The sequence below is a fragment of the Notolepis coatsorum genome, assembly GCF_963971535.1.
Source record: "Notolepis coatsorum genome assembly, chromosome: 3".
Classification (NCBI taxonomy): domain Eukaryota; kingdom Metazoa; phylum Chordata; class Actinopteri; order Aulopiformes; family Paralepididae; genus Notolepis; species Notolepis coatsorum.
The window spans coordinates 87801713-87945891 of NC_140167.1; the positions used below are offsets into that span (position 1 = coordinate 87801713).

At 45.2% G+C, this 144179-nt stretch overlaps 1 protein-coding gene across 2 annotated transcripts; it reads left to right on the forward strand.

Moving 5' to 3' along the window:
* Positions 1-6888: 6888 nt before the first annotated feature.
* tle5 (TLE family member 5, transcriptional modulator) lies at positions 6889-103125 on the forward strand. Of its 2 annotated transcripts, none has more exons than XM_084309669.1 (7): positions 6889-7722; positions 66296-66384; positions 76963-77026; positions 83673-83717; positions 98630-98692; positions 100172-100246; positions 102887-103125. In XM_084309669.1, exons 1-7 carry the CDS (start codon positions 7696-7698, stop codon positions 103112-103114), a joined length of 591 nt encoding a protein of 196 aa, XP_084165795.1. In that variant the 5' UTR covers positions 6889-7695; the 3' UTR covers positions 103115-103125. The 2 variants fall into 2 exon arrangements, with proteins under 2 accessions (XP_084165795.1, XP_084165796.1); XM_084309670.1 differs by having other exon boundaries at positions 102890-103125.
* The last annotated feature ends 41054 nt before the right edge of the window (positions 103126-144179 follow it).

Genomic DNA, 144179 nt, shown 5'->3' on the forward strand with positions numbered 1-144179 from the left:
CGGGTAAAAATATATCCCATAATGATAAGATTTCTACTCTACGATGATCGCCCAACGGCGCGCAGAGACTGGGGTGAGTTTCAGCGTGTAACGTTACCGTCTTCGATACTAACTGCTATTATCAACATTTGACCCACATTAGATGATTGGTATAACGCTGCCCACGGAATTATAAACGCCCCCTCGCCCATCCGGTCAACATCAGATGACGTGTAGTAACTTCTAGAAGTACGTCTAGTTGGAATTTTTTATATCGCGCTGATTGCCATCAAACTGTATTTCATCATCAATATAATGCATTTGGGGCTATAGATCACGTTCTGGAGAAAGCTGCAGAAAGAGATGAAAACATACTTATACATTAGACCATACTTTACTATGAATATGTGAATGAAAAAGTTTAACGTTGCTACACAATGAACAATACATATAGGACTTTGAATGGGCCCTAATAATGGCAATGTAGCAATAGAATTTAAAAAGTTATAGCCCTGCAAAGAAGGGGACTTTCTCCATAGACAAATAGCGCTGGCAATCTATGGTATATCATGAATTTAACCTTAGGCAGCCAAAGTGTTAATAATCATCATAATAAAAGAATCATAATAACAATAATAATGAAAATAATGGTGAACCCGCAAGCGGTAGGAACCGTCCGCCCGAACACCGGCTGTTGGGCCGGCCGGCGGGGGCCCTACCAAGGCGGGTCACGTTTTCCATTCGGTCGGTGTGGGTGTCCGATGCGCTCACTGTGTCCCGGAGCTCCGGGGCGGGGGCCGGAGCGCGCCGCTTTTGGCCCTCGCCAAATTTCTCAGTTCTTCGCTTGATATAATTAATACAAATGTCCAATATATAACGGAATTCATTGGCTCATAAAAATGTGATTATAACAGACTGCTGTTTAATGTCGGGCCAACTGCCCACAGACGGAAATTCGCCTATTTGATTTCAAGTCAGCAGCAGCACGTGAGTCTATCGACGGGACTTGTTTTATTTGGAATATAATGTATACGCAAAAGTAGCCTAGTTTTAAGTTAACATATTATAAATCGACATGCCTTGAGGATGTCATTCTTTATATAGCCTGCCTATCAATTGTTTTTAAGCTCAATAAACTCTGACCGGAATTTCTCCCATTTGTCCGGGAGATTGAAATCTTCCAGGACACGGAGACCGGCACCAATATTTTCTAACGGAAACCCTGGTGTATAGAGCCCACCCTGCACACCCAGCCACCCCCACCCCACCCTGCACACCCAGTCACCCCCACCCCACCCTGCACCCCCACCCTACCCTGCACCCTCACCCCACCCTGCACACATCTGCCGCAAGTTAGGAGGCCACTTGCTCTCTTGAATATAAATGAAGTGCGTACTGCCCACATACGGAGTGAGGGCTGAGATAAATCATTTGATCTTTGTATACTTAGACATATTTAAGAAATATTTAGACAATGTTTAGGTACTACTACTACTACTACTACTACTACTACCGCTTTCTAAAAGTTCAAACAACAATTAACACATTTTCTTACTTTCAAGACGGGAGATTTATAATAATTCACAACAGCGCAGCCTCTCGGGAGGTTTTTACACTACTTGACTCGTCCACGCCCCTCATTTCCTCTTTTCTTTTTTATATACAATGAAATTTAAATATGAATAAATGACAGCACTCTAATTCTACATGTTTCTTTTGATATTAAATGTTGTTCTTGTAATTCTGTAACTCTCTGCCAAAACACTTTGTAAGTATAATTCAGTTCCAGTATCAAACTCATCCCTCTAATGGTTCATGTTTTTGAACAAAACTAATTTGGTAATGGGTTTTTTTCTTTTATAGGCCAAAAGTATTTTTGCTCTGAAAGATGAAGATGTTGGTTATTATGGCATCATCATAATTTGCCATTGTCTTTCTTTTAGACACTTGTCTGGGCTTTATAATTATAATTATATATATATATATATATTCTTTCTCTTTTCTTTTCTCGTTACTGTGATTTTTGTTTTTCTGGAAGTGAGAAGACTTGCTGTACTTAATGGAGATGGAACAGCCGGTATGGAGCAGTAGTCTGTCATTTTAGAAACAGTCTGTGCTGCCAGTTAAGTCACAAGTTGGTCACTTGACATTTGTTGACGAACACCATTTGGCTGTTCTGTTTTGGTTAATTTTTTCATATTATTTTGCAAATTCTTGATAAACTTAAACCTGTAAAGGTTTACAAGAGGAAACAGTTTTTTGTTAATATGTCTAATTTATCAACCAGATCTACATATTGATAAACTGAGTGACTCTTTCACAAGTGTTTCCAACAAATGTTAGGAGGTTTTGTAAAACTATATCATGGACAAGTGTTCTATCTTTCTAATGATGCTTCATATTATATTCACTTGTCAAACTTCTGTTCTGAAATGCTTAACAATGACCCCCCCCCCCCCTCCCTTTTCGAGTTGGCGCTTTATGCAAATAGGAAAATGAAAACAAAACAAAAGAAATCGGTGGTTGAATATTTACTGGTCTGTTGTATTTTCGTAATTCTGAGAACATCAGTTGGTTTTAATCCCATATCTCGTATCTTGCTTGATAGTGCTTTAAAGATTCCATACAGCTAACAATTATGTCGGTAGATTTTATTAGCTATTTTTTCTTTGCAATGTAATTCAGGTGAGTTTTCATAACTTTTTCATTACAAGGGCTACTAGTGTTGACTGAGAATGAAAGGACTCTATGGATGACGTGGAGCAACAGGTGCATCAGAGGGGCTTTGAATCAGGGAGTGTTGTGTTGGTGTTGAAGGCCACGGCTTCAGAGGGGGAGGAACGGCAGTCCGGGCAAGCCTGTAACATTCCTGGGGAATTCTGGTGGCTGCTTGTTTTGACCAGTCTCACCCGTCCATTCAACTCGGAGAACAGCTAAATGTCAAAGAAGTGGATATTTTCCATGTGCTGTAGTCCATCCTTGCTTCAACCTCTTGTCCTTTTGCCCCTCTATGAATTATGCACCAATCCGCTTGGCTTCACTGTATAATTGTACATTAAATGTTTGTTTGACCATCTCATTTTTTTGTGCACGCTCAAAAAGCTAGCAGGCTCGGGTTGAAAAGAAGTGGACTATAGATAACAAACCTGCTGGGCATACCTCATGTTGCTGGTGCCAAACAGCAGGTTGCCTTGTAAGTTATATTTTGTAAACAATACAGCAGTTTGGTCTGTTCATTTTTAGGGGGATGTCTGTTTACAATTTTCATTGAGTCGGCAGATGACATTATTTCCTTGTGGTCACATTATGTTCCCGTTCCTATTGTGTTCTGATGTGTACATACTCGGTCTGCCACAAGCTTGGATGGAAGATGTAGCTGCCAGCAACGCATCTTTTAAGATTTGGTGTACAGTATTACTACATTCTTTGATGCTTTAGATGGAGGACAGTATTGCATCCTTGTTAACGAAGTGGCAGCATTTTCAAAAGTAAAAAAATTATAGGGTTTCATAATTCCTTGACTTTGGTTTTGCATGGGCTGTGGTCTTGCTTTGTCAGCAGCTTGTATTGGAAAAGGGTTCATCTATGGTGCTTCACATAATGTTCAAAAGCTTGTTTGCTAATTCCACCCGTGGACAGACCAATACTTCATACACCCCGTGGTAACATAACAAACCTTTTAGTTGTCCAGGCACCACAAGTCATCCGACCTTCATCTAAGAAACCCTGATTAGATGTGGTCCAGTGGTGTTTTCCATGATGAATGAACTAACAAACTGCTCTAGTTGGGTTCAGTAAGTTGTTGTCGGAGGCTCCTCGTTAGGATTCCTGCCTGAAGGCTGAGCTGAGTTGACGATGGCGTCTGCTGTACTTCAAATATACACCAGTGTGGCAGATTTTTGGTTGTTGTTGGTTTCAGCAGCTACAACTCATTGCTGCTTGGATATCTTAAGAGGCACACTATCCCCTTCTGACCTGTGCTTCACCTGTTTTGTAGATAATTGGAATATATATATATATATATATATATATATATATATATATATATATACACACACACACAACAGATGCTCTGATCATCAGTAAGTACGTCATCGCCATCATTGTAGCAGGGTTCCTTTTCGGTAGTACAGCTTTTATTCTACGGCAATGGCATGACATGGTCCACTGGATTCACTTGTTTGGGTTGCTTTGAAGTGGATGAACTGAGCTGGAAAGAGGCAGACCCTGTGGCTGTTGGTATGTATGTGATTGTGTTCGCAGGCGTTTTGTTGAACATACTGTGTTCTTTTTAAGAACCTTGTTGATTGGTTTTTGGCCTGTAGGGGTGTGTGGATTCATACTAGGGCCTGTAAGGGGGGGGGGGGGGGGGGGGGGATCATACTAGCGCCTGTAGGGGGGGGGGGGGGGGGGGTGGATCCCACACAGCAGCAGTTGATGAATGTCAATCAGAGATTTGACGGCAGACCTGGTACCATTATTAATTGGAAAACGTCCAGTTACTTTGCTCGCTTTAGTCTGCTTGGAGTATAATATGGGCATGGTTGGCTCTGTTGGAACAATACAATTGATTCCATTGTGCCAGACAAAATCAATCGATCCCAGAAAATAAATTGTATCCATTTCAAATTCAGCAGTAATTTAACCCGTATATATATATATTAGTATTACAAGTTCCGGCTTTCATTAATCCACACTTGAATTGTGGCTTTCTTTTCTACAAATGAAGCGCGTTTGTTAAAATTCAGTTATACTGTATTTATTGAAATACTTGCAAAGTGAAGGTACTGAAATGGCGTCCATGCTGGTGGGTCTCTGGATGCCCGCTGGTCTCTGCTCTCCTCCCTGACTTGATGGGACTCCTTTCCTCTCTGGGTCGATGCACTGAACCTGCGCTGCAGCAATGGGACTGCCTGCATTCATGCAACTTACATGTTCATTCAAGCAGTTTGTTGGTACTCTTGAGGTGTGATGGTTAATGCTTATGCTTGAGATCCATTCTGATGTGATGGATGGACACAGTGATATTAAAGTTATCTTTGCATCTTTTTTTTTGTATGGCTGACATATTACCTAAACTTGTTTTTAGGACCACTTAATATGTTTTTATTTTATTTTTTTGATAAAGAGTTAAATAAACTTTGTTTAGTGGTGTATAAATTGAAAGTAATGTATTTTTGTTTGATTTTCTTTTTTAAGTAACGTTATACCAAATGTAAATGATGTACAATGTGCCAATCCCCTTTTTGTTTGTAGAGCCAGTCTCTTAACAAGTGCCAATGTTGTGAGAATCATAAAGGGGACTATGAATTTCATGGTCCAGTTTTTAAAACAAATAAACACTAAGTATGTGATTAAATAATGAAAAAGGACAATTTTATTCTATATTTAAGATTAGCGATGATGAACTGCTGTTTTGAAAGACATTGCCATTTTAATTGCATGCGTTTGTTGGGGCTGGAGGGAGTGGGTGGGTGAGATACTGTTTTCATGCAATGCCCCCTGAAAAGGGTCCTAATGGATATTGATTTACAGTATTTTAGCCATATTCCTCTTTTGTATGTTTCATTTCAACCACTGTTGCCTGAACCTCATTCGAACATGAAAATGATTTTTATAGCCTTCTCCTTAAAAGAAATAATTATCTGTTTTAAATTGGAATAAAATCTGTTCCTATACTCTGTCTTATTTCATCACTGTGTATTCCTTCTTTACATACATGTAGCTTATGGGCATGAGCCATTACATGACATCGACATCATGACAATAGACATTTCATCTCAGGTAATGCGAATCATGTTGCAAGAAATGCACCGCAGACAGCTTTAATAAACTGAACAAAATTAAGGCCGCTTCGCAGCAGATGCACAAGGGGCGCTGGTTCCTCAGACATGGGCATGTGTTCCGGATAGAACTGCTGCATGTAGATCTGCACTGACTCGGTGTCGTGTCTGTGCGGTGCAGCTCTGTGTGGTGTAGCTCTATGTGGTGCAGCTCTATGTGGTGCAGCTCTATGTGAAGCAGCTCTGTGTGGTGCAGCTCTATGTGGTGTAGCTCTGTGTGATGCAGCTCTATGTGGTGCAGCTCTGTGTGATACAGCTCTATGTGATGCAGCTCTGTGTGGTGCAGCTCTGTGTGGTGCAGCTCTGTGTGGTGCAGCTCTGTGTGGTGCAGCTCTGTGTGGTGCAGCTCTATGTGGTGCAGCTCTGTGTGGTGCAGCTCTATGTGGTGCAGCTCTATGTGGTGCAGCTCTGTGTGGTGCAGCTCTGTGTGGTGCAGCTCTATGTGATGCAGCTCTATGTGGTGCAGCTCTGTGTGATGCAGCTCTATGTGATGCAGCTCTATGTGATGCAGCTCTGTGTGGTGCAGCTCTATGTGGTGCAGCTCTATGTGATGCAGCTGTGTGATGCAGCTCTGTGTGATGCAGCTCTATGTGGTGCAGCTCTGTGTGATGTAGCTCTATGTGATGCAGCTCTGTGTGGTGCAGCTCTATGTGGTGCAGCTCTGTGTGGTGCAGCTCTATGTGGTGTAGCTCTATGTGATGTAGCTCTATGTGATGCAGCTCTGTGTGATGCAGCTCTGTGTGGTGCAGCTCTATGTGGTGCAGCTCTGTGTGGTGCAGCTCTATGTGATGCAGCTCTGTGTGATGCAGCTCTATGTGGTGCAGCTCTGTGTGGTGCAGCTCTATGTGATGCAGCTCTGTGTGATGCAGCTCTATGTGGTGCAGCTCTATGTGGTACAGCTCTGTGTGGTGCAGCTCTATGTGATGCAGCTCTGTGTGATGTAGCTCTATGTGGTGCAGCTCTGTGTGGGGGCGGGGCCTCAGCTCTGTGTGGGGGCGGGGCCTCAGAGCTCCACCACACAGACAGACGAATAACACCGACTGTGTGTTTGCTGCTTGGAGCTCTACAAGGAGGAGGAGGGATAAGCTGGTCAAATCGATTAGAAGCTGATCATAATAATGATGATAGCAATTTCAAGCTAATTTTATACATCTTGTGTAACCCTTATATTGGTATTTTCCTGTTATTTATTTTGTAGAGTCATTGGTTTTTTTTTCTGTTTGGAAGAAGAAACGGGATTTTCAACTTCTTCCTCAGCGAATCAGCCGGAGACATTTTGTTATTTTTTGAGAGAAGAACCATCACCCTGTCTTCTCTCCCCGTCTCTCCTGGAGCTCCTCGGCGGTGTGTGTCGCTGCGGAGAGAAACCATACGGCCGCTCAACAACACTGCGTGCATTAACCTGATTGTTGTTGTTCGCAGGAAGCTAGCAGCAGTTACAGCAGAACATCTCAGTGATGATGAATCATTTGGACTGACAGCTTTTGAACAATCAGCCAAGCTAGCAGGAGGGGAACAACAACAACGTTGATGGTGGTTTCCTTCCTACACATCAACACAAGTGGTGTGCCATCATCCAGACAACGAGAGATCCAATTGATCAAGTGTATTGATCAGCTATTTCTGGACAGAGTCCTGCTGCTATAACGCTTTAGCTCCAGCTAGCTTGCTGCTCCTGCTGGTCAGCCCTCACTGCAGGCTGGGCTGTTAGCTCCTCTTAGCTTAGCATCATCAGCTAATAGCTGCTCCTGGACACAAAGAGACCAACCAGCAAGGCAGAAAAGAGATATATATCTTCTTCTGGGGCCACGTTTGTATCATCCATCATCATTCATCGTGTTTGAGAAGGAAAACAATAAACTAAGGAATTGACATGATGTTTCCACAATCCAGACATTCAGTAAGTGGATTTTTTTCTTATCTTTTTGACATTTTCAATCACAAAAATGATGCACTTGTCTGTCTTGCTGTACACACACACGCACACACACACACACACACACACTGATTTAGGCACACTGATTACCGTAGTCTAGTTGTTGTGCATGGAACTTATTTGGTGTCTTTTGACCAAATCCAATCAGTGCTGTGATGATGGTTAGGCTGTGGTGGTGTTTAGCCTTGCTATTATGACAGTGATTATATTATATGCATATTTGAGCAATCAAACCAAACATGTAAGACTGTATTAATTGATTAGTTCTGGTAGCCCACACTTCATTCTCTCAACGCAGAGGGTATTTTAAACTAGACATGGTGTGAGAGACACATGGGACCAGTCACTACTAAGAGCTGCTTTATTAGACTTGACCCCGCTGAACCTGCTGTCAACATGCAGATCAGATCAGGTTAATGCATTCAACCACTTGGATGAAACATCTCGATTTTTTTACATTTCAGATCCACCACTGTTTCTTGCCTCAGTTCCAGTTAAATTGCCTGCGTTCTTTAATAAAAAGCCCAAACTACACTCGTAGCTGTAGGGTGTAATCAGAATGGGTGAGGTGAGGGTGACTCACACAGTCGAGGTGTTTTTATGATTGGAAAAAGCCCACATCCCTTTCCCCCTAAATTTCAAGTTTCCATGGTAACAGAAACTCAGCCCCTGTGCATGACATGTATTCATCAGGGAGAAGAGGACTCGTCCCATTGGTCAAACCTTTAGTCCCAGGCTTTGGTTACAGACACATTTGCTTTGGCCTCAAAATTAGGCCCTCTAGCTAAATCCAGGCTTTGTAGAAACATTCAAAATGTGCAACATTGCTTTAGTGCAGAGCTTCTCTCGGTTCATGACTCACATTAAATGGGTTTAAATTGTGTCTCGTTTTGGGGCCCAGGCTTCAGCTGACGGTAAACTACCCTGGCCAAGGCCACCGTGTGCAGGGCTAAACGAAGCAGATCTGTGGCTGTGGCCCGTTCTGGCCTCCTATCTATACTTAGAAAAACTATACGGATTTACTCTTTAACCTGTGAGTGTTGTGTACGGTCAAGCAGGACAAAATAATATGTATCAAAGTAAGGAAAACAATACAGAGAGAGGGCCATTCTGTTGCCAGGGACTGAGTCTTGTGTATTTCTCCCTGGCAACAACCTGTCACCACCTCCACGGCTTCTGGTGCCACTGAAGGGGGCAGAGTTGTTTGCGGAGGCTTCTGCCTGAATGTCTGGTGTGACATGAATGCCCTTTGGCAGTCAGTGTTCAGTCTGTGTTCAGTCTGTGTTCAGTCTGTGTTCAGTCTGTCTGTGTTCAGTCAGTCTGTTCAGTCTGTCTGTGTTCAGTCAGTGTTCAGTCAGTGTTCAGTCAGTCTGTGTTCAGTCAGTGTTCAGTCAGTGTTCAGTCAGTCTGTGTTCAGTCTGTGTTCAGTCAGTGTTCAGTCAGTCTGTGTTCAGTCTGTGTTCAGTCTGTCTGTGTTCAGTCAGTCTGAGTCTGTGTTCAGTCTGTGTTCAGTCTGTGTTCAGTCTGTGTTCAGTCAGTGTTCAGTCAGTGTGTGTTCAGTCTGTGTTCAGTCTGTCTGTGTTCAGTCAGTCTGAGTCTGTGTTCAGTCTGTGTTCAGTCTGTGTTCAGTCAGTCTGTGTTCAGTCAGTGTTCAGTCTGTGTGTGTTCAGTCAGTCTGTGTTCAGTCAGTGTTCAGTCTGTGTCTGTGCTGCTGATAATAATAATAATAATAATAATAATAATAATAATAATAATAATAATAATAATAATAATAATAATATAATAATAATAATAATAATAATAATAATAATAATAATAATAATAATAATAATAATAACTTTATCTAGCACCTTTCATTGCAGCTCAAAAAGTGCTTCACAGCAAATGGCATACAATTAACATAGGCATACCATTTGCATATAGTTGACAGAATAAAAGCAATGCATAAAGTGCAGACATAAGAATAGGTATAAAAGACAATAAAAGTAGTGCACTGTAGGAAGTGCAGACATAAGAATAGGCATAAAATAAGTACAGTGTAGCTCGAAAGCATGTGAACCCCCCCCCCCGGAACAGCCAGTCCCCCAAACACGCCCCCCCCCCGATAGAGCATGTCATGACCGAAGGAAGACACAAACAGCCTGAATACACCCGGACCATTCACTAAATACAATGACCAAACATGAAACGTCCCGTGCACACAACAAGCATGTTTTGCCCCCGGTCTCGGCGACCCCGCCACCATGAGGAAGCCAGCGACCTCCACGCTCCCGCCCCCACACTCCACAGAGGAGTGACGGGCCACGTGCCCCAGGACCTGCAGCCACTCCAGAGGAGCGACGCCACAGCAAGGCAACAACTCCAAACACTCAAGCAGACAGACACAACAGCGGTCAAATGAGAAGACATGCAGCACCACGGACGGCCCGAGACGACACCGGGACCCCCGGGACACCCCCCCGAAACACAGCAGAAGCCGTAGCGAGCCCGCCCCCCCACGTAAGGAATCCCAAAAACCCCAGCGAACCGAGGGGGTCCAACAATGAGAACCAACCAAAATCAATCAAAGCATTATGCACCCAACTCCAGGAAAGGTCCAGCCGAAGACATAGACCCCAGCAGCAGCTGGATCCCAAGGGCCCACACAGCCACGCACACAAGGACACCCCACGCTCACTCACCGCCCCCAGCATACAATCCAATACACTCAAACTACCGTACTACTTAATAAACATACTTAGTGAGCTTGCCTCCCTAATCTCCATAGGTATTGTGTTCCACAGCTTTGGTGCGTAACTAGCTAATGCTGCATCTCCACCATTCATACAGATTGCAGCTCAAAGTGCTTTACACAAAGAAACAAAACAAAAGGATAATGCAAATAAATACATAATAATAATAATAATAATAATAATAATAATAATAGCAAAATTAGATGGTAAACAATACGAAAAAAATTATAACAGTAAAATAAGACGTAAAAAAATATGATAAAAACAATAAAATATTTATAGAAATAAAGAAAATTAAGACAAATATATTAATTCATTTAAAAGTTTTTTTAAAAAGGTACGTTTTTAGCTTTTTTTTTTTTTTAAGTGTCAACCGAGTCTGCTGTCCTAATGACAATGTTCCAAAGTTTTGGGACGTAGTAGCTGAAAGCACTCTCACCGCTTTTTTGTTTTCTTTACAATGGGTACATTAAGGAGGTCGGCTGTGGTCGATCCAAGAGCTCCAGTTGGCACATAAAATTACAGGAAGTCAGTAATGTATGAAGGTGCTAAACCATTTATGGATTTGTATATAAGTAAAATAACTTCCAAAGAAATTCTAAAGAATACAGGAAGCCAGTGCAATGTAGCTAAAACAGGTGTAATATGCTCTTTCTTGTTTTTGTTAAATGTCTAGCAGCAGAGCTTTGGATAACTGTAGTTTCTCTATAGATGTTTGATGTGAGCCAACCTGTGTTCTGAGACTGAGGAGTAGGACTAGACCACAATGCAAGCAGGAAGACGAGGACCGCCCCTCTCCTCTAGTGCCCCGCCCCTCTCCTCTAGTGCCCCTGTCCTCTAGTGCCCCGCCCTCTCCTCTAGTGCCCCGCCCTCTCCTCTAGTGCCCCGCCCCTCTCCTCTAGTGCCCAGTGTTTCCTGTCAACATCCGTCAGTCAACAGAGCCTGGATGCTGATGGGGTGTCTGTAGTTGGGATGGGCATTTCTTTCCAATTTTTTTTTTATATTCCCAGATCGATTGATTGTATAGATTTAGTGATCGATTGCTCGTGGAGGGAAATACATTTTTAGAAGGCTCTATCCTATTATAGTCCAGCTCTATCCTATTCTAGTCCAGCTCTCTTTTTAGTGGTGCTTCTACTAACTGCCACCTTTCACTATTGCTTTAATCAACAGAACAGTTTTTCGTACCATCTTGGTGACTAGGGCTTGGGGAAAATATGGAAATAAAATATAAGAATTGTTTGATTTTAATCTAATCAAATAGTTTCTTAACACTTTGGTCGCCAGGCTTATATTCTTAATAAACCATCCCACGCCAGCTTTATTTGTCTATGGAGAAGTTCCCCTTCTTTGCAGGGCTATAACTTTTTAAATTGTATTGCTAAATTGACATTACTCTGGCCCATTCAACATCAAGTATCTATTGTTCAGGGTGTAGCAACGTTATACTTATACTTTTTCATTCACATATTCATACTAAAATACTGTCTAAAGTATAAGTATGTTTTAATTGTTTTCTGCAGCTTTCTCCAGAACGTGATTTATAGCCCCAAATGCATTATATTGATGATCAAATACAGTTTGTTAGCAATCGGCGCGAGATAAAAAATTTCAAATGGACGTGCTTCTAGAAGTTACTACTTATCATCTGATGTCGACCGGATGGGGGGGGGGTCGTTTATAATTCCGTGGCCAACGTTAGATGATTCATCTAGTGTGGGTGATATGATCATCAGAGCAGTTTATATCGAACACGTTAAAAAATAACGCTGAATCTTACCCCAGTCTCCTCGGGCCGTTGGGCGATGAGCGTGGAGCAGAAATATTCCTATTATGGGATGTAGAAATATGCGATCCATCTCCAGGTTGTATAATAGTATATACGTCCAAATCATGTTGTTTATCGTGTTATTGGTAACAGATTGCTATCCATTGTGTCTAGCTCGAGTCCTGGGACTATTAGCGAGTGATCGGACCGAATTGGAATGAGCACCAGCTTCCATTTCCTGTTTCCTGTCTGGGCGATCCACCGATCAGCCACGAGATGGCGCTCTTGAACCGTTGGAGAGTTGAGAGGGGATCAACAGTAGATCTCAAGTCTCCGGGGGAGAAATATGATTGCGATCACAGATTTTCGAAATATTGATATCAAAGACGTGGTACGGCGTCTTTGGCAGAATGAGCATGGCGAGGAATGACGTGGTAAGGCGTTTTTGGCGACCATAGTGTTAACGTCCTAAGATCTTAAGATTAGTCTGTGAACATTTTCTCTAAACATTATTTATAGTGTTGCTCCCATGCTGCATGTTTTTGCTTGTTCTACTAGAGAAACTAAACTACATATTTTGACCTGTTACCAGTGCCATCAAGCCTGGTTGAATCCATATCAAAGTGAGCTGAATTGAATCAGAACCTTGTGATTTGAAATGTAATAGAGTAATCAGTACCGATGCCCAGCCCTAGTTTCTTTTTAAGTATGCATTTCTAGCTGCGACCAGCAGCTCTATCAGTCACTCTTGTCAGTTGGTCGGTTGGTTGTTCTGGTCCACAAAAATCTCCCCCCCCCTCTAGTGCAGCGGTTCTCAAAACTACGGGTTGCGACCCAAAGTGGGGTCGTGGGTAGGTGACAGGGGGGTCGCGCATTGTGTTCCATACAGATGTGATGATGTCAGTGTTCCATACAGATGTGATGATGATGTCAGTGTTCCATACAGATGTGATGATGTCAGTGTTCCATACAGATGTGATGATGTCAGTGTTCCATACAGATGTGATGATGATGTCAGTGTTCCATACAGATGTGATGATGTCAGTGTTCCATACAGATGTGATGATGATGTCAGTGTTCCATACAGATGTGATGTCAGTGTTCCATACAGATGTGATGATGATGTCAGTGTTCCATACAGATGTGATGATGATGTCAGTGTTCCATACAGATGTGATGATGTCAGTGTTCCATACAGATGTGATGATGATGTCAGTGTTCCATACAGATGTGATGATGTCAGTGTTCCATACAGATGTGATGATGATGTCAGTGTTCCATACAGATGTGATGATGTCAGTGTTCCATACAGATGTGATGATGATGTCAGTGTTCCATACAGATGTGATGATGATGTCAGTGTTCCATACAGATGTGGTGATGATGTCAGTGTTCCATACAGATGTGATGATGATGTCAGTGTTCCATACAGATGTGATGATGTCAGTGTTCCATACAGATGTGATGATGTCAGTGTTCCATACAGATGTGATGATGATGTCAGTGTTCCATACAGATGTGATGATGTCAGTGTTCCATACAGATGTGATGATGTCAGTGTTCCATACAGATGTGATGATGATGTCAGTGTTCCATACAGATGTGATGATGTCAGTGTTCCATACAGATGTGATGATGTCAGTGTTCCATACAGATGTGATGATGATGTCAGTGTTCCATACAGATGTGGTGATGATGTCAGTGTTCCATACAGAGGTGATCAGGGGGCGAAATTAACTTTTTGACTCACCGGCCAGTGGCGGGTAGATGGGAAGAATCTACCCGCCAAGCATATTTCTTACCTGCCAACTTTTTTTCTATTAAAATTTTTTTTGTTATTTTATATAATTTATATATAATTTTTTTTTTAATAAAATATATATATTATATAATCATACTTGTAGTTGTATTATCTGCGAGACATCGCCACCTCGCTGTCTGCAAACAGCTCCACTGTCTGTGTGTATACTCGAGTGGCCTCCAGCTCCAGCAAGGATTCTCCGGCGCTGCAGCTGGATCCTAAACCCTACATTCAGCATGAAAGGCTTCTCCTGCGCTGCACCTGGACCCTATTCAGCAGCCCTCATGCGATGTAAGCCAGGGGCTCGAATACGCATGTTGTAGGACATTGATGTCAGGAGCTATCTGTAGCTACTGCTGGATGGCATTGGGACAACGTCTCAGTGAACTATTTAGTTTACTGCGACATTTCGTAGTGACTAGTGAGCTAACGTGGGCTAACATGAGCTACCTAGCCAACGGAGGTATTATGCACTGGACACTTGCTGGAGCAGTTGTTGATGTCGGGAGCTATCAGTAGCTAGCCGGCTGGATAACGTTACACAATGCCTCATGTATTAAACTAAAAGTGAATAGTTGACTGGGTCATTTTGTAACAGTAGCTAACATTAGTTCACGGAGGTCCCTCTGACTAGACTAATGTCACGGTGACTGTCGGAGGCAATAGCCTCTGTTTACATGCAGTAGCATACAGAAACAGGTGCGGGAGGGGTAGGAGCAGCAATGCGCTGCGTGTTTGTGCTGAGACAGCGAGTGAGAATTCCGCTCAGAATTGGATCATGATTTTCGGTTTTCACATGACCATTGCCCGCCACACGGCGGGCAGACCTCTCAGTGGGAGGCGCCAAACGTAAAAACTGAGCGCCAATGGCGGGTGGCGGGCTCTAGTTTCGCCCCCTGGAGGTGATGATGATGTCAGTGTTCCATACAGAGGTGATGATGATGTCAGTGTTCCATACAGATGTGATGATGTCAGTGTTCCATACAGAGGTGATGTCAGTGTTCCATACAGATGTGTTGTCAGTGTTCCATACAGAGGTGTTGTCAGTGTTGTGGCCACAGCGCTGCATTGTTTGTTCTTGCAAGAATTCTACTGTGTTGCTTCGCTCTGTAGGAAACCTTTTACAATAATACTGTGTTGCTTCGCTCTGTAGGAAACCTTTTACAATAATACTGTGTTGCTTCGCTCTGTAGGAAACCTTTTACAATAATACTGTGTTGCTTCGCTCTGTAGGAAACCTTTTACAATAATACTGTGTTGCTTCGCTCTGTAGGAAACCTTTTACAATAATACTGTGTTGCTTCGCTCTGTAGGAAACCTTTTACAATAATACTGTGTTGCTTCGCTCTGTAGGAAACCTTTTACAATAATACTGTGTTGCTTCGCTCTGTAGGAAACCTTTTACAATAATACTGTGTTGCTTCGCTCTGTAGGAAACCTTTTACAATAATACTGTGTTGCTTCGCTCTGTAGGAAACCTTTTACAATAATACTGTGTTGCTTCGCTCTGTAGGAAACCTTTTACAATAATACTGTGTTGCTTCGCTCTGTAGGAAACCTTTTACAATAATACTGTGTTGCTTCACTCTGTAGGAAACCCTTTACAATAATACTGTGTTGCTTCGCTCTGTAGGAAACCTTTTACAATAATACTGTGTTGCTTCGCTCTGTAGGAAACCCTTTACAATAATACTGTGTTGCTTCGCTCTGTAGGAAACCTTTTACAATAATACTGTGTTGCTTCGCTCTGTAGGAAACCCTTTACAATAATACGCAGGCCTGTACACTGCGATGATATGATCGCGAATTGCCCCTTTAATTGGCCGTTGCGATTGGTAAATATTATCTGGGGGCGGGCTTGCGAGTGGCTTGTCGTACAGAACTTGTAAGTCGCTTTGGATAAAAGCGTCAGCTAAATGACTAAATGTAAATGTAAATGTAAATGTAGTGCTTTCAAGCCTTGCATTCGCATTTCACTCCTAAATTATCCAAGGTGTGTGATGACGCCACTCACGCGAGCTGTCAGTGCGACACAATGTCGTGGTGCTATGAAAGAATCTGTCGGCAATGAATGAACTTACTGCGATCACCGATAGCCTGAGTGAAAAAAAAGATTTGCGCGGAGTGAATCTGGGTCACGCTATATACTTGGAACTTGTAGTCTATCGTGCGATTAAAGACCATGTCCCTATCTGCGTAGTCTATACATCCAACACCAAATCCCATAATTCCTAGCGAAACGAAACTGAATGTGGCCGCTTCCTTTAAATAATAATATGGCTCTTGCTCCGCAAGAACAACAGAGTGGATAATGGATTTCAGTCAATTTTATGACAACCACGTCCGATGTGGAGAGATGATAAGATGATGATGATTGACGTGATGATGTGATGATTGATTGACGGGGACACGGAAACTTCTAACGTTCAGGATCAGCCATGCATTACGTGAGTACCCCACTATTAGGACGTGAAATACTGTCTACTTAAATTGACACCGCGGATCAATAAAGTATCAATATCAACCTATCTATCTAATAATGAGACGATATGCAAATAATATAATACTAATAATTGTCGGTTCCCCATATATGAAATGAAATGACTGCTGGTAAAATCACTGTTTATTTCTTGTTTTGCATAGTATTACATTCCACTTCTATAAACAATCAAAGTCCTACCGTAAGAGCCTCATACGGGTCAATTAAACCTTTTTTATTAGTCTTTCCTTCGAGCTAAGTTGGACTGAACATTTCACTGTCAAAAGCGCAAATGTAAATAAGGTTGCGTTGCAACAGTTTTCAAAATAAAGGTCATATATACAAATACCTCTCAATTCTTATAAAAAAAAAGTCCCGGATATACATAAACATTAATTGGCATAGATCTCTATAAACGGCCCAACACATTGATCACTTTAGGCACACACTGAAACCAGTAACATCACAAATATGAAGCAGGTAATTACCCATACAAATAATAAACCTTTCATGAGGTTATTTACAATAATAATAATTCATTTGATTTCTAAAGCACTTTTCATTGTGAAACAAATGTATGCAGAGTTTCTTCTCCTCCTGATTAATGGTGTGTGTGTTGTGATGATCTCATTCAAGGAGCACTACACAAGCGCGCGCACACACACACACAGTTTGTTGTTTTTGTTCTATTAGTGATTTACACACTCAGTTGGTTCATTATAAAAGATACAAACCTGAAAACAAACGCACTTAAATGTTAAATAAAAGGACCACAGTAATGAGGCAGGAGGAACATATTTTTTTTAATAATGGTAAAATTGTTATTAAAAAATGTGCCCCTAAAAAATATTTTTTGCCCCTAAATTTCTCATTTAGGGGCAAGTGTGCCCCTAGTGAAAAAGCTTAGCGTACAGCCCTGATACTGTGTTGCTTCGCTCTGTAGGAAACCTTTTACAATAATACTGTGTTGCTTCGCTCTGTAGGAAACCCTTTACAATAATACTGTGTTGCTTCGCTCTGTAGGAAACCCTTTACAATAATACTGTGTTGCTTCGCTCTGTAGGAAACCTTTTACAATAATACTGTGTTGCTTCGCTCTGTAGGAAACCCTTTACAATAATACTGTGTTGCTTCGCTCTGTAGGAAACCCTTTACAATAATACTGTGTTGCTTCGCTCTGTAGGAAACCCTTTACAATAATACTGTGTTGCTTCGCTCTGTAGGAAACCTTTTACAATAATACTAGGGATGCCCCGATCACGTTTTTTGCCACCGATACCGATCACCGATCGTCGTGAGCCATATCGGCCGATACCGATCCGATACCGATCGTTTTTGATTAAAAAGAATAATATAATAATATAAAAAGTTTTTTTTTTTTTTTATAAAATATATATATTATATAATTAGACTTGTACTTGTATTATCTGCGAGACATCGCCACCACGCAACAAGTCAAAATGCTCGCTATCTCCACTGTCTGTGTGTACATACTCTGCTTTGATCAAATCACATTCGGCTCTGCAGATTTACCCTAGGCTCTGCAGATATACCCTACTCCCTCAGCTATCCCCGTTAATGACTGCGACGCAAGCCGGGCTTCGAATATGCATCGAATGAGTGTTATAAGACATTGATATCAGGAGCTGTCTGTAGCTACTGCTAGCCGGAAATATAACGTTAAGACAACGCCTCAGTGAACTATTTAGTTGAATGGGACATTTCGTTTTGAACAGTGAGCTAAGCTAACGTGAGCTAACAGAGGTATCATACACTAGTACTAGATAACTAGACTATTGCTGGAGCATTTGTTGATATCAGGAGCTATCAGTAGCTAGCCGGCTAGATACCGTTCAGTTAGACAATGCCTCATCATGTATTAAACTAAAAGTGAATAGTTGACTGGGTCATTTTGTAGCGGTAGCTAACGTTAGCTCATGGAGGTCCCGTCCCACTAGACTAGACTAGACCCGTGTTTACATGCGTGCGGGAGGAGCTGGAGGAGGAGCAGACGCGCAGCACTGTGTGCAGCTCCCGGTGTCTGAGACAGAACTCAGCGAGTGAGATCTGTTTTGACGATCGGCGAAAATAAAACAGTAACGATAGCTAGGTAGCTAACGTTAGCTCAGGTCGAATGCACTATCTAGACTCAGCGTGTTTACAAACTCTACACGGGTACGGGCGGGGCTAGGGAGGAGGAGCAGTTTGCAGATCCTGTGCGTCTGAGACAAGCGAGTGAGATATCCACTTGATCAGTTTCCGCGATCGGCGAATATGACTCATTATCGGAATTCCCCGATCGCATATTTATACTGATTATCGGCCGATAACGATCGATGGCCGATCGATCGGGGCATCCCTAAATAATACTGTGTTGCTTCGCTCTGTAGGAAACCTTTTACAATAATACTGTGTTGCTTCGCTCTGTAGGAAACCTTTTACAATAATACTGTGTTGCTTCGCTCTGTAGGAAACCTTTTACAATAATACTGTGTTGCTTCGCTCTGTAGGAAACCCTTTACAATAATACTGTGTTGCTTCGCTCTGTAGGAAACCCTTTACAATAATACTGTGTTGCTTCGCTCTGTAGGAAACCCTTTACAATAATACTGTGTTGCTTCGCTCTGTAGGAAACCCTTTACAATAATACTGTGTTGCTTCGCTCTGTAGGAAACCCTTTACAATACTGTCATGTTGGCTCTCATTCAATCTCCACCACAGATGAAAAATGATGCACAGCCTGCTTCTTTTTTTATGATGCAGCACTCACTGTGAAACAGGTTTCCTCACCCGCTGTTAAAAACCCTAAAGGCCCCAATGGCTGTTGTCACCAAGTCTTGTCCAAACACTCGGTTGTCTGCGGCACAGTTCTTCTTTTTTGCCAAATCCAAATGTCCTGTAAAGAGGACGGCCTGACATGTTGTCACCCTCCTCCTGATGAGTTTATCAGCCTGGCCTCTGCACCGCTACCTGTCTCCAGTCGTAGGAGGTTATTTCTCTAATCCAATTGAGTGCCCTTATGCTGCTTGATTGGAGTATTAAGACTCGACACATGAGGATTAAAAACGGGGATTATGGATTTAGTGTGATGCTTTGCCAGAGCTGCAGCAGTTTGTTCACCCTTCTCAAGCATTAAGCAGTCCAGTCAGTTCAAGCTATACCCCCCCCCCCCCCTCTCTTAAAACCAGCTACTGGGGGCTACTGTCACCGGGGCCTGTGGACGGGAAATATGTGACAGTCCTATAGATATGAGCTTCACAGATAAGGAGCTGGAGGATGCAGAGCCACGACAGCACACATTGACGGGGGATGGATCTCTCTGGCAGACTGACCCCCTCCCTCGACCAGGGGTGATGCCACACATTCTAATGGCAGCTGCCTGAAGTATTATTGGGATTATAAGCCTAAATTGGTCACATTGTTGTTTTCAAAGTGCAAGCTATGTAACTGATTATAAACAAGGAGATTTGACTCGGATTTGTATCCTGTTAGGGGGCGGGGCCTAGTCATATTACAGGCCACGCCTCCTGGCTCCGCTGCTTGATGCCAAATGGTGCATTTATATAGCGCTTTTTATCCAAGCGTTGTACAATTTTTTTCCCTAAAAATGTTACCCATTCACACACAGATGGCGGGGATAACCATGCAAGGTGCCAACCTGCTCATCGGGAGCAATTAGGGGTTAACCGCTTAAGCATCGGACCGTCACAGTCACAGGCGGGCGTCACGGAACCTTTCCCTCGTCGGCTCCGGGCTGCATCTTCGCCAATCAACCAATACATTGTTGGAAAGTTGAATTTGCCGCCGTTCAATCGTCACCTCACTCAACCTATTGCGTGCTTCCAGTCTCGAGTTACAAGATGAAACGTCTGACGAGCGTCATTTGACAAGCCATTCGGACAAGTGACCATGTCCAGATTGGTCGCGTCCTCCTGAACGGACCAGGTACCGCTGATGGCAAAAATGATTGACCACCTTTTTATAGCCAATGAAATTCTGGAGCCAACGCTATCCCAGGGAAGTCCTTTGTTTTGACTCGCGCTTCTCAATGAATTGGGAGTGGACGGCCATTTTGGATAATCATGCGGAGTTAACGCCGGTACACGCATTACAAAAACCTTTGAAAAACACAAATTTTCCATGGGATTCCGTGGACCTGTAGTAGATAAGACTTCAGGCTATGGAACCGCTATGTTTACCTCTCAGCTGGAACGTGAAAACAGGCATCTGGCAACAAGTAAACAGAAATGTGAGTACACAACGTTTACTTCACTGTGTGCAAACCTCTTTATCTCTATTTCATTAGCACAAATTACTTTGGGTATGCAATCGTCAGGCGTGTTGTGCAAAACTAACCCTTATGGGGTTAAGTGTCTTGCTCAAGGGCACTTCGATGCGCTGCCAGGGAGGAGCGGAAATCGAACCGAGAACCTCCGGATTGCCAGACGACTGCTCTACCTCCTGAGCCACTGTCGCCCCCGATGGGTTCCACTAGGGCCAAAAACATGTTGCTTTTGGTCAAAGCAATGCATGTCATTATCGTTATCAATGCACTGACATTTAAAACCAGTGAACTGAAAACCAAAGTCTTGACTAGGGATGCACCGAATATTCGGCCACCGAAAATTATCGGCCGAAAATGGTTAAAAGGGCATTTTCGGCTTTCGGCCGAAAATATATCACCGAATGTCAAAGAACAGGGTTACGTAACGTTCGTAACCTAAAGTGTTGTTGTGATGACGTAATCAAAATGCGGCTACAGACTTTGCGCAACGTATAATGTGAGCAGCTTGGCAGCTCTTCCTGCGTTCTACAGCCTGTGATAACTAACTCCTCTTGGGAGTCGCGCTGTTTCTATGTAAACTCCGTGAGCAACGCATCCAATAAATGCGTCTTTAACATGCTTTATATCCTCGCCATTACTATATGCCCGTCGCGGTTAAAACCTTTTAAACTAACGTTAGCGTTAATTCCTCTTTCACTCGTCTCTCGTAAACTACGTCATCCCCCACTAAGAGTCACGGGAGATGTAGTAAATACAACAGTCCTTCCATAATTCCATAAATTATGACAGTAGCCACTACAGTAACATCATTAAGTCTGCTATACGCTATTATCCCTCTCATGTGTGTGTCTTTATGCAGATCTGTATGCAGTTTTAAAGCACCTTGGCTTTGTTCTGAATGCACTTTGTTGTAGTTATCCTACAGAGAAAAGAAAATGCACTTGACTTTAATGCACATTTTGTTGTATGCAAAGAGAAAATGTTTAAATTGTACAATCTTTCAGCAGTCAGTCTGGAATTAATGTATGCATTCAAAAGTGCTGAATAAATGTTTTATGGGCCCATAATAGTGATTATTAATATTATTTAAGTTCAGTTTTGCCATAATCATGTCTTTTTCCATAATCAGGTAGCAAAATAAAAAATAAAATACATATATATATTTATATTAATAATTTTCTGCCTTTCGGCATTCGGTTTTCGGCCAACTGTTTCCTATTTTCGGTATCGGTTTCGGCCTTGAATTTCCCATTCGGTGCATCCCTAGTCTTGACTGATGGTTGGATCAACCTAGCTCTATTATGATGATGGTTGTGGTTGGGGCTGTCACGAATCTCGCGCGAATCCAGCTGCCGGAGCTGCGCTTGGGCTTAACACTTTCAGCGCCAGCCGTTTTAGCCATCCTTGTACTCATTGGGCCACCTCTGTAAAAGATAGGGATTTTCACTGTGCGTCGCGGTGTTTGCAGGGCTATATCTATATTCTATAGCTATGGAGACAATACTATGGCTCATTTGACAGTAACTATCCCTCGTTCAACATGTGAAAAAGTGTTATACTGTGTTGAATATTGTATATTTTCAGAGTGATCCGGGCAGATTCCTGGTAATTGCGTTATGGAGCGATACATGAATTTAGCTAAAAGCGTAAGAGTTGCTCACCTGGACACGCTACTATTTTTTTTATGCTTTGATCGCCAGCAACGGCATTCGTTTTGAATACTACATACGTTGATCGGCTGGATCGATATGAAATCATTGTAGGATCAAGGTGGAATTGATGTCAAGATAGTCCTTACCTTTGATCGGGGTTATTCCAAAAAGAATATTCCAATTGTCTGAACGCGATTTCCAGTATTGATGTCGATCGGGTCCCTGACATGAAGTGGCACAAGATATGCCTTAAGTGTGCTGAACGCGTTTCGAAATGCTCGGATGAAGTGATTTACTTGGCTTGGTCTAAATTCTGGACGAAATTAGATGTGACACACAGTGTGAAATAAGGTTTCAACGGGTGGGGGCAGGGAACAAAATTAACTTTTTGGCTTACCAGCCAAGGTGGCTGGTAGATTAAAAAAACTACCAGCCAGGCAGATTTTTTACCAGCCAAAAATTTGAAATAGCTTTTTAGTATATCGCCATGTGTTATTATTATTACTATATACAGGGCTTCTACGCTAACCTTTTCCCCAGGGAGCACATGTGCTCCTAAATAAAATAAAAATTAGGAGCACACAAAGAAATGTAGGAGTACAGTGAACATTTTTCAAGTAACAAGAGTTTATTAACAAACTATTTATTACATGCATATTATACTGTGTGTGCATGTGCATACTAAGGGTCAACATCTGTGCAATAGCATATCACCAAAATCACACATTGGCCCATGCCTACTAGACACAAAGGATATCGGTTGTCAAGCTGCTTTTGTATGTTGTACTGTTGTCACAATACCAACATTTCGACTTTGATACAGATACAGATAGGAAAGGTAATGGAATATATTATTAGATGACGGAACATGGACAATTCTTTATACAATTATTTAATTCATTATAATTTAAACGCTATTGAATAATAGTTAATCAATAGTAATTAATACAATTATTCTGTTACAGCTATATACTATAGCTACTGTCCATCAATATCTTCCTTTTGAATGAAATAGGTTCAGGAGAGAGATGGAGAGAGGGAGAGAGTGAGACACACACACACAGAGAGAGATAGACTGAGAGAGACAGATTCTCAGCCCTTCCCTCACTATGCCTCTGAGCGTCCCCACTCCCCAGTGATTAGCGTTAGCAGTAGTTAGTGTTAGCAGGTTAGCTTAGTTGGAGTACTCAGTTAGCAGATAACATTACAGTAGTTATTGTTTTTTAGCGTGACGTGGGTATAACTGGCGAGGATGCAAAGCATGTTAGACAATTGGAACTGCTGCTCGCGGAGTTTTCGTTGCACATTATAGAAGCAGCGTGACTCGAGATGAGTTGTTACAGAGCTGATCCACGCTGCTCCGTGTCTATTATGAAATGACAATTGCGCAGTTGACGCGCCCACTACGCAAGACTACTAGGACACACTGTGCTCCTAAATGATTTTTCCGGTTCGCACAAATCAATTTTTAGAGGCAAATGCGAGTGAAATGCTTGCACTGTATAGCCCTGATATAATATTCTAATATGCTCATATGGCTCCCAATTATTTTACACACCAGAGTGGCTGAGTAGCCTCTGTAATTTACCAGCCAAAGATGAAATCTACACGCCATTGGCATTTGGCAGGTGCTTATTTTGTTCCCTGGGTGGGGGATACTGCCACCTAGCAGGATGCGGCCGGTATTGCACTCTCGGGATCTCAGAATGATTTCCTATGGTAACACAGAGGTCCGTGAGCCTGTAATGAATAAAAGAAAAAAAACGATAAACCCGAGAAATCTCTGGGTTTGGCGCTCAACCGCTGGCGCAGAAAGTGTGAAATGAGAATTGCCACAGAATTTTGGAAATAAGAGTATCGATACGAACCGATCTTTTTACGTTGCATCGATCCTATTGGATCATTGATAATTACATCGATGTATCGTCCCACCCCTAGTTGTGGTCCAACACAGCTAAACCTAGCTATATTATGATGATGGCCATAATGATTATGGCTATTGCAGGTAGATTTCCCAAGTTAGAGATTAAGTCTATGTTTAGTAAAAATCTATGCTTTGTAATTTTCTAATTCACTCCAGTGGCCTAGTAGTACAGTTCACTGGTATGAGAGGGGAAAGCCTCATTTGATAGTAGTCTGTCTGACCCAGTTGATGGCGTTTACCATATTGTTTTGGATGTTGATTAATCCTAGTGCAGCTTCAACAAAGCTATGGTGTGAAAGTGGAGCAAAACAATTAAAAAAGCGTCATGTTGCCAAAAGCTGGTGCCACCCTGCCTTGCTCAAGGACTATGCAGGCAAACGCGGCCTGCATTGCTGCAAGGGCCACAGGTTGTACACACGTGCACGGGCACTGTGCACACGCCTCGTCTCCCCTTTCATCATGCGTTTCCTCCCAGATCTGGTGTGGTGGTGGGAGGGTCGGGGGCAGAGGGTGCACAGGCATTATTAAGCCCACTTGAATTAACAGAACAGCCCCCAGCCTTCCCTCTAAAGCCTCCAGCTGGGGGCTTTATCCCCACGGTCCCCCCTGTCTCGCCCATTAAACAAACTCCCTCCCACCCTCAGTCGCTCTGCTACACACACACACACACACACACACACACACACACACACACACACACACACACACACACACACACACACACACACACACACACACACACACCACACACACAGGCAGAGCCAGGCATGTAGCTTACACGCACACACATCCATACACACACACACACAGTACACTTTTCATTGTAATACTGATTGCACCAGTATGTACTGTTTTCAACCTCAACAACAAGGACACACACAATGATGCATGCATCATGCCAACACATGCACACACACACACACACACACACACACACACGCAAACATCCTTACTGGCCTCAAGGCTCTTATCTGCTTTTTGTATCTAGGGAACAAATTGAATGTGGGGCTTGACACACACACACACAGGCCAGCAGATGTCTGGGTCGTTAGGGGCAGGCCAACTCATTAGCATGACAAACGAAGCCCCCCGCCCAGCAGGGGGCCCCCGCTCTCGAGGGGCAGAGTTGAGGCCACGGGTCACAGGTGATATTGATTTTTGTGGAGGGCTACACTGGCGATTGTCAGAATGTTCTGGGGTTTGAGTGGGGGGGCGGGGGGGGGGCACTGGCCAAGCCCCCCTTTCAGGAACACGCACTCAAGTAGGCAGCAGAGGCACACTTACACACAGACACACACTTACACGCACACACACACACACACACACACACACACAAGCTTCTTCCCCTTCCTTTCAGTTCATTGTGAGGTCTGGCTGGTGAACCAGAGCTCCTCCTGGGTCGACAAGATGCCAAAACAAAGTGAGCTACAGCTCCTGCTCATGTCCTGGACTGTAGTCACAGTGGAACAACAGCAGCATCAGACTGTAGTCACAGTGGAACAACAGCATCAGACTGTAGTCACAGTGGAACAACAGCAGCATCAGACTGTAGTCACAGTGGAACAACAGCAGCAGACTGTAGTCACAGTGGAACAACAGCATCAAACTGTAGTCACAGTGGAACAACAGCATCAGACTGTAGTCACAGTGGAACAACAGCATCAGACTGTAGTCACAGTGGAACAGCAGCAGACTGTAGTCACAGTGGAACAGCAGCAGACTGTAGTCACAGTGGAACAGCAGCAGCATCAGACTGTAGTCACAGTGGAACAGCAGCATCAGACTGTAGTCACAGTGGAACAGCAGCAGCATCAGACTGTAGTCACAGTGGAACAACAGCAGCATCAGACTGTAGTCACAGTGGAACAACAGCAGCATCAGACTGTAGTCACAGTGGAACAACAGCATCAGACTGTAGTCACAGTGGAACAGCAGCATCAGACTGTAGTCACAGTGGAACAACAGCATCAGACTGTAGTCACAGTGGAACAGCAGCATCAGACTGTAGTCACAGTGGAACAACAGCATCAGACTGTAGTCACAGTGGAACAACAGCATCAGACTGTAGTCACAGTGGAACAACAGCATCAGACTGTAGTCACAGTGGAACAACAGCAGCATCAGACTGTAGTCACAGTGGAACAGCATCAGACTGTAGTCACAGTGGAACAGCATCAGACTGTAGTCACAGTGGAACAGCAGCATCCGACTGTAGTCACAGACAGTGGAACAGCGTCAGGCTACAGCAACAGGCCAACTAAAGGAGAGATTCTGGTTGTTCTCTGGTTGATCCTGACCAACATCTCATCCACTGGACCACGGATCAACCCAGTTGTGTTTTGCTGGGCGGCCAGCTATGCTGCAGCTCTTCCAGCTTTTAATTCCATCCTATCAGCAACAGACAAAGAATGTTCCCAAAAAAACACACAAAATTTGTCCTTTTTCGTGGTGAATTAACCTCTTAACGGGCACCCACAAAAGTGGCGATTTATTTTTACTTGAACTTGAGGACTGCATACTTTTCTTGCAAAGCTTAGCTTTATACTTATAGCACATGGATGAGCCTGGTCTCTTTTGAAAGATAACATTCTGACGTTACTAATGCAAAAAAGGAGAATCACTTTTAGTGCTATACTAATGAAATGGAGTAACAGAGGTCTGCACTTGAGTTGAACTTGAACTTGTGTACGCACATTTTCTGTAGTGGTTGCCAGATTCCATATTCCAATATTCCAGCATAGAGGTATACGCTGGAAAACATGTAGTACAGGTCCAAGTTTTATAAAAATCTGTTCAGAAATGGGTCCTTGAGAGACGTCCCAGTAAAACCGACAAAAGCTTTCCAAAATCCATTTCCTCATCCACCGGTGTGTGTTCTGAAGTGTGAATCACTTCTGGTTTTTGCTCATCAACTTTCACCTAGTTCCCTTATTCGCACCCCCCCCCCCCCCCCCCCCCATGCAGGGTATCGTTGGAAACGTACACTCGCTGGCTACAACACATCAGCGGATGATTGGCATGTCTGGAGCGTCTGGAGTCCGGGGTGGTCATCTGACACGTGGCGCGTAAAAAGACACTCACCTGACATATCGTCATGTAACTCGAGAACCGAGGCACGGATTTGTGAGTGAGGTGGCGTTTGAACGGCAACAAATGGATCTTTCGAACGGTATATTATATGTTTGGCGAAAAATGCAGCCACTAGACGCTCGCAAATTACCGTGACTTGCGCAAGTGCTGGTGCACGTTATGTTGTTAAAGAATGAAGAAAGATGCATTTATCTTTATTTTAGTCCTACTTGTTGAGATTGTAGCGGACTGCACCTTTACTGCTTGCTGTAGCCTGAGGCCTCTCTCATCATCTCACCCAGTTTAAATTAAATTAGCGCAACAAGACGGAACGTTTCCTGTAAACCGTCAGAGTAAACAGACACCTGTCGCTCAACATCACTGGGTGGGTCTTATTGTACAAGGTGGGGATTTGTTCAGGAACGATCAAGGAAAGGATTTACAAAGCGAATCCTACAGTAAGTATTTTTCTTTTGTCCTTTGGCTGCTCTGTCCTTATAAATAACTACTGCATCGCGTTCACTACAGTGATTTATATTGGAAAGAAAAACAGTTTTCCACCTTATTTTTGGACAAGTCTGTGTGTGTGTCCTGGATGTTTATATGAGCGTGGAATGTAAACACGCTGTCGTTTTGCAAATTCATAAATTATTGACTGCTTTGTTTGTGAGGGATGTCCTGTTGTGTCATGTGTTACATGTATTAGTGGAGCATGTCCTGTTGTCTCATGTGTTACATGTATTAGTGGAGCATGTCCTGTTGTCTCATGTGTTACATGTATTAGTGGAGGATATCCTGTTGTGTCATGTGTTACATGTATTAGTGGAGCATGTCCTGCTGTGTTACATGTGTTAGTGGAGCATGTCCTGTTGTCTCATGTGTTACATGTATTAGTGGAGCATGTCCTGTTGTGTCATGTGTTACATGTATTAGTGGAGCATGTCCTGTTGTGTTACATGTATTAGTGGAGCATGTCCTGTTGTGTCATGTGTTACATGTATTAGTGGAGCATGTCCTGTTGTGTCATGTGTTACATGTATTAGTGGAGCATGTCCTGTTGTGTCATGTGTTACATGTATTAGTGGAGCATGTCCTGTTGTGTCATGTGTTACATGTATTAGTGGAGCATGTCTTGGTCTCATGTGTTACATGTATTAGTGGAGCATGTCCTGTTATGTGTTACATGTATTAGTGGAGCATGTCCTGTTGTGTCTCATGTGTTACATGTATTAGTGGAGCATGTCCTGTTGTCATGTGTTACATGTATTAGTGGAGCATGTCCTGTTGTGTCATGTGTTACATGTAGTAGTGGAGCATGTCCTGTTGTCATGTGTTACATGTATTAGTGGAGCATGTCCTGTTGTGTCATGTGTTACATGTATTAGTGGAGCATGTCCTGTTGTCATGTGTTACATGTATTAGTGGAGCATGTCCTGTTGTGTCATGTGTTACATGTAGTAGTGGAGCATGTCCTGTTGTCATGTGTTACATGTATTAGTGGAGCATGTCCTGTTGTCATGTGTTACATGTAGTAGTGGAGCATGTCCTGTTGTCATGTGTTACATGTATTAGTGGAGCATGTCCTGTTGTGTCATGTGTTACATGTATTAGTGGAGCATGTCCTGTTGTCATGTGTTACATGTATTAGTGGAGCATGTCATGTGTTACATGTATTAGTGGAGCATGTCCTGTTGTGTCTCATGTGTTACATGTATTAGTGGAGCATGTCCTGTTATGTGTTACATGTATTAGTGGAGCATGTCCTGTTATGTGTTACATGTGTTACATGTATTAGTGGAGCATGTCCTGTTATGTGTTACATGTGTTACATGTATTAGTGGAGCATGTCCTGTTATGTGTTACATGTGTTACATGTATTAGTGGAGCATGTCCTGTTGTGTCTCATGTGTTACATGTATTAGTGGAGCATGTCATGTGTTACATGTATTAGTGGAGCATGTCCTGTTGTGTCATGTGTTACATGTATTAGTGGAGCATGTCCTGTTGTGTCTCATGTGTTACATGTATTAGTGGAGCATGTCATGTGTTACATGTATTAGTGGAGCATGTCCTGTTGTGTCTCATGTGTTACATGTATTAGTGGAGCATGTCATGTGTTACATGTATTAGTGGAGCATGTCCTGTTATGTGTTACATGTATTAGTGGAGCATGTCCTGTTGTGTCTCATGTGTTACATGTATTAGTGGAGCATGTCCTGTTGTGTCTCATGTGTTACATGTATTAGTGGAGCATGTCATGTGTTACATGTATTAGTGGAGCATGTCCTGTTGTGTTACATGTATTAGTGGAGCATGTCCTGTTGTGTCATGTGTTACATGTATTAGTGGAGCATGTCCTGTTGTGTCATGTGTTACATGTATTAGTGGAGCATGTCCTGTTGTCATGTGTTACATGTATTAGTGGAGCATGTCCTGTTGTGTCATGTGTTACATGTAGTAGTGGAGCATGTCCTGTTGTCATGTGTTACATGTATTAGTGGAGCATGTCCTGTTGTCATGTGTTACATGTAGTAGTGGAGCATGTCCTGTTGTCATGTGTTACATGTATTAGTGGAGCATGTCCTGTTGTGTCATGTGTTACATGTATTAGTGGAGCATGTCCTGTTGTCATGTGTTACATGTATTAGTGGAGCATGTCATGTGTTACATGTATTAGTGGAGCATGTCCTGTTGTGTCTCATGTGTTACATGTATTAGTGGAGCATGTCCTGTTATGTGTTACATGTATTAGTGGAGCATGTCCTGTTATGTGTTACATGTGTTACATGTATTAGTGGAGCATGTCCTGTTATGTGTTACATGTGTTACATGTATTAGTGGAGCATGTCCTGTTATGTGTTACATGTGTTACATGTATTAGTGGAGCATGTCCTGTTGTGTCTCATGTGTTACATGTATTAGTGGAGCATGTCATGTGTTACATGTATTAGTGGAGCATGTCCTGTTGTGTCATGTGTTACATGTATTAGTGGAGCATGTCCTGTTGTGTCTCATGTGTTACATGTATTAGTGGAGCATGTCATGTGTTACATGTATTAGTGGAGCATGTCCTGTTGTGTCTCATGTGTTACATGTATTAGTGGAGCATGTCATGTGTTACATGTATTAGTGGAGCATGTCCTGTTATGTGTTACATGTATTAGTGGAGCATGTCCTGTTGTGTCTCATGTGTTACATGTATTAGTGGAGCATGTCCTGTTGTGTCTCATGTGTTACATGTATTAGTGGAGCATGTCATGTGTTACATGTATTAGTGGAGCATGTCCTGTTGTGTTACATGTATTAGTGGAGCATGTCCTGTTGTGTCATGTGTTACATGTATTAGTGGAGCATGTCCTGTTGTGTCATGTGTTACATGTATTAGTGGAGCATGTCATGTGTTACATGTATTAGTGGAGCATGTCCTGTTGTGTCATGTGTTACATGTATTAGTGGAGCATGTCCTGTTGTGTTACATGTATTAGTGGAGCATGTCCTGTTGTGTCATGTGTTACATGTATTAGTGGAGCATGTCCTGTTGTGTTACATGTATTAGTGGAGCATGTCCTGTTGTGTTACATGTATTAGTGGAGCATGTCCTGTTGTGTTACATGTATTAGTGGAGCATGTCCTGTTGTGTTACATGTATTAGTGGAGCATGTCCTGTTGTGTTACATGTATTAGTGGAGCATGTCCTGTTGTGTTACATCATGCACATGTATTCGTGGAGGAAGCTGTGCCACAGAGAGGAACACAAGAAGAGTGTGTGAGCAGGGGGAGGGGGATGTGCACTGGCTGCATCAGTATTCAGGAGTGGCATTCTCTGGGGGGGGGGGGGGGGGGGCCATACCCCAGAGTGGAGTGGAGTGGGGCGCTGGGCTGGAACAAAGCGGCTCGGTGGGGGGCTGTTTGATTTGCCTAGTCTAGGCCCCCAGCGCTGCCAGGACACGGGGTGCTGCTGCTCCCTCCCTGCCTGCCTGCCTCCCTGCCTGCCTGCCTGCCTGCCTCCCTGCCTGCCTGCCTGCCTGCCTGCCTGCCTCCCTGCCTGCCTGCCTGCCTGCCTGCCTGCCTGCCTGCCTGCCTGCCTGCCTGCCTGCCTCCCTGCCTGCCTGCCTCCCTGCCTGCCTGCCTGCCTGCCTCCCTGCCTGCCTCCCTGCCTGCCTCCCTGCCTGCCTGCCTCCCTGCCTGCCTGCCTGCCTGCCTGCCTGCCTGCCTGCCTGCCTGCCTGCCTCCCTCCCTCCCTGCCTCCCTCCCTGCCTGCCTGCCTCCCTCCCTCCCTGCCTCCCTCCCTGCCTCCCTCCCTGCCTCCCTCCCTGCCTGCCTCCCTCCCTCCCTGCCTCCCTCCCTGCCTGCCTGCCTCCCTCCCTGCCTGCCTGCCTGCCTGCCTGCCTGCCTGCCTGCCTGCCTGCCTGCCTGCCTTCCTGCCTGCCTGCCTGCCTCCCTGCCTGCCTGCCTGCCTGCCTGCCTGCCTGCCTGCCTGCCTGCCTGCCTGCCTGCCTGCCTGAGAGCAGCTCTGGCTGGAACAACATGAGCCTCATCATCCCTGCGGAGGATCCACCGTGCACTACGGAAGGCCTCCCTCCCTCCCTCAGTGTGTGTCTGGGGGGGAGGGGAGGCTCACAAGGTAGTTGGGAGCCTTTGTTCAGAAAAGTCACCTTTTCACACACGGTGTAGTACATTCTAGCCCCACTGTACACAAAGAGAGGGTATGATAGTACCGTAGTAGAGTGGATGAAGGCGAGGTTACCAGAGGAAGTAGCTGCCTGTCAGCGGCAGTCTGGGAAATGCCATCTTTCTCCGTTCATTGTCCACTTATTTGTTTCTGGACCTTGGGAGTAATCTTCCCTCCCTCCCTGCCTCCCTCCCGGACCCTTGTAAGTAATAACCTTGGTTTTTACAACCAGGCATCCATCACAGCCGTCCTGGGTGTAATCTCACGGCCCCTTCAGCAGCTTTAATCTCAGCCATGGTTTTCAAACCCTCACCGCTTTTTTCACACTCCTGACAAATTGCCCATTTCCTTTGGCTTTGCAGTCTCTGCACACTTTTCCTGTGTTCGTGTGTTGTGTGTGGTAGCATGTCTGCCCCCCACCTTGTGTCAGATGTGCGTGTGTGTGGGGGATGGTGTGGCTTCAGTGTCATGTATGTATGTGTGTGTGTGTGTGTGGTTACCGGTTTCACGGGTTACCGCGGTTTGAAAACGTTGCGGTTAGGGGTGCACCGATATATCGGTCGGGTATCGGTATCGGCCGATAAGTGCCTTGTTGACTGCTATCGGCCTATCGGCCGATAAGCTCAAATGTGCCGATAGCAGTCGCCGATAACTAACCATCCATTTGTGTAGCGTCAAAAGGCAAAAAAAAAAAAAGTTCATTCGCGACCTACCTGCACAACGCCCGCCGTCCGCCCCACACACACACAAGCTACTGCATCAAAGTTACTATTTATGATTAACAAGGCATTCGTTTTGTGGCGTTAACGTTATATAGTTAGTGTTACACGGACAATAACATCAGCATATTATTATTACCCATAGCAGCAAGGCATTACTCCGAGTCCGTTCATAGCCGGGAGGCAGACGACTAACGTTACTGGTGAAAATGTGATTTACGTTGGAATACTCCTTTGCCAACTTGCTGTACTTTGCTTGCAGGTCTGCAGCCATTATTACTGGATTAAGAATAGCCCCAACTTTAGCCAACGTAACGTTATGGCTAAACCTTTAACATTAGTTAACCCTAGCTTTCGGTTAGCTGTTCAATGCTAATGTAATAACACAACCAAGCGAATCCATCAGAGCTCCCCATCAACACCGCTCTGTCGGGAGGATGGCATTTAAGAAAGTATCTGCTGTTAAAATGACACAAACATTCGTTTTGTGGCATTAACGTTATTATAGTTAGTTACACATTCAATTACATCAGCATAGTATTTACCCGAAGATAGCAAGCAAGCCGTGCATAGCTCGGTTACATTCCGTTGCTCATTCCGTACCCAACTACACATTCTGCAATCTGTTAATAAAGTTTTCAACCAGACAAATTTATAGAAAGGCTTTGTTTTATTATAACATTTGTTGCAGTAAAATCATTGTGTCTCGTTTGGCCATCCTGTGGAGCGCGCTGGTCGGCGGGCACTGCCGGGCAGCTAACTTATTAGCTTGTTGTGGTTCTGAGTTTGACTCGCATTCTCACAAGCAGATCAATGGCGGCATGCCCCGAAGTAGAAAAATGAATAAACGCTTGGTGGTAAGCAGGAGGTGGGTGCTAGCGGTGTGGCGTAATTGGCCGAATCGACTGTCAATCAAAATGGTTCCATTGCATTGGTTGAAAGCTCTGGTTGAGAGAATAGTATCCCGCTGCAGGCCGCCAGAATGGTTCCATTGCATTGGTTGAAAGCTCTGGTTGAGAAAATAGTATCCCTCTGCAGGCCGCCAGACGATACTGGGAGAGGGATCAGTGATACCATAAACATATTTCTTGATGTTTCCTTTTTTAAGTAAGTAAAGAGGCCTACAAATACAAACACACATACAAATATACAGTAGTTTCATTAAAAAAATTAAAAAAAAATTAAAAAAAAATATTAAAAAAAATATTAAAAAAAATTATAAATACTTATTTTTTGCCACAATTATCGGTATCGGTATCGGTATCGGCCGATTGTGTTAGTTGAACAATCGGTATCGGTATCGGTGGCCAATTTTCATATCGGTGCACCCCTAGTTGCGGTGTCAAAACCACTAATATTACGTTCAGACAGTAGGCGCCGACGGTATACGTTTCGAATCATGAACTTCGGAAAATGCCTGTCGGAAATGTCAACTGCAATGCACCCTTGGTTGGAACTCCGCACGGTGCAGTTTGTTTACGGTATGCCCAACGTTATTCAGAAAGGATTATTATTATTTTTTTTATTATTTACGTTTATTTGGAAGTATTTTTTATTCTGTACTTGGGGCGTTTTCTCATTAGGAACGGTTGCCTCCGTTCCGTCCTCGAGAACGATAGTCCCCACTCCCCACTCCCCCGCTGGCCAGCTTCCTCACTACCAATCTCGCTGCGTCCCGAACACATTTGAGGGAGCGACACCCCGATGTGAAAAGGAAATGTATTTTATTTTCATTTGTCTTCCGGGTATTTTATTTTGAAAAACTGCCACTTCCGCCCACGCGTCCTCACTCTTTCGTAGAATAACCGGGGATGTCTCTCTGAGGCTACATTGTGGGAATCTAATCATGGCAGAGGAGAGGCTGATTCTTGCGGTGTCTGACAATCCAGTAATATACAACCTAAGGTATATATACAACCTATAACGCAGATGACGCAACAATAAGCGGATATTTTTTATATCCAAAGCTTTTTAAGACTGCGGCAGAGTTACACACGCATAACGAAGTGGATGGAGCAGTCATCGTAACTCGGCAGTGGAAATAGGGGTTTGTAACGTTAGCGTTATAAGTATAACAACTCCAAAATTACGCAATGAATCAACTACTATAAACGTGCATAACATTAAGTGGCTGTAGCAGTCATCGTAACTCGGCAGTGGAAATAGGGGTTTGTAACGTTAGCGTTATAGTATAACAACTCAAATTACGCAATGAATCAACACGGTACTATAACTATAACGGCGCTGTTAAGGTGGTATTGAGAGGGCAAGGGAGACGTAAGCTCTTGGCTGAAATTGAATCAGCTTCCCTCGTTGGAGCAGGTTTTCAGACTCACAATCCCAAGCGGACCTAACTAATATTTTTTAATTGAAGTATGAATATAACTATTCTGGGCAAGCAGGTTAGCACCCTCCTCCTTAAAACTCAGACGGAAGCAATTGTTACAGCAAGCCTCTTCCGTGTTTTGTTACAGTTGTGCTCACATTTGCAAATCGTTCCGTGCCCGGGGACGCTGATCCGCTTCGGGACGGAACGCAGCGTTCTCTCAGTACACTACTTTTGGGGCAATCGTGTGAGAAAGCACCCTTAGTTTGAAAGTGGTCAGACAGTTCCCTCTCTGTGTGTAATACAGACGGTCTTCACACATTCATAAATAACACTTACAGAAAAGCTGATGTGTGGTGTGGTGTGGCTTCAGTCTAGGGCTGTCAACGATTCGTCAACCATGTCGACGTCATCGACTATGAAATTTCGTCGATTTGCATAATCATGATCGATGCATCGTATTAATTGTATAGCGTGCCTTTTGTGGTGGAAATGGCAGACGTTCAAAGTCATAACATGCGCAGCGTGTAATCTAACTAATGCGCAGTGAATCACGTTCAAAATATAAATAACTTCTCTTAAACCACTATTCGTGATTCTGCGTAGAGCCAGGACTCTACAGTCATACTGCGTGTTTCGCTTGCATTTGATAACTTCCGTGTTTCACTCCAGCTGGACGGGAGGGGCTGAGCCTGATACCCCCACCTTACATGTTAGAAGCTATGGGCTCTTCAGCCCTGTGTTCTACAGCCTGTGATAACTCCTCTTGCGAGTCACGCTGTTTCTATGTAAACTCCACGAGCAACGGGTCCAATAAATGCGCCTAACATGCTTTATACCCTCGTCATTACTGTATGCCCATCAAGGGGGGGGGGGGCTGAGCCTGTCTCTCTCTCCCTCTCTCTTTCTCTCTCTCCCTCTCTCTTTCTCTCTGTATGTTCAATGATGATGATGATCAATGAAGTAGCCAAAAGTTACATTATAAAAACTAACTGGATAGTTGATGATAAATATTTCACTTCATTAGCAAAAATATTGTAAAATCATTAAGTCTGCTATAAGTCTGGGGCTTCAGTGTCATGTGTGGGGTGGTGTGGCTTCAGTGTCATGTGTGTGTGTGGGGGGGGGGGTGGTGGTGTGGCTTCAGTGTCATGTGTGTGGGGTGGTGTAGCTTCAGTGTCATGTGTGTGTGTGGGGTGGTGTGGCTTCAGTGTCATGTGTGTGTGTGTGGGGGGGGTGGTGTAGCTTCAGTGTCATGTGTGTGTGTGGGGGGGGGCAGTGTAGCTTCAGTGTCATGTGTGGGGGGGGGGTGGTGTAGCTTCAGTGACATGTGTGTGTGTGTGGGGTGGTGTGGCTTCAGTGTCATGTGTGTGGGGTGGTGTGGCTTCAGTGTCATGTGTGTGTGTGTGGGGGGGGGGTGGTGTAGCTTCAGTGTCATGTGTGTGTGTGTGGGGGGGGTGGTGTAGCTTCAGTGTCATGTGTGGGGTGGTGTGGCTTCAGTGTCATGTGTGTGTGGGGTGGTGTGGCTTCAGTGTCGTGTGTGTGTGTGGGGGGGGTGGTGTAGCTTCAGTGTCATGTGTGGGGTGGTGTGGCTTCAGTGTCATGTGTGTGTGTGTGTGTGGGGTGGTGTGGCTTCAGTGTCATGTGTGTGGGGGGGGGTGGTGTAGCTTCAGTGTCATGTGTGGGGTGGTGTGGCTTCAGTGTCATGTGTGTGTGTGTGGGGTGGTGTGGCTTCAGTGTTGTGTGTGTGTGTGGGGTGGTGTGGCTTCAGTGTCATGTGTGTGTGGGGTGGTGTGGCTTCAGTGTCGTGTGTGTGTGTGGGGTGGTGTGGCTTCAGTGTCATGTGTGTGTGTGGGGTGGTGTGGCTTCAGTGTCATGTGGGATGGTGTGGCTTAAGTGTCATTTTATCAGTGTTAGGAGTTTATCGATACTACTACTTTTATCGATACTGCTTAACGGTTCGATACTCTTATCGGTTCTTTTTGATTATTTTTGTGTAAAAATGGCAAGCACAATATAAATCAGTCTTCATTACGACTATAAAAACATAGCCATTAACATTACATAGGCCTACACACATCTTGCCATAGCGTTAGCAGTTTGTACAACACGACGCACGTTTTAACTATGGTAGCACTAGCCCCAGCTAATAGTCAACGAAATGTTACCGTAGCTACTAGCTAGCAGAGGAGGAAATGAGAGGCGGGGTGTTTAAAGACAATGATAGGCGTTTATTCAACATCCAAGAAGGCTAACATACAACTGTGTTTTACTAACTCCAACCGGGACTATTGCTGCTTTCGTGCTGCTTGTTGATGTTATGAACTCCTCCTAAACTGATGGTCCCACACGCTAAAATGTCCGTGGGGACCCGCGCCAACTCACAGAATTACGTAATCCACCACAGACAGTTGCACTCAATATTTAAATAATGTTAGTCTAAATAAATGTAGACAGATAATGTACGTATTTTAAAAATAGAATGAACAGAGCAGTGTTGTTTTTAAACAGTACAGTGTGTGTGTGTGTGTGTGTGTTAGTTTGATGTATGTCAGTTCGGTCTTTGTGTGCCAAACATTATTTAAGGCTGTAAACACTTCCTCCTCATGGTAAAACGATGTGCCTGATGTCAAACTGCCTCATTCTTTCAGTTTTTGCATGACTACGTCCTTGAGAATAACTGAAAAGTTGGATTATTTTTAGGCTATATATATTTTATGCTGAATCTGGTATTTTTGGAGTTACATTATTATTTTTTTTATAAAAAAAACAATACCGAACCGAAAACCGTGACCACAAAACGAGGTACGTACCGAACCGTGGGTTTTGTGAACCGTCCCACCCCTAGTATCTACCGATACCGATCTTAACCGATCCGATAAAAAAAAAGTATTAAAAAAATAAAAATAAATGTTTTTTTTTTTTTTTTTTAATCCCAATTTCTCACATTACATTCACCCTGAATATTGACGTTATCCAGGTGAAAAGTTAACTTCATTCAAGCGAGGCATTGCAATCCTTGACATAAATCATTTGATGTATAATTAAATCAAAGGAAAAATGCATTTGGGTCTGAGATTGTGGCTGGTCTGCCGTTCTGCAGCTGGATACTATATTGTTTTGGCAAAATTCTTCTGCTCTGTGTGACAATAAATAAATGAATGATGACATTGCTTTATTATTCTTTTATATAACTATTACTGCACATGGCTACTTTTTTATCAATTAATACAAGCAGTCAGATAAATTAACTATTTTGGGACTTTCTATTTTATTTAGAAAGTTCTTAAATCAGAATATCCCACCCAATACCCAGCTGTTAAAAACTGTTCAATAGTGTGTGTGTGTGTGTGTGTGTGTGTGTGTGTGTGTGCGTGAGCGTGTCAACAGTGTCAGCTGAACTCGCACCAAACAAGGCATAGGGAAATAGTCAGACATCCCAGAATAATTTCATAATACAAAGTTTCTGAATGGACGTTTGTAGGGATGCCCCAATCACGTTTTTTGCCACCGATCACCGATCGTCTGAGTCATATCGGCCGATACACTGCCAATACTAGGGATGGGTACCTTTCACATTTGAACCGATACCGGTACCGGTACCGGTACCTGTGAATCGATACCGGTACCCAACGGTACCTTTTTTCGGTACTTTAGTCTCAAGAAATTTAATTTACCTACCTCAGTCGTAAAAAAAAATCAAAACTTCAAATAACTACAATTTCGACAGTTTTCGGCTTGTCATTGCTCCGACTGCTTTGTTGTTGAATCAAGTCAAATCCTAGGTAAGCATATATTGTGCGTGTGAACGTTGACATGAAAAGAAAAAAGTAAAAAAATAAATAATTTTTTTTTTTTTTTTTTTTTTTCTCACTTGATTCGATACTCGGTAGTACCGACGTGTTTCGGTTCGGTACCTCAAAAGTACCGAATTCGGTACCCATCCCTAGCCAATACCGATCGTTTTTGGTTTTCTTATAGCAGCTGGCAGTATTATACTGTAGGTCTAAATCTTAGAAATTAAGTAAAGTGAGCATAACAGTATCTAAGTTAATCTACTTCTGACCATTATAGTCAAAGTATTTTCCTATGCACTGAAACTTATAAGATGTTCTCAGTGTTAAGTTACAGCTATGAAACACGATAGCTAATTAGCTGCAAAAACGAATGATGTTATAAGACATTGATATCAGGAGCTATCTGTAGCTACTGCTAGCCAGCTAGATAACGTTAGACAATGCCTCATGTATTAAACTAAAGTGAATAGTTGACTGGGTCATTTTGTTTAAACAGTAACGTTAGCTAGGTAGCTAATGTTAGCTCACGGAACAACGATGGCTAGTTAGCCAACACTAGCCAACTACTGCGAAAACTATTGCCAAAATGATGATATCAGACGTTGATATCAGGAGCTATCAGTAGCTAGCCAGCTAGATATCGTTAGACAATGCCTCATGTATTAAACTAAAGTGAATAGTTGACTGGGTAATTTTGTTTAAACAGTAACGTTAGCTAGTATCACTCAAGGTGCACTCGACTCTGCCGGAGCATTTGTTGACATGGGTCTGGGAGGGGGAGGGGCAGCTGTGAGCAAGAGAGACAGCGAGTGAGAACTCCGCTGAGAATTGGATCATGTTTTCCACACGTGTCATCGATCGGTTTTCACGATCGGCGAAAATAAAGCATTTTATCGGAATTCACCGATCTCATATTTATACTGAATATCGACCGGGGCATCCCTAGACGTTTGGATTAAACCAAGTTGTATGCAGTGATGAAAGGTCTTTCCCCGCGGAACACAAGTTAATTAACGTTACACGGGTCGCACTATGCATGCTTAGCTTGCTAATGTTAAGATAGCAGTGTAACTTAACGTTACACACGTCGCGCTATGCATGCTTAGCTTGCTAACGTTAAGATAGCAGTGTAAGTTAATGTTACACACGTCACGCTATGCATGCTTAGCTTGCTAACGTTAAGAGAGCAGTGTAACTTAATGTTACACAGGTTGCGTCACGCATGCTTTTTTTGAACGTTTCGTTCTCTCCGCTATGATGAGCTGTCTGTGTGCTGCTTTAGCACGGACAGCACCTCAAGTACCCGTATGTGTGAGTGTGAGCCGAGTGTGTGTGTAACTAACAGCCCCGCTCCTCGTGCAGACGGAGAGAGACGGAGGGAGGAAAGATATAGAGAACGGCCAACAAGATTAGTTTGCAACGTTTAAATTCCTCGAAAAAAAACTCTACAATTTCTCGAGTACCGATAGCAAACCCGATAACGTCGGAGCTTATCAATACTCAGTTTTTTTCTAATTTAGTATCGTTCCCGTTTAGAACCGGGTTTTCGGGGGGCATCCCTAGTCATGTATGTGTGTGGGTGGTATGGCTTAAGTGTCGTGTGTGTGTGTGGGTGGTGTGGCTTAAGTGTCATGTATGTGTGTGGGTGGTGTGGCTTAAGTGTCATGTGTGTGTGTGGGTGGTGTGGCTTAAGTGTCATGTATGTGTGTGGGTGGTGTGGCTTAAGTGTCATGTTTGTTTGTGTTTTGACTGCCTTGCTCAGGGGCTGGAGGTAGTTGAGGGAGGAGGGAGGAGGCCAAGCCTATGTTTGCAAGGGCACTTCACTCCAAGTGATAAAAGTAGAATAATCCCCTTTAAAGCATCTTAACGAGGTCAAATCTGCTAGGGGGGGGGGGGGGGATAACACTACAGAAATGGGGGTAAGCCCCGGCTTGGTCCACAAGAGATAATAATCAAAATCAAATTCCTGGCCCAAACAGGATTAGGCTCTCCCCGCGCTCTATCTAAAGCCCCTGTCCAGAGCGGCTGAAAACACAATCCTATTCCTCCTCAGCCCCCTGACACACAGACACACAGAGCAGCTAACGTAGCGAGGCTGGCCCGGTCGGCTGGGGTTGGCTGGGGTTAGCTTGGCCACAGGCCCGTTAGCCCTGTCCCTCTCAGATCAGCGGGTACATACGCTCTGCTCCAAACACTAATCCGGGATATTTAGATGGAATTGTTTGGTTGAAGTTATCCTTAGATGGAGGATCTGATCTTGTTTGGTGGTTATGTGTTTAGCAGAGGGCTTAAGCACCCAACTCCTGGCTCAGCGAGGCAGGTGATGGAGAACACAGGCTTTATGAGGCTTACGCGTTAACCATACAATACGCCATACTCTTGGCTCATCAGCTTTATGGGGGGTAGGCTTACGTGTTAACCATACAATATGCCATACTCTTGGCTCATAAGCTTTATGGGGGGTAGGCTTACGTGTTAACCATACAATACGCCATACTCTTGGCTCATAAGCTTTATGGGGGGTAGGCTTACGTGTTAACCATACAATACGCCATACTCTTGGCTCATAAGCTTTATGAGGGGTAGGCTTACGTGTCAACCATACAATACGTGATACTCTGGGCTCATAAGCTTAATAAGGGTTAGTCTTATGTGTTAACCATACAATGTGCTGCCTGCTTTATTGATCTGTCAAAAGCTTTTAATTAGGGATGCACCGAATATTCGGCCACCGAAAATTATCGGCCGAAAATGGTTAAAAAGGGCACTTTCGGCTTTCGGCCGAAAGGGTTTTAGCACCGAAAAAATATCACAGAATGTCAAAGAACAGGGTTACGTTCGTAACCTAACGTGTTGTTGTGATGACATAATCAAAACGCGGCTTCAGTCATTACATGCGCAACGTGTAACGTGAGCTCTTCAGTCCTGCGTTCTACAGCCTGTGATAACTCCTCTTGCGAGTTGCGCTGTTTCTATGTAAACTCTGCGAGCAACACGTCCAATAAATGCGTCTTTAACATGCTTTATATCCTCACCATTACTATATGCCTGTCGCGGTTAAAAACCTTTTTAACTAACGTTAGCGTTAAGCTAGCTAACAACGCTTCCGTTCATCTTTCACTCGTCTCTCTTAACACTTTGAGAAACCGTGTTTTCCTTTTTACCCCCTTGAATGCCCAAATCCACTCCAATGTTAACGTTAATATCGCCTAATCTATGTTTTAAATTATGGCTATGTGTCTAATCTGCCCATCGCTTATCAAAGACTCATTTTCCAGTCAACATTGTCAAAGCAGATTGTTTTTTTATCGCTTCATTTCAGTTTGATAGCATTTTGAAAATCACTCGTTTTCGTGGAAAAAACAACACATTCTATGATAATCGTCTTTTACTGGAATATTCTAGAACGTTGTCATTTGTCTGCCTATTTATGAATCGTTTTCAAATAAACGCTAGATAATCGATGGTATATGTGTGCACACGCACGCTCGTGCCGCGCGCTGATAATCGCTGCTCTTATTTCCTGATGGCTTTTACAGTCAAAACAGCCATATCACATATAGGGGAAACGCTTATATATCCGTGAAAACGAGTCTGATTATCCTAAGACTGTTAACATAGATTCCTTACCTGAGATCAGATGGTATCCAAATGGTTTATTCCAATTTCCGATCGCCATTCGGAAAAATCACTCATTTGATTGATCCATCGTGTATACAGTAAAACACATATTTGCCGCGGCACCAAGGCTCCAGAATGAACTCTGGTAGACCCCGGTTACATCAGTGAGAAGTAAAATGTGGAGTCAGAAATCCTTTCCCATTCACTTTCATTGAGTCCAATCCAAAAGGGTGATTTACCATCTGGGAGACGATAGGGGGCGCTTTTTTCACATCTGAGCGCCTGGGGTGACTGGATCTCCAACGGTAGACTCGCTTGATGCAATATGATTTCAGATCGCTAATAAAAAAAACAAAAAAAAAACTGAGTATTCTCGTGATGGGCATTCAACCTGAGAAATCTCGGGCGTGGCATCCAAAGTGTTAAGCTACGCCATCCCCCGCGCCGCCGCTAAGAGTCACGGGAGATGTAGTAAATACAACAGTCCTTCCATGTAGGCTAGAACGCCGTGAATTATGACAGTAGCCACTACGTAACATCATTAAGTCTGCTATAAGCTATTCTCCCTCTCATGTGTGTGTCTTTATGCAGATCTTTATGCAGTTTTAAAGCACCTTGGCTTTGTTCTGAATGCACTTTGTTGTAGTTATCCTACAGAGAAAAGAAAATGCACTTGACTTTAATGCACATTTTGTTGTATGCAAAGAGAAAATGTTTAAATTGTACAATCTTTCAGCAGTCAGTCTGGAATTAATGTATGCATTCAAAAGTGCTGAATAAATATTTTATGGACCCATAATAGTGATTATTAATATTATTTAAGTTAAGTTTAGCCATAATCATGTCTTTTGCCATAATCAGGTAGCTGAACAAAAAAAAAACATATATATATATATATTTATATTAATAATCTTTGGCCTTTCGGCATTCGGTTTTCGGCCAACTGTTTCCTATTTTCGGTATCGGTTTCGGCCAAGAATTTCCCATTCGGTGCATCCCTACTTTTAATACAGTCGATCACCATTTACTCTTAAAAAGTTTACCTACTATTGGTTTGGATATTAGAAATGCATGTGATTGGTTCCAAGATTATCTGTCAGGGAGACGTTGGTGTGTAAAGTCGGGTTATGCCCAAATTTCTTTATCAATAACTAAAGTGTGCCACAGGGTTCAATTCTAGGTCCTGTCCTCTTCACTATTTATATTAATGATATTGTGTCTTTGCTGAATGGTTGTCAAGCCCATCTGTATGCAAGTCAAGTCAAGTCAAGTCAAGAGTTTTAATTGTCACGGCATACAAGTATACAATGAAATGCGGGTGGTCTTGCCCGCAACGATGTGCAATACAGTGTTACAACATATAATAGAATCCAATAAAAAACAACATTGTGCAATAAACAGGTAACAGGTAACATGGTGTGACATCTCGGTATCTGTACATAGTTATTTACAGAGCATATAGGACATGCTAGGTAGCTTTGGTAGTGCAATACACTGTTCCTGTTATTCTAATTTAAAGTGGCCTTTCCTTTTGGCCATAAGTGTGCGGCATGAGTGTGTGCCCGCTCATGTTAAAGTGTTAAGTGGCTGCTAGTGTGTGAGCGTGCACAGCGTGCGTGTCGTGTGTGTGTTCATGTGTGCTTGTGTGTGGATAGTTCAGTGTTCTGTGGCACTCAATGTTCATTGTTCAGGGCTCTGATGGCCTGGGGGAAGAAGCTGAGCCTAAGCCGCTCTGTCCTAGTAGCTGGGGTTCGCAGGCAGCTGGAACAGGCTGTTATTGGGGTGGTGAGGGTCTTTCATTATCCTGCAGGCTCTGGATTTGCACCTCTTGTTGTATAGAACCTGCAGGGGAGGTAGTGCAATACCTGTGGTACGCTCGGCTGAGCGCACCACTCTCTGTAGGGCCTTCTTGTCTTGTGCCGTGCTGTTTCCATACCAGGCAGTGATGTTTCCGGTCAAGATGCTCTCTACAGCTCCTGAGTAGAAGGACTGGAGTATCTTCCCCGATACTCTGAACTTCCTTAACTGTCTCAGGTGGTAGAGGCGCTGTTTCGCCTTCTTTACTACTGTGTCTATGTGTGTTGACCATGTCAGATCCTCTGAGATGTGGACCCCCAGGTACTTAAAGCTGCTCACCCTGTCCACGGTAGCCCCGTTAATCATCAGTGGTGTGTGTGTCTCCTGCTGTCCTCTCCTATAATCCACGATCAGCTCCTTGGTTTTACCAATGTTCAGGAGCAGGCTGTTGTCCTGGCACCAGCGTTCCAGTACCTCAACCTCCTCCCGGTAGGCCTTCTCGTCGTTGTCCGAGATCAGCCCCACCACCACCGTGTCGTCTGCGAACTTCACTATGGAGTTGGAGCTGAACTTGGCCACACAGTCGTGTGTGTAGAGTGAGTACAGCAGGGGGCTTAGAACACAGCCCTGGGGGGACCCGATGCTCAGGGTGATGGTGTTGGAGGTCTGACCCCCCACCCTGACCGCCTGGGGTCTTTCACTCTGAAAGTCCAGTACCCAGGCGCTCAGGGCGGAGCTCAGACCCAGCTCGATCAGCTTGTCCACCAGTCTGGTGGGGACTATGGTGTTGAACGCTGAGCTGTAGTCAATGAACAACAGTCTCACATAGCCCCCCTTCTGACGGTCAAGGTGGGAGAGGGTGCTGTGCAGTACCTGGGAGACCGCGTCGTCAGTGGACCTGTTTGTCCTGTATGCAAATTGCATAGGGTCCATATCACTGGGGAGGGAGGCACAAATGTGGTCCTTGACCAGCCTCTCAAAACATTTCATGACCACAGAGGTGAGTGCCACCGGTCTGTAGTCATTTGGACATGTTGGGGAGGGTTTCTTCGGTACAGGGATGATGGTAGACATCTTGAAGCAGGCAGGGACTACCGACTCCGCCAGGGATTGATTAAATATGGCGGTGAACACAGGGGCTAGCTGGTTGGCACAGGACTTAAGTATGCGTCCTGTTATTCCATCTGGGCCAGCAGCCTTCCTGGTGTTCACCTGCATAAATGCTCTTCTCACACTGTGTACCGTCAATGAGAGAGCGTCCCCGCCCCCCCGCGGATGCCCCCCCCCTCCACAACAGCCGGCGCACCAGTGACGTCACTAGCCGTTGGGCTAGCAGTGCCACTGTTTGCACCAAACCGCGTGTAGAAGGTGTTGAGCTGGTCCGCAAGGGAGGCGTCGTCGCTCCCCATTGAGGGGGCGCTGACTTTGTAGTCAGTTATAGCCCTCAGTCCCTGCCATAATCCTCTTGTGTCATTCTGTGCCATTTGTGCCTCCATCTTGTCGGCATACGTCCTCTTAGCAAGTTTGACAGCCTTGCGCAGAGTGTAGACTGTTGTCTTGTACTCTTCCATGTTTCCTGACTCTCTGCCCCGGTTATAAGCAGTGGTGCGAGAGTTCAGGGCTGCTCTGATAGTACTGTCCACCCATGGTTTCTGGTTTGGGAACACCCTCGCCTTTTTTGTGGGGACGATACTATCAGCCAGTGTTGTTATGAATGACACCACAGCGTCTGTGAAATCGCTGACGTCACTGTTACTCCTCCTGAACATTCCCCAGTCGGCGTCATCTAGTGCGTCCTGAAACGTGGCCTCTGATTGGTCGTCCCATTTTTTTACCTCACGTGACACGACGGCGTCACGTGATCTGCAGATGATACTGTTGTGTATTGTATAGCTGACTCTGTACAATTGGCCATTTAGATCCTTTATTACCCTCCAGGAAGCTCTTATTAAACTTAAATTTGTTCTTAATGCTAGTAAAACTATATGTATGCTGTTTTCTAGAGCCAGAAACATTGAATATGATGGTTTACACATATCTGCCGTAAGTGGTTCTAGCATTGAGAGAGTCACTGAATATAAACATCTTGGTGTGTGGCTCGATGAGAAATGTTCATTTAAATTCCATGTTGAACAGAACATTGGCTTCCTATACAGAAACAGAACCAGCTTTCCTTTGATGATTAGTAGGAAGAGAGTTGTCGAAGCAGTTTTCTTATCAGTCCTGGACTATGGTGATGTAATATTTAGGCATGCTGCGGCCTCAACCCTTAAATCCTTGGACTCTGTCTATGACTCTGCCCTCTAGTGTTGTCAAAAATATCGAAAAATCGATACATATCGATTCTGAATATTTAAAACTGTTTCAATACTCATTTCCCGAAATATCTATTTAATTATTCATAATAATTTTTTTTTGGTATAAGGAAGTTGCATTGTTCATTTCAATACCTGTACACTACAGTAGTCCACACACACACACACACACACACACACACACACACACACATGTGCATTCAGTTAAGTCGGAATATGACTGTAATACAAACAGTTCAGTTTGTCAGGTACATGGAACACAGATTACAGTGTTTACATCTGTCTGCTTGAGAAAATACCATGTTCTGCAATAAAAATTATTGAAGTGAGATGAACAGTTATTTTTAAATGTGTGATCTAAAGATAAACAAAGGGTTTTAAAAGTGTTATATTTATCTCCTCTTATAGTACCAGAGAGAAGCTGAGGACAATCAACCAGCAATTATTATTATTATTTTTTTTTTACATTTTAAGATTGAACCTTTTCCCCTGTGGTATCGAAAATGGTATCGAATATCGATACTTTTCAAGGTATCGTATCGAAGTTCGAAATTCCAGTATCGTGACAACACTACTGCCCTCAGATTCATCACTAATGATAGATACGACACTCATCACTGTGTCCTTTATGAGAAGGTTGGTTGGTCCTCGCTGATGGAGAGGCGCAACAAACACTGGTATTTGTACATTTTTAAGGACTTTATTGGTAAGCTACCTCCTTATACTACATCATTATTGGAAGGGAATTCTTTAACCAATGGAACCCGTTCTAGTGACTGGCTGGTCCTTAACACATTGGGCGCCGGGGGTTGTGCCCATCAAAGTACCCAGTCTGCCACCGTTGAAAGCCTATGGAGATGTTTACCTTCTTTGCAGGGCTATAACTTTTAAAATGTTATTGCTATATTGACATTACTATGGCCCATTCAACATCGATTATCTATCGTTCAGGATGTGGGAACGTTATATTTTTTCATTCATACATTGTTGTGTTAATAGCGTCGAGAATATAAGTATGTTTTTAATCTTTTCTGCTGTAATTCCAAAAACAGTAGTTATAGGCCCTGAAGCATAGGATAGATTATCGATTGGCGTTTCTTTCCTATACACGCTATATAAAAAAATTCAAATGTATATGATCTGTATACATTATGCTTCATCATGCGTGAAGGAAAGGGGGGGGGGGGGGGGTCGTTTATAATTCCTTGATCGTCAGTAACGGCTTTATTTAGTATGGGTTGATATATTGATCAGATGGTTTGCAGTGAAATGAATAAACAATCGGGCTGAAAATAACGTTACTGTCCTCTTACTGTTTGCCGATGAGACTGGAGGATAATTATTTGACGCCGATCTCCTAGATCCATTTCCGGTTTGTGCGCAATAAACGCCGAAATCATATTGATTATTAAGTTTAGAAAGCGATCCAAATGCACTATAGTGTTTGTCTGGAGCCACGTAACAAGATATCACTGCCGGAGGGATTTCCTCGACGCACTGATCGGCACTTCCGGTTTTGGCGAGAGTGTAACTCGCCCGACCATCTATCAGGTGGCGGTATTGAGGCGTTGCAATCTCATACAGGGTCCCACTGCAGTCCGGAGGTTGGCTGGATGAATTATGAATGACATGGCGAAAAAATGAAATATTGATCCCAAAAACGGCGTAAGTCGTTCTTGGTGTGCAACGCATGGCGGGCAAAAACGGCGTAACTCGTTCTTGGCGACCAATGTGTTAAGGTCCAGTTTGCTCGGAACAGGATAATCCGCATTTTGCTATGATGCCCCCCTAGCTCATGAAATGAACTCCAACAGTCCTTAGAGCTTGAGATTCTCCCCTCTGTTGCAGAGTTTAAAACCTTGATCTCCAACCATTGTCAATCAAGTTGTACACGTTTTAATTGATTGTTATCCGTACTTGTCTTATTGTTATGATTTTATACTCTGTGAATTTATATGCCTTTTTTTCTTAACTCTAGCAAAACAACACACTAGGGCTGACCTCTATTAGTCGACTAATCGATCGAAAGGAGCCGTAGTTGACTGCCAACCTCTTAGTCGAATGCAAGTATAATTAAATATAAATATTTTTTATAAATCATTCTTTCCAAAAGCAAAGAGGCTGGAACGCATACCAGCGAGGCTAACTGCCTAAGAAAACAGGCACAGAGGCACTGAAAGAGGATTTCACACTAGACATATCAAGATGTATCCATCAGTGGACCAATTGCATTCCGGTAGTCGACTATACAAATCCTTAGTCGGGGACAGGCCTAGTACACACACACCAATAGGGCTCGGGAAGTGGGTGGGAATGTGGATGGTTGCTACGGACGCTGCTCTGGTCGCCATTTTTGGAGGATGACACTGAATTTGCATTGAAAATCGCTAACATTACAAAATGGAAGGGTTGATGTGGCAGCTTTTCACACTTCAAACGTCAAACCATATTTTAACCCAAAAATCCACCTCGTCAACCGGAGTAATCCACTACAAATGGCAGCCTGCCCCAGACATGAGATGCTTCCTAAGACCCATAATCCTATAGTCATAGATTTTACTTGACAAAATCGATTTGTTGATTTTAAAATTGTGTTTCCCACTTTCCCCCCATTCAGAAAGAAAAAGTCAATTAATCGAACAAAGTTCTGGTCGACTAAGAGACCAAACCGACCGATTGATTGACTTAAGAGGAGGTCGCCCCGGCAACATCTAGGCTTGATTACTGTTGTTGCTGCTAAACTAGAACTGCTGCTGATTCAGCTCCACGTCCTTGAATACCAATGTATTCAATGTACCTCCATCTATTGTGCTTTGCTCTGCTGTTTTGTCTGTGTGTGTGTGTGTGTGTCTGTGTGTCTGTCTGTCTCTGTCTGTGTCTGTGTGTGTGTCTGTGTGTCTGTGTGTGTCTGTGTGTCTGTCTGTCTCTGTCTGTGTGTGTGTCTGTGTGTGTGTCTGTGTGTGTGTCTGTCTGTCTGTCTGTCTGTCTGTCTGTCTGTCTGTCTGTCTGTCTGTCTGTCTGTCTATGCGTGTGTGTCTGTCTGTCTGTCTGTCTGTGTGTCTGTCTGTGTGTCTGTCTGTCTGTGTGTCTGTGTGTGTGTGTGTGTGTGTGTGTCTGCCTGCTGACGGAGGGAGGGAGGGCGGGCGTGCGGCTGCATCATCGTCGTGGGGACCGTTGCTATGGAGCGGCCGCCTGGCGTTGAGAAATAGGCCAACTGTTCACGCCGGTGAAGATCTGCTGCATTCATTTGAAAGTAGGAGTGAGATAACATCCAGTCATTGATTACAACGCCTCGGCCCCCCCCCTCCCTCCCCCCCTCCCTCCCTCCCTCCCTCCACCCACACACACACACACACCACACACACGCACACACTGCAGCCGAGATGTAAACAGTCAGACGCTGCTCCAGGAAATACAATCCCCCCGCTCCCCCCCCCCCCCACCGCCGCTCCCCTCCGGCAGGATTTATATTGAGCAGGATGTTTTCCGATGATACCCTGTGTGTGTGTGTGTGTACACTGTATGTTGCATTCAGTGTGTGTGTGTGTGTGTGTGTACACTATGTGTATGTTGATGTTCAGCGTGCATATGTAAAACAGAGCCCCCCCCCCTCCTGATGCCTTTGTGGACTGATCTTTAGAGCAGAGAGAGACACAGCACTGGGTTTGTAATCCTCCTTAAGATAGACATTGTGGTTTAGAGTACATTTTACATGGATTGGACGGATGATGAGGTTTACTTTTTTTCCTCTGGGGGGGGGGGGGGGGGGGCAGCAATTTCCTGAAGTGATGAATCCCATTTATTCGCTGTAGATGGTCTCAATTGCCCCACTGGCGCACAAAGCTTTTTAATGCTTTAATTGCGTCTCAAAGGAGCCGGGGCAGAATGAAATTAGAGATTGTCCTACATTTAGGTACCGTGTGTGTGTTTGTGTGTGCGTGCGCATGATTGTGCATTAATAATGTGTGTGTGTGTGACAGTGTGAGGTAGTGGGTGGGCTGTTATATCCATCTATATGATTCATGGCAGTGGATGTTTTCTCCTCTGGCAGCTCCGCTGCATATAGAGGCTTATCACACCCTACACACACACACACACACACAATCTGTGTCTCTCTATCACACGCACACAATATGTGTCTCTCTAACACACACACACACACACACACACACAATCTGTGTCTCTATCACACACACTCTCGCTCGAACACACACACACACACACAAGATCTGTGTCTCTCTATCACATGCACACTCACACACGCACACACCTCTCACACAAACACATTAACACTCACACCGCGTACGGTCACCTTTTTGTTTTTTTCTTCCCAGCAGATGGCATGTGTCACCATATTACAGCAGTATTTCATTAACATTATGGGCCTCCATCTGTTGTTGTTCTCAGGCTCCATAGAGCACCTTGTTTTGGTCACTGACAGCCAGGGGAGGGGGGGGGGGGGGTAAACAGTCCTGCATGTATGGAGCAGGAAGAAGCTTCTTCTAGGCCAGGGGTCTCAAACTCAATGTACCTGGGGGCCGCTGTAGGTAGAGTCTGGGTGAGGCTGGGCCGCATCAAATATTCCAAAAAAAAGTACAACCGATCCAATCTTCTCAATCTTTAGCAATAACATTTCAGAACATGAACGGTTCTTCAGAACATAGGCTTCTCTTACCTACTCCTTGCTGCCAGAGACTTGGCAGTGCTTCCTCTTATGTCTCCCCCCCCCTTGTGTGTCCTCTCAGGTTTGTCAGGCGCAATACATCTTCAACAAACTAGTACCCCTTTGCCTCATTATAAAACCTCACAAACACCAGCAACTGAGCATTCTCAGTGGTGTCAGTGGACTCATCCACAGCTATGGAAATGCACTGTGCATTTTATTTTTAAATTCAAATCACCAGCCAGTATTTCAGTTATTCTGGTTGCTGTGCTATCTGAGGGGGATTTGCTTTTGTTTGCCTTCAAACATGGTCTCCCATCACTTCAGTCATACATTATTTTATATGTATGCATCAGAGAGAGAGAATGGCTTCTTGTGTTTAGCCAACACCCATGCCACTGAGTGAGGACTTGGTTGGTTTTTCTCTTTGTGACATAGATTTAACAATAATTCTGCTTGCAGCTTGATATGATGATTTCATTCCAGTTATTTTTGTGGTTCTTAGCACTGAATTTTGAGGAAAGGTTGCATAAAAATAACTGTTTTGTTTCGTAGTGGCATTTCAAATATGCCACTCTTCACAAGAGCTACCGTTTCTTGGCATAATTAGGCACATTGGTTTGGTGCTGGGAGGATGCACGCATATTTTTCAGTCCATTCACCTTTGAATTGCAGCGATTTTCACTGTTGACTTTTCTTTTACTGGCCATCTTTGAACATGCCACATTTTTCTCCTAACTGCCTGCTGGCGAAACTATGCTACTAGCTACAGTACCTGCAGATTAGACTACCTGTAGATGCGCTGTCAACTCGCTCTGACTGGGACCCGGTGAAAGAGGCGACACGCATTCCGTGAAGACCCGCCCTACTCTGCCTCTGATTCGCAGACTGTGGGTGAGGGAAAAACACGCTGACGGGACGCTGAATGTGTTTGGACCAGAGTAGCCAGACACAGACAGTGGAGCAGTGCAGCCGGACAGGCAGAGCACTGATTGCAGAGGAGATAGCGGAGAATTTCGAGGATGCCTGCCACAGGATATATTTTCCTTCCACTTGGTATCACTCTGGAATCACGTTTCAACCAAGTCACTAACGTAACGTTGCTGTCATGAGCCTGCGCTATGGTAGCCTGCTACAAGTGATAAAATAAATAAAACATCCAACTCGCGCAACGACGCGGCAAAAAGTTGCGCGCGGGCCGCACTAACACTAAACTTTGATGTCAAGTAGGGGCCCGCAAAATATCATCCAGCGGGCCGCAATTGGCCGCGAGTTTGAGACCCCTGTTCTAGGCCTAGCTAGCAGCTATAGTCGGTGGCAAGGTGCACAATTGTTCTTTTTCTTCTTTCTTTCTTTCTGTAAACCCGACCGTCCGCAATGAGAACCAATCTTGCACAACGAACTATCCCAATTATTTTTGCCGCTATTATTAGAAGTCGTAGCGGGATTCAACCGGGGCGTGTTGACCTGTGAGGCGCTTATGTACGTGAGACTGTTGGACGTCCATCACAGCCTCTCCCTGCCTGCCTGCCTGCCTGCCTGCCAGCCGGTTAGCAGGGCCCACAGCCAGACGGCATCCACTGCCAGGTTACCTCCAGCCAGGGTGGGAAATGAACACCAGCACGGCAGCCAACACCCCGCTGTAGCTTTGGCCCTGGCTCTGGCACAATGTGGCTGCGCTCCACCGGCACCTTTGGCACGCAGTCAACCGCCGTTTTCTGTCCCGTCCTAGAAATCAATTCAGCCGAGTGGCGGGTTGAGTTTCCAATGCGTTGGCTGCTGTGTGTCTGGAGGAAGAGAGAATATGTTACGCTTCATTTACACTTCTGCTGAAGCGGGGAGAGCGTGGGGGGGGCTGTCTCTCTGACACCACCACACGCACACCTTCTGAAAAAACGTCACGACATGCCAAGTGCCGCAGGCGTAATGATTGGGCTTGGTTTCCTGTGAAATCGGCACAACCTAGAATGTGTTTTTATCAACGGAATAAAGAGGACTCTCAGGCTGGCGAGGAAAATGTACTTGTATTATGTCACTACTTGTGTCGTCCACTCTTGAAGGGCTATAAGAGGAGGAACGTCATTCTTAATTATTTGAAAAAGATCGTCATGACCTATATTCAAAACGGTTTAGATCATCATCCTTATAACTAGGGATGCCCCGATCACGTTTTTTGCCACCGATACCGATCACCGATCGTCTTGAGCCATATCGTCCGATACCGATCCGATATCAATCGTTTTTGGTTATATATTAAAAAAAAAATTAATATGTACTTTTTTTTATTTATATATATATATATATATTATATAATTATACTTGTAGTTGTATTATCTGCGAGACATCGCCACCACGCAACAAGTCAAAATGCTTGCTATCTCCACTGTCTGTGTGTATACTCTGCTTTGGTTAAATCACATTCAGCATGCCCTCAGCACAGCAGGGTATATCTCTGCAGATATACCCTACTCCCTCAGCTAGCCCCGTTTGTGACTGCGATGCAAGCCGGGGCTCGAATACGCATCGAATCAATGTTATAAGACATTGATATCAGGAGCTATCTGTAGCTACTGCTAGCCGGCTAGATAACGTTAAGACAACGCCTCAGTGAACTATTTAGTTCAATGGGACATTTCGTTTTGAACAGTGAGCTAACGTGAGCTAACGTGAGCTAACGGAGGTATCAACATGCACTACTAGACTATTGCTGGAGCATTTGTTGATATCAGGAGCTATCAGTAGCTAGCCGGCTAGATACCGTTAGACAATGCCTACTAAAAGTGAATAGTTGACTGGGTAATTTTGTTTAAACAGTAACGATAGCTAGGTAGCTAACGTTAGCTCACGGTCCCATGCACTATAGACTAGAGCAGAGGAACCTCCTCTGTGTTTACACGGGTGCGGGAGGGGCAAGCGAGGAGGAGGAGGAGCGGCAGTTTGCAGCGCTGTGTGTCTGAGACAGACAGCGAGTGAGATCTCCGCTAAGAATTGGATCATGTTTTCACAATCAGCGAAAATAAAGCATTATCGGAATTCACCAATCTCATATTTATACTGAATATCGGCCGATACCGATCGCTGGCCGATCGATCGGGGCATCCCTACTTATAACAAAGCTATTCATGAAGAAATTCAACTGGGGGCCTTTGTGTTTTTCATTTAAACGTGACATAATTCAAAGGCTAATTTTGAAATCGGTCAAGCTAGCGGCTTCCTTGTTGACTAGAAACGAGGCAAATGTCTGCGAGCTTGGTGCACTACTCTGAGTCTGGTGCACTACTCTGAGTCTGGTGCACTACTGTGAGTCTGGTGCACTACTGTGAGTCTGGTGCACTACTCTCTGAGTCTGGTGCACTACTCTCTGAGTCTGGTGCACTACTCTCTGAGTCTGGTGCACTACTGTGAGTCTGGTGCACTACTGTGAGTCTGGTGCACTACTCTGAGTCTGGTGCACTACTCTGAGTCTGGTGCACTACTGTGAGTCTGGTGCACTACTGTGAGTCTGGTGCACTACTCTGAGTCTGGTGCACTACTCTGAGTCTGGTGCACTACTCTGAGTCTGGTGCACTACTCTGAGTCTGGTGCACTACTCTGAGTCTGGTGCACTACTCTGAGTCTGGTGCACTACTCTGAGTCTGGTGCACTACTGTGAGTCTGGTGCACTACTCTGAGTCTGGTGCACTACTAATATGAATACAAATCCAGCAGTTGCATATCTTATTTTGTAACAAAAAAAATGGTCAAACATATTTGAGAGAGCTGTTAGGTGCCTATGCTTAGACGCTATGCTCCTCCCCCGGACTGGACTGATGTGTAGTTAGAACAGTAGTGTGGACATTGGAAATAACATTACCTCACCTATAAATACAACACTTCGCGGCGCTGTTCCTCGAGGGTCAGTTGGCAGTGGAGAACCAAAACAAAGGGGTGGCATGGGTTTGGAACCGTAGTTGAAAGACACCATACATGTTGGAGAGGAATACATGTGCCTGTTGTCTCTCTACCAGGAGCCAAGGGTCTTCTGGTTGAAGATCATGCTGGGAGAGAGACTACTGTGGGGGACAGGGTTCTCTCTTTCTCTCTTTCTCTCTCTCTCTCTGAGTGGAATGCTCGACCTGGGGCTATTGACTGAGAGAACCTTTGGCATTTTAAACGTTTGCATACTGCACTACACAGGCAGGAAATCAGATCTGGGGCTATACCTTCCGCCCTTAGTGCAGGAGTGACCTGCAGGCACGCACGCACGCACGCACGCACGCACGCACGCACGCACACACACACACACACACACACACACACACACACACACTTACACATTCTAGAGCTGTCCCCGAAGCCTGTTTTTGGGATTCGGACTTCGCCAGGGTTTTTCCGAACGGACGTTCAAACCATCGTTTTTAATCATGCAAAAAATGTGCTCCTAAATAATTTTTCTGGTTCAGTACTAGTGTCGAGTCTTGACTTTAGGCACATAGCGCACATTTACACGTATAACATGGATATTGCTGTGGTTATTAAGAGTAGTACTAGTACCTACGTACTGGTCACGGGAGGCTTCGATAACGTTTGGGTGGTAATCCATTTTGTGAATACATTTGTTGAAACATCTTTGTTGGCCGACGGCTCCTGCTATCTTAACGTTAGCAAGCTAAACGAGGTGCATAGCTTAACACAATGGGGACGAGCAACGGAGATCTCCGTGTTTCGATTCCACCCGTTGTGGACAGAAGCACGGATAAATCCGTGGCAAGTTGTTATTGCTTTTATTCCATATTAATAACCTATTCAAGGTCGCCGAGCGGCACTGCAGATTTACCGTACTCTATGAATTCGAGAAGGTGCAATACCGGCCAGATCCTCTTAGGGGCGCTATTGCGATAATGCAGTGTGCCCTGTGGCTGAACGGATCAGTCTTTTTTTTTACTTTCAATGAAGATTTCAGTTAGCAGGATTCTAGATGTGCAGCATGTAGCTTGGATTACGTTTTGCATCGCAGATTTCACCATGCAATAAGGGGATTTATCATCAGCCAATGGACATATCGATCTACCAGATGGCGATCGATAACGGGGAAATGCTCGGGGGGGATCCCACCGGACCACGGTAAGATCTTTTTCACGTAAAGTACATCCCGATCGGGCCTTGTTTTGATAGCCATCCAGGCGTTCGGCCTATGAGACTAATGAGGCTAACGCGGTTATTGGTAATCAATAATCAGAAACGACGTCCCCCGCCCCCCCCCCCCCCTTTCATGCATACATGCGTGAGAATCGTGCCGATCATATGCAGTTTGAGTTTTAACTGGAGTGTATCTATAACCGAAATGCCATTGGATTTAACGTTATTAGCTATTAGCCCATTATCTCGGCTTCCAGGAAATATACTAGACCAAATCTGGTATAATGCTTATATTCACGGTGCTATAAAATGAGAACGTATTGATGAAAAACATTTTTCTTTAAGCCATTTTGAAGGGACGGTTTATGGTCTCAATTCACAATGAGAATGGACAGATAGCAATACTATAAAGTATAGATTTAGCTCTACAAACAGCCCCACGTCCAGGGCACGAAAGCATATTTATTTCTTACCGGCCAAAAAAAATACGCATTTGTGTCACATATATAATTTTTTTTCAGTACATTTCAAGTAGATAAGCTATTACGTTGAAGAATAGACACTTAAAGAGGCCAGAGTTAAATTTGTACTCTCTCTCTCTCTCTGAAGTGACTTCTCGCTATCTGCAAACAGCTCCACTGTCTGTGTGTATACTTAGTAGCCTCCAGATGCAGCCAGGATTCTCCGGCGCTGCAGCTGGACCCTATTGGTATACTGTGCTTTGGTCAAATCACATTCAGCATGCCCTCAGCTCGAATACGCATCGAATCAATGTTATAAGACATTGATATCAGGAGCTATCTGTAGCGCTACTGCTAGCCGGCTAGATAACGTTAAGACAACGCCTCAGTGAACTATTTAGTTTACTGGGACATAGAGCTAACGTGAGCTAACGTTGCCTACCGAGCGAACGGAGGTATCATGCACTCGACTATTGCTGGAGCATTTGTTGATATCAGCAGCTATCAGTAGCTAGCCAGCTTGATACCGTTAGACAATGCCTCATGTATTAAACTAAAAGTGAATAGTTGACTGGGTCATTGTTTAAACAGTAACGTTAGCTCACGGAGGTCCGCACTAGACTAGAGCAGACTGCCCGAGGCAATAGGAGCCTCTGTGTTGATGCGCCCAGAAGCACGGACTGGGGCGGATATGACTCGTTGCCACGGGTTTTTTCAAAATAAGAGTATCATATGAACCGAACGTTGCTAACTGCCGGAGCCATCGATATTATGACTGGAGCTGCGCTTGGGGCGGAAATTAGACCCGCACAGGACTTTCAAAATAAGAGTATCGATATGAACTACACGCCAGGTGGCGGGCGGACCTCTCAGTGTCACTCGCTAAACCGAAAATCTGCCCGCCAATGGCGGGTGGCGGGCTCCAATTTCGTGCACTGCCCACGTCTGTTTACATTTCACGGTCCTCTTGAGATTAATTAGACTCATCCCAGTGGCCGCGAAAGTGTTAATTAACGTGAATAACATACCTGTGTAATGTTAAGTAAAAAGTTCAGCATCACTGCATACACTTGGTATCTCTCTCTCTTTTTTTTGCATGATTGATTCATTTCCTGATAATGTATGACGGACGGTGACCCCTCATCTCGACTAGACTGTGTTGTTGTTGTTCGTGCGTGACTTTCAAATTATTGTAAACACAACATAGTACTGTGATATTCTGATATATATCACATTCTGATATATATTTTGTGTGTAAAATAAATAAATAAAAAACTAAAAGATTTTAAAACCTTTTAAAAAGCGGAGGTTCGAACCCATTAATTAAGATTCAAGTGCCAACGTAGCAAACCAAGGTCCAAACCTTTCGAACGTTACACATACAGGGGGTGACAGTGGCTCAGGAGGTAGAGGAGTCGTCTGGTAATCTGGAGGTTCCCGGTTCGATTCCCGCTCCTCCCGGGCAGCGTGTCGAAGTGATGCTCCTTGAGCAAGACACTTAACCCCTAATTGCTCCCGATGTGCAGGTTGGCACCTTGCACGGTCGCCTCTGCCATGGTTGTGTGAATGTGAGTGAATGGGTCAAATGTGAGGAACAAAAATTGTAAAGCGCTATATAAATGCAGCCATTTACCATTTATTATTTACATACACACATACTTACACAGACACCAGGTTTCAGCAGTTATGCCGCAGTAGAGAGCAGTAAGTGTGTGTCTGTCTCTCTGTGTGTGTCTGTCTCTGTTTGTGTGTGTGTCTCTGTGTGTGTGTGTCTCTGTGTGTGTGTCTGTCTCTGTGTGTGTGTCTGTGTGTGTGTCTCTGTGTGTGTGTCTGTGTGTGTGTGTGTCTCTGTGTGTGTGTGTCTCTGTGTGTGTGTCTCTGTGTGTGTGTGTGTCTCTGTCTGTGTGTCTCTGTGTGTGTGTGTCTGTCTCTGTGTGTGTGTGTGTCTCTGTGTGTGTGTGTCTGTCTCTGTGTGTGTGTGTCTCTGTCTGTGTGTCTCTGTGTGTGTGTGTGTGTCTCTGTGTGTGTGTGTCTGTCTCTGTGTGTCTGTGTCTCTGTCTGTGTGTCTCTGTGTGTGTGTGTGTCTGTCTCTGTGTGTGTGTGTGTGTGTGCCTGTAGTGAAGTGTCTTGTGTTGACACAGGCTCTGTGTGGAGGAGTGTAGCCTGGCTGCTGTTTGCTCTATTTGGGCCCCGGCTGGCTGCCGAGATAAAGGACGAGGTTACGTTGCCTCTCTCCGTCTTAGTGTCTCTTAGGTTTGTGTGAGTTGTAGTCGTTATGTGGTGGTGGTAGCGTTCTGCTTGACATTTTGAGAATGTATGGGTTGTAAATGTCATCACCTGCTGCCATTGTGGAGAGACATGGGGTTTGGACCGACCTCCCAACCTTCCAGGTCGAGACTCTCCAGCCTATAGTGCCTGGAAGCTGCCTGGTCTAATAGCATTTGTGTTGGTACTACAGCTTATGGAACGAGCAAAACCAGACTAAGCTTATTTATAAGACTTGAGGAAATCTCATTACGTTGCTTGTTCCCCCGTGGTGGTCTGTGGCGTGGGACGCGTGTTTGTGGCTAAAAACGGCGCTGAAGACGTGGACCTTGGAGACTGGGAGGAGGAGGAGAGTTAAGGAGAGGGAGGATGAGGAGAGGGAGGAGAAAGATGGGAGGAGAGGGAGGATGAGGAGAGGGAGGAGAAAGATGGGAGGAGAGGGAGGATGAGGAGAGGGAGGAGAAAGATGGGAGGAGAGGGAGAAGGAGAGAGAGAGGAGAAAGATGGGAGGAGAGGGAGAGGGACAGGTCACTCCTAATAGCAGCCAGGCCGCCTTCCCGCTAAGTGCTGCAATCAGATTTCTGATGCTTTTCTGCGCCTGCTAAACCGTAGTGGGAAAACGTCGATTTCCCACCTGACCCATTATGCAGCCTGCTCAGAAATAATGAGATTTTGTCCCTATTTGGTTTTGATGCTGCTGTGGTGTCGGGCTCCAACACACAACCAGGTCACCCACTGCTGCTGCGGAGAAACAGCGTGGATGGAATGACATACACAGGCTAATGGCAACACTCTGCACCCTGGAAGAACAGCTAGAACAGCTTCCTATATGAGGGGCATTATTCACCTTATAGTCTAGAGACCTTGAAGTCATCAGTTATGACTCGATGGTGACTACCAGGGGTGGACGAAGTACACAGTTTCTTTACTTAAGTAAAAGAAATACTGAGATAAAATAGGCCTACTCTGGTAAAAGTCATCCATTCAAAATTCTACTTAAACCCTTAAGCCCGAGCAAGCGGTCCGGTACCGGTACGAGATAAATGTCACGCTATAAATAGATCAATACAGTCCTTATTAATAAATATTGCTTTCTTTTTCAAATGTAGCCAAGAGTAAAAAAGACCCTAACCCTATCAAAACGGCAGCCATATATTTTGTATATTTTCAATACCAATAATTTTAAGTGTTATTAGCTAAATATGTGTTTATAAATATCTCTGCGCATCCTGGCAGAAACCGGATGAATTCGATGGAAATAAAGGAAGCTGTCACATAAACCTTGTAGGGCTGTCTTAAATACTTCGAAGCTTCGAAGCTTCGTTCGATGGCACACGCTTCGAACATAAAAAAAAAAGAAAACCAAAAAAAAAAAATCAATTTATTTTTTTACTTCGATTTGTGTGTGTGTGTGTGTGTGTGTGTGTGTGTGTGTGTGTGTGTGTGTGTGTGTGTGTGTGTGTGTGTGTGTGTGTGTGTGTGTGTGTGTGTGTGTGTGTGTGTGTGTGTGTGTGTGTGTGTGTGTGTGTGTGTGTGTGTGTGTGTGTGTGTGTGTGTGTGTGTGTGTGTGTGTGTGTGTGTGTGTGTGTGTGTGTGTGTGTGTGTGTGTGTGTGTGTGTGTGTGTGTGTGTGTGTGTGTGTGTGTGTGTGTGTGTGTGTGTGTGAGAGAGAGAGAACTACCCATCCCAGTTAGGACAGCCAAATCCCGTCCAATCTTTCGCCGTCGACTAAAGACTCACTTCTTCAACCATTATCTGAAATGATTAAAAAAAAAAAAAAAAAAAAAAATCTAACCGTGACTAACCTTACTGTCATGCACTTTTCCTAATAAACTAACCTACACTGTAACACGCAACACTTTGATAAACATTGTTACTCAGCTGATGTTGTACCCTTCTTGCTCTCTTGTCGTACAGAACTTGTAAGTCGCTTTGGATAAAAGCGTCAGCTAAATGACTAAATGTAAATGTGTGTGTGTGTGTGTGTGTGTGTGCGCGCGCGCGCATGGGGCCATTGGGTGGGGCCGGGGGACAAATACACTGGAGGAAAGTAACCCAGCTCAGCACTGCCCAAATTATATCATCACTATTGCCTGTTTGAAGGATATCATCCTCAAATACATATACACCTACATGCCTTGTAGAATTCCACACATAAGAAAGAAAGATACTGGGATGAATAAACAAAATAGGAAATACAATTTAGATAAGGTGCTACTGAGATGTTTTGGTGAGTTCTTTGTTTTTTTGTGGAAGTTGCCCTTCTTAAAAATGCATGAACATTCACTGATAATTGGTCTGTAGTGGAGTCTACAAGGTCTACATTGCCGGACCATGTAGAATCCGGACCTTGTAGACTGACATAATTCTGTGCATAGTTTAGTCTACACAGGCCATATTTCAAATAATCAAAATCTTACTTCATTCATCTTAAACATTCTTGATTTGGGGGATTGGTAGTTCCCATGAAATCTGAAGTTGTTCAAACGACAACAGCGATCCACCTTGAATTATATCACACAGCCGAGTGAAACCTTGTTGGCTCAGTCACGAAAGGGGCTACTTAATTAATTAATCCAACCCACTTTATTTATAGAGCACATTTAAAAACAACAACGTTTATGAAAGTGCTGTACAAGTCCCACAACATAAGATAAAAAAAATATATATTTTTTTATTTTTTTTCAAAGCTTCGAATTAAAATCGAAGCTCGGCCCCGAAGCTTCGATTGCCAAAAAAAGCTTCGAAGGTCAGCCCTAAAACCTTGTAGTCCTACGATCAAACAGATCATAATGAATAAATCAACATTTTGTGTCAGTTTGAACCCAGTAAAATGTACTGGGTTCATTTATTGAAACCAAGTACTGTATGAAATAGTAAACAGTGCAATTACAGGTGGTCACTGGTCATTTCAACGTTTTCAAAGTGAAATCAAGTAACTTTACATTAGCAGCTCCGGGTACTGTAGGTAGCAACGTTAGCTCTCATAACGTTAGCCACTTAGCAGCTCCGGGTACTGTAGGTAGCAACGTTAGCTCTCATAACGTTAGCCAGTTAGCAGCTCCGGGTACTGTAGGTAGCAACGTTAGCTCTCATAACGTTAGCCACTTAGCAGCTCCGGGTACTGTAGGTAGCAACGTTAGCTCTCATATCGTTAGCCAGTTAGCAGCTCGGGGTACTGTAGGTAGCAACGTTAGCTCTCATAACGTTAGCCAGTTAGCAGCTCCGGGTACTGTAGGTAGCAACTCATAGGGCTGGGCGATATGGCCAAAAACGTTATCGCGATAAAATTATTTTCATATAACTCGATATCGATAATTATCGTCGATATAATGTCTGTCAAGTTTAATTAGCTTATTATGCCCGGCGCCGATACGCGGGCTGACTTGTTTTGCTGCTGTGAATGTCTCGAGAGTCGAGTTGATGTCGTCATCAGTCCGCGCACGTTAGCAGTTAGCCAAAGCAAGCGAAGTATCTCATGACAATGTACTAAAAATGACCCTAAAATACTCTGTTCCGCCCAATTCATTGCAACGACGTCCACCGTATACCCCACACTACTATAACAGTTACCCTCAGAATTCAAAACACACACCAACTCGGCAGGTAACCTGTAAAATAGCGCTGTGCAAGCTAATTAGCCCTAGCCAGCCTTGTTTACTGAGTCCTACCTCCGGGTCTCCTTCCGCTATTGGCCATCTCCTTCACTGATTGGTTGTTAGTGCGTGTGCTCATATCCAAGCTTGGAAAATCGATATATCGAAACTTTGCGACCACGTTTCATGTTTATTTCGAGGAAATAATTTATCGCGATAGTTATCGTTATCGTTTTATCGCCCAGCCCTAAGCTCTCATAACGTTAGCCAGTTAGCAGCTCCGGGTACTGTAGGTAGCAACGTTAGCTCTCATAACGTTAGCCAGTTAGCAGCTCCGGGTACTGTAGGTAGCAACGTTAGCTCTCATAACGTTAGCCAGTTAGCAGCTCCGGGTACTGTAGGTAGCAACGTTAGCTCTCATAATGTTAGCCAGTTAGCAGCTCCGGGTACTCTAGGTAGCAACGTTAGCTCTCATAACGTTAGCCAGTTAGCAGCTCCGGGTAGCCTCCGGCTACAGTAGGTAGCAACGTTAGCTCTCATAACGTTTCCACTCGGAAAGTAGTGTCTCCATCTCCTCGCTCACTTTTTTGTCCCTCCTCCAGTTATGCGTGCTCTTTTACCGTCAGCTGCTTTCAGCTCTGTTGTTGTTGTGTTACGTCCTGCGCGCAACCCGTGTTCCATACGGAAGTAAGGAGAGGTTCGCTCACGCGTATATTAGTAACCCGGTTTGTATTAGGAGGTCGGCTTATAATTGCTTAGCTCAACAGCGCACCCGGACATTAATAGAGAGTTGGTTTTTAATTGAATACATGTCACTATTAGAGGAATTACGTTATTCGATATTGAATGAAGTATCTAAAGTAAAGGTATGCACTCTGTGATGTCTGTGTATTCCAGTGCTTGGGAGCATTCAACCCTCGAACAATTGACCTCTACATGTTGTGTTAAAGTGGTATGTGGTCCAGTTATGCTGCTCTGATTAAAGGTTATGTTAAAGCGGTATGTGGTCCAGTTATGCTGCTCAAGTTCAAGTTCAAGTTTCAAGTTTCTTTAATAGTTGTCATACAGAAGTACAGAATACTTTTGTACAAAATGCTTCTTACTGTTGCGCTCCAGAGACTGTGCATGACAAGATAAGTATGAAATAAAGACATAGTAAAAATTAGAAGTAAAAAAAGAGGTCACAGTGTTCAGTTTAGACATATGTACAATGTTCGTAGACGTAGTTACCATACAATATACAATACTGTGCAGTGTACTAATATACAATACTATATAGTGCAAGGCATAAATGGACGAGGTGCAGTTTAGGTACAATTCACAGTAGGTGTACGAGTTGTAGTGCAAATCCTTTATCAATAAATATAAAGTGTAAGTGTGTTTGTGTGATCTAAAGTGTGGAGAGTGGGTGCTGCAGTGTGTTGTTTGTTTGAGTGAGTGTGTGCGTGTGGGTGTGTGTGATGTGTGCATTTGATGGTTGTTGCATAGTGATTATTGTTCGTTTAGCGATTATTGTTCGTTTAGCAGCCTGATGGCCTGGGGATAGAAGCTCCTTCTGAGTCTTTCTGTGCTCGCCATAAGACTCCGGTATCGCTTGCCTGACGGCAGCAGTTCAAAGAGGCAGTTGTTCGGGTGGCTCGAGTCCTTAATAATTCTCTTAGCCTTCCCCTTGCACCGCTTGTTGTAAATGTTCTGGAGGGTGGGAAGCCCCCCTCTAATTGTGCGTTCGGCTGAACGTGTCACTCTTTGTAGTCTGCTACGGTCTTGTGCAGTGCTATTCCCAAACCAGGAGGTGATGTTGCCGGTCAGGATGCTCTCTATTGTACATGAGTAGAAGTTCCTAAGGATCTTCTGACTGACTTGGAACTTCCTTAGGCGCCTGAGGAAGTAGAGGCGTTGTCGTGCCTTCTTCACAACACTGTCAATGTGTGTGGTCCATGTCAAGTCCTCGGATATGTGGGCTCCGAGGTACTTGAAACTGTTCACTCTCTCAACTGGTGCCCCGTCGATGCTGAGGGGGCTGTAGTCCTTGACCCCCGACCTCCTGAAGTCCACAATCATCTCTTTTGTTTTGCTGACGTTCAGGGAGAGGCAGTTCTCCTGACACCACTGTGACCGGTTCTCTACCTCTTCCAGGTAGGCCCTTTCGTCGTTGGCAGAGATCAGGCCCACCACTACTGTGTCATCAGCAAATTTGATGATGGTGTTGTTGTTCCGCTGTGCTACGCAGTCATGTGTGTACAGGGAGTAGAGGAGGGGGCTCAGAACACAGCCCTGGGGGGCCCCTATGTTGAGCGTGATGGATGAGGAGGTGCAGTTGCCGGCTCTTACCACCTGGGGTCTGCCCGTCAGGAAGTCCAGGACCCACTGGCACAGGTCATAGTTCAAGCCCAGGTCCCTGAGCTTGGCTATGAGTTTGGAGGGGACTATGGTATTGAATGCTGAGCTGTAGTCGATGAACAGCATTCTCACATAGTTCCCCTGCCTCTTGTCCAGATGTGATGCTGCTGTGTGCAGCACATGGGCTATGGCGTCCTCCGTGGACCTGTTGGGGCGATATGCAAATTGCAGAGGGTCCAGGTTGATGGGGAGGGATGCTCTGATTAAAGGTTATGTTAAAGCGGTATGTGGTCCAGTTATGCTGCTCTGATTAAAGGTTATGTTAAAGCGGTATGTGGTCCAGTTATGCTGCTCTGATTAAAGGTTATGTTAAAGCGGTATGTGGTCCAGTTATGCTGCTCTGATTAAAGGTTATGTTAAAGCGGTATGTGGTCCAGTTATGCTGCTCTGATTAAAGGTTATGTTAAAGCGGTATGTGGTCTGGTTATGCTGCTCTGATTAAAGGTTATGTTAAAGTGGTATGTGGTCTGGTTATGCTGCTCTGATTAAAGGTTATGTTAAAGTGGTATGTGGTCTGGTTATGCTGCTCTGATTAAAGGTTAGGTTAAAGTGATATGTGGTCCAGTTCTGCTGCTCTGATTACGTCATCTTGATGTTGACGGGCTTCTTCACATTTAAAAAAACATTATCTTCATTATGTTTTCTATGCACATTTTTTTTCTTCAAAGTAACTGATGGGTTCATATAAATGTAGTGGAGTAAAAGTACAAAGTTCCCTAAAATGAAAATTCAAGTACCTCAAATTGTACTTAAGTGCAGTACTTAAATAAGTAAACGAGTAAAACTACTTTCCTCCACTGGTGACTACATAGGTTTTCAATGTGGGTGTTTGGTTCATTGGGGTTCAGCGCCCAGATCTACCCATGGGAACTGAAACATATTGAAAGTGTCGGCCATGTTTTTAATCATGTTCCTTCCTCTGGCCTCTCTCTTTCCCTCCTTCATTATCTTTCCTTTCTTTACCTCCCTTCCTCTCTTCATTCTCTTTCCTTGTCCTCTCTTTCTTTACCTCCTCCATTCTCTTTCCTGGTCCTCACTCTCTCTCTCTTCCTCTTCTTCATTTCTGTGTCTCTGACAGACTTCATCACAGCAGCTGAAATTCACCACCTCAGACTCCTGTGACAGGATCAAGGATGAGTTCCAGTTCCTCCAAGCACAATACCACAGGTACACACACACACACACACACACACACACACACACACACACACACACACACACACACACACACACACACACACACACACAATACCACAGGTAGACAAGCTATCTCTCTCTCTTTCACACACACACACACATAGGCGCAAGCACACACACATACACACACCTAGAGGAGAAGCACAGTGTGTGTCATTAGGGATGGGTACCTTTCACATTTGAACCGATACCGGTACCGGTACCTGTGAATCGATACCGGTACCCAACGGTACATTTTTTCGGTACTTAAAAAAAAAATAAAAAAAAAAATTATTAGTCTTTTTTTTTTTTTTTTTACTTTTTTATTTTATTTTTTTTACTTTTTTCTTTTCATGTCAACGTTCACACGCACAATATATGCTTACCTAGGATTTGACTTGATTCAACAACAAAGCAGTCGGAGCAATGACAAGCCGAAAACTGTCGAAATTTTATTTACCTACCTCAGTCGTAAAAAAAAATCCAAACTTCAAATAACTACAATTTCGACAGTTTTCGGCTTGTCATTGCTCCGACTGCTTTGTTGTTGAATCAAGTCAAATCCTAGGTAAGCATATATTGTGCGTGTGAACGTTGACATAAAAAAAAAAAAAAAAAAATTTAATTTTTTTTTCGGTTTCTCACTTGATTCGATACTCGGTAGTACCGACGTGTTTCGGTTCGGTACCTCAAAAGTACCGAATTCGGTACCCATCCCTATGTGTCATGCAGTGTTGTATTGTGAGCAACATGTCTAGTGTGTGTGTGTGTGTGCGTGTGTGTGTGTGTGTGTGAGGGTTCATGTATTATTTTATTGAACACATTTCTTTGCGCTAGTGCCTCCACTAAACCACAGCACTGAAGTAGCCTCCACTAGCCTATATCTTAGCCTATAGCATAGCCTATTTGTTAATTTTAGCTCCATGCCTTCTATGCGTACATTTTTTATCTCTTGTCTTTTTTGGCATAAATAATTCACAGTGATGAATGTATGTTGTATTGTCAGCTACAGTAGGTCACTGATAAATGTATGTTGTATTGTCAGCTACAGTAGTTGACTGTGATAAATGTATGTTGTATTGTCAGCTACAGTAGTTGACTGTGATAAATGTATGTTGTATTGTCAGCTACAGTAGTTGACTGTGATAAATGTATGTTGTATTGTCAGCTACAGTAGTTGACTGTGATAAATGTATGTTGTATTGTCAGCTACAGTAGTTGACTGTGATAAATGTATGTTGTATTGTCAGCTACAGTAGGTCACTGATAAATGTATGTTGTATTGTCAGCTACAGTAGTTGACTGTGATAAATGTATGTTGTATTGTCAGCTACAGTAGTTGACTGTGATAAATGTATGTTGTATTGTCAGCTACAGTAGTTGACTGTGATAAATGTATGTTGTATTGTCAGCTACAGTAGTTGACTGTGATAAATGTATGTTGTATCGTCAGCTACAGTAGTAATCCTCAGATTCAGATTCCTTTATTTAGCCATTTGTGTAAACACATAGGTCATTGTTGCGGCATTACAGTGTATGCAGTGTATGCATCTTTTTCTTTTTCCCCCCAATAACAATAACAACAGACACAGGTCAAAAACAGTGCAGTGGAGGATTAATAATTTAAATAAATATATATAAAGTGCAGAGCTCCAGTTAGACCAGTATATTGTCATTGTGCCAGTGTCACTTTGGGGCGGGGGGGATCAGTCTGTGTCGGGCTTTCACAGCCTTCGGTATCCACAACCTTCTCCCAGAGGGCAGCAGGGTGAAGAGGTCGTGGCACGGGGTGGGAGGGGTCGGCCGGGGTGGGAGGGGTCGGCCGGGGTGGGAGGGGTCGGCCGTGATCTTCCTTGCTCTCTTCAGCGCCCCCTGGATGTGATGAATGGAGAGTTTGAGTCTTTGTTCTGTCAGAACTCTTGCTCTAATCTAATGCTACATTGTCCTCGGGGGTAAAGGCTTGTTTATCGATCCTCGCCCCCTAATCAATCCCGTTTACCCACGGCTATTGATCTCTTCGACCATTTATACAACCACAGCCAGAACTCTTGAGGCACTTCCCAAGTTCCCATGTTTTTTGACCTCAATAGCTCCGTTTTGATCGTGGCTTCTTTTTTTTCCTTCTTTTTTTAATGATGGCTACGGGTCTGTTTTCTCCACGAGAGATATCTTCTCTTTGTGAAGCGTGGTGTGTCTTTGAAGCAGACTACCCTTCCTGTGGACGGCCTTGTTCCTCTCTCCCTCTCTCTCTCTCCCTCTCTCTCTCCCTCTCTCTCTCTCTCTCTCTCTCTCTCTCTCTCTCTCTCTCTCTCTCTCTCTCTCTCTCTCTCTCTCTCTCTCTCTCTCTCTCTCTCTCTCTCTCTCTCTCTCTCTCTCTCTCTCTCTCTCTCTCTCTCTCTCTCTCTCTCTCTCTCTCTCTCTCTCTCTCTCTCTCTCTCTCTCTCTCTCTCTCTCTCTCTCTCTCTCTCTCTCTCTCCCCCCCCCCCCCCCCCCCAGAGGCTCATCACAGGCAGATAGACTCCGGGGTGTGTTGTGTGAGGTCCCTGCTCCAGTCTGCTCGCCCCTCTGTGTCTGCAGCGTGAAGACACCCTGCCTGCTCGCCCCTCTGTGTCTGCAGCGTGAAGACACCCTGCCTGCTCGCCCCTCTGTGTCTGCAGCGTGAAGACACCCTGCCTGCCTGCCCCTCTGTGTCTGCAGCGTGAAGACACCCTGCCTGCCTGCCCCTCTGTGTCTGCAGCGTGAAGACACCCTGCCTGCCTGCCCCTCTGTGTCTGCAGCGTGAAGACACCCTGCCTGCCTGCCCCTCTGTGTCTGCAGCGTGAAGAAGACACCCTGCCTGCTCGCCCCTCTGTGTCTGCAGCGTGAAGAAGACACCCTGCCTGCTCGCCCCTCTGTGTCTGCAGCGTGAAGAAGACACCCTGCCTGCTAGCCCCTCTGTGTCTGCAGCGTGAAGACACCCTGCCTGCTCGCCCCTCTGTGTCTGCAGCGTGAAGAAGACACCCTGCCTGCTCGCCCCTCTGTGTCTGCAGCGTGAAGACACCCTGCCTGCTCGCTCCTCTGTGTCTGCAGCGTGAAGACACCCTGCCTGCTCGCCCCTCTGTGTCTGCAGCGTGAAGAAGACACCCTGCCTGCCTGCCCCTCTGTGTCTGCAGCGTGAAGACACCCTGCCTGCTCGCCCCTCTGTGTCTGCAGCGTGAAGAAGACACCCTGCCTGCTCGCCCCTCTGTGTCTGCAGCGTGAAGACACCCTGCCTGCGCGCCCCTCTGTGTCTGCAGCGTGAAGACACCCTGCCTGCTCGCCCCTCTGTGTCTGCAGCGTGAAGAAGACACCCTGCCTGCTCGCCCCTCTGTGTCTGCAGCGTGAAGACACCCTGCCTGCTCGCCCCTCTGTGTCTGCAGCGTGAAGAAGACACCCTGCCTGCCTGCCCCTCTGTGTCTGCAGCGTGAAGAAGACACCCTGCCTGCTCGCCCCTCTGTGTCTGCAGCGTGAAGAAGACACCCTGCCTGCCTGCCCCTCTGTGTCTGCAGCGTGAAGAAGACACCCTGCCTGCCTGCCCCTCTGTGTCTGCAGCGTGAAGACACCCTGCCTGCCTGCCCCTCTGTGTCTGCAGCGTGAAGACACCCTGCCTGCCTGCCCCTCTGTGTCTGCAGCGTGAAGAAGACACCCTGCCTGCTCGCCCCTCTGTGTCTGCAGCGTGAAGACACCCTGCCTGCTCGCCCCTCTGTGTCTGCAGCGTGAAGAAGACACCCTGCCTGCTAGCCCCTCTGTGTCTGCAGCGTGAAGACACCCTGCCTGCCTGCCCCTCTGTGTCTGCAGCGTGAAGAAGACACCCTGCCTGCCTGCCCCTCTGTGTCTGCAGCGTGAAGAAGACACCCTGCCTGCTCGCCCCTCTGTGTCTGCAGCGTGAAGAAGACACCCTGCCTGCTCGCCCCTCTGTGTCTGCAGCGTGAAGACACCCTGCCTGCGTGCCCCTCTGTGTCTGCAGCGTGAAGACACCCTGCCTGCCTGCCCCTCTGTGTCTGCAGCGTGAAGAAGACACCCTGCCTGCTCGCCCCTCTGTGTCTGCAGCGTGAAGACACCCTGCCTGCTCGCCCCTCTGTGTCTGCAGCGTGAAGAAGACACCCTGCCTGCTCGCCCCTCTGTGTCTGCAGCGTGAAGACACCCTGCCTGCGTGCCCCTCTGTGTCTGCAGCGTGAAGACACCCTGCCTGCGTGCCCCTCTGTGTCTGCAGCGTGAAGACACCCTGCCTCCTGAGCGCCTCCTTGCCTTTGGTTTCTGTAATTCCCACAGCGGCGAGCAGCGCCGTTTAACCCTCTTCAGAGAGCAGGGGTGGCGCGGTTGAAAGAATACCTTTTTTGTCTGTGCATTCAGAGCGTCGTGCATACAGTGCCTATTGACTCGGAGGGGGGTGGCGGGGGGCACAGACGAGGCTTTGTAGTGCTCTCTCTGCTGCTGTGCTGTCTGTCTGTCTGTCGCAGCAGCCTTTATAAAAGGCAAATGTACTGCAGGCGGTCTCCTGAGCACAGCAGCGAGCATTGTGGCTGTCGCTTGTCTTCCTCTTGTCTCTCCTCCTCCTCCTCCACCTCCCCTCGTTCACATGCATAAATAGATCAGGGGATACATAAATCAAAATAAAGATGACAGCAGGAGCGATTTAGAGGCGGAAGGAGCGGCAATGAAACTCCATCAAAGTGTCGTTTGAGAGCGGCAGCGGAGGCCCGGGGGGCACGCGAGCGCCAATCAGGGCAGAGGAGGCACGCAGCCAATCCCAGGTAGGCTGGCAGCAGCGGGGGAGGCCTGTCGTCATGACAACCCACCGCACACACAGCCTAACGCCGTGTACAAGGGGGGATGATGGCTGGAGCTTTTTTATTTGGTCGGGGGTGTTCTTCTCGGTAGGGGGTGAATGGGAGGCGGGTGGTCTGGATAAGTGGAGCCTGCTTGTCCGCTCAATGGCTGAATAACACCGTTATATACCACATGATGAGGCGCTGTTACGGTGTGGCCTGTATATATATATATTTTTTTATATCTGGATTGCTCAGCGATGCCGGCAGTGCTCTCTCTCTCTGCGCCTCCATCTGCAGGCCGGCGTCATCGATCTGGCTGCTGGGAAACAAACAAACAAACAAACAAACAGAACAACAGAAACCAATCACAATGGTCTTCGTCACCGTCGCGGTCGCGCCGCCGTCTCACAGTTTAGTGCAGATATCTCGCGTAGAGACGACACATGACTTGTTATTGTTAAATAATAATGTAGGCTAGATGTCACCGACCGGGGGATACACATGTTTCCATTAGATGGACGACACCTCGGCCCACTGGTGGCTGAGCAAGACGGAGGTCTAGCAGCCGGGGGGCCGACACACTGCAGTCGGCTGAGACCCGCGTTGATCCCAGATTCAACTGGGGGCTTGTTTTAATCGAGCTGTCATCCCCTGGCGGCTACCCAGGATATCCCAGGGTAAATATACACGCGCCGCCATCATCAGACAGGCTTCAGATGTATCCAAATCCTAAACCATCTATCCGTGTGTGTGTGTGTGTTTATCTATCTATCTTATCATCATTTAACGCTGATCCAATTCACTGATTACACCTTCCAAGCTTCCTGTGCTGTAGTTGGCTGCTTCATTCAGATTTTGTGGGAGCTTTTATTTATTTATTTATTTATTTTGACGAGTGGGTTGACTGTGTTGACGCGTCCTCCTTTGTCCTGTCACCTCGTGTGACATCACCGCTGACGTGATCACCACTAATGGCTGCCGCGGCGAGGGACCGAGCGGAGCCTCACACTATATTTAGACCTGCCATTTACCGCCCCGCTCCGCTGCCACATGGAAAGCAATGGTTTTGGTTAGCTGCCTGCTTTTCAACTGGGGATGAGGTTGGCTTATTCTCGCCTCTTGTTTTGGCTGCTTTAGAAGATAATGGTGGTGGTGGTGGTTTGGTACCAGTGCCAACATGCAGCTCCATCGCTACCAGAACCCCATCACTACCAGCCTCATGCATAAGAACCATCAATCGCCCTTTTGTGGCAAATCTACTGTCTACTGCCCCGCCAGCAGTCTCTAGTCTCTACTGCCCAGCCAGCACTCTCTAGTCTCTACTGCCCAGCCAGCAGTCTCTACTGCCCAGCTAGCAGTCTCTAGTCTCTACTGCCCAGCCAGCAGTCTCTACTGCCCAGCTAGCAGTCTCTAGTCTCTACTGCCCAGCCAGCAGTCTCTAGTCTCTACTGCCCAGCCAGCAGTCTCTAGTCTCTACTGCCCAGCCAGCACTCTCTACTGCCCAGCCAGCAGTCTCTAGTCTCTACTGCCCAGCCAGCAGTCTCTACTGCCCTGCCAGCACTTTCTAGTCTCTACTGCCCAGCCAGCAGTCTCTACTGCCCTGCCAGCACTCTCTTGTCTCTACTGCCCAGCCAGCAGTCTCTACTGCCCAGCCAGCAGTCTCTACTGCCCAGCCAGCAGTCTCTACTGCCCTGCCAGCACTCTCTAGTCTCTACTGCCCAGCCAGCAGTCTCTACTGCCCAGCCAGCAGTCTCTACTGCCCAGCCAGCAGTCTCTAGTCTCTACTGCCCAGCCAGCAGTCTCTACTGCCCTGCCAGCAGTCTCTAGTCTCTACTGCCCAGCCAGCACTCTCTAGTCTCTACTGCCCAGCCAGCAGTCTCTAGTCTCTACTGCCCAGCCAGCAGTCTCTACTGCCCAGCCAGCAGTCTCTAGTCTCTACTGCCCAGCCAGCAGTCTCTACTGCCCTGCCAGCAGTCTCTAGTCTCTACTGCCCAGCCAGCACTCTCTAGTCTCTACTGCCCAGCCAGCAGTCTCTAGTCTCTACTGCCCAGCCAGCAGTCTCTAGTCTCTACTGCCCAGCCAGCAGTCTCTAGTCTCTACTGCCCAGCCAGCAGTCTGTAGTCTCTACTGCCCAGCCAGCAGTCTCTAGTCTCTACTACCCAGCCAGCAGTCTGTAGTCTCTACTGCCCAGCCAGCAGTCTCTAGTCTCTACTGCCCAGCCAGCAGTCTCTAGTCTCTACTGCCCAGCCAGCACTCTCTAGTCTCTACTGCAAAAAATTTGATAAAAATTCAATAGAAGGCTCTACTAAAAAGGTGACAGAGACTGGGAGCGGAAGAGCAAAAAGCCCGATCTCCCATAGTGCAGAGATTGGTCCTTGGGCGCTGGAGGAGGTTAGGTTGCGCTGGTGAAATGACAAAACTACTTTCAAGATTTGTTCAAAAGGTACACAACAAACTCACATTGTCCATCCCAGTCAAGTCTCTAATCTTATCTGCTCAGCTAAACCGCCCTGGCTGTGGGCTTTCAGAGGCAGGACACAAGGAACAGAGCGAGTGGGTGCGGGTTACGCGTGTAACTAGGGTTATATGATCGAACAAGAGATGGAATTCCACGTTTAAAGTTGCACTATGTCGTTTTGGGAGAGACGTTTGAAAGAATTTTAAACCTCTGAATACTCGATCATCATTATCATTAGAACATTAGAAGTGTCTCAAACACTATGATCTGTGGTGTCCTTCCACTGCCACGTCTACAATATAAAGAAGCATCCTTTAACACAATAATTGCCAAAAACTAGTATACTCGTTATTGCCCACCATGCGAATATCGGGATCGTTATTTAGTTTATTCGCTATATCTATTCATAATTCATGTCTGCAGCCTCTGTATACCCTGGTGAATGTGGCAGACGGTCAACACTGCCCTCTACTGCCTTGCGGAGCTATTGCATCCCATTGGAAATGGGCTGGTGTGTTTTAGGAGCTGATATGAGCCGTGCGGGCGGGGTTTAAATACTCAGGCGAGCCAGGGGCTTACAACGACGGCATGGAATATTAACCCCGCCTGCCCAGCCGTGTCTAACGCTCGGTAATGTCGGGGCCCCGCTACGAGGGCCAATTCATGTATGCACGACGAGATATAATAATGATAATCTAGCGTTGATTTCAGGATGATTAGATAATCAGCCGAAAAATGACAACGTGATGACTGGATTACACTAAAATGTCTTTTTCTCGTCTTTTTCCTGGAATTACTCAAAAGCACCCAAACCATACTCTATTCAAAACGGTATAAAACGGAAATGTATGGATGAAAAAACTATCTGTTTTGGGCATGTTGACTGGAAGCAACTCACTGACAGTCGACGCCGTTATTAGACTCATAGATATAATATAAGATATATTTTAAGCACTCGCAAATATCATTTTAAACACTCGCAAATGTTGCAGTCTAAAACTATATCCATTGAATAAAGACCTGTCGATGAAGGGGGATCAGCGCCCCCTGCTGCTGGCGGTCAATGTGTTAAGGTTAATGGTGGTCATTAGGGGTGTAACGGTACACGGAAGCCACGGTTCGGTATGTACCTCGGTTTTGGGGTCACTGTTTGGTACGAGTTCGGTATAACAGTAAAGAAATATTTATAATTATTATTAAATATAATTATTTTTAAAATTTAATTATACTTAGTTCCACCTAGGCTTTTGGTAGTCAGTCAGTGATAACGGTGTAATTTTGTGTTCAGGAATCCACTTGAGTAAATGAATTGCCTACTGCCCCCACCGGTGTATACTTTCAGTTTCACTTCTAGAGTAGTTTTAACTTCACGTGAAGCAGAGAAAGATCACTCTAGAGAAGAGATAGTAGTAGTAGTTTATTCAGTCATCATCTCACACGATACAATATACACAATCATGCTATGCCATGTTACACAACAATGGCAGAGGATTTATCAATATTTTGGATGTAACCACCGCAGCAGCTCGACTGGAGAGGAGCTCAGAGGACCAGTCCAGATCAGCAAAAGTATGTTTCGTTTTTTTTTCTCGGATCAGCTGTGAGGGGAAAGTAGCGTGAACGTTGGTGTGTGTTTGTCTTTCCATTGGTTAACATTATTAGGCGAACAAGAAATTTTTCATTTTCAGCCGATTGTAATGAACCTGCGGTGTTACAAACATATCATTCATTCATGGTTTTGTTTCAGGGACACCTGTCGTAAGGGGGAGGGGAGGAGGGGAGAAACAGCCCAGTGCGCGTTTGTTAATTTCTTCTGTCGGCTTGTCATCATGCCTTTACAAGCTTCAACGTTTTATTCATCATCTAAATGTGGCAATACTGTGGTAATGATGATGGTGATAATAATGATGATGATGATGGTAATGATGATGATGATAATAATGATGATGGTGGTGATAATGATGATGATGGTAATGATAATGGTGATAATAATGATGATGATGATGGTGGTAATGATGATGGTGGTAATAATGATGATGATGGTAATGATGATGGTGGTAATGATGATGGTGGTAATAATGATGATGATGGTAATGATGATGGTGGTAATGATGATGATGATAATAATGATGGTGGTAATAATGATGATAATAATGATGGTGGTAATAATGATGATGGTGGTAATGATGATGATGATAATAATGATGATGGTGATAATAATGATGATGATGGTAATTAGGCTTGGGCGGTATGAAGGTATTACGGTATACCAGGGTATTTCGAGATCCCGCCGGTATGATTCTCAATACCGTGACGTCACTACCGTTCTGAGAGCTAACGTTGATACCTGGATGGTGCGGGCTAACTGGCTACCGTTCTGAGAGCTAACGTTAATACCTGGATGGTGCGGGCTAACTAGCTACCGTTCTGACAGCTAACGTTAATACCTTGATGGTGCAGGCTAACTGGCTACCGTTCTGAGAGCTAACGTTAATACCTGGATGGTGCGGGTTAACTGGCTACCGTTCTGAGAGCTAACGTTAATACCTGGATGGTGCGGGCTAACTGGCTACCGTTCTGAGAGCTAACGTTAATACCTGGATGGTGCAGGCTAACTGGCTACCGTTCTGACAGCTAACGTTAATACCTGGATGGTGCGGGCTAACTGGCTACCGTTCTGAGAGCTAACGTTAATACCTGGATGGTGCGGGCTAACTAGCTACCGTTCTGACAGCTAACGTTAATACCTTGATGGTGCAGGCTAACTGGCTACCGTTCTGAGAGCTAACGTTAATACCTGGATGGTGCGGGTTAACTGGCTACCGTTCTGAGAGCTAACGTTAATACCTGGATGGTGCGGGCTAACTGGCTACCGTTCTGAGAGCTAACGTTAATACCTGGATGGTGCAGGCTAACTGGCTACCGTTCTGACAGCTAACGTTAATACCTGGATGGTGCGGGCTAACTGGCTACCGTTCTGAGAGCTAACGTTAATACCTGGATGGTGCTAACTAACTGGCTACCGTTCTGTGATTTGTTTACTTGCTAAGGAATTTAGGTTCGAGGTTGAAGAAAGTGCACTTTTAGGTTGAAAGAACGGCCCTAATGTCAACGTGTTTCAATATAAGCGTTATGTATGGTGAAGATAATGAGTATATTGTTAGCTCCGCCCCGCTGATGAAAATGGAAGTCATACCGTCATATACCGTATACCGGGTATTATGTCAGCAAGGTATGACGGTATGAAAAAAATGATACCGCCCAAGCCTACTGGTAATGATGATGGTGGTAATCTGTCTCCTCTCTCTCTCTCTCTGCTAGTTTGAAGCTGGAGTGTGACAAGCTGGCCAGTGAGAAGTCTGAGATGCAGCGGCATTATATCATGGTGAGTCCGACTGTGTGTTTGTTTGTGTTTATCTGTGTACTGGTGTATACAGTAAGTGTGTGTGTGTTTATTATGGGTGTGTATATGTATGTTTGTATCTGTGTATTTAGTAGGGATGCCCCGATCGATCGGCCAGCGATAGGTATCGGCCGATATTCAGTATAAATATGAGATCGGTGAATTCCGATAATGCTTTATTAAAACCGATCGATGACACGTGCGAAAAACATGATCCAATTCTCTGCGGAGGTCTCACTCGCTGTCTTCTCTCTCAGGCACACACACCTTGCCCCCCCCCCCCTCACAGACCCATGTCAACAAATGCTCCGGCAAGAGTCGAGTGCATGAGCACCTCTTTCAACATAACTGAAGCATTCAACAAAATGGCCCAGTCAACTATTCACTTTAGTTTAATACATGAGGCATTGTCTAACGTTATCTAGCTGGCTAGCTACTGATAGCTCCTGATATCAACATCTGATATCATCATTTTGGCATTCGTTTTCGGAGTTGTTGGCCAGCGTTGGCTAACTAGCTATCGTTGTTCCGTGAGCTAACGTTAGCTACCTAGCTAACATTACTGTTTAAACAAAATGACCCAGTAAACTATTCACTTTAGTTTAATACATGATGCGTTGTCTAACGTTATCTAGCCGGCTAGCAGTAGCTACAGATAGCTCCTGATATCAATGTCTTATAACATAATTGACATAATTCGTTTTTGCAGCTGTTGACTAATTAGCTATCGTGCTTCATAGCTGTAACTGAACACTGAGAACAACTTATAAGTTTCAGTTCATAGGAAAATACTAGGGGTGCACCGATATATCGGTCGGGTATCGGTATCGGCCGATAAGCTCAAATGTGCCGATGGCAGTAGCCGATAAATATCCATAAATTTGTGTCTAGTCAATCTGGCCCACACGTTCAAACTTTGAAAAAAGTTTCAGTCAAGCGACCTGCACAACGCCGCCCCCACACACACACACGCTACTAGGGATGGGTACCTTTCACATTTGAACCGATACGGTACCGGTACCTGTGAATCGATACCGGTACCCAACGGTACTTTTTTTCTGTACTTTAGTCTCAAGACATTTAATTTACCTACCTCAGTCGTGAAAAAAAATCCAAACTTCAAATAACTACAATTTAGACCGTTTTCGGCTTGCCATTGCTCCGACTGCTTTGTTGTTGAATCAAGTCAAATCCTAGGTAAGCATATATTGTGCGTGTGAACGTTGACATGAAAAGAAAAAAGGTAAAAAAAAATTATTAAAGATTTTATCTTTTATTTATTTTTTTGGTATCTCACTTGAATCGATACTCGGTAGTACCGACGTGTTTCGATTCGATACCTCAAAAGTACCAAATTCGGTACTCATCCCTACACGCTACTGCATCAAAGTTACTACTTATGATTAACAAAGACTGAATTGTACCCATTCTGCAATCTGTTAATAAAGTTTTCAATCAGACAAATGTATAGAAAAGCTTTTATTATAACATTTGTTGCAGTAAAATCATTATGCCTCGTTTAGTACTCTTGTGGAGCGCTGGTAGTCCACTCGTGGCCGGCGGGGAGCTAACGTTGTTGTTGTCGTTGTTGTTGAGCTCTCGTCAAAATCAATGGCGGACATCCCGGAAGTAAAAAACGAATAAACGCTTGCCGATTGGTGGTAAGAACAGCAGAGGCGGGTGCAAGCGGTGTGACGTAATTGGCAGAATCGACTGTCAATCAAAATTGTTCTGTTGCATTGCTTTGTTTGAGAGATAGTGCTCTCTTATTAAAACTAATAAACAAGTCTTGAGCAAGACAAGTTAGTCTGTTATGAAAGCCAGTGAGTATTGTATGACTCAGTCTTCAGCAATAATCATGACTCATGAGCATTATAAAATAAAAACACACATGGCATGGTGGAATTAATACCATAAACATGTTTCTTGATGTTTCCTTTTTTTAAGTAAGTAAAGAGGCCTATGTTCATATCGGTGAGCACAATTTGTAACACAATAAGAGAGATGTGTAGCCTATTTATTTATTTAATATTTTATTTATTCATTTTATTATTATTATTTTATTTGTTGCCATGCCTAAAATAATAGTCAAGCATAGGGCTAAAACATTTTCATAAACAATAATATAATCTTTTGTTATTATGGTTATAATAAAAGCTTTTCTATACATTTGTCTGATTGATTGGTTGAAAACTTTATTAACAGATTGCAGAATGGGTACAATACAGTACAGCTCAGTGGACTGGAGGATGAAGACCAGAAAAAGACTTTCGGCTTTTTTACATAAGGGTCCTCCATTTTCAATGCATCAAAACATTTAGAGACATACAAATATACAGTAGTTTAAAAAAAAATCCCCCCACAAATATCGGTATCGGCCGATTGTGTTAGTTGAACAATCGGTATCGGTATCGGTGGCAAATTTTCATATCGGTGCATCCCTAGAAAATACTTTGACTATAATGGTCAGAAGTGAATGAACTGGGCGCCCTTGTGGCGCATACCATAGTGCCTTGCGCACCTACGCGGCCGACCCGGGTTCGATCCCAGCTCCCGTCGTTATTTGTCGCATGTCCTCCCCACCTCTCCTCCCTTTCGCCCTCTCCTCTGTCGGTCCTGCGTGGCCAAATAAAGCTGTAAAAATGCTGTGTCTAATCTGCCCGTCGCTTATCAATGACTCATTTTCCACAGTCAACATTGTCGAAGCAGATTGTTTTTTTATCGGTTCATTTCCGTTTTATAGCATCTTGAAAAGCCCTCGTTTTCAAGGAAAATAAAAAGATTCCATAATAAACGGAATATTCTAGAATACACAAAAGAAATTCAAATTTTTTGGCCTATTTATGAATCGTTTTCAAATAAACGCTAGATTATCGATAGTACAGATGCAGCACTGAAAATTCAAACCACTTCTGCTGCTGGTCTGCTGATCCTCTGCCACTATAGAACTAGCACTCAGGTGTTATATTTCAGGGGCTGGTGGCTGGCTCCCAAAGTGAACAAAGCGAGGGTACTTAACTTAAGTGCTTCCCCAGGGAGGGGGTCAGGGGCTACTGCCCTCAGACCCCCAAGATCATTTTTATATGGGCAGTCTGACTTGGGGTACTGCCCATATAATAGTGTTGCAATGCATGATAAGTAAACAGTGAACGAATGGGACGAATACAAATTTAAGATGAAAAAGTCTCCCCAGTGGGAGGCAGTGGAGGTGTGAAATCTGGCCCGGTCCAGAACAATACGAGTCACTAAATCAGTTTGGCCCGTGGAGTGGTGGAGCAGCAGCAGAGGAGCAGCAGAGGTTCGATTTTTCAGTGCTGCATCTGTATATGTGTACGTATGCACGCTATATAGGCGATCTGATATCTGATCTGATATATTTCCTGATCGCTCGCACAGCCAAACAGCCATATCACACATAGGGGAAAAGCTTATATCTCCGTGAAAACAGGTCTGATTATCCTAAGACTGGTCAAATAGATTCCTTACCTGAGATCAGATGGTATCCAAAAATATTATTCCAATTCCTGATCGCCATTCCAAAAATCGATCCTTTTATTGATCCAATGCTACATACTGTAAACACATATTACACGCTGTTCTGATGGTCCACAATGACTGGGATCATCTCCGGTTACATGCGTGAGAAGTAAAATGTGGATTCCGGATTTTTTTTTTCTCATCCATTTTCATTGAGTCCATTCCAAAAGGGTGCATTACCATCTGGGAGACAATAGGGGGCGCTTTTTCCACATCTGAGCTCCTGATGGGGCTGGTTTCCCAACGGTAGACTCGGTTGATGAAATATGAATTCAGATCGCTAATAAAAAAATAAAACGATATTTGTCGTCGTGGGCATTCAGGGGGCGGGCTGATAACACGTGTTATGTCGTCCGTGGCATCCAAAGTGTTAACACCCAGTACTATTCACTTTACTTAATTTCTAAAATTAGATTAGATAATTTAGACCGGACTTTGAGAATGCCTGTGTTAGGCCTACAGTATAATACTGCCAGCTGCTATAAGAAAACCAAAAACGATCGGTATCGGCAGTGGATCGGTATCGGTGGCAACAAACGTGATCGGGGCATCCCTAGTATTTAGTACATCCATCTGTGTGTGTGTGTGATCAAGCATGTGTTGACCCCCTGCACCCCCCCCCCCCCACCACCACTTCCTGTGTTGTACTTGTTATCTTGTGTTTGTTTGTTTGTTTGTTTGTGTGTTCTTCTGTTAGTGTACCTGTTCTCTTGTGTTTGTTTGTGTTCTTCTGTTAGTCATGATTGTCTCTCATCTTTACTTTTTGTTTTTATGTCATTATGTGTCATCCCCCTCCTCTCCCCCTCCTCTCTACCCCTCCTCCATCCCCCTCCTTTCTCCCCCTCCTCTCCTCCTCCTCTCTACCCCTCCTCCATCCCCCTCCTCTCTCCCCCTCCTCTCTCCCTCTCCTCTCTCCCTCTCCTCTCCCTCTCCCTCCTCCCTCCTCCATCTCTCCCTCTCTCTCTCTCTCCCTCTCTCTCCTCCCTCTCCCTCCCCCTCCTCTCCCCCCTCCTCTCTCCCCCTCCTCCATCCCCCTCATCTCTCCCTCTCTCTCCCCCTCCTCCCTCCTCCCCATCTCTCCCTCTCTCCTCCCTCCTCTCTCCCCCTCATCTCTCTCTCCCTCCCTCTCCTCCCTCTCCCTCCCCCTCCTCTCTCTTTTTTCTTCACCTCAGGGCTAATCTCATTGTCGCTGGCCATGGCTGTGTAGCTGTCTGATATGCTGCCTCTAATTGATCCTCTGACTGGCTTTAATCTCATCTAATCTGTGCCGCGCCTCTGCTCTCTCCTCCATCAGCCAACAGACACACACACAGACACACACACACACACAGTTGTACACGTACACTCACACACACACACACATGCACACTCCATCAGCAGCAGGCTTGGCCCCGTACCCACAGCCCGACCCAGCCCCACCCCCCACCCCTAGTCTAATAGCCTATCAGGTTCCTGCTCCCTGGCTAACAGCGGCACCTCCATTTCCCCAGTGCAGTAATTACTTTAGAGACCTGACGTCTGGGCCCAACAGCAAGGGGGGGGGGGGGGGGGGGGGGGGGGGAGAGAGAGAGAGGGGAGAGAGAGAGAGAGGTTCCCCTGCAGTGGGTAATTAACAAGGTTGACGCCCTTGAGGGTGGCCCCTCTCATTAACACTGATCACTCTCGTTCTCTTTCATTCTCTCTTCCTCTATCTCTATAAAAAAAATCTATCAATTTAAAAGGGCTTTATATTGACATGGGCAACATACTTTTACATTGCCAAAGGCCAGTGTTAAAACAAACAAAACAATCAAACGGAGATCAGTACAGTACAGATGCAGGAATATTTGTGTGATTGACGGTCTTTATGGCGGTTGTATTCCGTTGGATGTCCTTTTCTTGTCACAACAGCTCTCTAATCTTGCTGCTGTGTTTGCACATTGTTGTACTTCAGCCAGTAGGTATTGGAGTTTTGAGTTATTTGCCATGTTTTCAAAGTCTCTTTGGGTGTTTGCAATTTGTGGGAAGTATGTCTCTGATGTCTTGGTATAGTGGGCAGGTTGTTAGGAAGTGTAGTTCGGTTTCCACCTCTTCTTGTGTGCAGTGGGTGCACAGTCTGTCTTCTCTTGGGAGCCAGGTCGCCTATTCTTTAATCCCAGCCGAAGAGTGCTGCCGAGTGCTTCCGCGTTTTCCCTGATTGGCCGCGACACGGCCCGCGGCAGCGGCAGAGCGGAGCGGCACTGCCGCGGCATTATGCAGCCGTAATCCCAGCTGTTTTTCCATCGACGCTTAGCTCAACTCGTTCGCCGCCTTGCTGTGGAGCCTGCGGTGCGGTTGGTGACAAGTTCGAATCACTTCAATTTCTTTTTTCTTTTTTTTTCTCCGTTTATCATCTCTCGCTATAAACGTGCATTCTTTCGCCGGTTAAGTTTAGGCATTCTTTCGGAGTTGGTTAAGGTTAGGGTTAAGTTAAGGTTAGGGTTAAGGTTAGGCATTATTTCGGAGTTGGTTAAGGTTAGGGTTTGTCGCAGAGCATGGCAATAGAATGCCTGTCTGTCTTTCTTGACGTGGAGGCAGCAGCCTATTTCCGCTCTACCGCTCTACCGCTCTGCCGCGCGCCGCGGTCACATGGGCGTCATGGCCAATCAGAGAAACGCGACGCACTCTTCGGCTGGGATTAATATAGACGCAGCCAGGTCTGCCTATTACAGCATTTCTCAATGGCTAGGCTGTGTTAGCTGAGTCTGTACCTAGTCAAGGATCTTCTTAGTTTTGGATCAGTCACAGTCCTCAGGTATTCTGCCACTGTCTGTTTAGGGCCAAATAGAGTTTGGGTTGATTCTTTCCAATGTGTCAGATAGTTTTCTTTTTGTTTTCTTATAATTTGATTTAGTCCAGTGTGGTTTCTGAGTCCCAGAACCAACTGGCTGAGTGGGCATCTCTCTAGGGTCTCTCTGTAGGTGAAGGCTTTGTTATGGAGTGTGTCTGGGTCACTTTCTTTTAGTTTATTTATAAAATGTAAATGCTTTCTATCTCTCATTCCCCCCCCCCCCCTTCCCCATGCATTATGTCTTATGTATAATAACATCCCTCTCTCTCCTTGTCTTGACAGTACTATGAGATGTCCTACGGGCTCAACATTGAGATGCACAAGCAGGTGAGTCAACATATGATATGATATGATATGATATTTGCATTTATAATGCACCCCCCAGCCAATTATTACATCGGTCCGGGGCGCAGCCCGGGGGAAAAAGAATACGAATAAATGGACGGGACAAATAAAAAACTGAACCAGGCAGACGGACAGACGGAGAACATAAGAACACCTCAGACACACAACACAACAGCAAAGTAACTCGGTGATCATCCAGAGCGAAAAGGGGGGTTTTAAGCAAGGCCTTGAATGTCTGTACGGTGTTGGCAGACTTGATGTTGAGGGGGAGCTTATTCCACAGTGTCGGCGCCATCACTGCAAAGGCCCGGAAAACCTTTGTCGCCAGTTTGGCCCGCGGGACCCTCAGACACAGTTGGTCATTTGATCTGAGGGACCTGGAGCTGATGGATTGGACCAAGAGTTCCTCAATGTAGACCATTTAGGGCTTGGTAGGTGAATAGTAGAATTTTAAAGTTGATTCTCTTCCTCACTGGGAGCCAGTGGAGAGAGACGAGGACTGGGGAGATGTGGTCCCTCAGTCTGGTGCCTGAGAGCAGCCTGGCAGCAGCACTTTGAACGCGCTGGAGGGGGAAGATGGTTTTGTCCGGCAGACCAGAGTAGAGGGAATTGCAGTAGTCCAGTCGTGAGAAAATGAGCATGGTGATGACTTTATGAAGGTCACTGGACTTTATGAACATAGACAATTATAACATCATAGCTCGGAATGCAGCCGATTTACTCTTTTTACAAACATTATAATTTATAAATGTAAACAAAACCTGTTTTTTTAAATGTACAAAGCTCACCGTCACACATTGCCACACAGCCAGTTGTCAATTAAATAAATAAATTCAATTATAAACTTTAAATATTACATATTATACTATACTACTATTATATTATACTGCAACTCTGTACATACATCTGATTAGCACTACACTCAGTAGTACTAATTTGTATATTTTGTACCCAGTTTATTCACCTGTACATTGTATATTGCTGTTGCACTTTACTGCTACTACATTTGCATTCTGGTTAGATGCCAAACTTATTTTCGTTGTACTGTACTTGTGCTGTATAATGACAATACATTTGAATAAAATCTAATCTAATCTAAAATGAAAATGCCGTTGAAACCCCCCAGGGATGTATGCATCCATGTAACACAGATAGAGTTGACTCTGTACACATACCTAATAAATAACTCTGCTGTGCAGACACTCTCAGTTTGTAATGTTGTCTGTCTAAGTATTGATAACACGCTTAGTATTTTACAAATGAGAGTTTTTTTAATTTGATGAATATGCACTGATATGCGAAAATGAAGTAAATGTGTTTTATTTATATATATATAAAATGGGGGCGGTGGGAAAGTAATGTACTCGGTGGAGCTTGAACACTGAGTAACACCGGTATCACGGACTACCGCAGCGAGCCGACTAGTTACCGCTGTGTGGGCAGTAGTGATGTGACGATTCATCGATTTGCATCGGTGCGCCGGCATAAACGTTCACGATGCGAGTGCACCGGTGGAATAAGTCCGCATCGGCAAAATTTCAGGCTGAACTCGCGATGCATCTTGTTGTAGCGTCTTTGCATCGGTCAAAACCGATGCATTCATATAATTTCCTCTCATCCACTTCTGTCAGCAGTGCACTGTGACTGCACACACAGCAGATACTATTGCTTCGCTACTACATAAGGCGAGAGCCGCGTCACAGTTATCAACAAACAGTGGAAGTCGAGGAGGAGACATGAATAGAATTGATCAACATGGCTAACGCTAGTTAGCCGTTCAGCTAACGCTAAACTACAGTGTCTAACTAACTAACTAACTAACGTGACTCTGCAACACCAGTTCCATTAGTGAGGAGGGGGGGGGGGGGGGGGGGGGGGGTATATTGAAGACGCTTGACAACAGGGGTTCAAAGATAACTTCACATTTATTGGCTATTCGTTTCTTAATTATATTGCTTCGGGCATCCAGGCAGGCTCCGTGTGTTGTGTTGACATCCTAGTCTAGTGTGTGTGACATCATCAACTGTCGACGGCAACTCAGACGGGGAGGGGCTCTCTCTCTCTCTCTCTCTCTCTCTCTCTCTCTCTCTCTCTCTCTCTCTCTCTCTCTCTCTCTCTCTCTGTTCAATGATTTAAAGTGGCCAAACGTTACAATATAAATACTAATTGGATAGTTGATGATAAACATTTAATTTCATTATCTGAAATATTATAAAATCATTAAGTCTGCTATAAGCCATTATCCCTTTGTGTATGATTATTATTGTCTCACAGTAGTGTGTATATACATTGTGTGTGTGTTTTTAGCTAAAGTGGATAGAAAAGACAGTACTATGCAAAAGTCTTCTTAGGCACCCAAGAGTTTTTATATAAATTGTCTTACAGTAGATTCTTTTATTTTTAATAATAATATAAGCTGCATATAAGGAATACAACCAAATCCTCTGTCATACCATAAAATTGTATCATTATTTTGCATCGTGTTGAATCGCATCGTATCGCCCCGAATCGCATTATGTTGAATCAAATCGTATCGAATCGTATCGTATCTCAACAGGGGGTGAATCGTATCGTATCGCATCGCATCGCCCGGTGCTTCAAATGTATCGTTAATGTATCGTATCGTTGGCACCGTATCGAGATGCGCATCGCATCGGCCTCAGTGATGGAGATGCACATCCCTAGTGGGCAGCAGGTCAGGCTGTTCTGGCTCCTGTCTCTTTAAATGCAAATGAGCTGCTGCTTCCCACGCCCCCCCCCCCCCCCCGTGCATGGAGGCATCTAGCTCATGAAATACAGATCAAACTGTCAGACTACTAGGCGTTGCCGATCAAATATGAATGAGGTTCCAGCGACATCATATCCCATGTCTTGCCTATTAGAAACATATTTTAGTAAATGTTTTTTTTTAGGTAGACAAAGGAGAAGGCTTACAAGCGAGCCGCCATCTTGAAAAACAGACACGGAAGTCGGGACTAAAGAGCACATCGAATTATATTACTATTGTGTTACATAGTGAAGTAGACGTGTAACGGAAGAAAAGGCTGGACTATAGAATTAGGCGTTTCAGGTGGCGCAGTGGGCAAGGCGCTCGCAACGAATGCTGGAGACTAGGCTCGAACAGGATGCCTCCTGTTCGAGCCCCGCTCTCCACATTGCTTTCAGTTTAGCTGGTCGTCCACAGTAATACACATTGGCCGTATTACGGGGAGGGAAACTGAAGAGTGGGGATCGGGAGTTGTGGACAGCGACTCCTACAGGTCGGTTGGTGCGTCTGCGCAGTAGAATCAAGAAGCGACAGGAGCGGGGCCCCTCCAAAGCCCAGACCCCCGACGCTGAAAGATCGAGCCGCGCAGGTGAAAAGATGCGACGGCTGTTACCTCGAGTATCGGAGGGGACTCGTGCTATGTATGACTTAGTCCACATTGCAGCCGGCTTGTGGGAGGCAAGAAACAACGTTCGAAAGACAGGGGAGGGTTGAATTGGACGATATGAAATTGGGATGGGAGAAAAATAGAAAATGGGAGAAAAAGTGGATAAAAAATAAAAATAAAAAATAGGCGTTTCAGGCAGTTCAGTGTTTTCTGTTCTCTGTGGACTTTGTAGCTGCAGATTTACATGCAGCTCCAGCGATACGACATTTACATTTAGTCATTTAGCTGACGCTTCTATCCAAAGCGACTTACAAGTTCTGTACGACAAGTCATCAGGAAGGGCAGCTCCAGCTATACAACACACTTGCTGGGGCCCATTTATTTTCGAGTTCAAAAAGGGCATACAATGACCATCAAACTTAAACAGCTCAGCATCATCCAAGGGTTTCGTAGCCAAACGACTGCACTGTCGGTCCAAAAAGCCTCAACGAAACCCTGATCTAGCTCTCACTGCAGCAGAGAAGTATATTTTAAAGCCATATGCTCAACACAAACACACAATAAATCTCCTAAGAATAGGATTTATTTTCTTTTATATATATATATATATATATATATATATATATATATGTTTTCTCAGACTAACCCTGGGAAACAAATCATTAGTTCACAATGCAAACAAAACATATTCCTGTCAGCTGACACAGGCACAGCTGTGTTGATTGGGCGTGCGAGTGGTGAAATGGTGCCATCACATTTTGAGATGGGAGTGCTCTTGGATGGAGCTTTGACGTGGACTGCAGGGGTCTGTTTCATAAGGAGCCATGGGCTCGTCATCATGCTGTATGAGCCACTGACTCATTATTATCATGCTGTATGAGCCACTGACTCATTATTATCATGCTGTATGAGCCACTGACTCATTATTATCATGCTGTAGGAACCAGTGACTCATCATTATCATGCTGTAGGAACCAGTGACTCATCATTATCATGCTGTAGGAACCAGTGACTCATCATTATCATGCTGTAGGAGCCAGTGACTCCTCATTATCATGCTGTAGGAACCAGTGACTCCTCATTATCATGCTGTAGGAACCAGTGACTCATCATTATCATGCTGTAGGAACCAGTGACTCATCATTATCATGCTGTAGGAACCAGTGACTCCTCATTATCATGCTGTAGGAACCAGTGACTCATCATTATCATGCTGTAGGAACCAGTGACTCCTCATTATCATGCTGTATGAGCCACTGACTCATCATTATCATGCTGTAGGAGCCAGTGACTCATCATTATCATGCTGTAGGAACCAGTGACTCATCATTATCATGCTGTAGGAACCAGTGACTCATCATTATCATGCTGTATGAACCAGTGACTCCTCATTATCATGCTGTAGGAGCCAGTGACTCCTCATTATCATGCTGTATGAGCCACTGACTCATCATTATCATGCTGTAGGAGCCAGTGACTCATCATTATCATGCTGTAGGAACCAGTGACTCATCATTATCATGCTGTAGGAACCAGTGACTCATCATTATCATGCTGTATGAACCAGTGACTCATCATTATCATGCTGTAGGAGCCAGTGACTCATCATTATCATGCTGTAGGAACCAGTGACTCATCATTATCATGCTGTAGGAACCAGTGACTCATCATTATCATGCTGTAGGAACCAGTGACTCATCATTATCATGCTGTAGGAACCAGTGGCTCCTTGTTGTTGCCACACATTTGAGATGAATCCCACTTGTTGGGTCTACAATTTTGAAGAGGGAAAAAAGGGCAAAAACGACAACTTGCCTGACGACCCTCCTCTAGTGACTGGCTCCAGTATATTACAGCCCGGCCTTTAGCTGGTGAGCAGGGGAGTGCAGAGTAATGTATTCCCTGTGGGGGGGGGGGGGGGAGAGTGATGGGCCTCAGAAGGGCTGGCCCTTATCGGTGACCTCGTCTGGCGCTGGCGCTATTCCCCCCCCCCAACCAACACCACTGCTGTATGATTGATGCTGCACTCTTGACAGCTATACTGGGAGGCGCACACACACATACACAGAGGTAGTAGTCACCTACACAGCCTTAAAGACACACAGAGATAGTAGTCACCTACACAGAGAAGGGCCAGAGCCGACTCTACTTCCTCAGAAGGCTGAGATCCTTCAATGTCTGTACAAGGATGTTGAGGATGTTCTACGAGTCGGTGGTGGCGGGGGCGCCTTCTTGTACGCTGTGACCTGCTGGGGCAGCGGACTGAGAGCGGGGGACACAAACAGGCTGGATAAGCTGGTCAGGAAGGCCAGTAGCGTGGTTGGGGTGGAGCTGGACTCTCTAGCGAGGGTGGCGGAGAGGAGGAGCCTTGCTAAGCTCCAGGCCATCAGGGAAAACCCCTCCCACCCACTGTACACAGACTTGGCTGACAGGAGGAGCATGTTCAGTGCTAGACTAAGGCTGTGTCCCATTCCTCCCCATGGCCCTACGGCTTGGCCCTACGGCTTGACCCTACGGCTTGGCCCTACGGCTTGACCCTACGGCTTGGCCCTACGGCTTGACCCTACGGCTTGGCCCTACCCCTCGAGTCACCCTTCAGAGCGGAGCCACAAGGGGTGAATTGCCCTACGAAATGGGACAGCACTAAGCACTCAGTTGCCGACAGCGTAATGACGCAACTCACCCACGTGCTTACATTACTTACAGGCAGCTTACATCAGAAGGACCATGAAGCTTGCTCTGCATACCATGTAAATTATAACGAATGTCTTCAGTGTTTATGCTTGTACATAAAAAGGTTTTTGGTATCAAACTCTTGACATTTTGTGTTATTTTGTAGCACAAGTTTAATCAAAAGTTAGTCAGGTTCTTTATATTCATACAGTATGTCAGTCAAATAGAAAATGAATGGGTGAGACTATAATAAAGCATATAGTAGTACTACATGGTATTGCATGGTACTACATGGCAGTATAGCGTACTACATGATACAACAGAATATGACCATGGTAGTACAGGGTACAACATGGTATTGCAGGTTAATACAGAGTACTGCAGTGTATTACATGGTACTGGTAGTGGTAGTACATATTAACTTTTTACTTCTAGGTTCTCTTGATGTAAATTCTAGTAATGCGCATGTATATGTAAAGAGAATGCAAATCCAACTGCAAATATTAACAATTGTAGAAAATACATTTTAATAGATTACCCCCCCCCCCCCCCCCCCCCCCAATACAGTACTCACACTATTGTTCTGGCATTTTGTCAACCATGCGTTGAAACAGGGCCAAGAAGCAATCTGTTCCCCCCCCTCAAATGTATATACTCTCTTTTAGAAACTCTGTCTCTTAAACAGTACTGTAAATTTGTATATTATCTTGTATGTCATAAGTATCTGGATGTAACAGTACTGTTTATCTGTGTCATAAATCTTATGATGAATTGAAAATGGGGGACCCTGATGTAAACGAGACCAAAGTCTTTCTCTGGTCTGCATCCCGATTGTGTGTATTGAGCCGTACTGTATTGTACCCATTCTGCAATCTGTTAATAAGACGCTTCGCTTCGAGACGCTTCGCCACTAATCATATAACTAGGGTTATAGGATAACCACGAATTCGCGATTTTTTTATTGGTTTGACATGACAAACCAATTACATAATCCAACATGTGTGTAAAAAAACTAACATATTCCAGTTGACTGTATATTTTTTTAACGATTCGTTACGAAGAAATCAATACTTCCATTTGTCCTGGACTTTTACTTTTGAAACAACACTGTGCAATATTACACTTACTATAGACTTCTGTATATTTTTACTGTTTTTTTTACTGTATATTTTATTCTATTCTTATTCTTAGGCTATTTGTTTTGTTGTTCTTATTCGTGACTTGTTCTATCTAAATGTTTAATGTGAGCGATTTGTAGTGTCAAATTTCCCTCGAGATAATAAAAGTTTCTATTCTATTCTATTAAAGACACAGAGGTAGTAGTCACTACACAGACTTAAAGACACAGAGAGGTGGTAGTCACTACACAGACTTAAAGACACAGAGGTAGTAGTCACTACACAGACTTAAAGACACACAGAGGTAGTAGTCACTACACAGACTTAAAGACACACAGAGGTAGTAGTCACTACACAGACTTAAAGACACACAGAGGTAGTGGTCACTACACAGACTTAAAGACACAGAGGTGGTAGTCACTACAGACTTAAAGACACAGGTGGTAGTCACTACACAGACTTAAAGACACAGAGGTGGTAGTCACTACAGACTTAAAGACACACAGAGGTAGTAGTCACTACACAGACTTAAAGACACAGAGGTGGTAGTCACTACACAGACTTAAAGACACAGAGGTGGTAGTCACTACACAGACTTAAAGACACAGAGGTGGTAGTCACTACAGACTTAAAGACACAGAGGTGGTAGTCACTACACAGACTTAAAGACACAGAGGTGGTAGTCACTACAGACTTAAAGACACAGAGGTGGTAGTCACTACACAGACTTAAAGACACACAGAGGTAGTAGTCACTACACAGACTTAAAGACACACAGAGGTAGTGGTCACTACACAGACTTAAAGACACACAGAGGTGGTAGTCACTACACAGACTTAAAGACACACAGAGGTAGTAGTCACTACACAGACTTAAAGACACACAGAGGTAGTGGTCACTACACAGACTTAAAGACACACAGAGGTGGTAGTCACTACACAGACTTAAAGACACACAGAGGTAGTAGTCACTACACAGACTTAAAGACACACAGAGGTGGTAGTCACTACACAGACTTAAAGACACACAGAGGTAGTAGGCACTACAGAGACTTAAAGACACACAGAGGTAGTAGTCACTACACAGACTTAAAGACACACAGAGGTAGTAGGCACTACAGAGAATTAAAGACTCATATATGCGCCCACACAGTCCTGTCAGGCTCACAGCTACAAAGATCCATACGGGCAGAATACACAAACTTGTGCACAAACACAAAGGCGAGAAAAACACACACACACACACTCAGCCTCATGAGTACAATTCATCACACCCCACTGCTTTATCTGACAGGGATGAAAGATTTAGAGATTCCGAGTCAAAGGTGTGTGTGTGTGTGTGTGTGTGTGTGTGTGTGTGTGTGTGTGTGTGTGTGTGTGTGTGTGTGTGTGTGTGTGTGTGTGTGTGTGTGTGTGTGTGTGTGTGTGTGTGTGTGTGTGTGTGTGTGTGTGTGTGTGTGTGTGTGTGTGTGTGTGTGTGTGTGTGTGTGTGTGTGTGTGTGTGTGTGTGTGTGTGTGTGTGTGTGTGTGTGTGTGTGTGTGTGTGTGTGTGTGTGTGTGTGTGTGAAGTCCCAACTGCTGCAACGCATCCCAGAGTCCCCCATCGGTGTTAGCGAACGCTTAATGACATGGCGCATCCCCCTTGCAAAGGGACGCTTCGCCACTCTCCTTAGTGCTTATGCACCAACTTTAGATGCTGAGTTCAACATCAAAGAGGATTTCTACCGAGCCCTCGACTCAATATTACAGAAAACTCCAGCTACGGACAAGCTCATATTAATGGGAGACTTCAATGCTAGAGTGCACGGAGCACCTGGTATGGGACAGAGTTATTGGCCGACATGGAGTAGGGAAGATAAATGACAACGGGCTTCGGCTCCTCTCCCTCTGTGCAGAACACCACCTGGTCATAACCAACACCATCTTCCAGATGAAGAACAGGTTCAAAACTACCTGGCAGCACCCCCGCTCTAAACACTGGCATCTCCTGGACTATGTGATTGTACGCCAAAAAGACCGACAGGACGTCCTTACCACCCGAGTCATGCGTGGAGCCGAGTGTTGGACTGATCACCTCATGGTCAGATCCAAACTCCTCATGAGTATCCAACCCCGTGGACCGAGGGTAGCACCTAATAAGAAACTAAATTCTGCAGCACTGAATACCCCCACCTCAAAAAACCACCTCCGACAGCTCCTTGCTGAAAACCTCAATAAGATCCCGGAGGAATCAGCTGACTGGCCAGCTCTGCGCCAGGCTATCCACAGCGCAGCCTCTGAGGCACTTGGCCAGACGAGGAAACGACACCAGGACTGGTTTGATTGTAACTCAGCCAAGATACAGTCCCTGCTAAAAACCAAGCATGAAGCCCACAAAGCCCTCCTGTCCTGCCCTGGTTCTCCCACCCTGAAAGCTGCCTTTGCTGCAGCAAGAACAGCAACCCAGCGAGCCCTCCGGACTATGGAGGATGCCTGGTGGATACAGAAGGCGAAGGAGATCCAAAGCCTGGCAGACTGCCACAACATCCAGGGCTTTTACGATGCCATCAAAGCACTGCATGGCCCCAGGAAGCGGGCGACTGCTCCAGTTCGATCAGTCGACGGTTCTAAACTCTTTAAGGACCGACATGAGATCCTCACCCGCTGGGCAAACCACTTTGAGTCTTTACTCAATCACACCAACCCCACTGACCCACATATCCTGGATAATCTCCCAGACATGCCACCAGTCATGCACCTGGACACCCCACCACACTTCTCTGAGACCAGTCAAGCCATTGCGGGTCTAAAGAACAATAAAAGCCCTGGACCCGATGGCATCCCAGCAGAGGTTTTCAAACACGGAGGGTACCTCCTCACGCGCCGTCTGCACCTCCTGATCTGCAACATCTGGGAACATGAGACCCTCCCACAGGACTGGAAGGATGCAAACATTGTGGTCATCTACAAGCAGAAAGGGGACAGAGCAGTCTGCGGAAACAGCCGTGGAATCTCTCTCCTCTCCATCGCAGGGAAAGTGCTGGCGAAGATCATGCTGAACAGGCTGGTGGAAAACATCTCTGAAGCTGCGCTTCCGGAAACGCAATGTGGCTTTCGGAAGACCAGATCCACCACCGACATGGTCTTTGTCCTGAGGCAGCTGCTAGAGAAGAGCAGAGAGCATCGCAAGGATCTTTACATAGCCTTCATAGACCTAAGCAAAGCCTTCGACACCATCAGCCGTGAGCTGCTCTGGAAACTCCTCAACAAACTTGGGGTACCACCCAAGTTTCTCTCCATCCTTCAGCAGCTGCATGACGGGATGCAAGCCAGAGTCCAGACGGGTGAACTCCAGTCAGAATCCTTTAAGGTTAATGTTGGGGTGAAGCAGGGCTGTGTCTTGGCTCCGGTGCTCTTTAATCTCCTCCTCTCTGCCGTCACCTGCCTCTTCCGCCGAGCCATGGGACATGAAGACGGTGTCCATGTGGAATACCGCCTTGATGGTAGCCTCTTCAACATCCGCCGGCTCCAGGCACACACAAAGACAAAATCCTGCCAAGTATGTGAGCTACAGTACGCTGATGACTGTGCCATCTTAGCTCACAGTCCAGAGTCTATGCAGCATGCTCTCGACACCATATCCAGCCTGTACCAATCCTTCGGTCTCCAGGTCAACATACAAAAAACCGAAGTCATGTCCCAACTCACTTCCCGAACCTCTACACCTCCCAGTTTTCACATAAACGGTGTTCCACTCAAAACAGTGGATCATTTCACCTACCTCGGCTCCACTCTGTCCTCATGCTGCTCCCTTGACGCGGAGATACACACACGTATCAATAAAGCGGCATCATCCTTTGGACGCCTACGCAGCAGGGTTTTTGAAAACCGAAACCTGAAGATCAGCACCAAGGTTGCCGTTTACAACGCAGTATGTCTCTCCACTCTGCTCTATGGAGCAGAATCCTGGACCCCATACCGCCGGCACATCACCAACTTGGACGCTTTCCACATCCGTTGCCTCCAAAGGATCCTCGGCCTGACCTGGGAAGATCGAGTCCCCCACACAGACATCCTCAACAACACCAACTCAATCTGTATGGCCGCAGCTGTGGCCAAAAAACATCTTCGTTGGATAGGGCACACCATACGTATGCCTGACCACCGCCTGCCCCGCCAAGTCCTCTATGGCCAACTGAGAGGAGCAAAGCGGGCTGCTGGAGGCCAAAAGAGACGCTTTAAGGACTACACCAGGGACCTCCTAAAGTGTGCAAACATCACGCAGCTTGAAACTCTGGCACTCGACAGATCAGCCTGGCAAGTCACTTGTGCCACTGCAGTTTCCCAAATACACCAAACGAACCAAGACCGAAGATCTGAGAGGCGCACGCAACGACACCAGCGGGCGGCTGGCATCCCCCAGGTATCTGGCTTCCCTTGCGCCATCTGTGGACGGGTGTGCGGCTCAAGGATCGGACTCAACGCCCACGAGAAGTGGCACCAGCGGCAGTGTCGCTAACTCCCCTCCCCACCCCCCCCTCTCCCCATCCCTGGAGCAAGCGTCATCATCGAACACGATGGACAGCTAAGAGAGAGTGTGTGTGTGTGTGTGTGTGTGTGTGTGTGTGTGTGTGTGTGTGTGTGTGTGTGTGTGTGTGTGTGTGTGTGTGTGTGTGTGTGTGTGTGTGTGTGTGTGTGTGTGTGTGTGTGTGTGTGTGTGTGTGTGTGTGTGTGTGTGTGTGTGTGTGTGTGTGTGTGTGTGTGTGTGCGTGCGTGCGTTAACGGGTGTGTGTCTGCATTTATTTATTGCAATTATTTCTATATTTGCTTTTGTGGAAGCGCTTCCCATTCATCGCGTGTGTGGGTAGATATGTGTGCATGCACAAGCATTTGTGTGCGTCTGTGCTTTGTTTGCACACATGCTCACCTATTAACGTGTGAGTGGTGTTGGGGCTGAACAATCAGAATGTAACAGAAATAACAGTATGGCCTCTGGTGCAAAATCACAATGCAATATTAGTGAAAGGCAGCATGTAGTGTCTAAATGTAGTATTGTGGTGCTACAGAGCCTGGCCTACAAACCATATTCAATGAGAATACAAAACATAAAAGATCTTCCCTCTAATTTCTCTATCAGTCAAAAGAATCACAATTAGATATTCAGCCAGTGTGTGTGTGGTGTTTTTGTTGTGCATGCTTACCTATTATTGTGTGTGTGTGTGTGTGGTGTTTTTGTTGTGCATGCTTACCTATTATTGTGTGTGTGTGTGTGTGTGTGTGTGTGTGTGTGTGTGTGTGTGTGTGTGTGTGTGTGTGTGTGTGTGTGTGTGTGTGTGTGTGTGTGTGTGTGTGTGTGTGTGTGTGTGTGTGTGTGTGTGTGTGTGTGTGTGTGTGTGTGTGTGTGTGTGTGTGTGTGTGTGTGTGTGTGTGTGTGTGTGTGTGTGTGTGTGTGTGTTACTTTGTGTGTGTAGGAGCGCTAGTTCCACTAGAGTAGAAAATGATGGAAAAGGATGTGTGGAAAGGACAGGAGTGTCAGGAGCATTCATGTCTGGAGCTCCTCTCCTCCACCACCCCATCCCCAACCTCTCTCTCTCTCTCTCTTTGTTAGTCTCCCACTCTTATTCTCTTGATTCAATTCAAGAATACCCCCAATCAGTCGTTCCTCCTTCTCTCTCTCCCTACCCCTCCTTCTTTCTCTAGCTCTTTTTCACTACTCTCTTCCTCTCTTACCTGTTCTCTCTCTCTCTCTCTCTCTCTCTCTCTCTCTCTCTCTCTCTCTCTCTCTCTCTCTCTCTCTCTCTCTCTCCCCCCCCCCTCCCTCCCTCCTGCTGACATGTAGTTTAGCTGTAGATTGAACTGGTTCTACACTGAACGAGAGGTTATTGTTGCTGTGTCCTCTTTGTCTGCTGCTTGAGTGTTTTTTTCTTCTTCTTTTCCTTCTCCAGCTCTAGCTCTCCTCTAGTCCTCTAGACCTCTAGTCCTCTAGACCTCTAGTCCTCTAGACCTCTAGTCATCTAGACCTCTAGACCTCTAGTCCTCTAGTCATCTAGTCCTCTAGACCTCTAGTCCTCTAGACCTCTAGTCCTCTAGACCTCTAGTCATCTAGACCTCTAGACCTCTAGTCCTCTAGTCATCTAGTCCTCTAGACCTCTAGTCATCTAGACCTCTAGACCTCTAGTCCTCTAGTCATCTAGACCTCTAGTCCTCTAGTCCTCTAGACCTCTAGACCTCTAGTCATCTAGACCTCTAGTCTTCTAGCCCTCTAGTCATCTAGTCTTCTAGCCCTCTAGTCATCTAGTCCTCTAGTCCTCTAGACCTCTAGTCCTCTAGACCTCTAGACCTCTAGTCATCTAGACCTCTAGACCTCTAGTCTTCTAGCCCTCTAGTCATCTAGTCCTCTAGTCCTCTAGACCTCTAGCTCTCCTCTAGTCCTCTAGTCCTCTAGACCTCTAGCTCTCCTCTAGTCCTCTAGACCTCTAGCTCTCCTCTAGTCCTCTAGACCTCTAGCTCTCCTCTAGTCCTCTAGACCTCTAGCTCTCCTCTAGTCCTCTAGTCCTCCTCTAGTCCGCCTCTAGTCCTCTAGACCTCTAGTCCTCCTCTAGTCCTCTAGCTCTCCTCTAGTCCTCTAGTCCTCTAGACCTCTAGTCCTCCTCTAGTCCTTTAGCTCTCCTCTAGTCCTCCTCTAGTCCTCTAGCTCTCCTCTAGTATTCTAGTCCTCTAGTCCTCTAGCTCTCCTCTAGTCTTCTAGTCCTCTAGCTCTCCTCTAGTCTTCTAGTCCTCTAGCTCTCCTCTAGTCCTCTAGTCCTCTAGCTCTCCTCTAGTCCTCTAGTCCTCTAGCTCTCCTCTAGTCTTCTAGTCCTCTAGTCCTCTAGCTCTCCTCTAGTCCTCTAGTCCTCCTCTAGTCATCTAGTCCTCTAGTCTTCTAGTCTTCTAGTCCTCTAGTCCTCTAGTCCTCCTCTAGTCCTCTAGTCCTCTAGCTCTCTAGCTAAAGGCGGCAGGGAGAGCTCTAGAGTAGAAGGATGTCAGGCAGAATAATGATGAAGAGGTAGTAGTGGTTGATGTGTATAATGATGAAGAGGTAGTAGTGGTTGATGTGTATAATGATGAAGAGGTAGGACTGGTTGATGTGTATAATGATGAAGAGGTAGTAGTGGTTGATGTGTATAATGATGAAGAGGTAGTAGTGGTTGATGTGTATAATGATGAAGAGGTAGGACTGGTTGATGTGTATAATGATGAAGAGGTAGTAGTGGTTGATGTGTATAATGATGAAGAGGTAGGACTGGTTGATGTGTATAATGATGAAGAGGTAGGACTGGTTGATGTGTATAATGATGAAGATGTAGTAGTGGTTGATGTGTATAATGATGAAGAGGTAGGACTGGTTGATGTGTATAATGATGAAGAGGTGCTCTGCATGCCTCATGGCAGTTAGGAGGCCCATGAATTAAGCCCTAACACAATTACCGCAGCTTGGCATATCTCAGTCCAATTGGATGATAACTGGCCAAATGTGTTTTATTTGTGTGTGCGCACGGCACGCCATGTGTGAGAGAGGGAGACAGAATGAATGAATGAATGAATGTCGGTGTCAGAAAGTGTGCATGTGTATGAATATCTATTGTTTAGGATCAGTATAATGTAATGTAACAGAGGGACCTGGGATGTATGCTTTGTGTTTCACTGAAAGACATTTCCCTCATGCTCTCTCTCTCTCTCACTCCTCTCTCTTTCTCTGTCTTTTCCCGCAGGCTGAGATAGTGAAGAGATTGAACGGAATCTGCGCACAAGTCCTGCCATATCTGTCCCAGGAGGTAAACGCACACACGCACACACACACACACGCACACACACACACACACACACAGACACACACAGACACAGTGCTGACCCCTGCCCCTCAGCCTTATTCCTCCATCAGGTTATGAGATCACACTCGTTTCATCCTCATTACATCACCACCTGCATGACCTCCCACCTCCTCCTCCTCTCCTCCATTACTCTCTCTCTGCTCCTCCTCTCCTCCATTACTCTCTCTCTGCTCCTCCTCTCCTCCATTACTCTCTGATCCTCCTCTACCTCCCCTCCATTACTCTCTCTCTGCTCCTCCTCTCCTCCATTACTCTCTCTGCTCCTCCTCTCCTCCATTACTCTCTGATCCTCCTCTACCTCCCCTCCATTACTCTCTCTCTGCTCCTCCTCTCCTCCATTACTCTCTGATCCTCCTACCTCCCCTCCATTACTCTCTCTCTGCTCCTCCTCTCCTCCATTACTCTCTCTCTCTGCTCCTCCTCTACCTCCCCTCCATTACTCTCTCTGCTCCTCCTCTACCTCCCCTCCATTACTCTCTCTCTGCTCCTCCTCTCCTCTACCTCCCCTCCATTACTCTCTCTCTCTGCTCCTCCTCTCCTCCATTACTCTCTCTCTCTGATCCTCCTCTCTTCCATTACTCTCTCTGCTCCTCCTCTCCATTACTCTCTCTCTGATCCTCCTCTACCTCCCCTCCATTACTCTCTCTCTGCTCCTCCTCTCCTCTACCTCCCCTCCATTACTCTCTCTCTGCTCCTCCTCTCCTCTACCTCCCCTCCATTACTCTCTCTCTCTGCTCCTCCTCTCCTCCATTACTCTCTCTCTGCTCCTCCTCTACCTCTCCTCCATTACTCTCTCTCTGCTCCTCCTCTACCTCTCCTCCATTACTCTCTCTCTGCTCCTCCTCTACCTCCCCTCCATTACTCTCTCTCTCTCTCTCTCTCTCTCTCTCTCTCTGTTCCTCCTCTCCTCTACCCCTCCTCAATCTCTCTGCTCCTCTTCCTCCCCTCCATCTCTCTCTGCTCCTCCTCTCTTCATCCTCTCCTCCATCCCTCTCTGCTCCTCCTCTCTTGCTCCTCTCATCTTTCTCTCTGCTCCTCCTCTCTTCATCCTCTCCTCTCGTGTGTGTGCGTGTGTGTGTGCGTGTGTGTGTGCGTGTGTGTGCGCGTGCGTGCGTGATGAATGGCCGTGTGATCCAGATAAGCTATGCTCTTATCTGCCCACCAGGGGGCTGACCTCCACCCATTACAACACACCAATGGACCATCGATTCACCAGCATCACACAGTGTGTGTATGTGTGTATGTGTGTGTGTGTGTGTGTGTGTGTGTGTGTGTGTGTGTGTGTCTATATGAATGGCTGAATGAGCCAGAGAGGGTTGCTGGGCCACTGTTGGGACTGTTGATATTGATCTAACCTCTCCACCTCTCTCCACCTCCTCCCCTTGTCTCCCATCCTTCATTGCCCCCCCCCCTCCCCCACAGCACCAGCAGCAGGTCCTTGGGGCCATAGAGAGGGCCAAGCAGGTCACCCCCCCAGAGATGAACTCCATCATTAGGGTACGACACTCCATCCCCCCCAGCCCAGAGTTAGCCAGCTAGTTACAATACTTCACTACTACTACTACTCTAGTGTTAGCTAGCATAGCCACTCCATCACTGTGGGCCTGACCTAGTAGCTAGCATAGCCACTCCATCACTGTGGGCCTGACCTAGTAGCTAGCATAGCCACTCCATCACTGTGGGCCTGACCTAGTAGCTAGCATAGCCACTCCATCACTGTGGGCCTGACCTAGTAGCTAGCATAGCCACTCCATCACTGTGGGCCTGGTAGTAGCTAGCATAGCCACTCCATCACTGTGGGCCTGGTAGTAGCTAGCATAGCCACTCCATCACTGTGGGCCTAGTAGTAGTAGCTAGCATAGCCACTCCATCACTGTGGGCCTAGTAGTAGCTAGCATAGCCACTCCATCACTGTGGGCCTGGTTGTAGCTAGCATAGCCACTCCATCACTGTGGGCCTGGTAGTAGCTAGCTAGCATAGCCACTCCATCACTGTGGGCCTGGTAGTAGCTAGCATAGCCACTCCATCACTGTGGGCCTAGTAGCTAGCTAGCATAGCCACTCCATCACTGTGGGCCTGGTAGTAGCTAGCATAGCCACTCCATCACTGTGGGCCTAGTAGTAGCTAGCATAGCCACTCCATCACTGTGGGCCTAGTAGTAGCTAGCTAGCATAGCCACTCCATCACTGTGGGCCTAGTAGTAGCTAGCATAGCCACTCCATCACTGTGGGCCTGGTAGTAGTAGCTAGCATAGCCACTCCATCACTGTGGGCCTAGTAGTAGCTAGCTAGCATAGCCACTCCATCACTGTGGGCCTAGTAGTAGTAGCTAGCATAGCCACTCCATCACTGTGGGCCTAGTAGTAGCTAGCTAGCATAGACACTCCATCACTGTGGGCCTGGTAGTAGTAGCTAGCATAGCCACTCCATCACTGTGGGCCTAGTAGTAGCTAGCTAGCATAGACACTCCATCACTGTGGGCCTGGTAGTAGTAGCTAGCATAGCCACTCCATCACTGTGGGCCTAGTAATAGCTAGCTAGCATAGCCACTCCATCACTGTGGGCCTAGTAATAGCTAGCTAGCATAGCCACTCCACTGTGGGCCTGGCCTAGTAATAGCTAGCATAGCCACTCCATCACTGTGGGCCTGGCCTAGTAGTAGCTAGCTAGCATAGCCACTCCATCACTGTGGGCCTGGTAGTAGTAGTAGCTAGCTAGCATAGCCACTCCATCACTGTGGGCCTGGCCTAGTAGTAGCTAGCATAGCCACTCCATCACTGTGGGCTAAAAGGCCAAAGGTTAATTTTGCTTCCTGTTTTTCAGCATTTAGCTACAGGCATATGTAATGATGAACAATGTCATAGTAACTGGTGGGTGTTATATTATTTTAAGAAGATACTAGTCGCTATAAATGATAAAAAACAGTAATGGCATGTCGGTTACTCACCTTACTCATGTACAGTAGGCATCCACACTACACAGCATTTACAGACATAAATAAACGTCATGACTCATCTCCTACTCTGGGTATTCAGTAGGTGGTGTCAGAGAGACAACTACCCATGTGACCTGAGGATACTAGTACCGCACTTGAAAAACATGTAAATAATTTCTAAATGTTAAATTGCAAATCGAATACTTTTTTTTCCGGAGAATTTATCATTTTGATTTATCGGCTAATCGATAAATTAATCAACAGATTAATCGATAACAATTATAAACGTTAGTTGCTTAGCCACCCCCATCATTTAACCATGGGTCTAGTGGTAGCTAGCTTATCCACTCTTATAACTATGATGCCTCTTTCAGGGAGGTGCCTTTACTTTGCGTCTGGTGTCTTAGATACTGAGAATAGTGGTGGTTTATAGGCGGTAATTTGCCGTTCATATTTAGCTCAACATATGCCTATAAACCACCACTATCCTAATATAACCTACATTGTATGTCTTATATTGTATATATGCTTTTTTTATAGAGCTGTGCCATGTGTTATCTGTCTCTCTGTCTGTTCTGTGTGTTATCTGTCTCTCTGTCTGTTCTGTGTGTTATCTGTCTCTCTGTCTGTTCTGTGTGTTATCTGTCTCTCTATCTGTTTGTCTCTCTGTCTCTCTCTCTCTATCTGTCTGTCTCTCTGTCTCTCTCTGTCTATCGGTCTGTCTCTCTGTCTCTCTATCTGTTTGTCTCTCTGTCTCTCTCTCTCTATCTGTCTCTCTGTCTGTCTCTCTCTCTGTCTGTCTCTGTATGTCTCTCTCTCTCTCTCTGTCTCTCTCTGTCTGTCTCTCTCTCTCTGTCTCTCTCTGTCTGTCTCTGTCTGTCTCTCTCTCTCTGTCTCTCTCTGTCTATCTGTCTGTCTCTCTGTCTCTCTCTGTCTGTCTCTCTCTCTGTCTGTCTCTGTATGTCTCTCTCTGTCTCTCTCTGTCTGTCTCTGTCTGTCTCTCTCTCTCTGTCTCTCTCTGTCTGTCTCTGTCTGTCTCTGTCTGTCTCTCTCTCTCTGTCTGTCTCTGTCTGTCTGTCTGCTGTCTCTCTCTCTGTCTCTCTCTGTCTGCTGTCTGTCTGCTGTCTCTCTCTCTCTGTCTCTCTCTCTGTCTGCTGTCTGTCTCTTGAGTGTCTGATTTGTGTCTGGTTTTGCTCCTGGTAGCAGCAGCTCCAGGCCCACCAGCTGTCCCAGCTCCAGGGCCTCGCCCTGCCCATGACCCCCCTGCCCCTGGGCCTGAGCCAGCCCAGCCTCCCCGCGGTCACCACCTCCTCCGGCCTCTTCTCCCTCTCCTCCATCCTGGCCTCGCAGGCCCAGCTCGCCAAGGAGGAGAAGGCTTCGCGCGAGGGAGCCGACAGCCACCGCGAGGAGGACGGAGACAAGTCTGATTAGATGGGTGTTCACATTTTAGCTCACTTTCTATCCAGAGGCCCTATAGTCCCAGATCCTATCCCCCAGGCCTAGAGTCTCTTTCTGGCCGGTTCCTCTCCCTGGCCCCTGTCTCCCTCTCCCTGGCCCCTGTCTCCCTCTCCCTGGCCCCTGTCTCCCTCTCCCTGGCCCCTGTCTCCCTCTCCCTGGCCCCTGTCTCCCTCTCCCTGGCCCCTGTCTCCCTCTCCCTGGCCTGTCTCCCTCTCCCTGGCCCCTGTCTCCCTCTCCCTGGCCTGTCTCCCTCTCCCTGGCACCCTCAGACCCTAGTCTCTGGGACCCTAGCCCATGCCTGCCTGTCCTACCCAGCCTCTATCCCAGCCTACATCCCAGCCTCTCTCCCAGCCTCTATCCCAGCCTCTATCCCGGCCTCTATCCCAGCCTCTATCCCAGCCTCTATCCCAGCCTCTATCCCGGCCTCTATCCCAGCCTTATCCCAGCCTTTATCCCGGCCTCTATCCCAGCCTTATCCCGGCCTCTATCCCAGCCTTATCCCGGCCTCTATCCCAGCCTTATCCCAGCCTCTATCCCAGCCTCTATCCCAGCCTCTATCCCAGCCTTATCCCGGCCTCTATCCCAGCCTCTATCCCGGCCTCTATCCCAGCCTTTATCCCGGCCTCTATCCCAGCCGTATCCCGGCCTCTATCCCAGCCTCTATCCCAGCCTCTATCCCAGCCTCTATCCCAGCCTCTATCCCAGCCTTATCCCGGCCTCTATCCCAGCCTCTATCCCAGCCTCTATCCCAGCCTCTATCCCAGCCTCTATCCCGGCCTACATCCCGGCCTCTATCCCAGCCTACATCCCGGCCTCTATCCCAGCCTACATCCCAGCCTCTATCCCAGCCTACATCCCAGCCTCTATCCCGGCCTCTCTCCCAGCCTCTATCCCAGCCTCTATCCCAGCCTACATCCCAGCCTCTATCCCAGCCTCTATCCCAGCCTACATCCCAGCCTCTATCCCAGCCTCTATCCCAGCCTCTATCCCAGCCTCTCTCCCAGCCTCTATCCCAGCCTCTCTCCCAGTCTCTATCCCAGCCTCTATCCTAGCCTCTATCACAGCCTCTCTCCCAGTCTATCCCAGCCTCTATCCCAGCCTCTATCCCAGCCTCTCTCCCAGCCTCTATCCCAGCCTCTATCCCAGCCTACATCCCAGCTTCTATCCCAGCCTCTATCCCAGCCTACATCCCAGCTTCTCTCCCAGCCTCTATCCCAGCCTACATCCCAGCCTCTATCCCAGCCTCTATCCCAGCCTCTATCCCAGCCTACATCCCGGCCTACATCCCAGCCTCTATCCCAGCCTACATCCCGGCCTCTCTCCCAGCCTCTATCCCGGCCTCTATCCCAGCCTGAGAGCCTCTATCCCAGCCTCTATCCCGGCCTCCATCAGCAGCACCCCCAGTGGAGAGGGTCCCGCTCCACACGTCAGCCCCCTGCCGACAGTATATATCCTAGTCACCAACATGCTTGTTTTATTTTCTTCATGTTTTCATCTCTAAATCTCTCCTTGGCATCCTACCTAATGATGTTGCTATCATTCCACCCACTCAAGACTTGTGTACAGTGTTGATTAACTTCAGATATGGATCTATTTTGTTTTATTTCTTTGTGATTTAAGGTTGAGGTTAAGGTTTTACTTTTGATCTTCTATCTGTCTTCTATCTCTCTCTCTTCCTCTGTCTCTGTTGTCCTACCCCCCCCCCCCCCATCTCCCCCCTCCCATGCTGGTTTTTACATGGGTCCTTGTTAAACAGGGGCCTCTCCTGTAAGTGTGACTAACATGGTAGGGCTTGTCTGACAAGACATAACTGCATCACAGCCTACTAGCCTCTGGTGTGTTTCACCTTCCTTCTCATGGAGAATCTTAGACAAGCCCTTCTCACAAGTAGAGATATCTACAGTATTCCTACAACGCCTCTCTAAAAAATGACATCCATCGTTGACATTGATTTTCCTTTCACTATTCAAATTGCATGCCTCCATTTCAAGGTCAAATTTGGCCCTGAGTTTAAAGGACAAACTGTAACGGCTCGGTGAACTGTTTCAACAGGGGGCGCTGTAGCCCCTAGTCGGAGAGAGAAGCTTTCCTGTCGTGATGCCATGTGAAGCTACGCTCCTAGTCAGAGAGAGAAGCTTTCCTGTTGTGATGCCACATGGAGCTATGCTCCTATCCTAGTCAGAGAGAGGGAAGCTTTCCTGTCGTGAAGCTACGCTCCTATCCCTGTCAGAGAGAGAAGCTTTCCTGTCGTGATGCCACGTGAAGCTACGCTCATAGTCAAAGAGAGAGGGAAGCTTTCCTGTCGTGATGCCATGTGAAGCTACGCTCCTAGTCAGAGAGAGAGAGAAGCTTCCTGCCGTGATGCCATGAGAAGCTACGCTCCTAGTCAGAGAGAGAAGCTTTCCTGTTGTGAAGCTACGCTCCTATCCCTGTCAGAGAGAGAGAAGCTTTCCTGTTGTGAAGCTACGCTCCTATCCTAGTCAGAGAGAGAGAAGCTTCCTGTCGTGATGCCATGAGAAGCTACGCTCCTATCCTAGTCAGAGAGAGAGAAGCTTCCTGCCGTGATGCCATGAGAAGCTACGCTCCTAGTCAGAGAGAGAAGCTTTCCTGTTGTGAAGCTACGCTCCTATCCCTGTCAGAGAGAGAGAAGCTTTCCTGTTGTGAAGCTACGCTCCTATCCTAGTCAGAGAGAGAGAAGCTTCCTGTCGTGATGCCATGAGAAGCTACGCTCCTATCCTAGTCAGAGAGAGAGAGAAGCTTCCTGTCGTGAAGCTACGCTCCTATCCCTGTCAGAGAGGGAAGCTTTCCTGTCGTGATGCCATGTGAAGCTACGCTCCTATCCTAGTCCAACCCTTAGTGCTGCTTTTAAGTGCTCTAGGCTAAAGCAAAACATTGTATTGAGAGAAGAAGAAAAAAGACTAGACTAACTAGAGATTCTTATGTATAATCATGAATTCATATGGGAAGGGGAAAGCACCTTCTTCGAGCTTCATGATGTTTCTATCAGAGTGCTGTCAGCCCAGAAACAGAACCTTTCTAACTGAGCTTCCTCTGCGGTCCCGGTGTGACTCAGTTAGGCATGTCCGCTCAGCACCTTACCCCAACACAACAATGAACACATGTGGAGACATTGTGCAACAATAGAACTGCCATTTGAATTATGAACCCCCCCCCCCCCCCCCCCCCCCCTTTCAGTACAGTGCACTAATATTACCTTTTGGTGTCGATACAGAGAGGAGAGTGTTGCACGTTGCATCTTTGACAGCAGAGGGCAGCGTGTGTTAATGGAAAGGCATGCCTTGACATCCTGTCTGGATGTAGGACTAAAATATAAAAGGACAGGACAACGACACATAATGCACACCACGGAATGAAGTCAGCCATGATGGCTACTACAAGTGGCCTCTCTACTACGTATGGAGACCCCACTGGATCCTGAGTGTCGGTGTACATCATGGTCTACACACATCATGGTCTAGTCCTCGTGTTCTTAGTCCTAGGTCTGTGTTACGTCTGCTCTGCCTGTCTCTGTTGTTGGTTAGACCAGAACAGAACCACACTCCTCTCCTCTCATCTCTGCTTTTCCTTAGGATTCAAGTGTACATACTATACAAATGTAATGCGTCTAACACAGACACGACGGTAAGTAGGTGATGTACTGTATGATGATGAGGTCCAAGCGCCCCGTGAGAAAGCTACTACCCACAACCTAAACGATCAGTGTAGACTCCATAGACAAAGCACAAAATGGCCACCGCTTGCGTATAGGTGTGTCAGTGACTTCAGTTCCCCCCCCCCCCCCCCCCCCCCTTCTGCTCCCAAGCCGTACGGTACACGGGGGTCTACATCAGGAGGATGTGTGGACTGAAATGACTAAAGCTAAATATTCAGCCAACATGACCGCTATTCAACAGACTGTTGATTTTTGATGGAAGTGTGTGTGTTTTTCCTTCTTGTTGATCTGAAGATGGCCTGTGTAACACAGCATGATTAACACACGCACCACTGCTTTACTTCTAACCCAGCCCCACCCGTTTGTTTTCATGGGGTACACTGTGAGTTAACAGGAGTGTTCAAATATCTCGATTGACGATGACGAATGGTGATTCCCCTCTCTGTGTATGTATGTATGTGAATACATGCCGTGGCATATATACACAGCTGTACAGGCCTTGGTCATCGATGGTAAACCATAGGGACGGAATGCATCGCTGTTCTTAATAATAATAATAATAATAATAATAATAATGATGATGATGATGATACTAAATAGGCTATTCTGCTTGTGAATTAAGCTGGCAGCACAATGTACTCTCATCTAGCTACATACCGTTGTTGTAGTAGTGATGTGAGAGGGCGGGGCGAGACATGCATGTCCGCGGGGGAACCGAGACTGTTGCTTTTTAGCGATGACTTGTTTTTAAAGAAAGAAAGAAAAAAAAACATTTTTGCTCCAAATTTTCTCTGATCAATGCACTTGATTTCGTTTTCTTTTCTTTTTTTTCTTCTATTATTATGGCTATGAACTAGAATGAGTTAAAAAAAAAGTGACGTTTTAAGAGTCTGATACAAATGAATTCTATGTCTTTGTTAAAGTAAGTAGTGGGAGGTGGCAGCCTCTATACTGTTATACATATAGAGCTTTATGTGTATATGGCTGCATCTTTTCTGTCTGTCCTGGATGACTCTTGTGCTATTGTCCTACAGTACCAATATGACACCAGGGGAAACTGCAGTATGGTGACCTTCTGACCCCATCCTCTTCCTTTGACCCCCGTCTCCCCCTCACCCTCCCCTTGCTTGTCCTTTACCCCCATAGCGTGAAGCATTGTAAGCATTTTGAGCTTTGTAAAGGTCCTTTTTTAAATACTTATTTTGTGTATAATGTAAAACCTAAAAGTGTGTACTTTGGCAAAAAAAAGACAAAAAAAGTTTTGTGTCATGAAATCATAGCTTCATTTAAACGAAAAGGTGAAATATAAAAAGTAACGAACATTTACTATAAATAAATGAATTGTTCTGCAGTAAGGAAGTACTTCTGGTGCCTTACAAATAAAATCAATCAAATAAAAAAAAAAATCTTTTGTCATTATTTCCCACTCTTACCTTCATTACTTTGAGTATTCTGGGTTGCGTTACATTTTGTGAACACTCCCGTCTTTCATAATTCCTCATGGTCACTGACATGATGACATCCTACTGTAATTCTCTCTGGCTCCATCATGTCTCCATTCAAATAATTTTTATTTTATTCTCATTCCCAGAAAAGCCTTAGTCTATGATCTAACATGCATGGATAAATGAGGTCTGCTCAGCTTTGACCAATCCAGTCAGATTGGATCTTCGCTGATTCCTCTGAATGTGGATGTGAAGAAAAGGAGAAACTCAGTCTAATGGAACCAGTCAGAGACGGGGTCCTGTAGTTCCGTGAAGCTCCACAAGGAGGAAGTGTTGATTTAATAAAAAAAAATATATATATATATATATATATATATATATATATATATATATATATATATATTAAAACAGATTCTGCCTCCTACTAAGGTGAAAACTATATAAAGGGGGTAATTGCTCAAAGGTCTGCATCTGTCTTAGTGTTTGTGAGTCACAGTCAGGTGGGCGTGTTTGCAGAGGTACTTCCTGTTCCTCGACGGTGTTCATTAATGCATCTTTAATGTTCCACACAGATCACGGTGTGTTTGACACCTTGTGCCTAATGCCCATTTAGACTGTTGTAGAGAGAGAGAGAGAGATGTAGCACGCGTCTCACATTCATAGCTCCTTTTCATTCACACACACACACATCGCAGCCGGGCAGGCACACATGCTTTGAATATTCTGCCCCGGTGGAACGTATGTCCGTGTCTTGAATGACGAGGTGCCCTTGTCTCCTCCCTCCCTCCTCTGTGTGCGTGAGTGTGCGTTGTGTATGTGTGTGTCTGTATTAGAGGGAGAGGAAGGCTTGTGAAAACTCAGAATTCTCCTGCGGTCGCAGCCCTCTTCCTCCTCTTCTCTTCCTCTCCCTCCCCTCCTCTTCTCTTCCTCTCCCTCCTCCTCTTCTCTTCCTCTCCCTCCCCTCCTCTTCTCTTCCTCCCCTCCTCTCCTCTTCTCTTCCTCTCCCTCCCCTCCTCTCCTCTTCCTCTCCCTCCCCTCCTCTTCCTCTCCCTCCCCTCCTCTTCTTCCTCTCCCTCCCCTCCTCTCCCTCCCCTCCTCTTCTCCTCCTCTCCCTCCCCTTCTCTTTCTCTTCCTCCCCTCCTCTTCTCTTCCTCTCCCTCCCCTCCTCTTCCTCTCCCTCCTCTTCTCTTCCTCTCCCTCCCCTCCTCTTCTCCTCCTCTCCCTCCCCTTCTCTTCCTCTCCCTCCCCTCCTCTTCTCTCCTCTTCCTCTCCCTCCCCTTCTCTTCCTCTCCCTCCCATCCTCTCCCTCCCCTCCTCTTCTCTTCCTCTCCCTCTCCTCTTCCTCCCCCTCCCCTTCTCTTCCTCTCCCTCCCCTCCTCTTCCTCTCCCTCCCCTCCTCTCCTCTTCTCTTCCTCCCCCTCCTCTCCTCTTCATCTCCCTCCCCTCCTCTCCTCTTCTCTTCCTCCTCTTCCTCTCCCTCTTCCTCCTCTCCCTCCCCAGTCCCTCCCCACGGACAGTTCTGGATCTGAGCCTGCCACTTAAATAAATATGAAAGTGCCATATTTCTCTGTGGAAGGACTCAAGCTCCTCACCTCGCTCACGTTGATGTGGCGGCCCGTCGGGTGGTGTTCTCTCTCACAGAGACGCTCCGCGGCTCATCAGAGGAAGAGCGCTCCCCTTTCTCTCTGCCGCTTAGTGACACCTTAACACACGTGGGCCTGAGGAACACGGGAACACATGTAGTGTGTATTTGTATGCAGGGGTGATGGGAACACACAGGGGGACCACACCATTAACGTGTGTGGGGTCGTGTCAATGTTGGTGGATGGGGGGGGGTTACTGTATAATGTGTGCACAGAATTTACTTTGTGTGTGTGTAGGGTAAATATGAGTGCATGCACAGTGCAGATTATTGGGGGTTTAGCCCTCTTGAAATAAACAATAATTCATAGTCTATAATAGACTATTGGGTCTGAATACACTCTTATTAGTTGTGAGAACACTGCTTATTAGGTGTGAATGTGAATACACGTATTCGTTGTGAATACACTCTTATTAGGTGTGGATATGCTCTTATTATGTGTGAATACTCTTATTACGTGTGGATATGCTCTTATTAGGTGTGAATACACTTATTAGGTGTGGATATGCTCTTATTAGGTGTGAATACACTCTTATTAGGTGTGAATACACTTATTAGGTGTGGATACACTCTTATTAGGTGTGAATACACTCTTATTAGGTGTGAATACACTCTTATTAGGTGTGAGTTCACTGTCACAGCAACCGTGACAATTGATTTGTCACCTGCTAGCACAGGTTAAGCTAATGTTAATCTCCCACCATAGCAAACGATCACACACTGGACCCATGGATTTGTTTACATTCAAAAAAATCTTCCTGTGTTATGATGATGCTAATTTGACATCTCCTTCTAATAGTGCTTCTAGTGGGCTTTCAAGAGCAGGGCAGCGCTGAGGGGCTTTTCACAAGCGGGACAGTCTGTTGCCAATGTCACTCAGATTCAATAAAGAGTTGAATTGGAGAGATGGCTAACTTGACCCTTTATTGGATTTTCAACAAAAATTTACTAAATGTTAGACATGCTAAGATAACCATGAGTTATCTATGTTAACAAGTTACTTTCCTACAGTTTGGAAATGTCTATTTGAAAGCTTAACTCTAGTGGACCAATGCATAAAGGCAGCAGACTTCAAGTGGCAGCAATAAATACACCATGAAATTGACAGGAAGTAGAGCAGCTCTGGGCTATGATTGCTGGTTAGCTTTCTTAGCTAACTTATCAAGACACTTACACCTGTGTGAGCGAAGCAAGGGAGTATTGGTCGTCACCAAGACCTTAAAGCTAGAGTGAGCAGACACTGTTTGTGCTGGACAGCCTCAATTGGCTAAATGGCAGCCTGTCCAGTAGCAGAGGTCTAGAGTGTGGCGTGCCGCAAGGAAGTTGCCTAGGACCTTTGCTCTTCTCTGTATTTACGAATGACCTATCTTGGGCTACCAAATGTGCTACAACAGTTCTTTATGCAGATGATTCAACATTGTATTACGCGGCACCATCATGCAATGTACTTAATGAAGTTTTGAGTAGAGAACTTAAAGTTGTGCATGACTGGGTAGTATGTAATAGACTTGTCCTTAATATCTCCAAGACTAAATGTATTGTGCTGGGAACAAGGCACAGGTTATCTACAAATCCAAAGCTTCATTTAAACTTGTGTAATTCAGCAGTTCAACAAGTTGAAAGTACTAAACTCCTTGGAGTGATGCTGGATTGCACTCTGTCTTGGTCTCAGCATATTAATTATATTGTTTTAAAAATGGGAAGAGCAATTGGTATTTCCAGGAAATGTGCTTCTTTTGTTGCCCGTCATCTTGACTATTGCTCTGCGATGTGGTCATCTGCTGCCAGTGGTGACCTCAGGAAGCTCCAGGTGGTCCAGAACAGGGCAGCACGGTTGGTACTGGGCTGCTCACTAAGGTCTAATGTGAGCCGTATGCATGCTCGCCTCTCTTGGCTTAACGTTGAAAATAGATTGTCTTTTAATATACTTGTGCTGTTCAAGTTGGTCATGAGCAGTAAAACTCCTGTTTTTATACATAATCAGATTGTTTTTAGTAATACTGTGCACGAGCATTACACTAGAGGTTCCAGTGCAGCTTGAATTGCCAGGTCCTAGAACCAGCGCTTTGGGGAGATCTTTTATTTTTAGAGCATTAACTCTGTGGAATGGCCTGCCTCGGAACCTCTGCTGCATTTACAGTAGATTCACTTTTAAAAAGAATCTTAAATTGTTTTTAAATTGTTTTTAACACTGTAAAGTACTTTTTTGTTTTTGTTTTACACTAATGTAATTTTAGCTATATTAATTGTTACAGTAGGTTCATTATGCATTGTGTGTACTGACTTTTAATAATTTAGTTTTTTTCAATAGTGATTGTTTTTGTGTGTTTTTTTGTGTGTGGACCCCAGGAAGACTAGCTGGTTGCTATCGCACCAGCTAATGGGGATCCCTAATAAAATCAAATCAAATCAAATCAAATTGCATAAAGTGATTTACCGGTGAGGTGATACGTTGGGCGGTTTTCACCATTGATTGATTGATTGAACATTTCATTAACAGATTGCAGAATGGGTACAATACAGTACAGCTCAATACACACAATTGTTAAGGGGATGCAGACCAGAGAAAGACTTTCGTCTTGTTTACATCAGGGTCCCCCATTTTCAATTCATCATAACATTTATGACATACACGACATACCGTACTGTTACATCCAGACATTTATGACATACAAGATATACAAATATACAGTAGGCCTACTGTTTATTTACAGTACCACCCTCAGTGATTTCCAGTCCGTATCAGACTGTGATGCAGTTAGTGAGTCTGCTTTCTATGGCGCAGTGGTATTAGTTCACCAGAATCTGAGGAGACAAATGGGCTTTCCTCCGTCTCCTCAGGGAGAAGAGACGCTGGAGCTTTCTTGACCAGGGTTTAGGTGTCGAGGTTCCCACAGATGTGGGATCTGAAGCCGGAGACACGCTCGACCTCCATCCCATTGATACGGATGGGGCAATTGTGCCCGCTTTGATCTTTCTGAAGTCCACAATTGCGTCTGCAAACTTGGTAATGATATTGGTAACCATGCACAGGAGGAGTGCATGAAGAGGGAGTGGAGGAGAAGGCTCAGCACACTGCCCTGTGGAACGCTGGTGTTCAGGGAGGAGGAGGTGAGACTGTCTAAACCGTGGGTTCTCAAACTTTTTTATACCACAACCCCATTTTATTTAGGATTTGTTTTGGCGACCCCACACTTGCAATGTATCGTGTACTTTCAATGTGGAATTAAGGAATATCAAAATAAAAGCACACGTTGAACTTTATCATCCATATTTATTAGAAAATTGTATTACAGCCCTATGTTATCAATACACATTTATAAAACGAGGCATATTTAGCCAAAATATGTTGCCAGAACATTTACTTGCCAATGCGCCTATACCCACGACCCCACTTTGGGTCGCGACCCGTAGTTTGAAAACCGCTGGTCTAACCTATCATACTGGGGTCAACAAAGTGCACAAACATGTGCACTTTGTTTTAAACATTCAATTAAATTAAGTTAAAGAATTACTAAAGAATTGCAGTAATAATACTTTTATTTCATTTCAGAGTTAAGTTGTAATAATAACCAAACCTGTTTGTCGTCAGTTTAAAAATAGATATAGCCTAGCCTAGGTAACAGGGCAAGCTAGCCTAGGTAACAGGGCAAGCTAGCCTATACCTGTAACAGGGCAAGCTAGCCTAGGTAACAGGCCAAGCTAGCCTAGGTAACAGGCCAAGCTAGCCTAGGTAACAGGCCAAGCTAGCCTAGGTAACAGGCCAAGCTAGCCTAGGTAACAGGCCAAGCTAGCCTAGGTAACAGGCCAAGCTAGCCTAGGTAACAGGGCAAGCTAGCCTAGGTAGCAGGGCAAGCTAGCCTAGGTAACAGGGCAAGCTAGCCTAGGTAACAGGCCAAGCTAGCCTAGGTAACAGGGCAAGCTAGCCTAGGTAACAGGGCAAGCTAGCCTAGGTAACAGGGAAAGCTAGCCTAGGTAACAGGGCAAGCTAGCCTAGGTAACAGGGCAAGCTAGCCTAGGTAACAGCGCAAGCTAGCCTAGGTAACAGGCCAAGCTAGCCTAGGTAACAGGGCAAGCTAGCCTAGGTAACAGGGCAAGCTAGCCTAGGTAACAGGGCAAGCTAGCCTAGGTAACAGGCCAAGCTAGCCTAGGTAACAGGGCAAGCTAGCCTAGGTAACAGGGCAAGCTAGCCTAGGTAACAGGGCAAGCTAGCCTAGGTAACAGGGCAAGCTAGCCTAGGTAACAGGCCAAGCTAGCCTAGGTAACAGGGCAAGCTAGCCTAGGTAACATGCCAAGCTAGCCTAGGTAACAGGCCAAGCTAGCCTAGGTAACAGGGCAAGCTAGCCTAGGTAACAGGCCAAGCTAGCCTAGGTAACAGGGCAAGCTAGCCTAGGTAACAGGCCAAGCTAGCCTAGGTAACAGGGCAAGCTAGCCTAGGTAACAGCGCAAGCTAGCCTAGGTAACAGGGCAAGCTAGCCTAGGTAACAGCGCAAGCTAGCCTAGGTAACAGGACTAATAGTGCAATAGCCTAGGTAACAGCGCAAGCTAGCCTAGGTAACAGGGCAAGCTAGCCTAGGTAACAGGCCAAGCTAGCCTAGGTAACAGGCCAAGCTAGCCTAGGTAACAGGGCAAGCTAGCCTAGGTAACAGGGCAAGCTAGCCTAGGTAACAGGCCAAGCTAGCCTAGGTAACAGGGCAAGTTAGCCTAGGTAACAGGGCAAGCTAGCCTAGGTGGGATCATCCCTATGTTCCCCGGGTTCTATGTTCCCCGGGTTCTATGTTCCCCGCTTTGATTGATTAATAGATTGAACATTTTATAAAATTTTATTTTATTAATTATTAATGTCCGCCTTGTTTCGAACGGTTAAGCTTAGGCCCTCGTTCGAACTGGTTAAGGTTAGAGTTTGGAATCAGGGCTGGTGGTCTAAAATTTTCAATCTATCAATCAATCAAAGCGGGGAACATAGAACCCGGGGAACATAGGACCCGGGGAACATAGACATGCTCCCGCCTAGGTAACAGCGCAAGCTAGCCTAGGTAACAGCGCAATCTAGCCTAGGTAACAGGACTAATAGTGCAATAGCCTAGGTAACAGGGCAAGCTAGCCTAGGTAACAGCGCAAGCTAGCCTAGGTAACAGGGCTAATAGTGCAAGCTAGCCTAGGTAACAGGGCTAATAGTGCAAGCTAGCCTACAGTAGGTAACAGCTCAAGCTAGCCTAGGTAACAGGGAAAGCCAGATACAAATATATTCTTGCAATGATGAGGGCCAGGCAAGAGCCAAGTGATCTCTGGGGTTTAAAGGAGTTTAAGATGAGTAAAATAAATAAAAGGGAAATAAATAGCCTCGATAATGTATATACTGTAGGTCTAATAAGCCTATTCCCATTCATCTCGCCACTAGGCAACGCAATAAAGCACAGCGTCTGCAAAGTGGCCTCCTATAGAACTGCCTTCCAGAACTGTGCCTCCCTAGTCCTGTAGCTCAGTATGATGTTGCACACTCCACAACCGCATACTCTGGCAAGCACCTATAAAGCGATAGCACACTTGAACATACTGTATAAATGTGTGCACAAAATATGTGTGTGTGTGTGTGTGTGTGTGTGTGTGTGTGTGTGTGTGTGTGTGTGTGTGTGTGTGTGTGTGTGTGTGTGTGTGTGTGTGTGTGTGTGTGTGTGTGTGTGTGTGTGTGTGTGTGTGTGTGTGTGTGTGTGTGTGTGTGTGTGTGTGTGTGTGTGTGTGTATATGTATGCAATGCATGTGTGTGTTGGGGGGTATATGTAAATGCATGCACAAAATAAAAGGTGGTTGTATGTGAGTGGGCATATGAGTGTGCACAAAATGTATTAATATGTGTGCCTGTCTGTATGCAAGCATGTGTGTGTGTGTGTGTGTGTGTGTGTGTGTGTGTGTGTGTGTGTGTGTGTGTGTGTGTTAGAGGTCTACAGTGTATGTGTGATGACGATGATGTGTCTGAGCGGAGACTGAGCGAGCAAACGAGAGAGAAAGAGGGGGAGAGAGAGAGAGAGAGGGAGAGCGAGAAGCGTCTTGATTAATCATGATTGACTCATTCAGAGCCTCTCGTCTCCCCCCTCACTCCCTCACTCCTGCTCTCCTTTATGGCTTGATTACGAAGACGCACTCTATCTCTCATTACCCTCCATCTCTCTCTCTCTCTGTCTCTCTCCTGGTTTATTCATCTGTCCCTGGAAATGGAGGCTGTCAATCCCTGCCCCCCTCCCCCACCCCATCCCTTCATCCATCCGTCATTCCTCTCCTGCCTTCCTCTGCCACTCTCACTCTCTCTTTTGTTCCATCTCTCTCAGGTTTATTTCTGCCAGTCAGCCCCCCCTTCTCTCTCTCTCTCTCTCTCTCTCTCTCTCTCGCTCTCTCGCTCTCTCGCTCTCGCTCTCTCTCTCTCTATATCTCTCTCGCTCTCTCCCTCCCCGAAGGCTTCCTTATTTATCTTCATCTTCTTCTCTCTCTTTTTTTCTGTCTTTCTTTCTCTTTGCATTCGACACACACTCTTGGTTTCTATGTGGCTGTCAGACACACACACACACACACACACACACACACACACACACACACACACACACACACACACACACACACACACACACATTGTACCAGTGTTGTAGTACTCCAGTCCAGGATTTCCAGGACTCGTAACTCGACTTGGACTTGAGCACTGATGACTCGGACTTGGACTTGGACTTGAGCATTGACTGCTTTGGGACTCGGAAGGTGCAGACGAGGACTTGTTGATGGATAAATATAGTTGTTGTTTTTTTGTAATAGGCCCTAATCATTTGGCATAAGATATTGATGGCTAGTGCATTTGTTTGGCTATTGTGTCACAAAGTAAATAAACTCCCTTTGAAACGGTGACCGCCGTGTCATTTGTGTGTAGACTTTTTCTTTATTTGTACGTCAGCTCTTTGACTGCCAGAGTGGAGTGGACTCTACCTTGATGACTTGGGACTCGGTGTGTGTGTGTGTGTGTGTGTGTGTGTGTGTGTGTGTGTGTGTGTGTGTGTGTGTGTGTGTGTGTGTGTGTGTGTGTGTGTGTGTGTGTGTGTGTGTGTGTGTGTGTGTGTGTGTGTGTGTGTGTGTGTGTGTGTGTGTGTGTGTGTGTGTGTGTGTGTGTGTGTGTGTGTGTGTGTGTGTGTGTGTGTGTGTTAGAGGAATGTCTATCATCCCTCTCTCTCGCTCTCTCTCATCTATCCTCTCTCTCACTCCCTCTCTCTTGTCTATCCTCTCTCTCACTCCCTCTCTCTTGTCTATCCTCTCTCTCACTCCCTCTCTCTTGTCTATCCTCTCTCTCACTCCCTCTCTCCTGTCTATCCTCCCCTCTCTCTCATCTATCCTCCCTCTCTCTCTGCTCTGTATACCCCCTCCTCTCTCTTGTCTCCTACCTCTCTCTCTCTGCTCTGTCTATCTTCCCTCTCTCTCTCCCTCTCTCTCCTGTCTATTCTCTCTCTCACTCTCCCTCATTGACCTTCCCATCCTCCTGCTTCTCCTTTCATCTCTCTTCACTTCCCTCTCACCTTCTCTCCATTCTCTATCTCTTTATTTCCTCTCTCGCCCTCTCTCTCCTACATCCTTCCCTTCAGTCATTTCCTTCATCCTCCCTCTCTCTCTTGTCTATCCTCTCTCTCTTGTATATCCCCTATCTCTCTTGTCTAACCTCTCTCTCTCTCTTTTCTATCCTCCATCTCTCTCTGCTCTTCCCTCTCTATCCTGCTATTATCTATCTATCCCTCTCTCTATCTCTCTCTTGTATATCCTCTCTCTTGTCTATCCCCCCTTTCTCCCTCTCCCTTGTCTATCCTCCCGCTCTCTCTCTTGTCTATCCCGCTCTCTCTCTGCTCTGTCTATCTCCTCTCTCTCCCTCTCTCTCCTGTCTATTCTATCTCTCTCTCTCCTCTCTCTCTCTCTCTCTCTCTCTCTCTCTCTCTCTCAATTCAATTCAAATGGGCTTTATTGACATGGGAAACATATGTTTACATTGCCAAAGCCAAACAAAACAAAACAATCAAACAGAGAAATCAGAAGGAATTATTATTATTATATTATAAAAAAAAGAATTGTGTGTGGTTGACAGTCTTTATGGTGGTTGTATTCCATTGGATGTCCTTTTTTTGTCACAGCAGCTCACAAATCTTGCTGCTGTGTTTGCACATTGTTGTATTTCAGCCAGTAGGTATGCAGGTATGAGAGTTTTGAGTTATTTTCCATGTTTTCAAAGTCTCTTTGGGTGTTTGCAATTTGTGGGAAGTATATGTCTCTGATGTCTTGGTATAGTGGGCAGGTTGTTAGGAAGTGTAGTTCGGTTTCCACCTCTTCTTGTGTGCAGTGGGTGCACAGTCTGTCTTCTCTTGGGAGCCAGGTCTGCCTATGGCGGCCTTTCTCAATGGCTAGGCTGTGCTCGCTGAGTCTGTACCTAGTCAAGGATCTCCTTAGTTTTGGGTCAGTCACAGTGCTCAGGTATTCTGCCACTGTGTACTCTCTGTTTAGGGCCAAATAGCATTTCAATTTGCTCTGGTTTTGGGTTGATTATTTCCAATGTGTCAGATAGTTTTCTTTTTGTTTTCTTTTAATTTGGTTTAGTCCAGTGTGGTTTCTGTCTGGTGGCTCTGTTTGTGTTTGTGAGCAGAGTCCCAGAACCATCTGGCTGAGTGGGTATCTCTCCAGGGTCTCTCTGTAGGTGAGGGCTTTGTTATGGAGTGTGTCTGGGTCGCTTTTTTTAGGTGATTATAGAATTTAAATGCTCTCTTTTATTTTGATAATTAGTGGGTATCTTCCTAGTTCTGCTCTGCATGCATTATTTGGTGTTTTCCGTTGGGTGCGGAGAATGGATTTGCAAAATTCTGCATGCAGAGTCTCAATTGGGTGTTTAGTGAAGTCATGGTTTGCAAGTGGGCCCCAGACTTCGCAACCATACAGGGAAATGGGTACTATGACGGAGTCTAATATTTTGAGCCAGATTTTGATTGGAATGTCTAGCTTGATGTTCCTTTTGATAGCATAAAAATCCCTTCTTGTTTAGTCTCTCAGGTTGTTCACAGCTTGGTTGAAGTTTCCTGTAGCACTGATGTTTAGGCGCAGATAGGTGTTGTTTTTTGGGGCAATTGTGTCTAGGAGGAATTTGCGTTTGTGTTGTTGTTGGTTGGGCCTTTTTTTGGTTAGATTTACTGTCAGTGCCCATGTCTGGGAGAATTTGTGCAGAAGATCAAGGTGCTGCTGTAGTGCCCTTCTTTTGTTGGAGACAGCAGCACCAGATCATCTGCAAACAGTAGGCATTTGACTTCAAGTCAAGTCAAGAGTTTTATTTGTCATGGCATACAAGTATACAATGAAATGCGGGTGGTCTTGCCCGCAACAATGTGCAATACAGTGGTACAACATATAATAGAATCCAATAAAAAAACAACATTGTGCAATAAACAGGTAACAGGTAACATGGTGGGACATCTCGGTATCTGTACATAGTTATTTACAGAGCATATAGGACATGCTGGGTCCTTTGGTAGTGCAATACACTGTTACTGTTGTTATACTATTTCTAAAGTGACCTTTCCTTTTTGGCCATAAGTGTGGGCGTGTGCGGCATGAGTGTGTGCCTGCTCATGTTAAAGTGGCTGCTAGTGTGTGAGCGTGCACAGCGTGCGTGTCGTGTGTGTGCTCATGTGTGCTTGTGTGTGAGAAGTTCAGTGACTTCTGTGTTTACTAGGGGGATGCCAGGTGCTGCAGTTTGTTCCAATGTTTTTGCCAGTTCATTGATATTATATGTTGAAGAGGGTTGGACTCAGACTGCACCCCTGTCTAACCCCACGTATCTCTCTCTTTCTCTCTCTCTCATCCTCCTCCCTCCTGCTTCTCCTTCTCTCTGTTCTCTATCTCTTTTTTCCTCTCTCTCCCCCTCTCTCCTACATCCTTCGCTTCAGTCATTTCCTTCACCGTCCCCCCTCTCTCTCTTGTCTATCCTCCCTCTCTCCCTCTCTCTCTTGTCTATCCTCTCTCTCTCCCTTGTCTATCCTCCCTCTCTCCCCTGTCTATCCTCTCTCTCGCTCTCCTATTATCCATCTCTCTCTCATTGACCTTCCCATCCTCCTCCCTCCTGCTACTCATTTCATCACTGTTCACTTCCCTCTCACCTTCTCTCCGTTCTTGTTAGGATAGGGGTTTGGCGGAGCCCAATTGCAGAACACAGGAGGAGAGAGAATGGAGCGGTTTAGGTTCCCCAAGCAGACAGTTTCACAAATAGGAACGTGCGACAGGTACAAGAATGTTCTCGAGATGAGGAATGGTGCGTTCCATGTGCCGCACGGGGCGTCCAGGTGAGCGGAGTACCGGTGCGATGGTCCTGGGGCACAGAGAGAACAGGATTAGGACAATGCAATTCAACAAGGTTTTGAGTAGCAAGGCTAGAGCTAGTTGGCGTACCTAGGAAGTAAGGTTGCTTGTCGCTCTGTTTATTTTCTCTCTCTCTCTCTCTCTTTCTCTTTCTCTTTCTCTTTCTCTCTCTCTCTCTCTCTCTCTCTCTCTCTCTCTCTCTCTCTCTCTCTCTCTCTCTCTCTCTCTCTCTCTCTCTCTCTCTCTCTCTCTCTCTCTCTCTCTCTCTCAATTAAATTAAATTACAATTGAAAGGGGATTTATTGACATGGGAAACATACGTTTACATTGCCAGAGCCAGTGTTAAAACAAACAAAGCAAAACAGTCAAACAGAGAAATCAGTACAGTACAGAAGGATTTTTTTTGTGTGATTGACAGTCTTTATGGTGGTTGTATTCCATTGGATGTCCTTTTCTCTCTCTCTCTCTCTCTCTCTACACCCCACCCCACTCCTCTTTCTCGCTGTGTTTTTTCATGTCTCTCTCTCTCTCTCTCTCTCTCTCCATTTCTTCATGTCTCTCTCTCTCTCTCATATATATATATATCTGTCTCTTTCATTTATTTTATAGTGCTCTCTTTCTGCTACTGTCTCCCATCAGGTCTCTCTCTGCCTTTCTCTCCCTCTCTGCCTTTCTCTCCCACTCTCCCTCCCTCTGTTTATCCCTTTCTCTCAGTCCCTTTCTGTCTGTCACTATCCCTTTCTATTTCCCCCCTCTCTCTCCCCCTCTCTCTCCCTCTCTGTCTCTCTCTCCAGTGTTAATACAGTGTAGTGTTGCCCCTCCCCTGTGTGGTTACCCAGCTGCCTCTGATGCTTCCTGCCTGTCACTTCCAATCCCACTGACACACACACACACACACACACACACACACACACACACACACACACACTTCCAATCCCACTGACACACACACACACACACAGACACACTAACACATACACACACTTCCAATCCCACTGACACACACACACACACACACACACACAGACACAGACACACTAACACATACGCGCGCACACACACACACACACACACACACACACACACACACACACACACACACACACACACACACACACGGTAAATGGTAAATGGCTGCTTTTTTATATAGCGCTTTTATCCAAAGCGCTTTACAATTTGTTACTCACATTTTTACCCATTCACTCACACATTCACTCACACACCGACGGCGGAGGCAACCATGCAAGGTGCCAACCTGCTCATCGGGAGCAATTAGGGGTTAAGTGTCTTGCTCAAGGACACATCGACATGCTGCCCGGGAGGAGCGGGAATCGAACCGGGAACCTCCGGATTGCCAGACGACTGCTCTACCTCCTGGGCCACTGTCGCCCCGTGTAACAGACACAGTGTAACGGTACACGGAAGCCACGGTTCTGTACGTACCTCGGTTTTGGTGTCACGGTTCGGTACGAGTTCGGTACAACAGGAAAACAATATTTATGATTATTATATATTTATAATATTTATTATAATTATTATATATAATAATTTTTTATTAAGTTATACTTAGTTCCACCTATAGGCTTGCTGCGGTAGTCAGTCAGTGATAACGGTGTCATTCTGTGTTCAGGAATCCACTTGAGTAAATGAATTGCCTACTGCCCCCACCCCCCACCGGTGTATAGTTTCACTTTCACTTCTAGAGTCGATTTTACTACACGTGACGCAGAGAAAGACTAGAGAAGAGATGCCATGTTACACAACAATGAGAGGATGTATCAATATTTTGGATTTAAACACCGTAGCAGCTCGACTGGAGAGGAGCTCAAAGGATCAGTCCACATCAGCAAAAGTACGTTTGCGTGTTTTCTTTTTCTTTTTCTTCTCTCGGATCAGCTGGAAAGTAGCGCGGAAGAAAGTTGGTGTGTGTGTGTGTGTGTGTGAGTGTGTGTGTGTGCGACTGTGCGTGTGTGTGTCTTTCCATTGGTTAACAATTAACATTATTAGGCGAACAAGAAAATGATGAAAATGTTCAGCCTATTGTATATGCTGTGTTACAAACATACTGTATACAGTGAGTATCACTGTATCATTCATGGTTGGTTTTGTTTCAGTGACACCTGTAGTAAGGCGGAGGGGAGGAGGGGAGAAACAGCCCAGTGCAGAGTGCGCGTTCATTTCTTCTGTCGGCTTGTCCATGCTTTTACAACAAGCTATATACATTCATATATTTATATTTACTGCATATATAAATATATATATATATCTATCAGTCTGAATATACCTGCATATAATCCTTCTATATACCTACTAACCGGCATATAACCCATACAACTCTGTATGATAGGATGTACAATAATGTACTGTATATACCGTATATATATATTATATATATGGGCGTTTATTTGATTTTGGGCACTTTTGGGAAAATCTATTTATCAAAAATAAAATTGCATAAAACCTTAAATGATCAATTAAGCTTTATAGTCATTTTGTCAGGAATCATAATATGAACATTGTTGTAAACATCACTTTATGGAATTTAATATATTTAACACTTTTCCTAGAATGTCAGAGAACATTGTCATTACCATCATGTTACCAAATAACTCTTTAAAATGTAAAAAAAAAAGTAAAACATTTGTGCTTTTAAGGCATTTATGTAACATTATACCTTACTTCTGATGTATTAGTGGGTTGAAATATTTTACTTGAATTTAAACATGCTTTAGATCTTTAGATATGCAGCCTTTTAAATATATTGCTAGATCCTGTCAAGAAAGATACAATTACTACAACAACAGGTCCATGACTCTTGTTTTTCATACATAAAATGTTAAGGGAGGGCTTGTAATATAGGAAAACATGTAGGAAAATGTCAGATTTAAACTATTTGTTACAAATTTGTTAAGAAATATGTCATGTGTTGGTAATGACGTACTGTTGTGGTAATGACGAAATGTGATGGGAATGACATTTAGATAGATTTATTGAATTTCATTCATGGATACAGTAACACAACATCAGAATCATAGGTATTATCAACAACTGTTACAACAGGATAGGAACATCTAAGAAACCATCTAAAAAAAACACTGACAACCTTTATGGTTTCAAACAACATACTTTAACAGTAAGAGGTTTGTTCTTTTAACATGCCTACATCTTCTTCTCCATGAGGGAGCATACTTGTTTCCAGACAGAGGCATTGAGCATGTCTTTTAGTAATCAGTTGGGGCTCTGGGACCAGCACAATTTCCATTCTATACCATATTAGGGGAGAACGGGGGACGTTGTCACACTTTTTACTCTAGTGTGAATTGCTCATAATCAAAACATCTTTCAATAGTCATTCCTACATTAAATTGAAGCTTAAGATGTTGGCTTGAAATGTGTATCCCTCTCATTTTCCAAAGTATTGTAACAAAGAGTTAATCACCTATCAAAGACACTCTGACACATTGTGACAACCAACCCCATCATGGGGATGGTTGTCACACACTATGGGGTTGGTTGTCACCATGTGTTTTAAAACTTTTAATGGGAAAATCTTAAAAAGAAGACAAGATTTAGATTTCAGATAATGATTGAAGAAGTGCGTCTTTAGTCGACGGCGAAAGATTGGATGGGTTTCGGCTGTCCTAACTGGGGTGGGTAGTTCATTCCAACATTGTGGGGCAAGGACTGAGGATAGACAAGAAGGCAGAACTAAATTTGAAAGTTTAATTGCATTGACAAGTTGACAAATACATAACTTAATGCATCTTAATGAACATAAACAGGAAACGCATCTTTAGGCCATCCTATATAACAAAATAAGAACACAATAAATCGGCCTAACAATAATAGCCTACACAACATGTCTAGTAAAGTACCTGCACAGCAGGATGTCTGGCAACACCACATTAGAATAGTATACACAAATATACTAGTATAATATAATAGTATACCCAAAAAACCCAAATATCGGTTATCGAATATCGATAATATAACAACCAAATATCAGTTATTCGATAGTTGCCCTTTATCTGGCACTATTTAAAAGTTTCACTGAGATCGGAATAAAGGAGTTTTTAAACCTATTTAGTCTAGAGCGTGGAACTCTAAACCTTCTCCCATAGGGCAGTAGCTCATACTCGGCATGTAAGACATGGGAGGGGTCCGAGACTATTCTATTGGCTTGCCTTAGAGTAGCCTGTTAAAAAATAGACTGCAGGGATGGGTGACCTTTCACCCCTATGATCTTCCATGCAGTCTGCATCAGACGGACCAGTTTGGACTTTAATTGTACAGACAGGTTACCAAACCAAGCTGTAATACCGTATCTGATGAGACTCTCTAATACAGATTGGTAGAAAAGTAACAAACATTTTTTATCTACACCATGAACTCTAAGGCGATGTAGAAAGTGCAGTCGTTGTTGTAGTCTGCTACACAGGCTATCTACATGGGTGTTCCAGGTTAGTGTGTTATCGACAAAAATCACAAGATATTTATATGAAGAGACCGGCGAGATGGACTGTGTGTGGATGACCACAGGCCTGTGGTCCCCAACACCTCTGGGGTCAAACACCATCTCCTCAGTCTTAACTGATTGAAAATGTTATTAACAGATTGCAGAATGGGTACAATACAGTAAGGCTCAATACACACAATTGTTAAGGGGATGCAGACCAGAGAAAGACTTTCGTCTTGTTTACACCAGGTCCCCCATTTTCTATTTATAATGAATTGTAAGTAGGGTGCAACTAGCACTGTGCAATCCATTCTCCAGCCCTTAATGTTGCTAGTCTTTAGCACTTTGTGATGGAGCAGTTTGTCAGCCATCAGTTGAGTGTTTGCATGTGTTTTACACAAGCATGTGTCCCTATCACGGACGGTTGGCCTCACTATCCAAAATGGGCAGGTTTTCCATAACTTACTATAGAAAATCTTGAGCTGTGGATGTTCATTCTTGAATTTCCGCCAAAGACTGTACGTTTCATTCAGAAAGCGCTTTTGCATTTTCACTTTCTTCTGCGTCAATGTGTCTCTCTTCCCTGTTGTTGCCCGTGAGTTATCATCACGTTCCAGAAACTCTTTGACTTTTGTCCTGGTAGAGAGAGGCAATGCATTTGCATGTTTCTTCTGAAGTCCAGTTCCTCTTCTGTATTTCCGCATCATCTTTGCAGAGAATCCAAGTTCCTTTTGAGCCAGATACACCAACTTGTACTTTTTCAGAATTCCCCCCCTTAGAATCTTTGAAATTACTTGCTTCTCTTTAGTGTTGGTGTCTCGCAGCTCTGACACTAGAGTATTGTGGAACAATATAGTGTCTTCCTGAGATCACATTTCTTTGACTTCATTTGTTGTTTTGATTTTGATCGTGGTGATTCTTGTGGTTTCAGCTTATTTGACAGTCTTTCATATCGTTTTTTATATTTCTCCATATTTCGTTTTGCTCTCTCCAACATCAGGTTGGCTTCACACAGATCTCTGTAGACTTTACTTCTGTTTCTGTTCACCTTTTTTCGTCCTCTTGTTGTGGGGTTTCTTGTGGTGTAGGCTGATTGGGACTTTCACATCTGGCAATAGGGACAGGGACAGCATTGTGTTGCTCAGGTTGTTGTGTTGGTGACACTGGTGGCCTATTCACTGTTAGGTAGTCATCCATATTTCATATTTGCTTATCGTTTGTTCTTTTATTTCTTTGATTGATTCGCCATTGATGCCTTTTATATCTTTGTGTGCATTTGGGCAGCTGAGATATGCATTGCAGCTTACCCGTCTCTTTTCTCTTTTTATACCGCTCTTTTTCTTTTTGAAAGTATCTTTGATATTGTTCTGGATCATCTTTAAGTCTGTCTCTGTATGATTTTGACCTTTGGCCTGTTGATTTAGGTGCCATGGTGAAGACACTAGCATAAACAAATACAAAAACCAATAAATAAATAAATAAATAACAATAAATATCAGTTATAAATGAGACAACATATATTTACATATACATATACATACAAGTAATGTTATCCAAAAAAAAAAAGCTATAAACAGATATCTTTGTCATTACCACCACACGTTGTCATTACCACCACACTTCATTGTGTGGCGGTAATGACCGTGATGGTAATGACATTTTCTTACTTTTAAGCTAACAGCTAGCATAACATCAAACTTGCTTATATTCAATTCTTAGCTAGCTAGCAATGTACTCAATGTACCTACAAATATGAAGAAGTTTGACTAAGATTCAAAAGCATTATCAAATTATAGTGTGTTTGGTAATGACACACAATAAACATATTCTGTAGTATGAGTAAGTAAATGTGAAAATATCTTACATTCCTGGTGATCAAAATGTCAGTCTTCCACTCTGACAGCCATGTGCTCCACTGTCACTACAGGTTGTAATGGGTACCAAAGCAAGGGGCGTAGCCAACACTTCATTGTATTGCAAATAGTTCAACGTGATGGTAATGACACAGATATTAAGGGACAAACCTATTTTGATATTTATGTTTTTCACATATTGTACTTAAGTTAAATATTTGGCAGAGAATCATTGATTCAAATGAAGTTATAGTAATATATACCTAAAAGTATTGTTTTTTAATAGTTTTTTCTAGAGAAATACAAGACCAAACATTAAAACTCTGGATTGGGACAAGGTGAAAATGGTCAAATTCCAACATTAAACAACAAAAAATAAGATAAAAAATATGTTTTAAATTGAATAATTAAGTCTAGGTAAGTAATTAATTATACTAATCAATGATAGCATAAAGAATCTGGAAATATTTTTTTTTCTTTCAAATATATCCCAGGGACATGAAAATGCCCAAAATCAAATAATCACCCATATACACATCTGTCTGTACATACCTGCATATATATTTTATATCCAGTTTAATCACCTGTACATTGTACTACTGCACTTATATTTCAGAATCAGATGGAAACAAGACAAACGTCTTTCTCTGGTCTGCATCCCCTTAACAATTGTATGTATTGAGCCGTACTGTACTGTACCCATTCTGCAATCTGTTAAATAAAGTTTTCATTCATTCATTCATTCATTCATTCATTCATTCATTCAATCAGAATCAGAAAGGTCTTTATTGCCAAGTATACTTTTCACATACAAGGAATCTTCTTTGGACGTTATTGGTGCGACATTAGCGGACAGACATTAACAGACAGATAATACAATAAAGTGGTGGAGTAAAATAAAATGAAATATGAGCTAAGTTAAGGACAATAGAATAATATATTTATGAAATAAAATATAGGCCAGGGCTGTACGACTGTATAAGAGGTTGTACAATTATGTGTGATATAAACTAAATTAAATATAGCTCAATAGATAGATATAGTACAATTATAAGTAAAACAAATTAAATAGGAATAGGAGTAGGCCAGGGCTGTGCAACTGGTGGTAAATTATACAATTATATACAAGTCAAGTCAAGTCAAGAGTTTTATTTGTCACGGCATACCTGCAGCGATTGTGCAATAATACAAGTAATAAGAATAGGACGAGAATAAGACATTTGTGCAATAATACAAGTAATAAGAATAAGACATAACAGGTATATGTACATAAAGTTTACAAAAAGCATGGTAAGACATGCTAAGGTCCTGCGATAGTGCATACACTGTTAGCTATGATGAATTGAAAATGGGGGACCCTGTTTTTAAAGTGACCTTTCATTGTGTAAAGTGACCGTTGAGTGTGAGCGTGTGCAGCATGTGTGTGTGTGTTCATGCTAAAGTGACTGCTAGTGTGTGAGCGTATACAGTGTGTGTGTTGTGTGTGTGCTCATGTGTGCTTGTTAGAATGAAGTAACAATACAGTGGGGAAGGCTAAGAGAATTATTAAGGACTCGAGCCACCCGAACAACTGCCTCTTTGAACTGCTGCGGTCAGGCAAGCGATACCGGAGTCTTAAGGCGAGCACAGAAAGACTCAGAAGAAGCTTCTATCCCCAGGCCATCAGGCTGCTAAACGAACAATAAACACTATGCAACAACCATCAAATGCACACAGCACACACACCCACATGCACACACTCACTTAAACCACACAAACACACTTTATATTTATTGATAAAGGATTTGCACTACAACTCGTACACCTACTGTAAATTGTACCTAAATTGCACCTCATCCCATTTCTGCCTTGCACTATATAGTATTGTATATTAGTACACTGCATAGTATTGTATATTATATGGTAACTCAGTTACGTCTATTCTGCATCGAACATTGTACATATGTCTATACTGAACACTGACCTAATTTTTTTTTACTTCTAATTTACATGCTATACTATGTTATTCTATTTCATACTTATCTTGTCTTGCACAGTCTCTGGAGCGTAACAGTAAGAAGCATTTTGTATAAAAGTATTCTGTACTTCTGTATGACAACTATTAAAGAAACTTGAAACTTGAACTTGAAACTTAAAGTATACCCTGATGGACCGCAGCCTCCTGCCAGAGGGGAGTGACTCAAACAGGTTGTGACCGGGGTGGTAGGGGTCGGCCACAATCTTACCTGCACGCTTCAGGGTTCTGGAGGCGTACAGGTCCTGGAGGGATGGCAGATCGCAGCCCTGCATTTACAGATTGGATACCAAACTGCTTTTTGTTGTACTGTACTTGTGCTGTGTGATGACAACAATACATTTGAATCTGATCAAATCTAATCTAACAAATACGCTTGCTTTCTGCTTCACCTGCCTTTACCCCTCTCCTCTCCTCCTCTCTTTCTGACTCATTTAACACACACACACACACACACACACACACACACACACACACACACACACACACACACACACACACACACACACACACACACACACACACACACACACACACACACACACACACACACACACACACACACACACACACACACACACACACACACACACACACACACACACACACACACACACACACACACACACACACAAAATGAAGCATACATGTCATGGAGGCACACACACACACACACTGCTGGCGCAGCAGTGGAGGACCCTCCCCTCACTGAAAGCCAAATTCATTTAGAAAGCTCCCTCTCCTCTCCCCTCCTGGCTCTATTTGCAGCCAGCCAGCTCCCCACCGCCTCCCTCCTCCTCCTCCTGGCTGGCTGCCTCATAAGCCTGCTCCTTTCTCTCCCTGCAGCCTCTCCCCCTCTCCTTTCCTTTTACTGCCCTTCACCTGCCTTCCATCTCTCTCTCCACCTCACCCCTCTCTCTCTCTCTACCCCACCCTCTCTCGCTCTGTCTGCCTAGCTCTCTCTCTTGCTGACTGTCTCTCTCTCCATCTCTCACTGTCCCTCCATCCCTCCTCTCTCTCGTGCACTCCTCTCCCCATCTCTAGATTCCTGTCATCCCCATCCCTCCATTCATTGTTTCATCTCTCCACCTCCCTTGCATCGCATCCTCTCTCTCACTATCCCATTTTCACCCCCCCCCCTCCATCTGTCCATCCTCTGTCCTTTTCTCCCCCTCTTTCTAGCTCTCTCTCGTTCTCTCTCTACCTCTCTCTTTCTCTGTCCATCCTCTCTCTCTTCTTTCTCTCTGTCAATTTGTATGTGTTTGTTGAATATTGAAGTCAAGTTAGACCGCGCTCTCAGTATCTGACACTGGGTGCTGAAATCCCAAACATTATGAAGAAAAAAGCCGAAGGCCGGACCAGCACTCTCAGATTTAAATTTTTTTTATTTAATGGCAGCCTATAATACAGACATGTTTCGGAACGTGTTCCATCTTCAGTGTAATAGGCTAGCAGTGATAGCTTGTAAAAATGGGAGCTATATACCATGAGGGCAGGAAGTGACATCATAGAGGTGAGCTTGGGAATGCCAGTCAACTTTGACCTCCAGAGTAAGGACTTGATAATGTAGCATGTTGAAAACAAATATATACCAGAAACTTAAATAAGCCTATAGCAAACACAAAATTCTATGAGCAAAGAAAAACAACAACAGAAAGAAAACTTTTCACCATTTGTAAAATAATAGTAATGATAATATACTCATGATAATAAAAGTCACTTGTAGGAAACAGGATCACAACTTTTTTCATTCATTCCCTTTGGTACGATGCAATTAATCAAATGAATATAGTAACCTGTCTCCCCCTCTAGAGGGCATTGTAGACTAACGAGTCCCTTAAACAATAAGAATGCATTAGGAGAAATAGAGAGATACGGTACACCCTTAAGAGAGGACATAGTGGTGCTAATCACTCAAATGTACACTTGTAATGTCAGTAATGGTGTAAATCTCCGGGACCGATGAACTTTTCTTGCATACTCCGTGGTGGAAGAGGGCCGTCTGGAAACATCTTCTACGGAGGGAGCACAGCGGAGACATCTCCTTCTTAGGTCGGTCTCTGGGCTGCCAAATAGGCCTGCGGGAGTGCCGGGGGCACCAAGTGTGTAGACAGTCCCGTTCGTCTCCAGCATCTCTTATGCCGCTCGGTGTCTTGCCGATAAGCAGGCCCCTCTGGATGATGGCGTCCTGCCAATAGTTAGTAAGGGTCACGCCATGGAGTAGGATACGAGTCTCTCTCTGCTTCAGGCAAGAATGGGACTCGTGACTCCATCGTTGTAGCTACGAAAGCTGATGTATATCCACTAGGGACAGGGTGAACTATAAACTCTGGAGCTGCAGGTCTCTCAGCTACCAAAGTAGCTATGTATCAAAGTCAAGTTAGACCGCGCTCTCAGTATCTGACACTGGGTGCTGAAATCCCAAACATTGGCTGGTGCCACAGCATTTCTCCCGTCAGCGACATAGACAAGCCACTCCTTTATTAGAGAATCTGGGAGTTTTCCTTCAATGGATTTTGTCACCAGTGGATTCTTGATAGCACCTGTTATCGCCAAGGTCACTCAGGTCTTGAAGCGCCTTCTCCACAGCTTGGATAAAGTTCAACTATTTTCCGTGGCTGATTACTTCTGACAGCTGGTATTCTCTGTAACTCCTCCACAATTTTTTTTTTTTATTGGTCTTTTTCCCCCTCCATTTTCCTCCGATTTTCTCCCATCCCAATGTTAGTCGTATGCCAATTCCCAGTCCCTTCCTGGTCGCTGCGCACTTACCCCCCACAGTCAGATCATCTGGGAGAGTGGAGGCTACCACGTGCTTCCTCCGACACACGTCCAGCCAATCACCGCTTCTTTTCACCTGGCAGCGCGGATTCTCATCGAGAGGGCGTAGCGTGTGGGAGGACCACACTATCCCCCTCGAGTCCTATCCGCGCTTAGCAGGCGCCCCGACCGAACTGTAGGAGTCGCTGTTTACAACGACCCGGACCCACCCCGCCAGCTTCTCCCACCCTCTAATACAGCCAATTGTATTAGTGCAGACGGCCAGCCAAGCTGGTGACAACCCCGGAGCTGTGAGCTGGATTCGAACAGGCGAACGCAATCTCCGCTCGGCCACCTAACCGCCCTACTCCTCCACTATTTCAATGGCAATTGCCGTTTGGTTGCCATAGCGGTTTCCTAGGACACGGAAGATATCATCTGCGGTGTTGTAGGTGCTGAGGCGGAGGTCCCTCATGATCTTGTCGTCTAGACTGTCGAGTAACTGGACCTTTTTCACCTCCTGTGAGCCCGTTGGCTCACCCTGCCTCTGGAGTGCTTCCCAATCCTATATAAGTCTCGTTTATTTCCAGTGAACCTGGGAAGGGCTGTTGGCTTCAACCCGATGGCTGGCATTGGGTGTGTGTGTGGTGATGGTGCCGGCGTCCTCTCTGCCTCCTCTATTGCACTGGCCTGTATGATGTCGGCCATTTTGGCAACCAATCTGGGAACGTGGAGTTTGAGATGCTTTAGGAGATTCTGAAAATGAAGCTGCCCATCTGAAGGGATCCATCGCTTCCACCGAACATAGGTTCTAGGTGCTTGAGTGTGAAGTTGTATGCCTCCTGTTTGCAGTCAGGTTTTATGTTCTCAGCATGTTCACACCCATTCTCTGCTGCCTGTAGAACTGTGGACATTTCAGTGTCCCCAAAGTTGGCCCATAGTGTCTTTTTAAATCAGTTTTGACTCACATTCATTTGCAGTCTTTTCCAGGTCAGCTTTTTGGTGCTCTGACAGCTCAGTCTTCCCCTTCAATTCTGTAATGAATGCGGATGTCAAATCCGTCATTGATTTCCAAGACTTTATTGGCTCCTGCTGCGAGTTCATTGAAAGTGTCCTTCAGACATGTCCTCATGGGTCCTGGCAATGCGGTTGGCCAGACGAGAGAACACTTTTTTTGCAATTGTTCTCTCTCCCTTGAGATCCTCAATAGACTTCTCCTCAATCTCAGACATGGGGTGAGAGTTGAATTAAATTGTATTGATTTTCCAGGGTTCGGGTTGTCCTTTTTTCCAGGTTTTCCAGTTCCCCGGTCTTGCGGTTTTTTACTGTCAAGTTGTATGTGTTTGTTGAACACTTGAAAAAGGCCACAGGCCGAAACGTTGTGTTCAAGTACATTAAAACTTGGGAACACTATAGACGGTGTGCAGACTTTTTTTTCCACAACATTTGTTGAATATTGACCTTGTGCTCTATCCCCAACTTGGTAGGATGTTTGCTTGCTCACCCGAAGGGTTAATTGGATTTCACTCAAGAACCAGACCGTCCGAGAGTCAAGAATGACCTTCTTTCTCCATTTATTGATATTCAAAGGTTTTTGCATTCCTTCCTACTTCAGCCATTTTTAGCCAGTAGATGGTCTTTATATAGTTTTACTATTTGCATTTGGCAATTAGCAATTTAGGTAAAAAACCTTGGAACAAAAACACAGAAAAATACAAGAAATAAGAAATAAAATACACATTGGAAGTTGAAGTTAATTAACCCACTCCACCATTATGCATCATACCACTCTAAAATCTATGCAATGTACAAAGATAATTACTCTCTTGTGACTACTTTAAATGTGGGCTAGTGAGGCTAGTGTGGGCTAGTAATGTAACATACTTTAAAGTAAATACTTAAACCATATGAAAGGAATTCCCTCATAGTTCTTTTATTGAATGTCGGCGAAGTGAACAGAGAGTGAGACAGAGTCAGATGGCAGTCTACAGAGTTTTACTGAACCGTCACAGCACAAGTAGATCACAATCCGGACCACGCACCTCCGCACACCGAGCGAGCCAGTGCCAAGTGGTGGTTTCGTCAATACATCGTCACATCATTTATACATTTCTCGTCAGAATGGTGTGTGTATATCTTTCGGTGTGTATCCATGAATGTCTGTGTGGTGTGTGTGTGTGTGTGTGTGTGTGCTGGTGTTTGCTTAGATGGGGGAAAGGAGGGGCTGTATTCCTCCGCTCTCCTTATCAGATGGTGTGTGTATTTCTCTCGGTGTGTATGCATTGATGTCTGTGTGGTGTGTGTGTGTGTGTGTGTGTGTGTGCTGGTGTTTGCTTAGATGGGGGAAAGGAGGGGCTGATTCCTCCGCTCTCCTTATCAGATGCTTTTCTGTGTGTTCATGTGTGTTAGTGTGCTAGAGTGTGTGTGTGTGTGTGTGTGTGTTGGTGTGTTTAGAGTGTGTGTGTGTCGGTGTGTGTGTGTGCTAAAGTGAGACACTCTCGATGTGTGTGCATTGATGTCTGAGATGACGGCATATAATTTGTGTGTGTGCATGTGTGTTGGTGTGTGTGTGTGTGAGTGTGTGTGTGTCGGTGTGTGTGTGGGCTTTTGCATGCTTCTGATATCATCATGCACCTGTCCAGACTGTTTCAAAGGGGGCCCATATGTTTACACAGAGACAGTTTCATGGGGCGGCCTGTGTCTACACAGAGACATCTGACGTCAGTGTACAGAAGATATATAAGATATTGACAACAGATCAATGAATTAAAACTATCACATACATAAATACATTCCCAACTTAACACTTAAACCATACATAAATACATCCCCATATATACATTATACACACAAATATCCTTACCGGCTGCCTATGCGGGTTGTGAGCAAAACAACATGCACAGTCCATGGAGAATGTCTGCAGACTGAATCTGCTAAAAGCAGTACTACCAGCTGCTGCTGATTGAGTCCTGATTGGGGTGGCAGTCAGTGAGAGTTAATTGGTTACCAATCAGCCCGTGTGAGAGCTGCAGTTTGCCCTGACTGTGTGTGTGTGTGTGTGTGTGTGTGTGTGTGTGTGTGTGTGTGGGAGGGGGGGGGGGATGCCATGACTGGGTCATGTGTGGGTTCAGGAGGTTGGACTTGACACTATCTTTCTCTGTCCATTCTCTCTCTCTCTACCTCTCTCTGTCTTTCTCCCTCTCTCTGTCTATCTCTCTCTTGTTCTCTCTCTCCATCTATCTCTCTTTTTCTCTCTATCTGTCTATCTCTCTCTCTTTCTCTCTCCCTGTCTATCTATCTCTCTCTTTCTCGCTCTCTGTCTATCTCTCTCTTGTTCTCTCTCTCTACCTCTCTTTCTCTGTCCATCCTCTCTCCCTCTGTCTTCTTTCTCTCCCTCTGTCTATATCTCTCTTTCTCTCTCTCTGTCTATCTCTCTTGTTCTCTCTCTACCTCTCTCTTTCTCTATCCATCCTCTCTCTCTCTCTGTCTCTACCTCTCTCTGTCTTTCTATCTGTCTTCTTTATCTTTCTCTGTCTGTCTATATCTCTCATTCTCTCTCTCTCTTATCCGTCATCCCCTCCATCTCCTCATCCCTCCCTTCTCTGTAGTGTTGGCGTGTGGGGGCCGGGGGGGGGGGGGGGGGGTAGTATGGGGCAGTGTGTAGTAGTTGCATGGGGCTATATAGGGTCTCTTTGAGGCCTGGGGATATTAAAGGGAAGGGGTGAGAGGGCATCGCCGGTGAGGTTATCAGAGATGTGTATCAGTGCTGTGGTCAGCGCTCTGGGTCCCAGAACACCCCGCTCAGCCTCTCACAGCGCCCCCCCCCCCCCCCCCCAACCCCCCCCAACTCTGCCCGGGTCGTCCCGTGGGCCTGGCTCTGTCTGACCGTGCCTGTTGTTTCTGCAAAGCACTTTCATCCTGATCCTCATCACTAATTCATCTGCTTACGACCTCCATCCATCAGAGCCAGCTCAAGTATGAAAACACCTCGGGCTACTACTCACTCCACACCGCCTCCCCCCTCCTCTCTCTCTCTCTCTCTCTCTCTCTCTCTCTCTCTCTCTCTCTCTCTCTCTCTCTCTCTCTCTATCTGTTTCTCTTCTCTCTCTCTCTCTCTATCTGTTTCTCTCTCTCTCTCTCTCTCTCTCTGATGCTCTCACTGTGTTGCTGTGTTTCTTCATGTCTGTCTCTCTCTATCTGCTTCTCTCTCTCTCTCTCTCTCTCTCTCTCTCTCTCTCTCTCTCTCTCTCTCTCTCTCTCTCTCTCTCTCTCTCTCTCTCTCTCTCTCTGTCTCTCTCTCTCTCTCTCTCTCTCTCTCTCTCTCTCTCTCTCTCTGATGCTCTCACTGTGTTGCTGTGTTTCTTCATGTCTGTCTCTCTCTCTATCTGTTTCTCTCTCTCTCTCTCTATCTGTTTCTCTCTCTCTCTCTCTCTCTCTCTCTCTCTCTCTCTCTCTCTGATGCTCTCACTGTTGTGGTATAATATGTCCTCATGTAAATATATCCCCCTCCCCTGTGTTCCCTTTACCTGTGCCCCCCCCCCCCTCTCTGTGGAATAAGACACCCCCCTCCCCTGTGTCCCCAAACCTGTACCCCCTCCCCCCCATCTGACCTATCAAATGGGACCACACACCCCCTTTGTTGAACTATAAAGGGCTCCTCCCGACCACAATCAAGGCTTCTTACCTGGGTAATTTCAGCTGATCACCTGGGGCGAGAGCCTCAGCCATTCTCTCTATGTATTCTATCTGTTTGGTTAATAAACCTTGTTATTATCCAAGCCTCGGTTGACTGAGACATTCTTCATCAGGATATCCACAAATATCCCACAATTGGCGTCTACGAACTTGTGACAGACTTTTTGCGTCCTCCCGGCATGCTGTATCGTTTCATCTATACAGAGAAAAGTGAGTATATAGACTGGTCGACCAAAAATTTATGGAAAGGAATTAAAAACTTCCCGCTTTTCTCTGTGCCAGGTGAATATTACAGAATGTTGTCAAATATTGAGATCATGGCTGAGTAAGAATAATGTGCATTAATATATCTGATCTGTATTGAGAATCGTTACCAGGGCGCGCGTGCACCTGGGTCCTTTATCAGGCGGTTCTGAGAGGATGGGTTATAGTGCTATTCCCAAAAGTTTAGGCACAAAGGTTGAAGTGCTATTCCAGGTCGAGTCGGAGCCGACCAAAAGCTAAGGCACACAATACAGGGTGTTGGATTGCTAACCCAAGTCTAATTCAGACTGAAATATAGGCAACAAGGCAAGAAACGTGGGCTTATTAGATGTGATATCCTTGAAAACGCTACTCTGTTAAAAACGTTCTGTGATTCCTTTGCAAAGAGGCGGGAAGTAGGACCGAGAAGCTGATGGAATCATAATTAGAAATTACCAGAGTAGCGTCATAATATTCATTGTTTCAACCTCAAACTAAGCTCACAATCTCTTCCATTTCCTGAAAACGATGTATTTTGGATTAAATTAACCAATTGATCAATACAGATAGCGGGAAGATGATCACGCGATGTCCTAGTTAGTACATGATTACGCGATGTCCCGGGAGTACGTAAATGTACATTAAACGGGACATCAGTCGCGGAAAGTACATTAAACAGGACATTAATCGCGAGTTCAAGAGACCGAGAGTGTGATTAAAAGGTATATATAATCTAATATATCGCTGGTAAATTTCGAAGTCAGGTTCGGTCGTTATGACTTTAATAACGATGTGTAGTATATATCAAGGGATAAAATGCCTTGTCGCAACAGATGTTGGCCGACTAAACGTACAGCGATCCAATACAGTCAGATATACACACACGTTAACTTATATGTATTATTGTTGTTTTGTCTGTTTAAATCTCGTTTGTATGTGCACAAGTATTATAGGACCCGTCGCGTTGCTTTATTGAGTCAAGAACCGGCTGCGGATAGCACGACGAGCATTGAGAGACGAGTTACCGTTATACAAAGAATAACATTGAAGTGCAGTTCACGGGAACAAACTAGGATAGTAATTTCCGGATTCCGCAGAACACCGGCCCACGGGAACGGCCATTTGGGGAAGTATAGTTTTATCGTTTCAGTTTGTTTACGTTTCACATATGCACAGGCGCGTTCATTCGGGAACATTTCACATATGCACAGGCGCGTTCATTCGGTAACAAAACGCTGGTATAGGAATTCCAGGCTATTGAGAGCTCGTGGGAAAAATACTGTATGAATTGCAAAGCGTTATTTCCGAGGCGAATGAGAACACACGAACGTCGCATGGAGCAATGACGTGACGCTATGCGCGCCGTTAAGTTATGATTTTATATTAAACTATCCATAGGCAAACGTAAAGTTTAATATGCCCAAGGCCGAAGGTATATGAAATCCACGTGTAGTATATGTTTTATTTGTATATGTATGTGCGCGCTGCTATTGGAAAGTGTTGAGTTGCGGTGGCGAGATGCGAGTTGCATTATCCCAGACCACCGGAGAAACGAACCGAACATTGCAGCTTTCCCCGGTGAGTATGAAAATCATAAATATAGATGCTTTGATTGATTGATTGAAAACTTTATTAACAGATTGCAGAATAGGTACAATACAGCACAGCTCAACACACAATTGTTAAGGGGATGCAGACCAGAGAGAGACTTTAGTCTTGTTTACATCAGGGTCCCCCATTTTCAATACCAGATTTGTTTACATCAGGGTCCCCCATTTTTTATTTATCAGGACATATTATGACATACATGACATACAGATAGTCAGTACTGCTACATCTGCACATTTATGACATACCAGATTTGCAAATTCAGTACTGGTTGTGATAAAAAAGGAGTCAAGAAAAGGGAGTCATTTGACGTAGAAACTGTACTATCATCTCAGTTACAGTAAATTACAACTATCTCAGATCACTTGAGTGTTTATGTTGCTTTAATTTACACATTATAAGTCACATAAAGCTAATTACAATGTCTGTTTCAGAATTATAATACATCTGTGGGCGTACACATAAACAGCGTTAGATTAGACTTTATAAGCTTTTAATGTTAAAAAACTTGGGCACAAACAACATAGATCATGTTTAAAAGTAAGATGTTTAGGTTATATTCACTTGAGTTAATGTGTTTATCTAAAGAACCAATGAAAGATAACTAGCCCTTTCCATTGTAAGACATTTTTAAACATGATTCAAAATGTGTGGTTCCACATTCATATGATGCTTGTGTACATATGCGATATGATTGATAAATGATAACACTATCATTACATCCAAGAACGGGATGGATGAGATCTAGCTAATGTTTGTTGAGCACACAGACAGTCAAAGAGGATTCACCCAGGTCTTAGAAAAGAGTGGAAAATTAACATGTGTTTGTATTTACAGATCTGGCTCTGAGGCGAGATGCAAAACAGTGAATGACTACACCCAAATTGTATCACAAAAGACAGAAAATCCAACAATTTGCATGTCAACCGAGAGACAGTGCAGAGCTGAGAGACAATCGATTGACCATTTGGAACAAATCTACATCCAAATACCCACATGTAAATTCTTCAGAGTGGGCACTTGGGAGACAAAGCAATGCAAATGCCTACACTCGTGACCACAGACTTGATGAACTCACCTGGCGGTGGATGGCAACAGAGAACCACTTAATTAACATGAATTAGACACCGGTGATGAATTTGCAGTTATGAAAATCTACCTAACTCCCATACTAACAATAACTAACCAGTCGTTTTCATCATCTCTTTTCAAGAGGCACATGAATTAGAGAAGTGCCCGAGATGAAAGATTAATGATGAAAACAACTACTTACAATCCCCTCCTTCTATTCTCTGTTTATAACCAATAACATGCATGACTATTCCTTAGACTATTCTTTTAACAACTAATAAATTTCCATGACTGCAAAAATATCAACCACAAAATTGAAACACAATTATCTAAATGTACAAGGTATACACGTACATTGATCATTTAGCTGACACTGTATGACAGGACATCAAAAAGGGCACAACTCTATCAGCTGAGTAACAATGTTCATCAAAGTGTTGAGTGCCACAGTGTAGGTTAGTTTTATTAGTGTTGAGTGCTACAGTGTAGATTAGTTTATTAGGACAAATGCATGACAGTAAGGTTAGTTAGGGTTAGATGATAAGAAATGATTGTTTTTCATGCAAAATTAACTGGCTACCTAGATTTTATGTTTTTTCCCCATGCTATGCTATGATGAGCCACACTGAGATGTGAAGAACAACCGAGAAGTCATGGCGAGGTAAGTATCTTGAAGAAGCACACCATCGTACGCGGCCTGAGGTAAGATCAACGTTAGGTTATGACTATAACCAAGTTCTGTTAATTAGGGGTGACGCTTGGCATCACTACTGCACTATCTCGCGTACGTGCACGCGTACTGAATAAACCACAAATGTACCTCTAATACCAGTATTAGTCTGACCACACCCCTCATCAGCTTACCTTCATAAGCAGGTGTGTGGTCACCTGCTCTCCTCCTTCCCAAGCTTTCACCACAAGGTGAGGTCAAGGGCTGCAGCGGCCGTCTGATGCCAAGCGTCACCCCTAATTAACAGAACTTGGTTATAGTCATAACCTAACGTTCTGTTTCATTAGGGGCTCTGCTTGGCATCACTACTGCACAAAGGGAGGCCAAGCGGAGCCGCTGGCTGACAAATACACCCCGCTGACAGCCCCCCAAAACCATCAGAACAGGGAGGGCCGAGCCCCCCCGACCCCCCCTAATGGAGGGTATCCCCCCTATTAGAGGCTTCACGGGAAGGCGACGGACCCGACCGTGCGAAGAGGCACTCAAGCAACTTAACGCACAGGGTGAGCAGACCGTGGCTTGACCCCACGACTACACACACGCACAACCCGCATGCCACCCGGGAACGAACGGAGGAACAACCTCGTTACTGCCCCCAGAATCACGGGGTCAAGGGCAAACCCAACCCCGTGGCAAGGCCGTAGTAGCGGAGCGCGAAGGAAGACCCAGACCCACCAAAAGGACTGGACTCCCTGGAATGGGGGCCCGGAGAAGTCCATGATGCCAGCATCAAGACCCCACCAGGTGGGCACGTAGTGCCCCGCCCCCCACATCGCCAGCGTATTCGGACAAAGGCCCCCCAGTTACTGCACCTGGTAATCCCAGGCGGTATCCCAAGTACTAACCAGGCCAGAACCTGCTTAGCTTCCGAGATCGAACGAGATCGGGCGTGTTCAGGTCGGTATGGCCGTAAGCCGAGCGGGCCCCGTCCCCCCAACAGTACACCGCCTGGCACACTAACCCTGCAGAACAGACAGTCAGCATGGCCGTAAGCACACAAAAAAGGTTAACCAACGGAAGCAGGCAGCGCACCGGGGAAAAACCAGGCAACAGGCTGTTAACCCTAGCCTGGAGACTGCGGACGAGACAGGCGCCAGAGGGGACAGCTGAACACAGCCGCCCCGGCGGAAGGAGCGTAAGCTGGCGGTGTTGCATGACCAAGCCTCCATTTAAAAACCCCCACCCAGAGGGGTCGAGGCAGAGAAGGCTGACACGATTGGCAGACGTCATGAACGTGCAGGGGCACCCTCAAACGGTGAACCCGGGAGTTGACACTGCTCCAACACACCAGGGAATCAACCACCTCGGTGTTACCCAATGCGGTGGTTGTTCCTATAACCCCTCAAGAAAAAACTCCAAAACACACCTGCGGGTATACACCGGCTATACCGCAGTACAAGTGTTTCAGTTTCCAAAAAGGGTTAACCCAGGCCTACGGGTTGCAAACATCACTTCGGACCGGGCCTGGCGGTACGGGAAGCACAGGGTCACCAGAGGAGGTCAAAAAACCACCCCCACAGGCCCCTCTTCGCCATGCGTGAGAGAGGAGCGAAAAATAATGGAGAACCAGCCCCTAAGCACACCGTACCTGGTATTCCCCGGCGGTCTCCCAACCAAGTACTAACCAGGACCAACCTGTGTAGCGGCCGAGATCCGACGAGATCGAGCGCGTACAGAATGGCATGGCTGTAAGCCATGACGACAGTGCTGAGTAAAAACATACCCAACCAGGGTCTCCATAGCGCTTAACCCTGTGACACCCAGACCGACCTGGCATTTCTCCCCCTGAAAAAAGCCCAAGTCCCTCAGGGTACCAGAACAGCAGATCTGCATCCCCGGCGGACAACGGGTTCAACTGATCTGGACCAGCGTGACCAGAACCAGTCCCGTGCCCTAACCATGCCGACATGCCTACTCCAGGAGAAGGGCAGATATGCGTGTTGATCTTAACATGAAAAGAAGGCGCCACCCAGACGTTCGGACGAACCGCGCCTGGTGGCCCACCCCAAGGGCGTGAGACCCCACTACATATGTTCAGATCCATCCCGTCATCATCCCCCAGACATGAACGAGAATCCGTCGACAACCCACCCAGGTCATGGGATGTGGTCGTCGGAAGAGGAAAAACCCCCATCTCAGTTGCTTTATAAAAACGCTGTTTCAACCACAAGCAACCAAGGCGTGCCAGTCAACCGCCTGTTTACAGCGAGCTAGCACTATACGTGCGTCGGGACACACCCCCATCAATGAACAGGCTATTTAGACCTGTCATTGAATCCCCAAGGCGCCCAGGGGAACGACAAGAGGGGTGTGACACTCCCTAACTCCAACACTTCTGGAATAGAAAGAAGGAAGCATCAACAGTATGTATCCCAGTCTACACAGCCGGGGTAAAAAATGTTCACATTTTTACATCCCACCACCCTCCCATAGGAAAGAGACGGGGATCCCCAGAGAGACTTCCCACGCGAGCTGTACAGATTGAAAAGAATATATTGCACCTTGAGCCATGTAAAAAACTGGTTTTAGGGCCTCCGGGGAAGAGGCACTGAACCCATACACACTCAATAAACGAATTGAATCGAATATACATACAATAGAAAAAGGACCCTTCTAGAGGGTCCACTCACTTTGACAATCTGAGGAGGAAGGCTCTGTACTCTGATGGAGGCTTCCTCACATGGAAGAAGGAGTCCGAACTCACAGAAGGCCTGAATAGGCGCTTGGTGAGGAGGAGCCCTGACCACCCCCCCTGAAAACAGATCCATCACATGGACCTGAACAGCACACGGAAGTCCTACCAACAGAGACGCGCACGGTGACGTACTCTATGGCGGGGGAATTCCTGCGGTGCACACGCCCAATATACCAGGCCGTGGGACCAGGAACTCCCTCCCCCCCCCCCCCCCCCCCGTAACGTGCCGAACCGCCACGTGACGGGAACCTTGAAGGACAGGGGGTGTACCCCTGACCGACAGAACAATGGGGAGAGGAAAGGTTACCAGTTCACCCCTTTACGACCCCACACCCATGATACGACGTAACGACAAAAAGAGAATATGACACAGTCATAGTCAGCTCTATGAAGCGTTTCACAGCTCCACACAGCGCATGAGCTAACCTGCTATCTGATTTTTACTAAGGAAAAACACAGAATAGAGAGGGCTCTAAGAACCCCGGTCCAACATACACATGTGCTTCTGTGGCCAGTACAACCCAGTTGTAGGTCACATGACACACACAACCCATCATCACCTACAAAAAATGGCAAAAACACTCAACAGAGGAACGCCGTTTTTTTCACAATGAGAGAATACATCATTCTTGATTAGTATCGACCACAGGCCTTGCTAAGCACACATGACAGCAACCAAACCAATTTCCCTTTAGGAAATAAGTTTCTCCAGCAGATTTAGCACAACCTCAGCAATCAAGCTAAGAGTTACATCGTATCCCTACCACACAAAAGACACAATTAATGCACAACATGTCTGATAGGAGGTGATAAAGTCCCCAGGGAACCGGGGGGGAAAAACACAATCCTCCTATTTTACCCTCAATACGGCCAGTTAAAACAGGAAAACCTGTTAATGTGTGAACACACTGTTCATTGTCATTACAGTCTGAGAAAGAACATTCTTTTACTCACTTGTCACCAAGCATAGCTTCATAGGTTAGTTACCTTAGTTGTGAGTACACGGCCGTGTTACTCACACAACAACCAGATCATTACATCCCGTTTGCACGGAGAAGCTAACTGCCAGTGACAAAAACAGCTCACACATAACCCGCAACGTATCCTAAATGCATTGTAGCAACACACGTTTTGGGAAAAACACCGTTATTCACAATACATTTAGCAAAGTAAAACCAGAAGACGTGTTATGAGGTCTGGTCAACCCCGTTCCTACCCGGAACGCAGATCAGCGAAGTGCAGTCACAAGACACCGTAGAACACAGCCGTCCTGTGTTGTTCGATCCGGGCAGCGTCGCCGCTCCAACCAGTCGCTACAGTCCTCTTTGTTGACGCAATCCCCGTCCAGGCTCAGGGCAGGGTCGACGAACATCCCCTGTCAAGGATGACGTCGTGGTCAAGAGTGTAAAACATGTTAAAATCAAAGCACGTTCAACAGAATAGCATCGAGCTAACGGCTGCTCCAACCGTTCGGGTGCTATTGCTTCTGCTCGCGAGACGCCGATCTAACGACGCACGCGATCAGAAGCGAGCTCACGGCGGCGCGCGAGAAGCTAAGCTACCCCGCGCCAGGCCATGGCCATAGCAGCAAGCTAACGTTACCTAGCGACCACGACATGCTAGCCCCGCAGCTAACAGCTGACTGGCTAATAGTAGGCCTTAAGCAGGCCATGCAGCGATCCAGCAGGCTAACGCAGCAGTTAACAGCTGACCGGCTAACCGTAAGCTATGAACATGTAAACAATGACATAACACTCACCCAGACAGGCCGCCGTTCTGAACCTCTCCTCACTT

Coding starts and splice junctions, on each gene's coding strand:
- tle5 (XM_084309669.1), top strand. CDS start 7,696: ATGATGTTTCCACAATCCAGACATTCA. Junction 77,027..83,672: donor TGCAGCGGCATTATATCATG/GTGAGTCCGACT, acceptor TTGTCTTGACAG/TACTATGAGATGTCCTACGG. Junction 83,718..98,629: donor ACATTGAGATGCACAAGCAG/GTGAGTCAACAT, acceptor CTTTTCCCGCAG/GCTGAGATAGTGAAGAGATT.